This window comes from Melanerpes formicivorus, unplaced genomic scaffold, assembly GCF_026170545.1.
Source record: "Melanerpes formicivorus ecotype bairdi unplaced genomic scaffold, bMelFor1.0.p_v2 SCAF_112, whole genome shotgun sequence".
Lineage (NCBI taxonomy): Eukaryota > Metazoa > Chordata > Aves > Piciformes > Picidae > Melanerpes > Melanerpes formicivorus.
In genome coordinates, this window is record NW_027142464.1 from 247,412 (window position 1) to 371,957 (window position 124,546).

A 124,546-nucleotide genomic window follows, 5' to 3' on the forward strand; every position below is an offset into this window, starting at 1 on the left:
GCAGTGTAAAAACTCTGTGCAAAAAACCATGGAATTACATGCAATGATTATAAGACACTGACTCTTCAGAGCAACAATGTGAATGGTTTGCAACTTTCCTCCTTCTAGCTTAATTTCCTTCAGCCTAATAGAGCTGTTTTCCTGTCCAGAATCTCCATGCTTCTCTTTGTGCTAAACAAAGTGCAAAGGGCTGATAGGAAATCTACAGGCTGGGGTAAGAGTGGCTGGAGAGCTCCCAAACAGAGAGGGACCTGGGGGTGCTGATCGACAGCCACCTGAATATGAGCCAACAGTGTGCCCAGGTGGCCAAGAAAGCCAAGGGCATCCTGGCCTGCATTAGGAATAGTGTGGCCAGCAGGAGCAGGGAGGTCATTGTGCCCCTGTACTCTGCTTTGGTTAGGCTGCACCTTGAGTCCTGTGTCCAGTTCTGGGCCCCTCAGTTTAAGAAGGACATCGAAACACTTGAAGGTGTCCAGAGAAGGGCAACAAGGCTGGGGAGAGGCCTTGAACACAGCCCTGTGAGGAGAGGCTGAGGGAGCTGGGGTTGTTTAGCCTGGAGAAGAGGAGGCTCAGGGGTGACCTCATTGCCCTCTACAACTACCTGAAGGGTGGTTGTAGCCAGGAAGGGGTTGGCCTCTTCTCCCAGGTAACCAGCACCAGAACAAGAGGACACAGTCTCAAGCTGTGCCAGGGGAGGTTTAGACTCAAGGTGAGGAGGAAGTTCTTCACCGAGCGAGTCATTCGTCATTGGAACGGGTTGCCCAGGGAGGTGGTGGAGTCATTGTCCCTGGAGGTGTTCAAGGGGAGATTGGACGTGGCACTTGGTGCCATGGTCTAGTCATGGGGTCTGTGTTGATAGGTTGGACTCGATGATCCTCGAGGTCCTTTCCAACCTAAGTGATACTGTGAGACTGTGAAATGATAGAATTTTCTTCCAGCATCTCCCACAAAACATCTGACTAACAGCCTAGGTTTGCAGATTCATGAACGCTCTCAGAAAGGAGCAGGATGCTGGCAGCAGGGCCAGTGGCTCCGTTGCCAGTGCTGATAGAGCAATCCCTGTGCTTCCCCCATTTTTCAGATTCAGTTTTGAAACACTTCTGCTTCCTACATAACTGTTGTGGGGAGAGCTTCAGGCCTTGAAAGCTGAAGAGAACGATAGAGGCTATCTCTGTACATCATGTTTCTTCACAGGATACAGGGGAAAGGAATTGAGGGATCAGTCCTGGGACCTGTCTTGTTCAACATCTTTGTGGGTGCCATGGACAGTGGCACTGAGTGCACCCTCAGCAAGTTTGCTGATGACACCAAGCTGTGTGGTGCAGCAGACAGCTGGAGGGAAGGCAGGCCATCCAGAGGGACCTTGACAGACTGGAGAGGTGGGCACAAGCCAACCTCATGAAGTTCAATAAGAGCAAGGGCAGGGTCCTGCATCTGGGTCGAGGCAACCCCAGGCACAAATCCAGGCTGGGCAGGGACTGGCTGGAAAGCAGCCCTGAGGAGAGAGACTTGGGGGTGCTGGTGGACAAGAAGCTCAACAGGAGCTCTCAGTGTGCACTTGCAGCCTGCAAAGCCAATCAGATCCTGGGCTGCAGCAGGAGGAGTGTGGCTAGCAGGTCAAGGGAGGTGATCCTCCCCCTCTACTCAGCCCTGGTGAGACCCCACCTGGAGTACTGTGTCCAGTTCTGGAGCCCCTATTCCAAGAGGGATGTGGAGGCGCTGGAACATGTCCAGAGAAGGGCCACAAGGATGATCAGGGGGCTGGAGCACCTCTCCTATGAGGACAGACTGAAGGAGTTGGGGCTGTTCAGTCTGCAGAAGAGAAGGCTCCCAGGTGACCTCATTGTGGCCTTCCAGGATCTGAAGGGGGCCTACAGGAAGGCTGGGGAAGGACTTCTGAGGCTCTCAGGTAGTGATAGGACTAGGGGGAAAGGAATGAAGCTGGAGGTGGGGAGATTGAGGCTGGAGGTGAGGAGGAGGTTCTTCACCATGAGAGTGGTGAAGCCCTGGAATGGGTTGTCCAGGGAGGTGGTTGAGGCCCCAGCCCTGGAGGTGTTTAAGAGCAGGCTGGCTGAGGCTCTGGCCAGGCTGATCTAGTGTGGGGTGTCCCTGCCCATGGCAGGGGTGTTGGAACTAGATGATCCTTGTGGTCCCTTCCAACCCTGACTGATACTGTGATACTATGATACTATGATATTGACGGCTGCTCACTCCCATTCACCTACAACATATATCCCTTGCTCTGCACTTTATCTCCATACATCCTGAGCACAGCATTCTCTATTTGCTCTCCTGGGTGCCCTGATACATTACAGCAATATGACAATCAATTAACTGCTCACTCTGTCACAATAAAGAAGCCACCCAACCTTATATAACTCTTTTTAATTGTTTTCTTACCTTATAGCATTTTGCTAAACTCCCTCTGCCATAACTTACATCATTTAATTTCTCAAAGTGCTAATAATTTAATTGCTTCCTTCCTGCAGACAAAGTGTCTGAACCATCTTCTCTCATTCAGAACATTATAAGAAGTTGCTGCCATGAATACTTAAAAGGGGTATATTTATCACTCTATGCTGTGTCTAAGACAACCAGAAAGGTGCAAGAAACCTGCCCAGACTCTTCCTTAGACATTGGGACTACCCTCACTATAGTATGTCATCTAGAGATGAAAAGCAAGGCATCTCCAGGAACAATAGAACAGAATAAACCAGGTTGGAAAAGACCTTTGAGATCATCGAGTCCAACTATCATCCAACACAGTGACTCCACCTGGGCTGTTCAAATGTTCTCCAACCCTTTCAGTGAAAAAACTTATCCTAATATCCAACCTAAACCTCCCCTGGATGCAACTTGAAGCTCTTTGCACTTGTCCTATCGCCTGTTACTTGGGAGAAGAGACATCTCCACCTTGCTGCAGCCTCTTTTCAGGTAGTTGTAGAGAGCAACTAGGTCTCCACTCAGCCTCCTTTCCTCCAGACTAAACACCACCATTTCTCTCAGCTGCTTTTCGTAAGACTTGTGCTTTAGATCACTACCCTATCACTGACCCAGCCACCTGTGACATCACAAAAGGCTGAAGAAACCAGCTGCAGGCACTTTCCAGATTGGATCAGGCAGAGCTAACAGAGGATATCACAAGCAGGGGCAAAGTTCAGCTGCGTACCCCTAGCCTGTCAGCTACCCGACCAGGAGGATGACACCAGAAGCTGTACTGGCCAGAGACTGCTCTTGTCCTAGCTCTAATCGAGGCCACTGAGAAACCCTAACCACTGCACAAAGAGGGTGCCTGCTCAATAACTATCACTGCCACAGCCACATATGACATCACAAAAGGTTGCAGAATCCTGCCTCAGGATACTGCATGCCTGGCTCTAGGAGAGGGACCATTAACAGTACAAGAAGGGGCAAAGTTCAGCTGTGTACCCCTGGCCTCTCATCTCCTGAACCAACTATGATGTCAAGAGCTGCACAGGCTAGGGCCTACTTCTGCCCTTCTTCACAATTAGGCCCCTGAGACACCCTGACATGATGCAAGAGGAAGGTGCCCACACCAGCCATACCACTGACACAGATAACAGTGACATCACAAAATGCTGCAGAGGCCAGCTGAAGGCTCCTTCCTGACAGACTCAGGCAGAGCAATTGGTAACATTACAAGCAGGGTCAAAGGTCAGCACCACAGCCCTGGCCTCTCAACTACTGAGCCAACTGGACCACTCCATCAACTGCACAACCTAGGCCCTGCTCCTGCCCTTCCTCCCAAGGTGCCCACCCTAGGCATGGCCCATAAGAGAAGTTCTTGCAGAGACCTCCTGTCTTATGGTCCTCATACAACACCCTGAAATTCAAACCTGGCTTTCAAGTCATATGTAAACAACTCATGCTACCATAGACCACCTTGCAGGCTGCAAAAAGAGACTGAACAAAAGTAATGTGTTTTACCAGTTCCTTGCCAAACATGTTTAGTTGGGAAATCCTCATTAAGATTCTGGCCTAAGTCATTCTGACTGGAGGGAAGATCACATATGCTCCAGCAGTAAATGTCTTTGCCTGCAGACTCATCCAGCTGCATAGGCTCAGACTTCCATAGCCTGAACAGCATTAACAGGAGTTGATCTGCTGGAGGGTAGAGAGGCTCTGCAGAGGGACCTCGACAGGGTGGACAGGTGGGCAGAGTCCAACGGCATGAGATTGAAGACATCCAAGTGCCAGGTTCTGCACATCAGCCACAACAACCCCATGCAGTGCTACAGGCCGGGGTCAGAGTGGCTGAGAGCAGCCAGGTAGAGAGGGACCTGGGGGGTACTTGTCGATGGTAGGCTGAACATGAGCCTGCAGGGTGCCCAGGCAGCCAAGCGGGCCAATGGCATCCTGGCCTGCATCAGGAACAGTGTGGCCAGCAGGAGCAGGGAGGTCATTCTGCCCCTGTACACTGCACTGGTTAGGCCACACCTCGAGTCCTGTGTCCAGTTCTGGGCCCCTCAGTTTAGGAAGGAGGTTGACTTGCTGGAACGAGTCCAGAGAAGGGCAACAAAGTTGGTGAGGGGTTTGGAACACAGCCCTGTGAGGAGAGGCTGAGGGAGCTGGGGTTGCTCAGCCTGGAGAAGAGGAGACTCAGGGGTGACCTTATCACTCTCTCCAACTACCTGAAGGGAGGTTGTAGACAGGCAGAGGTTGGTCTCTTCTCCCAGGCAAGCAGTACCAGAACAAGAGGACACAGTCTCAGGCTGTGCCAGGGGAGGTTCAGGTTGGATGTTAGGAAGAAGTTCTATCCAGAAAGAGTGATTGCCCATTGGAATGGGCTGCCCGGGGAGGTGGTGGAGTCACCATCATTGGAGGTGTTCAGGAGGAGACTTGCTGGGGTGCTTGGTGCCATGGGTTAGCTGTTTGGGTGGGTTGGATTGGTTGATGGGTTGGACACGATGATCTTGAAGGTCTCTTCCAGCCTGGTTTGGTTTATTCTAAATAAAGGTTTATTCTCAATAAAGGATGACCTCCACAGGTGCCTTCCAACCCCTAAAAAAAAAAACAAGAGGCTGCTGTAGTGACAGCAGAACACAAGAAGATTGTGATTAGCAGCTTGCAAGGGCTTGACCCTCAGACCTTTCACGTCAAAATGCATGCTACAGGAAGAAAGCAGCTGGAAATACAGACAAGGTATTTTCCCCCAGTGAAACAACCAGCAACAGAATCTGTACATGTAGTGCCTGGCTGGCTGGCTGTTTATTAAAACACAAGCAGCTACATTCTCTCTAAGAACATTCTTGGAATGATGTTTCCTTCAGTTAGCAGCATTTTGTATTGTGCTACTCTACAGCACAAAACCAGCTTGATGTTCCTCATGCCAGTCAGCAAGAGAGAGAGAAGCGGTGACCAGCAGAAGGGCAGATGCTGCCTCACCAACCTGATCTCCTTCTATGATCAGGTGACTGCCTAGTGGATGTGGGGAGGCCTGTGGATGTGGTCTACCTGGACTTCAGCAAGGCCTTTGACACCGTCCCCCACAGCAAACTGCTGGCTAAGCTGTCAGCCCATGGATTGGTCCATTACACTCTGTGCTGGGTTAGGAACTGGCTGGAGGGCCAGGCCCAGAGAGTGGTAGTGAACAGTGCCACATCCAGCTGGCGGCCAGGCACCAGTGGTGTCCCCCAGAGATCAGTGCTGGGCCCTGTCCTCTTCAACATCTTCATCGATGATCTGGATGAAGGGGTAGAGTCAGTCATCAGCAAGTTTGCAGATGACACCAAGTTAGGGGCAGATGTTAGTCAGTTAGAGGGTGGAAAGGCTCTGCAGAGGGACCTCGACCGACTGGACAGATGGGCAGAGGCCAATGGGATGGCATTCAACAAGTCCCAGTGCCGAGTGCTGCACTTTGGCTACGGCAATCCCATGCAGAGCTATAGGCTGGGGTCGGAGTGGCTGAGAGCTCCCAAACAGAGAGGGACCTGGGGATGCTGATCAACACCCACCTGAATATGAGTCAACAGTGTGCCCAGGTGGCCAGGAGGGCCAATAGCATCCTGGCCTGCATTAGGAATAGTGTGGCCAGCAGGAGCAGGGAGGTCATTGTGCCCCTGGACTCTGCTTTGGTTAGGCTGCACCTTGAGTCCTGTGTCCAGTTCTGGGCCCCTCAGTTTAAGAAGGACATCGAAACACTTGAAGGTGTCCAGAGAAGGGCAACAAGGCTGGGGAGAGGCCTTGAACACAAGCCCTATGAGGAGAGGCTGAGGGAGCTGGGATTGTTTAGCCTGGAGAAGAGGAGGCTCAGAGGAGACCTTCTTGCTCTCTACAACTACCTGAAGGGTGGTTGTAGCCAGGAAGGGGTTGGCCTCTTCTCCCAGGCAACCAGCACCAGAACAAGGGGACACAGTCTCAAGCTGCGCCAGGGGAGGTTTAGACTCGAGGTGAGGAGGAAGTTCTTCACCGAGCGAGTCATTTGTCATTGGAACGGGTTGCCCAGGGAGGTGGTGGAGTCATCGACCCTGGAGGCGTTCAAGGGGAGATTGGACGTGGCACTTGGTGCCATGGTCTAGTCATGGGGTCTGTATTGATAGGTTGGACTTGATGATCCTCGAGGTCCTTTCCAACCTAAGCGATACTGTGATACTGTGATAGAAGAGGACTAGGACAGGAAACATGTTCTTTATCCTTAGTTGCTTTGTATATTGTCATTGGTGAGATGGAGGTGGAACTGAGCACAGCTGCTTGGCAGGCATCTCAAGAGTCAGGGTTTCTGGATTTTCTTAGGTATTGCTTCATCTGAGTGGGTAAAGATGCCTGATAGCATTAGGCAATGACTAGACTCAGAACCTTGTTCATGATATTCAGGTAGAAGGGACCACAGGGCATTGAAGAATGGCTAGGCTGACTTCATACTTTATGTTAAAAGACCTGAGCTCTTCCCCCAGCTATTTCTTTATTATTAATTTCATAGTTTCATAGTTTCATTCAGGGTTGGAAGGGACCACAAGGATCATCTACTTCCAATCCCCCTGCCATGGGCAGGGACACCCCACACTACATCAGCCTGGCCAGAGCCTCAGCCAGCCTGGCCTTAAACACCTCCAGGGACGGGGCCTCGACCACCTCCCTGGACAACCCATTCCAGGGCTTCACCACTCTCATGGGGAAGAACCTCCTCCTCACATCCAGCCTGAATCTCCCCACCTCCAGCTTCATTCCATTCCCCCTAGTCCTATCACTACCTGAGATCCTGAGAAGTCCTTCCCCAGCCTTCCTGTAGGCCCCCTTCAGATACTGGAAGGCCACAATGAGGTCACCTGGGAGCCTTCTCTTCTGCAGACTGAACAGCCCCAACTCCCTCAGTCTGTCCTCATAGGAGAGGTGCTCCAGCCCTCTGATCATCCTTGTGGCCCTTCTCTGGAATAAATAAATAAATAAATAAATAAATAAATAAATAAATAAATAAATAAACCACGCACAAAAAAACCCAAAACACAAAAAACCCTGCGGGTTTGTTTATGCTCCAGAAGTTACTGACAGTTTTGATAGGCTAAATAGGATCAATAAGTGTTAAATAGGTCATGGAACTTTAAAGGGGAAATTGCAGGGGAGGGGGGAGGGGGGAAGATAACAGGATGCATGCACCTGGCCCAGGAGACAGAAGCTGATGTGCACAAAAGCACACAAAAGCACTTTCCTGAGCAATTGTCAGGACTAGATTTGTATTTTAAGGTTCTTTACCCTTAACTTTTGCAGGAGCAAATCGATTTCGGCAGCCGGGGCTTGAATTATTTTCACTGCAGATGCGTGAATTAAATTGTTTTCCAAGTATTGTTGAAATGTAATGACATTTCCCAGCAGAGACCTAGGCCTGAAGGCTGGAGCGCGCGTGGGAAGAGGCCGGCACGGCCGGGTGCCACCTCTCGGGGAGCCGGGCTCAGCCCGCAGCTTCCCCTCCATGAATGAACTCCCATTTCATGAATGGGAGCTCCGCTTGTGAATGAATGCCACGGTGCTGCGATCTGATTGGCTCTGAAAGCCAAAGCTACGCCCACACCCACGGGGACGGAGCCAGATCGAGCTGGGATTGGCGGGCGCGCCCCAGCCCCGCGCCTCATTCACAAATTCGGTGAAACAAAGGAGCGCGCGTGAGCCGGGTTTGTGCGCGCCGCGCTGCGCCAATGGGAGGCCGTTCCCGGGCCCGCACGGGGCTGAGGGGAGGGGAGGGGAAGGAAGAGGGAGGCAAGGCAAGGCTCTGGGGCCGCGAACGGGAATCACGAACTGCGACAGAACAGGACCTACCGAGGGGTGGGGCTCGGTCCCGCCTCATCTTCCAAGTTTCGGAAGCCGCGGCGGGATTGCCGCTCCGCTAAGTGCTTCGCTTCGCTTCCCTTCCCTTCCCGTGGGAGCCGTCTCGGCCCGCCGCGGAGCTCTCTCTGTGCCTTCCGCAGGTGTGCGCCTAGTGCCGACATCCCCGCGTCCGCGGAGGTAACGCACGGTCGGTGAGATGAAGGGGTACCCAGACCAGCAGGTGCCGTTCACCCTCCCGCAGGTGAGTGCCGGGCGGGGGGCTCTGGACCGGAGCCCGCTCCCGGGGGTAACCCCGCGTTGATCTACTCCTTCCGCAGCAGCCTTCAAGCCAAACGGCTCCGGCTGCCGGAGCTGTGCTGGGCTCCAGGAAGGGAGCTGGGGACTCGGGCTTGCAGCCGGCGCAAGACTCTGAAGGTAAAGGGCAGCTGGGGGGTGAGGGAGATGGATGGAGACAGCGAAGGCCGCTGGGCAGGGACCACGTCCTCCCCCTGCGCCTTCCGCCCCACACCTCCTTGTTCCGCCCGGTATCTGTTCCTGGAGCATCCCGCCGTCCCTCTCCAGAGCTCCACTGAGGAACCCTCTCACTTTTCGTGCAGACCTCTTCCAGGACTTGAGCCAGTTCCAGGAGACTTGGCTGACGGAAGGTAGGCTGCTTTCTCTTGCTCTCTTTGACTGTGTTCGTCTTTCAATTGTTTGTCCTTTGATCGTTGAGCTGCACCTTCGCTTTCTTTACCTGGCTGCAAGCATTCAGTGTTCTGTTCGTGTCCCTGAGCCGCGCTGCTGTGCTGGGTGTTTGCTATGAATGGAGTTGGGCTGCTGACCACTTTCCTGCGTGAAATTTTGTTACAGGCTACTTGTAGCTGCATCACTTTCATGTTAATTTATCACTTAACTTTGCCAGAACCTTGGTGGGTTTTGTAAGCAAACTCTTCTTCTAACCTGCAGAACAAAGTGCTCCTCTTAACTATTTTTGTTTCCTTTTTAAGATAATTATTTGAAGTGACCTTACTGGAATTTTAAACACTGTTCCATTACTGCCTACATTGTTTTGCCCTTCCAGGAAGAGCAATTCCAAATTTCATGGAGCCCCATTCATTCCAAGTGAAACCAGTTTTAAACAGCGTGGTGGATTTGTTCTGATTCCAGTACTACACATTTTCTATCCATTTTCTAGAGTATTCAAAACATCCTCAAGTACAGACTCCTGACAAATAGAAAACTACTTACTCTGATATAGATGATACATATTTAAGACTATAAAAATATGCATGGCATCTTAAGCAGGGTTATTTCCCCTGATGGTGCCACGAGTGAAGCACAACTCTTTCTCTTGCTAAGCCACCACAAAGGTGAAGCACAACTCTGTCTTTCTCTTGCTAAGCCACCACAAAGGTGTTAGCCAAGTAAGTAAGATTAAGGGTTAAAAAAAAACCTCAAATATTTCATGTGCATTTCATAGTTTCATAGTTTCATTCAGGGTAGGAAGGGACCACAAAGATCATCTAGTTCCAACCCACCTGCCACGGGCAGGGACACCCCACACTAGATCAGGCTGGCCAGAGCCTCATCCAGCCTGCTCTTAAACACCCCCAGGGACGGGGCCTCGACCACCTCCCTGGACAACCCATTCCAGGGTTTCACCACACTCATGGTGAAGAATCTCCTCCTCACATCTAGCCTGAATCTCCCCACCTCCAGCTTCATTCCATTCCCCCTAGTCCTATCACTACCTGAGATCCTGAGAAGTCCTTCCCCAGCTTTCCTGTAGGCCCCCTTCAGATACTGGAAGGCCACAATGAGGTCACCTTGGAGCCTTCTCTTCTGCAGACTGAACAGCCCCAACTCCTTCAGTCTGTCCTCACAGGAGAGGTGCTCCAGCCCTCTGATCATCCTTGTTTCAAGCTGAAACGTCACTGATCAGGAGCGTGAGGATTGTAATGATACAAAAGGAATTGCCTAGAGGCTGCTCCAGGATTAAACACTCACTCAACTTACCTCAGAGCAGAAGATAGGTGTTAATACCTGGTCATCTGATAGCCTTGCTGAATGTCCACTCATGCTGGAGACTGGTTCCTCTTACACCTTCAAAAACACTGAGCTGCCAAGAAGAGAAGTTTAGCTCAGCATTGAGTTATGGTAGACTTTCAATGGAAAGTTTTCCTCAGTGCCATCTTTGTCAGGATCTGTTTAGCATGAAGTGATGTGAAGCTGGCAGAACTGTACAGAATAATGTAAATTCACTTATCATAGTATCATAGTATCATTCAGGGTTGGAAGGGACCACAAGGATCATCTAGTTCCAACCCCCCTGCCATGGGCAGGGACACCCCACACTACATCAGCCTGGCCAGAGCCTCAGCCAGCCTGGCCTTAAACACCTCCAGGGACAGGGCCCCAACCACCTCCCTGGACAACACATTCCAGGGTTTCACCACTCTCATGGTGAAAAACCTCCTCCTCACATCTAGCCTGAATCTCCCCACCTCCAGCTTCATTCCATTCCCCCTAGTCCTATCACTACCTGAGATCCTGAGAAGTCCTTCCCCAGCCTTCCTGTAGGCCCCCTTCAGATACTGGAAGGCCACAATGAGGTCACCTGGGAGCCTTCTCCTCTCCAGACTGAACAGCCCCAACTCCTTCAGTCTGTCCTCACAGCAGAGGTGCTCCAGCCCTCTGATCTTGTCTTTTTTTTTTCTGAATGCCAAAAATCTTCTTTGGAGAAAAGTCTCACAGGTAATTGTGGCTGTGCTGAATACCAGTAGGAGGGAAAAGCAATTCTTTGTGTATCTTTGTCCAGGAAGTTTTAGTTGTGGTGCTCCAGATCTTGAAAGCTGTGTGGGAGATGGTGAGGCACGTGTTGATGCATGCCGTTGGAGTGACTGAAATAAGCCTGGGGTTGGGCTTTCAATGCCTGATTAGGTATCCTAGTTATTTTAAGCAGAAATGCTGGTTGGGGAAGAACAAGAAAGTGCCTGTCTGTATTGCAATAGTATCATAGTATCATTCAGGGTTGGAAGGGACCACAAGAATCATCTAGTTCCAACCCCCTTGCCATGGGCAGGGACACCCCACACTAGATCAGCCTGGCCAGAGCCTCAGCCAGCCTGGGCTTAAACACCTCCAGGGACAGGGCCCCGACCACCTGCCTGGACAACCCATTCCAGGGTCTCACCACTCTCATGGGGAAGAACTTCCTCCTCCCCTCCAGCCTGAATCTCCCCACCTCCAGCTTCATTCCATTCCCCCTAGTCCTGTCACTGCCTGAGATCCTGAGAAGTCCTTCCCCAGCCTTCCTGTAGGCCCCCTTCAGATACTGGAAGGCCACAATGAGGTCACCTGGGAGCCTTCTCTTCTGCAGACTGAACAGCCTCAACTCCCTCAGTCTGTCCTCATAGGATAGGTGCTCCAGCCCTCTGATCATCCTTGTGGCCCTTCTGTGGACACGTTCCAGCCCCTTCACATCCCTCTTGGAATAGGGGCTCCAGAACTGGACACAGTACTCCAGGTGGGGTCTCACCAGGGCTGAGCAGAGGGGGAGGATCACCTCCCTCAACCTGCTAGGTTTTTTTGGTTTGGTTTTGGGTTTTTTTTTCCCTTTTGGAAACTGGCACTTTAGCCTCCCAATACAAGGCTGTGGCTGTCTGGAGAGCGACGATGCCCGGTCTCACTCCAGCCATGCCTTTCATGTCACAGCTTTCTGTGGTCTGTTTTAGCATACAGTTGTCTTAGCAAGCTTGCCACCCCTGCCAAGGCAGTAGTCTGAAATCCACACTCAGTTCATAAAGTGTGATCCTTCCTACTTCTTCTGTTACAGTGCTGCTTTTAAAAGATAATTCATAACATTTATTTTGTAGATCTGTTTGTTTCCATCTTTTATCATTTGTATTTCCAGTTTGATGTCACATGGGTTGTTTTAAGGGACAGTGATTGCAGTTCCATTCTATCCTGCTGCCTGTTGTTGACACAGTGTTATTCCCCAAGTTTTCTAAATAGCAGACTTTCATTCCTCCATTTACTTTGACTACATCCCCTTTGCTTTAGAGCTGAGAGGATGCAGCCTTTTGACCACTCTGCAGTAACAAAAACTCCTAGCAGGAGGATCACAGTATCACAGTCTCACAGTATCACTTAGGTTGGAAAGGACCTTGAGGATCATCAAGTCCAACCTATCAACACAGACCCCATGCCTAGACCATGGCACCAAGTGCCACGTCCAATCTCCCCTTGAACGCCTCCAGGGTCGATGACTCCACCACCTCCCTGGGCAACCCGTTCCAATGACGAATGACTCGCTGGGTGAAGAACTTCCTCCTCACCTCGAGTCTAAACCTCCCCTGGCACAGCTTGAGACTGTGTCCCCTTGTTCTGGTGCTGGTTGCCTGGGAGAAGAGACCAACCCCTTCCTGGCTACAACCACCCTTCAGGTAGTTGTAGAGGGCAATGAGGTCACCCCTGAGCCTCCTCTTCTCCAGGCTAAACAATCCCAGCTCCCTCAGCCTCTCCTCATAGGGATTGTGCTCAAGGCCTCTCCCCAGCCTTGTTGCCCTTCTCTGGACACGCTCAAGTGTTTCGATGTCCTTCTTAAACTGAGGGGCCCAGAACTGGACACAGGACTCAAGGTGTGGCCTAACCAAAGCAGAGTCCAGGGGCACAATGACCTCCCTGCTCCTGCTGGCCACACTATTCCTAATGCAGGCCAGGATGCCATTGGCCCTCCTGGCCACCTGGGCACACTGTTGGCTCATATTCAGGTGGCTGTCGATCAGCACCCCCAGGTCCCTCTCTGTTTGGGAGCTCTCAGCCACTCCGACCCCAGCCTGTAGCTCTGCATGGGATTGCCGTAGCCAAAGTGCAGCACTCGGCACTTGGACTTGTTGAATGCCATCCCACTGGACTCTGCCCATCTGTCCAGTCGGTCGAGGTCCCTCTGCAGAGCCTTTCCATCCTCTAACTGACTAACATCTGCTCCTAACTTGGTGTCATCTGCAAACTTGCTGATGACTGACTCGACCCCCTCATCCAGATCATCGATGAAGATGTTGAAGAGGACAGGGCCCAGCACTGATCCCTGGGGGACACCAGGATAAAGTAGGGAGAGGTTTTGCACAATAACAATCTGCTGTGAGCTCTCCCTTCCCTGCAGTAAAAGGAACACAAAAGTAACTGTTAGAGGTTGTAGCCAATTCCAGTTCGTGCTGAGCTATCCACTGCTGCTGGAGCCACTGAAAACATCGAAGTTTCCTGTTCTGCTCATCGCTTTGGCATAGCCTTTCCAAAGTTATCAGTTGGTAGTTGTTTCTCCTATGCTAAATGCTTAAATACCTCTGCATGCTGTTTCTAAGGAAACCTGTGAATCCTGAGCTAATAAATGTGGCACTGTCCTTTTTCTAGGGCAAGGGAGAAAGAAACTGGCAGACTGTTAAAGGGCTAAATCTCCAGGCAGAAGAGTATTCAGTAATCCAAAGGGAAACTATCTTTAGTCACTAAAGTGCATCCCAGTAGAGATCTTTCCTGCACAGACTTATATCTGCCTTACTGTTAATTATACCACACAAAGTGCCAACTCTAATTCTCTCTCTCTCTCTCTCTCTTCCCTCTCTCCTACCCACCCTGTCCTTCCTTCCCTCCCTTCCTCCCTCGGCAGCTCAGGTTCCAGACAGTGATGAGCAATTTGTGCCTGACTTTCATTCAGACAACTGTAAGTAGCGTGGGGACAATCACACATCTCAGGGAAGGGCAGAATGCACTTAAACCACACACACACATGAATGCAACGTCCTGGGTTTGTTTCTGTGCTGTTGTGACAGTTGGGAGGGGGTGGGGGGGAAGAAGAAGAAAGCAAAATGAGGCTAAGTGTCCACATTTGGGCAATGCAAAAGTGTCTTTCTGTGATGGTGACTTCCACAGTGCCTTATGCTGAGCAGTTTCAGCAGATGGGTATTCTAGTTGGCCTATGTGTAATTTAGCATGCCTAAGCTGATGAGAAAATGTATGTGAGAATCAATTTGTTCCTTGCTCCTCTGAAAGCCAAAGAAGTTTGGCTGTACATGGAATTATGGCTGCTGGATCCTGCAGGTGTTTTTTGGGACTCTGCTCCCCTCGTGGCCACTGGTTGATCATCTGGTGCCAGCATGGCCTCTGTGAGATGACGGCACTGTCTGCTGCCTGCACAGCTTCAGGGCATGGCATCCCTGAAGAGATGCTCACTAGCTTGCCTGCTCTGCGCTTAGGAACTGTCCACTGAACAGACTGCACCTGTTTGCAGAGGAGGCCACAAACTGCACCACAGATGTTTGCTCTGAGAGCTGGCCAAAGCACTTCCCCTTACTTTATTTATTTAGAATAGAATAAACCAAACCAGGTTGGAAGAGACCTTCAAGATCATCGCGTCCAGCCCATCAACCAATCCAACCCACCCAAACAGCTAACCCATGGCACCAAGCACCCCAGCAAGTCTCCTCCTGAACACCTCCAATGACAACAACTCCACCACCTCCCTGGGCAGCCCATTCCAATGGGCAATCACTCTTTCTGGATAGAACTTCTTCCTGATATCTAACCTGAACCTCCCCTGGCGCAGCCTGAGACTGTGTCCTCTTGTTCTGGTACTGGCTGCCTGGGAGAAGAGACCATCATCCGCCTGTCTACAACCTCCCTTCAGGTAGTTGGAGAGAGCGATAAGGTCACCCCTGAGTCTCCTCTTCTCCAGGCTGAGCAACCCCAGCTCCTTCAGTCTTTCCTCACAGGGCTGTGTTCCAAACCCCTCACCAACTTTGTTGCTCTTCTCTGGACTCGTTCCAGAGCTGCTGGATGTGGCACAGGTACAACTGTACCTATAGGAACCTTCCACACAGCGTCCGTGCAACTCCTCCTGCTCTTCCAGCATCCGGCCTGCTCAGCTGCTCCTCACAGTGTGCCACAAGAAGCTGATGCTGGGCAAAGGCTGCCTGCCTGAAGCAAGTACAGATGATGCTGAGTAGCTGTGCTGCAAGCAGCCATGGGAACCACAGCTTGACTTCTGACAGGCACAGCAGGGCTCCCAGAAGCTTCCTTGCCACTCCCTGAGCGCAGGCACGTTGGCTGCCAACAAGAGCAGGTCCATTGAAATCTGAGGCAGTAAGCTTTGGTATGCTGATGCCCCTCTCTGCCCAGGACAGTTTTCCTCATGAAAACTAAACTGAAGCACTTTTGCTGCTTGTTCTTGTCTACCTATTTTCCCTGGCCTTGGCCCTGCAGCATAGCTGGGCTTGCTCTGAGTCATAGATCTTGTTTTTCCCTCTTACTGACCTAGAACTGAGGAGAGGGCTGGTCCCATATTTCACTGAGTGAATGAATGAGTCATTTGTAATGCAATAGCCTGTTCCAGCTAGGAGAGGCCAGAAAGAATTGACTGCTTCTAGTGCAACAAGCTGCTTGAAATTTCAGTGGAGTTCAGTCTCGGGGACAGAGCAATTACCTGCCCTGCTCCAGACTCAGCCGACGCGTCGGCATGTTCAGATGGGTTCTCTGGATTTACTCCAGCTGCTGCAGACAAAAGGGAAATGGATGCCCCAGGCACAGAAAGGCCCTTTTCTCTTTCAAAACCTTTCTGGGGAACCTTTGTACAGATGCAGGAGTGTTGTGCTCAGGATACTGAATCCATCCCAGGTGTGGGGCAGGCCTGCTGGCTCAGCTGGGGCTGTGCCGAGAGCTGGCTGTGAACAGGTCCCTTGGCTATGCTTGATGGCAGTCCTAGCCTTGGCTGTGGGAGCCAGGCCTCCCTGAAAGAAGAGGAGCCAGAAACGGTGTCAGGCCCTGGTATCTCACAGCTTTATTTATTGATATTGATTGTGTCAAGCTGTTTGGATCCCTTTGGGTGCTGGTGGAATGTAAAATGTAAACGTGGACTTTTCTGTTGTAGGCTGAAACCAAGGGCAGGTAAAAGGAATCAGGTTTGGGTAACCTTAGGGAGGGATGTTCACAATATAAAATAGCCCTAATGGCTTGTGCTAAGAGACAGAGAAGCAGCCCTTTCTCCAGCCCTTTTGATTGGGCACTCAGTCCTTCCCAAAGGGCAATCAGTCCTTCATGTGAAGGAAAACTGGCTTGAGGGTGAGTGGTGTTACACAGTTCAAATCAGCCCTGAAATAAACTCGGCAAAAATAGGAGCTCAGGATGTTACTTTCCATCCTTAACATTGTAATCACAGCTCTGGAGCTGTCAGGCTTTGGAAGCAGCATCTTGTCAGCTTGAAACATTGGGAGTAAGCTGGTGAAGAAGGACTGGAGCCAGCCTTACTACAAGCCTACAGTTTCCATTTGGAGGGCAGATCTTCCCCTTGTTGGAAAACAAACCTATGTACCTTCTGACAGTTACTTTTCTTTCCTTTCTAAGTGCCAGTGACCTCCTAAGAGCAGCAGTAGAGGCCAGAGTCAAAGGTCCTTCAGCCAGGATAAGGTTTTCCTGAGGAGCTACTGAAGGAAGTTATGCTCTCGCTGGATTTAATTAAGCATAAGAAGTAACAAGAGCCACATCCTACTTCCTGCTGCTGTAAACTGCAAACCACATTTGTTATTCATTAAATTCTAACCAGCCCAGAAACATCCCTCCTCCTCTGCATCAGGCCACGACCACAGAGCAGCACACTGAAAATGAAAAGGAACTTTTTTCCTGGGCTGCCACTGCTGTTTTGGGTGAGCAGCACAGTTATGAGAGGCCCCAGTGCCACATTCAGCCACGCTGGACTATCAGCGCAGAAGAGATTCAACAATGGAAACCTTCATTTGGGAATTGTAGGGGTAGCTGCTGAGTGCCAGCACAGCACCTCCTGCCCAGGAGTCCCAGTATGCTGTAGAAGGGCCTGGCTTCTCTCCTGGGTGCTGATACCATTACTTAAGGTAGAGGCTTCAAAGGGAAGCTACTGAGGGGACTGTAAGCTGCTCTTCAAACTCTGAGATTGAATTCACTGTAATCTAAGACTTGGAAGTCAGATTTCTGGTTCCCTCTCTGCTCCAGCATTGATGCAGTTCCATTGGAATAATAATTTTACTGGTTAGGTGCTTCTGAACACATTGCTTGCCTAAGGTGTCTGTGAGCAAGTGAGCCTAGTGACAGCCTGCATGCAATGCCTCTAACAGTGTTTTCCTCACAGAAAACCTTCAGGCTGTGTAGTTGTGACTCCAAACCATTTACATTTTATTAGAATAAATTAGAATAAACCAAACCAGGTTGGAAGAGACCTTCAAGATCACCGCGTCCAACCCATCAACCAATCCAACCCACCCAAACAGCTAACCCATGGCACCAAGCACCCCAGCAAGTCTCCTCCTGAGCACCTCCAATGACGGCGACTCCACCACCTCCCTGGGCAGCCCATTCCAATGGGCAAGCACTCTTTCTGGGTAGAACTTCTTCCTAACATCCAACCTGAACCTCCCCTGGCGCAGCCTGAGACTGTGTCCTCTTGTTCTGGTACTGGCTGCCTGGGAGAAGAGACCATCATCTGCCTGTCTACAACCTCCCTTCAGGTAGTTGGAGAGAGTGATAAGGTCACCCCTGAGTCTCCTCTTCTCCAGGCTGAGCAACCCTAGCTCCCTCAGTCTTTCCTCCCAGGGCTGTGTTCCAAACCCCTCACCAACTTTGTTGCTCTTCTCTGGACTCGTTCCAGCAAGTCAACATCCTTCCTAAACTGAGGGGCCCAGAACTGGACACAGGACTCGAGGTGTGGCCTAACCAGTGCAGTGTACAGGGGCAGAATGACCTCCCTGCTCCTGCTGGCCACACTGTTCCTGATGCAGGCCAGGATGCCATTGGCCCTCTTGGCTGCCTGGGCACACTGCAGGCTCATGTTCAGCCTACCATCAACCAGCACCCCCAGGTCCTTCTCTCCCTGGCTGCTCTCAGCCACTCTGATCCCAGCCTGTAGCACTGCCTGGGGTTGTTGTGGCCAATGTGCAGAACCTGGCACTTGGATGTGTTCAATCTCCTGCCCTTGGACTCTGCCCATCTGCCCAGCCTGTCGAGGTCCCTCTGCAGAGCCTCTCTACCCTCCAGCAGATCAACTCCTGCCCCCAGCTTGGTGTCATCAGCAAATTTACTGATGATGGACTCATCATCCTACAGGACAAATGATGCTGTCAGGAAATCCCCAGTGTGCCATGCTGGCACTGCACTGTCCTGTCTCACAGGATGCTCACCTGGAGCGCCAGTGGAAGTGCATTTTGCATGGTGCAAATCAGAACTCTGCTTCCGAGCGTTGGACAATAAGAGTGTGTGCACGTTCCCCCTTAGGGCACAGCAGAAAATGTTCCTCCTAGCCCTGAATACCTCAGGAAATACCCATTCCAAATCCTTTCCAAAGTGCTCTGAAATATCACAACTGTTAGATTTGCTTGTTTGAGGCTGATGTATCACACAGACCTAACTGAACCAAAGACAGAGCTCAGGGGCCTCCAGGGAACAGCTGTGCATGCCAGAGTGGCTTCTCTTGGAGCCAGCCAGGCAAGGACAACTGACTAAAAGTATCTCTCCATAAACACCTGTGTCAGCTTGACCTTTCCTTTCTCTCCCACAGTAGCTTTTCACAGTCCTGCTAAGGTTAAAAAGGAGCCAGAGAGTCCCTCCTCAGACCCCGTGCTGTCCTGCATCCACAAGCAGCCCTTCCAGTACCACAATGGCCAGCAGGGCCTTTACGGCAGGTAACAGCTCACAGGGCAGGGGGATGGGATGGGGCAGGAGCAAGGCTGCTGTGCTGTCCAGTAACAAAGTGTTAGGGCAGCAGCCTCTGCCTGCTGGCCAAGGGCAGTGCTGCCACACAAATTAACCCCTGGGGCAGCTCCTGGCAGCTGTTCAGGCCAGCATTTATTGCACCAGAGCTCAGACCTGCATGGAGCAGATCTGGTCTTGCCTCTTCTCGCTTGTGCTGTTCTTCAGCTATCCTGATGCTGAGAGCAGTCTTGACTTCTGTCTCATGCTTCTCCAAAATCTGTCCCTAGCTGCTTGCCTGGGCATGTACTGATGTATGGCTTCCTCAGTACAGACACCTCCAGTTCCCTGCTTCAAGGGTTATTGTGCATGGGGGGAACCAGCAGTCAGAAAGGAAGGAGTTTGTGCTGGGCCTAGGGAGCTGCACAGAGGGCAGCATGTCCACCTGGGGAATGTTCTTTCCACGTGCTGCCACAAGTCCTCAGAGAACTGTAATGCTCCAATATCTGTTTGACTGCCCAAGTGCCTATGAGCACCCCAGAAAAGTTGGAATCAAGTCCCCCAGCCCAGGAGCCCTGATACAGTCACAGTGCTCAGTTTCCAGCAATAACAGCATTTCCCCCCCCCAAAGTACATAGGACCCACCCCTGCTGCCTAGGCCTTGAAGAAGTCTATAACCTTAAGACTGCCAGATTCTGGGAATGATGAGCTGTGTAACTGCCCTTGAAAACATCCTTCCTTGGGGCCCCTATGTATGTAGCTTCTACAGCCCTGGTAACAGGCTGAAGACACAGATCTTTCTGGCCCTCAGCCTAGTCCTGCATCAGTGGCCGAGATCAGAAGGCCAAGAAAGCAGCCACCCTGTGTCCTCTTCCCTCCTCTAGCTCTTTGTACCAGCCCTCTGTGGGGATGGGCCCTTCTTTCCTCTCCTCCCAGAGCATGGCCCAGGAAGACCCCACTGCCTACCAGCACCAGATGTCCAAGCCCTGCCTCCAGTACCCTCCTCAGGGATTCAAACAGGAGTACCATGACCCACAATATGAGCAAGCAAGGCACCAGTACCCAGGAGCTGCAGTGATCAAGCAGGAGAAGGTGGACTACGTGTATGATTCAGGTGGGCAGAGCTAGGCTTCAGCGGGGGTGAGCCATCTCCTGTGGGTCTTTTGGCTTTGAAGTGGTACTGCTTCATCCTCAGGAGCATGTGTGGTTTGGGAAACAGGCTGTGCAGCAGAAAAGTGCAAAGAGTTCTGTCTGTTAACTGCATCCAAGAGAAGGCTGGGACATTCACCATCTGTATCATGGTCTGAGAAGGGCTTTATGGTAGACGATGGAAAGCTAACAAGATATTGGCATTCAACAAGTCCAAGTGCCGGGTGCTGCACTTTGGCTACGGCAATCCCATGCAGAGCTACAGGCTGGGGTCGGAGTGGCTGAGAGCTCCCAAACAGAGAGGGACCTGGGGGTGCTGATCGACAGCCACCTGAATATGAGCCAGCAGTGTGCCCAGGTGGCCAAGAGGGCCAATAGCATCCTGGCCTGCATTAGGAATAGTGTGGCCAGCAGGAGCAGGGAGGTCATTGTGCCCCTGGACTCTGCTTTGGTTAGGCCACACCTTGAGTCCTGTGTCCAGTTCTGGGCCCCTCAGTTTAAGAAGGACATCGAAACACTTGAAGGTGTCCAGAGAAGGGCAACAAGGCTGGGGAGAGGCCTTGAACACAAGCCCTATGAGGAGAGGCTGAGGGAGCTGGGATTGTTTAGCCTGGAGAAGAGGAGGCTCAGGGGTGACCTCATTGCCCTCTACAACTACCTGAAGGGTGGTTGTAGCCAGGAAGGGGTTGGCCTCTTCTCCCAGGCAACCAGCACCAGAACAAGGGGACACAGTCTCAAGCTGCACCAGGGGAGGTTTAGACTCGAGGTGAGGAGGAAGTTCTTCACCGAGCGAGTCATTCGTCATTGGAACGGGTTGCCCAGGGAGGTGGTGGAGTCATCGACCCTGGAGGTGTTCAAGAGGAGATTGGACGTGGCACTTGGTGCCATGGTCTAGTCATGGGGTCTGTGTTGATAGGTTGGACTCGATGATCCTCGAGGTCCTTTCCAACCTAAGTGATACTGTGAGACTGTGATTTAGTTTCATTGGGTGCAACTGGAGAAAAAAAAATGTGCAAAGCCAAAAGAATGCTTTTTGTGAGCAGTTTATGACTGCAATAACGCACAGCCTGTCAGCTCAGAGAACACTTCTGCCCTTGGCATCAGCAGAACATCTGCTGAAAGCAAGGGCTGAACACAGGGATGTAAGGAAACGTGAGAGAAGTGTTTCCAAAGCTTCCAGGTGCAGCTTCCATTGCAACTGTGGAAGGAAGATTCAGCAAACACAAGATACAGAAGAGAGAACCTGCAGTTCCTAGGCTGCAGAGAGATAATGACAGCTCTGCTTGTTTCTAAACTCAGGCTGTTTTCTTCTTTATGTTTCTGAACTGTTTGTGAGAGTGCCCTATGCTGTGCGAAAGCCAGGGAGATGCCAGGCACCTGCTGTGGCATCTGTGAGATCCTGTCCGTAGTACACATTCAGATGCTGCTGCTCTCCATCACAGTACCCCTAGAAAGCCACAATGCCTTCTGCCCTGTGCAAACAGGAGCACAGCACCTGGCTAGCTTAACCTGAGGGAGAGCTGTCACACAAAAGGAGCCTGCTATCCCAGATTCTGCACTGAGTGGTGCACAGGCAATTGCTTTGCTATCCTGGGGGATGCCATGTGATGGGACCACAAAAGTTTGAGTTTAATTCATGACTGGAAGCATGAAGACAAAGTTATAGTGGGAGACCTAAGAAGTTCTTAGTCTGCCACTAACCCTTTTGGGGTGCCCTAAGGTCCCCAGAGGGACCTTGACAGGCTGGAGAGGTGGGCACAAGCCAACCTCATGAAGTTCAATAAGAGCAAGTGCAGGGTCCTGCAGCTGGGTCGAGGCAATCCCAGGCACAAATGCAGGCTGGGCAGGGACTGGCTGGAAAGTAGCCCTGAGGAGAGAGACTTGGGAGTACTGGTGGACAAAAAGCTCAACAGGAGCTCTCAGTGTGCACTTGCAGCCCGCAAAGCCAATCAGATCCTGGGCTGCATCAGGAGAAGTGTGGCCAGCAGGTCGAGGGAGGTGATCCTCCCCCTCTACTCAGCCCTGGGGAGACCCCACCTGGAGTACTGTGTCCAGTTCTGGAGCCCCTATTACAAGAGGGATGTGGAGGTGCTGGAAGGTGTCCAGAGAAGGGCCACAAGGATGAGCAGAGGGCTGGAGCACCTCTCCTATGAGGGCAGACTGAAGGAGTTGGGGCTGTTCAGTCTGCAGAAGAGAAGGCTCCCAGGTGACCTCATTGTGGCCTTCCAGTATCTGAAGGGGGCCTACAGGAAGGCTGGGGAAGGACTTCTCAGGATCTCAGGTAGTGATAAGACTAGGGGGAATGGAATGAAGCTGGAGGTGGGGAGATTCAGGCTAGATGTGAGGAGGAGGTTCTTCACCATGAGAGTGGTGAAGCCCTGGAATGGGTTGTCCAGGGAGGTGGTCGAGGCCCCGTCCCTGGAGGTGTTTAAGGCCAGGCTGGATGAGGCTCTGTCCAGCCTGATCTAGTGTGGGGTGTCCCTGCCCATGGCAGGGGGGTTGGAACTAGATGATCCTTGTGGTCCCTTCCAACCCTGAATGAAACTATGAAACTATGACATTAGTTAGACAGCTGCATTTACCTGTTCACCTCTGGAGAGCAAGATCATTCTAACTCCTGTAACTTCTGATTCCATGAGTTTGTTAATTGTTCTGTAGATGTTCCTGGATGTCCTTCCACATACATAAATGCTGAGAGTTATCCAAGCCATTCCAATAGAGAAGATACATTAGGTAAGAATCTCAGTGACTGCTCCCTGCTTAGCCCTCTAGCAGATTCCTGCCTTATTTTATGACTGCCTGTGTTGCTCCCTTCCAGGCTGCAGCTATGAGAAGCAGCTGAGGTCCTTTACTGATGACATCTGTGTTGTTCCAGAAAAATATGAAGGTGGGAGTGCGAATGGTTCACAGGTTGAGTGTAAAATGAGATTATCCAGAACCTTTGCTAGCCACTTGAGCATAGTTTGTTGCACTGTGTTCTTGTGGATTTCACAGCTGTGGTTCATGTCTAGCTTTTTGGTCTCCTATTTCTTACGCTCTTCTAGCAGCAAACAGACCTCTAGCACAAAAGGCCTAACTGTGAGGTTCATGAGAGCTCCTCTTGGAAGAGCTACTGCTGAACTGACTGCTTGGTTTTATGTGAACTGAAACATTCCAGGTAAACTTAGGAAATGTGGTCTCCTTTTGCAACTGTTTTTGCACTGTTGCCTTGTTTGTTCTTGCCAGCAGAAGACCTCACACAAGAAGCTGGAGGGTACCGGGAAGGGCCTCCGTACCAGAGACGAGGATCTCTCCAGCTCTGGCAATTCCTTGTGGCTTTATTGGACAATCCGACCAATTCCCACTTCATTGCCTGGACTGGTAGAGGGATGGAGTTCAAGCTCATTGAGCCAGAAGAGGTGAAACCATTTAGCTTCTCTACAGGCTCAGAAGGAGCAGTCACTGTTTCTGAGGCCACAAAGTCCCAAGCGGATTTTCCTCTGTCCTGTGAAGGCTCCTGCCTGCCAGTGGTACTTGCTAGACCCTGCATCAAGTCAAAGTTTTAGAAGAGGTCAAAACACTTGGGTGGCACAAATATCAGGTTTAAGAAAGGCTGCTTGTAAGTGTAAAGTCTCACCAGTGCACATTTCCCACAGAGTCACATTACCCACTGCCTCCATTTATCCTCTTCCCTGCTTCACACTCAAGCTTGCTGTGACCTGTGCTGTCTTGTCACACTCAGTGCTTGAGGCTGATGGTGAGGTCTGGAGTTTTGAACCCTACTGATTGTAGAAGCTTCCATAAAAATCTAGAAGAAAGTATGTCCTAGACTGAATCCATTTTGATAGCCAAATGACATAACTAAGGTGTAATTTCTCATGCTGCCATACTCCAAAACCCAGTGACACTTGACACTACTCCTTGACATGTCTGTAAGTCCTGTTCTTATCTTGCTCCACGTAGAGCTCCATTTAGCACTGTTCTGGCTACACATCAAACCTTTACCGGCAGTTGTGGCACAGAGGAGTTGTTTTGGTGGGCTGGCATCTGCTTGCAACAGACTTCTGCATCACAGAGAGAGATGAAAAGCATGTAATAGGAAGAGGGAGGTTCCCTCATACTTGGACTCCCGGCAGATGTGTGATCCTTGAAGATAGAGTGGAGCAAAGGATGAAGCAGTCCTTTAGCATCCTCAAGCTTTGAGTACTGCAGAGTGAGAAGTGACAGCAAATGAGCTCTGCAGAGGCAAGGAGAAGGCCTGTCTGTGGCAGAGGTGCTGCAGCTTAGGTTCTACTCTGCTGAAAAGCTGCACTACTGCTTGGGCTTGTTGCTTCAGCACGGTGTCTGTACGATGTGGCACCATTCCTCAGAAGAGAAGGGGCTGGAGAATGCTGCTTGGCCCTTGGGTTGGGTTCACAGGCACTCATGCTTCAATGCTTCATTCTACAGGTGGCCAGGCTGTGGGGCATCCAAAAGAACCGTCCAGCCATGAACTATGACAAGCTGAGCCGCTCTCTGCGCTACTATTATGAGAAAGGCATCATGCAGAAGGTCAGTTTGAAAAGCAGATGGAGTTTTCTATGCCTGTGGTGATGCTTCTCTTGTTTGAGACAGGAAGTCTTAGAGGTGCAGAATGTACTTGAGTGAGCCAGGCCTCCTGAGATTGCTTTCCCCATACCTGCTCTTTGCAGCAGTAACATGAGGGAGGTGTAAAGGAGCTGAATCTAAACCAAAAGCAATCGTGATCTCTTTCTTCCTTTTTATGTTTACGTCTGCAGACAGGAGAGTAGGAATTGATGCAACTGTAATCAGTCCAGACTTGCTGTTGGTGAGAGAAAGGCTACCTGGGAGCTGGTACTATGGGGTAGGAACAGTCTCTTCCAAGTCCAGGGCTCTGGAAAAGTTCACCACGATTATGTCACAGTAGAGGTTGGTCAGGGACCATTGATGCTGTTGCTACCTGGTCAAAGAGTCAGCTGGCAGCATCCCATTTCCCAGGAGTGGTTGCAGGGAAAAGCAGGGCAGCAAAGCAACAGGAGGACAGCACAAGTAGGTTACAGCTCAGACATGTCTCAGGGCCAAAGCAGCAGATGCTTTTGCTGGCTGCAGCAAGGCCTGGTGGTGCTCATGTGGCTGCAGCACTCCTCTCCCCTCTCCCTGCAGGTGGCCGGGGAGCGTTACGTGTACAAGTTCGTCTGCGAGCCCCAGGCCTTGTTCTCCCCGGCCTGCCCCGAGCGGCTGGCGCCGAGGGCAGACCCCGACTGCCAGGGCAGCGAGGAGGACACAGTGCCTCTTTCTCACCTGGATGAGAGTGCCACTTACCAGCTGGACCCCAGGAGCCTTCCTCCACAGCTCTACAGCAAAGGCTACATGTACTAGCAGTACTGGGAGCAGACTGTGCCTGGACTCTGCTGAGTCTGCTCAGGGCAGGCATTGATCCAGAACAGCCCTAGAGCAGCACTGAACTACAGCTGACTGCTCTGATCAGAAGTGCTCAGGTACACATCTGGATCATCACCTGACAGTTGACAAGGCTTGCATGTGCTTGTGATAAGACTTTCACTTGTCAGGGTAGGACTTGTCCTCAGCAATGCAGACATCGGGGCACCACTGCTGCAGCTCCAGCAGCACATCAGGCAATGCTGCCTCCAGTCACCACCGATGGGCCTGTCCCAGTCCCCCTCTGTGGCAAGGGACATGCTGTCCTGCTGGGCTTTTGTCCAGGTGTGAGGATGCTACAATGCTGCTGCTGGCTCCATTCCTCCAACACATGTACTGAACCTCTGTGCAGCCTGCTCTCAGCAAGGGATGCCTCTAACCCACATGGACCACCTCTGCAAGGCCAGTTGTGCCTTATCCCCAGAACTGCTGGAACAGTGGCCACAGATCATCCACCTTCCCTGTGGACAGTGAATACTTGTATGTGCATGCTCCTGCCCTATCTCCTGTTTGTAACAATGTGCCAGAGACATCTGGTACTTAGGCATTCTCTCTGAGCTGGAGGGATGAGCCAGGATTAGAGCAGTCCTGCAGTACATGGCACGAGACATAATTCAGGAGAGCTGCCTGACTGCATTGATCTGGGACACAGGTCAAAGCAATTGTCCCCTTGAGGAAGAAGGGCTGCAGGAGGGAGCAAGGCCTGAGCCAGCAGGTCACAGTAGTGTGACTTTTCTGCACTGAAGAGCTTCTTCAACACCCTCGGGATCTTTAAAGAGCTGTCAGGCACTTCAGTGTTCCTGTTCTGGGCTTCACTAGAAAATGACCTGAGGCAAGAATAGAACCTGGTGGAGGTGTGTTAAGGAGATGCTTTACAGAATTAGCTAAACTATATATGGTTCTTGGTATCTGAATTTAGCCTTAACCTCCCCTGATACCTGCATGTTTGAGGGAAAGGCACTGTCCCTACAGCCACCTCTGCACCCCAGTGCAACTTCACTAGACTTTGCTTTTCTACAGTTAGCATTTTCAACCAGCAGCTCAAACCAATGTGGCAGGCTGGAGAGGAAATTCTGTACCTACTGACTGAAAGTCTGATTCCCTCTGTTGACTCTCCCCTGCATGGCTAATGCCAACCCTCCCACCCTTGGCCCTAGGCATGAGCTCTCCCTGCCTGAGGAGAGGCCAGATATTGAGAGCAGCCTGCTCTGCTGATGCCTGTGCATGCCCTGTGTGGTCCAGAGTCTTGGTGCTCTGGCAGCCCCTCCTGCTTTGCCCTGCTCCCTTGGCAGCTAGCACACTTCCTTTGGTGTCCCAGAAGTGAGGGTGGTGGGGAACTCATCCATTAGTACAAGTTGCCTTTACTATTTATGAGTGTAAAAATAACATCATTAATAAATTGGTCTTAAGTCCTTGGAAGGTGCATCTTCATTCAGCCCCTGGCTGCTCCTTTCTACCTTCTGAGCTTGCTGTACCCATCTCCTTTCACAGGCTGGTTTTGGATGTGGGGTATTCCCAAAGCAAGCAGCTGAGAGTGACAGGGGAAAGCCTTTGCAAATTAAAGGATATCACTGAACACCACCACCAAGGAAAGAAACACACACAACAGGAGTCACTTAAAGAAAATCCTCTTTGTTGATGCATTTTCCCCTACCACAAATGAGAGAAAGGCTACACTGGAGATGTAAAACCAGAGTTAGTTTCAAGCAGAAATCTCTCAAGGTGCTGTGCAGCTGGGACTTCCACTGGCCACCTCTTACATCTTCCTCTGACCTCTCAAAGTCAAGTGCAAATTTTCATAGAAAATAGTAACAGACACATCTGCAGAGGTTGTGGAAGGAAAGTGTGCCTGGAAAAGTGTTCAGCAGGACAACCTTCTCTAATGCCTAATGCCCTAAAAACCCCCACAGCTTCCAACTGAAACTTTCTAGTTCTATTGAACTCTGAAGATGTGAAGCCAGGGGACAGACAGCTCAGAGCACTTCTAGGACATAATAAACCAGTATGTACAACAGCCCTGCCAACCTCTGTACACAGCCATGTTTCCACTCCACAGACCAAGCATCCCACCCTGTTCTCCTCAACAACTCCCAGCAAATGCCTCAGCTTGGGGGGAAAAAATAAATATGAATCTACAGCTATGGAGTCAAGTCAGTCTCATCTGTTTGCAGCAGCAAAAAAACCATTTACAGATAGCTGCAGCATGACTTAGCACAGACTGTCTGGTCAAAGAACTCTCAGACAATGCTTTACAGACATTTCAGCTGTAGGAGCATGATCCATTAAAAAAACCAAAGCCCATTACCAGCTGTGATGTGACCCAAGCATTCTGAATGGAAATAAAAGACAGTGCCCAGGGAGTCTAAACATCTGCAACCACTTGTGTCCAGAGAGAGCCATGCCAGAGCCTCAGTGTGGTTAATGACCATTTGATCCAGGAGTCTTCAGCACACGGGAGACGGTGAGGGAAGGACAGGACTTGCAGTCTTGACCTGTGCTACTGCCCAGTAAGGCTTTTCTGCCTTACACAAAGGCCCCAGATACTAAACATCTAACCACAGGGGACTCACAGAAAAGACAAAGTAGCTACACTGAGCAGGGAAATGCATAAAACAGGAAAAATGGAGAACAAGCAGCTCCCAAAACCCAGCCACTGTCCAAGAGTATAAACAGAAACAGTCCCCTTTTAGCAAGGTAAAGAAGCAAACTATTCCATCCCCTGTTTGTCTGGTAATGCAGAACATGGTTAAACTGATAACCACTTTTTATTCATTATCTTTTTGTTGTTCAGCTCAGCACCCAGATTTCTGAGTCTTTGGTTTTGTCTCTGTAAGAGTGGAATGACTAAAGAAGCACTTCAAGAACCACCTACAAAATGATGTAATACATGGAGGAAACCCAGGACAGTGGCCAGGAGATCCAGGACGTTTGTCAGGCAGCTGTGGAATCCAAGAGGCAGCAGACATGGCCAGGCATCACCCCCCTGTGCTTTTGCTTGAGAGCACTTGCTTGTTCCTCGGGTAGACCCCTTCAGCAGAGTCCTTCTCAGAAGCACTTTCAGCAGTGCAGAAGTCAGGCTCAGAAGCAGGCTCAGCGCCGTCTGAAGGCTCGGGAGATCCTCCAGGCGTTGGGCTCCTCATAGCGATTGTACAGAGGCTCCAGCCGCTGCTGCTTCTTCTGCTTGCTCAGCTTGGTTGGGTCAGAAACCTTGAAGAAAGCTGGAGCAAACTCCACCAGCCAGCGAGGATCGATAGTGGTCACTTCACGCATGTACTCCTTGGTGGTCAGCACCAGCTCGTGGTACACCACCCTGCGAAAGAGGAGAGCAGCTTTGGGGGATGGTTTTCCACACAAGAGCTCCAAGACATGCCCCAAACAACCCCCCCCCCAGAAGAGCCATCCTCCTTTTCCTCTCCTACTTCACAACTATTCTAACTCCTCTTCAGAATGGCTTCATTCCATTTAAAACAGTGTCTCACTCTCTCCTCTCCCATCCCCTGGAACTCTCACAATTTTAACCAACTTCCACAACACAAACACAGAGCTGCAGGCTTCAGGCCAGGTCTTGGCTCAGAGATCAGTCTCATCTCTGAACAGGCACAAGAGAGCCAAAAGCAGACCTGAAACCTCTCTCATGCTGCTCATTGAGCAATCAGCAGCTATACTTCAATCTGTGCTGCACAGGGAGCGCACACCACAACCCTGTCAGTTGTCAAGTCAGAACTGGAACAAAAGCACAGAACACATTGCCTTGCTTACCACTCTGGCTGCCTGTTGAAGAGAGCGCTGGAGGGGTGGATGTAGACCACCTGCTGGTCGATGAGGGTCCGGTAGCCCTCCTGGGGATCCTTCTTTGCTGCATTTCGGAAGAAGCCGCTGCAGATGGCTTTCTGGACTCGCACCGTCGCCTTCCCGCAGGAGACCACGTCCAGCTTGTGCCTGCCGGCCAACAGCGAGAGTGGAAAGATAAAGGACAGATCCCCAACGTTTGGGTGCGGCTACCGATGTCAGACTAGCAAACAGCTTAGCTGCTATCGCGTCAGGATGCTGCCAGAAGCCACTGCTAGCCTCTCGTGCGCTCACCTGTCCATGATGCCCAGCATCTGCTTGCGGATGTCCTGAGCCCGGCGTAAGGATCTGGCCTGGATGAAGTTTTCATAGCACCAGGGATTTGAGAACTTGTTGTTCTTCCAGGAGTTGTAAACGGCCAGCAGAGTGAGGTGGTCACCTTCTGTCTGATGGAACTTGGCTTTCTTTTGATCAGCAAGTGCTTGTTTATCCTAACACAGAAACATGTATCACCAGGTGTTTATGTTGTAGAAACAATCCTCATGCAACAAGAAGGATGTGAGCTGCTTCTCACTCACACCCTGACCCTTGAAGTCTATCAAGAAACAGACACTGAAGTCCGAGCAGTGAGGCCCAAGCAATGAGACTCTAAAGGTCACTGGGACCAAAAGTCACCATCAGAATTAGATGAACAAGGAGTCTAACCAAGCTCCAAGCTTCTTTTGCAAACATGCTGACTTTCAAGCACCTGAATAGAATAAACCAGGTTGGAAGAGACCTTCAAGATCATCGCATCCAACACCACCTAATCAACTAACCCATGGAACCAAGCACCCCAGCAAGTCTCCTCCTGAACACCTCCAGTGATGGTGATTCCACCACCTCCCCAGGCAGCACATTCCAATGGGCAATCACTCTCTCTGTGTAAAACTTCCTCCTGACCTCCAACCTGAACCTCCCCTGGCACAGCCTGAGACTGTGTCCTCTTGTTCTGGTGCTGCTTGCCTGGGAGAAGAGACCAACCCCTTCCTGGCTACAACCTCCCTTCAGGTAGTTGTAGAGAGTGATAAGGTCACCCCTGAGTCTCCTCTTCTCCAGGCTAAGCAGCCCCAGCTCCCTCAGCCTCTCCTCACAGGGCTGTGTTCCAAGCCCCTCACCAACTTCATTGCCCTTCTCTGGACTTGTTCCAGCAAGTCAACCTCCTTCCTAAACTGAGGAGCGCAGGACTCGAGGTGTGGCCTAACCAGTGCGGTGTACAGGGGCAGAATGACCTCCCTGCTCCTGCTGGCCACACTCTTCCTGATGCAGGCCAGGATGCCATTGGCCCTCTTGGCCGCCTGGGCACACTGCAGGCTCATGTTCAGCCTACCATCAACCAGCACCCCCAGGTCCCTCTCTGCCTGGCTGCTCTCCAGCCACTCTGACCCCAGCCTGTAGCACTGCCTGGGGTTGTTGTGGCCAATGTGCAGAACCTGGCACTTGGATGTGTTCAATCTCCTGCCCTTGGACTCTGCCCATCTGTGCAGTCTGTCGAGGTCCCTCTGCAGAGCCTCTCTACCCTCCAGCAGATCAACTCCTGCCCCCAGCTTGGTGTCATCAGCAAATTTACTGATGATCGACTCAATGCCCTCATCCAGATCATCAATGAAGATGTTAAAAGAGGATGGGGCCCAGCACTGATCCCTGGGGGACTCCACTACTGACTGGCTGCCAGCTGGCTGTGGCACCATTCACCACCACTCTCTGGGCTCAGCCTCCAGCCAGTTCCTAACCCAGCTCAGAGTGCTGCTGTCCAAGCCATGGGCTGACAGCTTGGCCAGGAGTTTGCTATGGGGGACGGTGTCAAAGGCCTTGCTGAAGTCCAAGCAGACTACATCCACAGGCCTCCCCACATCCACCAGGCAGTCACCTGCTCATAGAAGGAGATCAGGTTGGTCAGGCAGGACCTGCCCTTCCTAAATCCATGCTGGCTGAGCCTGATCCCTTGGCCATCCTCTAAGTGCTGTGTGATTGCAAAGACAGATGCAGGCACTGCAACTGTGAGCCTGCTGCCACTTGCTGCATCCCTTACCTTTGGCCTGTAGAACACATTCTGCACAGACAGCATGGAGACTATGGTCAGCATTTCCTCGCTGCATCCCAGGTGTACAGACATGATCAGCATCTTGCACAACATTGGCTCCAGAGGGAATTCTGCCATCTGCAAGAAATCTGTTTCAGGGCATTCTGCAACATGTTTTGGAAACAACTGTGGAGTTCTCCCATAGCAAAAGAGAGCAATGCCCTTTCTTCCTGTCCAGAGCAGTGTGCTGTGCCCAGAATAACTTTATTTAGAATAAACCAAACCAGGTTGGAAGAGACCTTCAAGGTCATCGTGTCCAACCCATCAACCAATCCAACCCACCTAAACAGCTAACCCATGGCACCAAGCACCCCAGCAAGTCTCCTCCTGAACACCTCCAGGGATGGGGACTCCACCACCTCCCTGGGCAGCCCATTCCAATGGGCAATCACTCTCTCTGTGTAGAACTTCTTCCTAACCTCCAACCTGAACCTCCCCTGGCCCAGCCTGAGACTGTGTCCTCTTGTTCTGGTACTGGCTGCCTGGGAGAAGAGACCAACCTCTGCCTGTCTACAACCTCCCTTCAGGTAGTTGGAGAGAGTGATAAGGTCACCCCTGAGTCTCCTCTTCTCCAGGCTGAGCAACCCCAGCTCCCTCAGTCTTTCCTCATAGGGCTGTGTTCCAAGCCCCTCACCAACTTTGTTGCTCTTCTCTGGACTCATTCCAGCAAGTCAACCTCCTTCCTAAACTGAGGAGCCCAGAACTGGACACAGGACTCGAGGTGTGGCCTAACCAGTGCAGTGTACAGGGGCAGAATGACCTCCCTGCTCCTGCTGGCCACACTGTTCCTGATGCAGGCCAGGATGCCATTGGCCCTCTTGGCTGCCTGGGCACACTGCAGGCTCCATGTGAAGCAAATTGTCTGTATTCACTATCACAAGAATATCCCAATACTTAAAGAAAAGTTTTAAACCATTAAAAAGTAACTTTGTATGGGGAAACAGCAGCTGCTCCTTGCAACACAGAAGGTACAGAACCATGGTAAGTGAAGAGCTACCAATAACACCAAGAACAGGAACAGAAACCCAGCAGTGTTGGGCCAGCCCTTGTGCAGCTGCTCTCATGCCAGTGTCTGCAGCAGCCCAGCCAGCACTAAGAAGTGTTCTGGTTTGCTTACCCTGCGCCCAAGTCGAGTGAGCAGCCCCTCATCATCCAGAGCCCCCAGAGTGTACAGCTGCTCCATGGCAGTTATAAGGGTTTCCATGGGGGGAGCATCCATAAAGTCAAAGGAGAGCAGATCATTGATGCCCATGGCCTGAACAGAGGGAGGGAGAAAGTCCAGCTTAACACACTGAGAAGAAAGACACCAAGCTCCAGCCACAGATATAAAACCATCAAACAATGAGGCACTGCAGAACTCTAAGCAACCCCAGAGCCTCACGTCCTTACCCTGGCTATAACCACAGCCAGAACACATGGCTGTGTTTCTGCTCTTGAGATACTCTGCACTGGCCCATGGCTTTCACCCACCAGCAAGTTTCCCAGCCTGTTTCTTTGGTACTGTCACATACATCTTTGAAGCAAGATTATTCAGGCAAGCAGACACACAGGCTAAATGCTGGGTTTGAGGACTTCCTGCCTTGTGAGCAGCTCAAATGGTCTGAATATGCAGACCTAATATGCCTCCACCTCTCCCCATGCCCAAGAAGGGGGAAAGGCAGCAGCTTCCCCAGCTGTAACATACTGGGTTAGATTTGTTTGTGGACTCCCAGAGGGATAGCACACCCTTAGAAGACAGGTGTGTTTGGAGATCAAAAATCCACTCTAAACCAGTGTTCTTTATCTGTTCAGAACAGAAACACACCTTATGTAGCAAGTGTGTACTGCCCATAAAGACTCCTGTTCCTCAAAACCCCTGCAAGCACCTGTTCTGTGCAGCTGAGACTTGTTATTTAGTTGGATATTTAACACTATAACCCTCAACAGAGAAACAGAGGAGCAACTCAGCACCCAACGATTGCATTTGATGCAGTTCCCCTTCCAAAACACCTCTGCCCACTAGAAAGATCTGAAGTTTCAGAAGTAGTTAATGGGCTCATAAAGCTGGAGACTCATTTACTGAAACTCTTGAGATCGTGCTGGCTTGCTACAAGTGGATGAAATGCTCACCTTCAGGGAAAGCACTGTACTGGCCAGGTTTGTCCTCTGGATTTCAGGCACGTTGGTGGTCAGCATCTCGTCGCGGTAAGCGCGCTCTGTGTACAGCCTGTAGCATTTTCCTGGCCCTGTCCTCCCAGCCCTTCCTGCTCGCTGCTTCGCTTGAGCCTAAAGGCAAGGAGGCAGCTTGGTGACCAGGGGCAAACAAGCACAGCCAAACAATTCAACCATTCACTCTCTCTTGCACCAACAGAAAGATTTCCAGCACAACACAGGGAAGTATACGTTCCTAGGGCAGACTGCAACAACCTCAGCAAGCTCTCAGTGTGGTTTCACCATCACCTCCCTCTGCTTCCGTGCGCCTGGACACCAGATGGCCAAGACACAGTACCAGCAGAAAGATAAGTCCTTCAAGTGGCTCAGTTGGTAGTGCATCAGACCCTTAATGGGAAGGTTGTGAGTTCAAAGCCTGCAGTGGGCAGTAGTGTCCTCCCTACTCTAGTCATGAGGTCTGGGGCGACAGGTTGGACTTGATGATCTTTGAGGTCCCTTCCAACCTTAGGAATACTGAATACTGAAGAGGAAGTTAAACCCAGAATGCCTACCTGTGAAATCGGGGTCACAACCAGCTGGTCAATCCCAGTCTTGGAGTTATAGACTTTCTGCTTCACAAAGCCAGGATCCACCACATAATAGATCCCATCAATAGTCAGAGAGGTCTCAGCGATGTTCGTGGCAATGACAACCTGCAAAGGAGATTGACTCAGCACCAGCTCTGGCTGGCTGCCGAGCCAGAGGATGCATGCTACATGACACAGGCAGTCTGTTATCAATGCTGCTATCAAATTAGCATCAGAAGGAGAAATGTGTTCACAAAGGAACCAAAACAACTGTTAGCTACAAGTCAGTGATGGACAGGTTTGAAGTATCTACATTTGAGCATCATGGGAAAGAGCAGGATACAAATCTGCAATTGAAAGCCAGTGGAAGATGAACACTAAGCTTCACAGCAGACTACACTGACTTCAGTGCAGATTTCAGCCTATCACTCACAGTCCATATTTAAATAGATTCTCTGGAAGAGTATTTCTATCTGCTGTTTGGTAGGAAATGTCCATGGTAGGAAATGTCCATTCATCCACCCAACAACAACTGCACTTAGGTTTCACTGAAGTAAATATCCTTTAAAGGCAGCATTTGAATGAATACACACTGAGAACATCCCACAGAGAGGTCTGCTACACCAGATGTCTGTCTACACATCACCCACAGCTGTGTACACAACCAAACACGTGCTCTGAGCTACAGATAAGGCACCTTTTCTCTGAAACTATATCACTTTGCCTCAATTTGTAATTGACAATCAGGACTGATGAAGAACCACAAAGCAATACACCCACTAGCCCAATGGCTCAGCAAAAGATGAAGCCACAATTTGCTGCAATTACCTTTCTGCTCCCTGGTGGGGCTGGGTCAAAGATCCTGGTCTGCATTTCACTGGGTAAAGCTGAATATACTGGTAGGATAATTAACTCTGGAACATCAGGTCCTAGAGATTTCATCCTCTCATAGAGGATTTCACAGGCAGTGTCAATCTCTTCCTGGCCAGTTAGAAACACCAGAATGTCACCTACACAGGAAGAAAACAAAGCCACTCTCAGAATCAATTCTGTTGAGTTCAACTCCTGCATTACAATATTTCCATACCCCACCTTTTCTACTTAAAGAGGGGATCTCAAACAGCTCTTAGCCAGAAGGATCACACTCCACTTACTCCCAACTTTTCCAGCATTTGGCTTACTGTACTTTCAAACAATGGAGAACAGTGCTGAGAGTGTTTTGCTCTGGCACACAATCCATGACTTACAGAAAGACCTCATTTGCAAGACCTGGAGCCCTTGGATCACCAACAATCCCAGACCACCCCCCACTAACCTGGTGGCTCTGTTAAGTGGATCTGCATTACTGTAATCAGACTGGCATCCAAATAATCTGTCTCTGGCTCTTTTGTGTAGAGAATTTCTACTGGGTATGTTCTGCCAGGGATTGTGAAGATTGGTGCTTCATAGAAGTACTGAGAGAACTTCACAGCGTCCAGGGTCGCCGACGTCACGATCAGCTTCATGTCCTGCCGCTTCTGCACCGTCTGCAGCAGGGTGGAAAGCTCAGGTCATTTACTGTCTCTGGGACTGTTGGCACCTGGCATTTAAGCCAGAGAAATACAGCCAATAATACTATGTGTTTTAACATCAGAGTAGAGAAGCAGCTCACCCCAGTAGCCAGAAATTCAATAACACTGACTACTGAGGTCACATTTTGAGCCCTTTTTAGCAGTACCACCCCAGAAAGCCTTAGAGTGAAGGAAGAACTAAGCATGAAAACTCTGCTCATCCATCATTGCAATCGTCCTGGACTGTGAATTCTTACTGTCTCTGCTGAATTTTGCTTTCCCTGTCTTCATAGAGAGGCTCATTTTATGAAAATCTGGATGACAATCCCTTACAAGCACTTGCTTTGCTTCAGAAGAGGCTCTAGGAGCACAGGGATGGATGAACATGTGTGACCCTGCATTGCTCTGCACCCAGTGGAGACACTGGAGCAACAAGCATCAGCTGCTACATTACCTTCTTCAACAGTCCAAAGAGCACATCTGTGTGTATGGTCCTCTCGTGGGCTTCATCCAGCATGATAATGGCATACTGGGTCAGATCAGGATCTATGAGGCACTCCCTCAACAACATCCCATCTGTCATGTATTTGATGACAGTCTCGGGGCTGGTGCAGTCTTCAAACCGAATGGTGTAGCCAACCTAGACAGAGGAGTTGAACAGAAACTGAGGCTGCAGAATTAAGTTACCAGCACCATTAACTCCCAGTCTGACTGCTCTATATGTTCCTTGTACAGACTATGAGGGAGCAGACAGACACACAACATGCTAGCTCCAGTCCTGAGCCTCCCTACTTTTCCTCATGTTTATTTTGGCACATTCTTCAGCAAAGAAACTCACCTCTTGTCCCAAGCAGCAGCCAAATTCCTCTGACACCCTCTTTGCCACAGACATGGCAGCCACTCTGCGTGGCTGGGTGCATCCAATCTTGCCTCTTGACGTATACCCTGCCTCAGCCAGGTACTGGGTGATCTGCGTTGTCTTCCCAGATCCCGTCTCTCCAATAACAATCAGGATCTGGTTGTCATGCACGGCCTAGAAAAGGTCATAACAGATAAACTTGTAAAAATTGAAAACCAAACAGCCAACAAACAAAATCACTACAGTGTATCCAGGACCAGACTGAGGCCTAGCTGACCCAGGCCAGTGCTCTTACCTCAGCAAGTCAAAACTGCTTAATCCCTTAACTGACTCATCCCTTACCAACACAAGCCTAGCTGCAGTTCTGACTCACATCAATCAATACCTGGATATTTATTGAAGTGCAGATACCTAATCCTTTCTAATGAATTATTCCAAGCTACAGGTCTGCACTTATCACACAGCTGTTCACCTGCTGACAAGCTGAACCAACAATCTTTATCGTGAATTCCCACTTGCTCAAACAAGAACCCTGTTTCAAGAGTCTTACTTGTATCAGCTGCTCCTTCAGTCTGAAGATTGGCAGACTCTCTCTCTGCTCAATGATGGAAAGCTGAGTCTTCTTACCATAAGAAGCTTTGTTGCCACCAAATGCATGCTTCTTCCACTCTGGGATATCGTTGGGCATCATCCCAATTCCTCGCATGTTTGCAGCTATTTGTCTTCCATCCACTACAAGAGAAATCATTTCACTGCTGCAGCTGGGTTCACACAGCACCGAGCCCCATGATCCCACTCCTCCTGCTCCATCAGCCATGCACTCTGTACTTGTGTGCTGAAGTATTTTTAAGTTCCTGCATGGACAGTCCCACCATGGCATCAATTCCATGTACACCATCCATCACACCCTCAGCAATGGATCCTGGATGGACAGCAGGATATCCCGCACAGTTCCCTGGACATTCCCATTGCCACATCAGTGGCAAAGCATTTTTCCCTTGCCCATTTAAAACAAGTACACAAACAGTATCAAGACATTTCTCCTGGGTGGCTCAGCTATCACAAACAAGGCACTGATCACAGCGAGATGTGCTTGAACATACCATCAGGGAGAGGATCCACCCAGTGTGTGTTGAGTCCCATGGGGATAGAATCCATCTCTGCTTCTCTCTGGGCTTGTTTAAGTTCTCGTCTTTCTTTAGCTAAAGCACTCTGCATCATTGCAGCCTGGGACAAGGAACCATCTGGATTCTGGGAAGTAAGAAAAGAGCTAAGATTTCAAGCACTCCAAACCTTCAGTTATCACTCTGTCATCAGGCCTTTGTCAGTGTCTTTAGAAGGGTCTTTAAAAGAGGCTCACATTTTATCTAGCTGGTATATCCCTTAGCCTAACCTCATGAACTTCCATGGTCATAACCAGCATGGGGCACACCTACATTCTCCACTCAGAAGGATTACAGTCACATGCCCTGAGAAGTATTTCTCTACCACTTTCCACTTCCAAAAGGTAGGAGAAAGCAGAACAGAGAAGGCATATTCTACCAAACCTACATGGAGTGGATGCTGCTGCAGGCTAATGCATGTTCTGCTTCCATTATTCCACTCTACTGTCACAACTACAGAGCTACAGGCTGGGGTCGGAGTGGCTGGAGAACTCCCAAACAGAGAGGGACCTAGGGGTGCTGATCGACAGCCACCTGAATATGAGCCAACAGTGTGCCCAGGTGGCCAAGAGGGCCAATGGCATCCTGGCCTGCATTAGGAATAGTGTGGCCAGCAGGAGCAGGGAGGTCATAGTGCCCCTGTACTCTGCTTTGGTTAGGCTGCACCTTGAGTCCTGTGTCCACTTCTGGGCCCCTCAGTTTAAGAAGGACTTTGAGACACTTGAAGGTGTCCAGAGAAGGGCAACAAGGCTGGGGAGAGGCCTTGAACACAAGCCCTATGAGGAGAGGCTGAGGGAGCTGGGATTGTTTAGCCTGGAGAAGAGGAGGCTCAGGGGTGACCTCATTGCCCTCTACAACTACCTGAAAGGTGGTTGTAGCCAGGAAGGGGTTGGTCTCTTCTCCCAGGCAACCAGCACCAGAACAAGGGGACACAGTCTCAAGCTGCGCCAGGGGAGGTTTAGACTCGAGGTGAGGAGGAAGTTCTTCACCGAGCGAGTCATTCGTCATTGGAACGGGTTGCCCAGGGAGGTGGTGGAGTCATCGACCCTGGAGGCGTTCAAGAGGAGACTGGACGTGGCACTTGGTGCCATGGTCTAGTCATGGGGTCTGTGTTGATAGATTGGACTCGATGATCCTCGAGGTCCTTTCGAACCTAAGCGATACTGTGATACTGTGATACTGTGAACTAAGTGAGAATCAACCTTTAGAAGCACAGAAAGGATCTTTAATTCAGTGGTGGCCTTTCATGCTCTCAGTAATGTCTGGGTGGAAAGCTGGCTGCCAAACTGTCAAGTATCAAATTAAATCAAGTACACTTGGTTTAGTCCTGGAATCTCTTACCTTTACTATTTTGATGGGACTCATATCCATGCTCTGTTTAGTGTGACCTCGAAGGAACGGTGGCTCTTCTTCAACTAGCTCAATCTCAAGGTCCTCATCTAAAGGCCACAAAGAACAATTCCAATTAAAAAGTTAAAGAGCTTTCATATGCTTTCTGTGCATTTCTGATAATGATGTACTTCAGTTTTAACAGCAAAAACACCACAAACAAAAGACATAGCCAAGGGACAACAAGGCCAGAGGTACCCTAGTTCCAAATGTTTCAGCCAGCAGCAAACTGTGAAATCCTTCACATGCCCTTGCATTATCACTTGGGTTTGAATCAAAATGCATCCAGGAACAAGGAGTTTACAATAGTAAGACTACTCATAAACACTACCTTCTTCATCATCAACTTTAGGAAGGATCCCAGTCTCTTCATCAAAGTCAGGAAATTCTTCCTTGGAAAGCACATTAGCTGCAATCATCTGGGAAGAGAATGAACACCATGTGGATGGAGTTTTATGGTTTCAGAACAAAGGAATAGTCCTACACCCTGGCACAGCTCTTTGCAGGTCATCCAGTCTCTAGTCTTTTAGGTCTTCTAAATGCTGTCAGTGAGACAGCTGGCTTAAGCAAGGCAGGACTGCACTGATTATCAGGTGTCACCCAAATTGTGGCCTTCCAGTATCTGAAGGGGGCCTACAGGAAGGCTGGGGAAGGACTTCTCAGGATCTCAGGTAGTGATAGGACTAGGGGGAATGGAATGAAGCTGGAGGTGGGGAGATTCAGGCTAGATGTGAGGAGGAGGTTCTTCACCATGAGAGTGGTGAAACCCTGGAATGGGTTGTCCAGGGAGGTGGTCGAGGCCCCGTCCCTGGGGGTGTTTAAGAGCAGGCTGGATGAGGCTCTGTCCAGCCTGATCTAGTGTGGGGTGTCCCTGCCCATGGCAGGGGGGTTGGAACTAGATGATCCTTGTGGTCCCTTCCAACCCTGAATGAAACTATGAAACTATGAAATGGCACCAGATCAGGATCATGACCCTCCAGGTCTGAGTACTTCTGGAAGTTATCTGGTCCAAGCTTCTGCTCAAAGCAGGGCTAACCTCATAGTTAAAACCAAGGCAGAAGTCCCAGCTCCCACAAAGGCAGCAATTTAGAGATAAGGAATGAGTTACACTAACAAGGAGCTGTATCCTAGTTTAGGATCTCCCCTCCCCACGGCCCTGAGCACAAAGCCACACACCTGTTTAATCTCCCATTTCTCTGGGTCTGAAATTCGAGTCAGGCGCTTCCGTTCCAGGCTGTCATCCTCCACCTCCGGGGCGTTCACCAGGGACAGGTGACTGGGTCTGTCTGGGTTTCTCATAGAGGTTTCTTCATTGGTTTCTCCAACCAAGTTCCTCCTCCGGTTTGGATTCAAGTCTTCCCCAGTGTCTTGATCAACATCCTGCATCAGATTGATTCAATGGATGAACCCATCAGCTCTACCCATGTTGCACTTACTTCTTACCCATCAGCACTGGCAGAACGATAACACAAGAGCACAGCAAAGTACATTTCTCAGAGAGACCACTGCTGACAACATCCAAACACAAAAAATGTGTTTTCCTCATGTGCCAGGCCTGCAGAATCCCACTGCAAGGCCTGGAACACTCTGCTCTGCTGTGGGGCTGGCAGTCATTTCCTGTAAGTGCTCCTCTCACACTGGAAGATGAGCAGCAAGAGCTTGAGGTTTGCCTTGTTACCAAGCTAGCATGACTGGTCAGAGCACTGTTAGGAACATGACATCAAAACAAAAAACCTAGGAGCCTATGGAAAGTGAACAAAGTGGCTAACACTTAGGAATTACTGTTGGGGGTTTAACTCCTGCTGGAACAGTCAGGTACCGGCTGCCAACAAAAAGAGCAAGAGACGGCAAAAAGAGGAGTAGCCAATTAAAAACGCACCAAAACCTCTACAAGCGCCACACAACACCTTCCATACCTTCATGCTCAGGCTGGTTTTGGATCCAGTGAAGGACAGCACTTTGACTTTGACTCTCTGTCCTTTGCTCACAACATCAGCAACATTGGCAACCCGTCCCTCCCTCCGAAGCTCCGAGATGTGGACCAGGCCCTCCCAACGCTTCCTGCAGATGGAAGAGGGGCAGGAGATGTTGTAAGTTGTCATTGCTCCAACAAGACTTTTTATCAACCATCACTTGTGTACACCCCCAAACTGCTTCTTCTAGGAATGTGGGATTAATTTTTCTGAAGCAGAACCTGGCACAGTTTCCTGCAGCCTCAACCTCTTTTAAGATATTCCCAGGCTTACCGTGACCAGCAGAACGTACCTCAGGCCCTCCAGCTGTACAAAGCACCCAAACTGCATGATGCTGGTGACTTTGCCATTGTAGATGTCTCCAATGGAAGGCTCCTCGGGTGGTGGGCGGTCTATGTGCTTGTCTCTCCACCTCTCGCTGCTCTTCTCAGGGTGCTTCTCTCGATCCTTGCGGTCCCTACTGCGACTCCGACTTCTGCTCCGTGACCGGTATCTGCACTTGCCCCTGCTCTTATCCCACGTTCTAGAACGAGACCTGGAGCGAGACCTGTGCCTTCGTTTCCTGTCCCTGCTACGACTTCGGCTCCTCCTCTTCTTCTTTACCCTAAACAAACAAGCATCACACACCTGCAGTGAACTCCCACAGGAGAGCGGAGTGAGAGGGCAACAACAACTGCAGGACCCACGCTGCAGAACCTACCGGTGGTCACTGCTCCTTTGCTTGTCCTGCCTGTCTGCACTGGGCATCAGAGCTTCCAGCTCCTTAAGTGCATCAGCTGCCACTTTCACATCATCTTCATCCAGCATGTGCTGCAAGAGAACCACTCTGTCAGAAGGCTGATAAAGCACCTGCCACAGAACAGACAATCATCTGCTGATCTATTTAGAAGGCATACAAGATAAATTATGACCTTACCCTAATGTTGGGGTTGTCTGGCCTGCAGAGGGCTGGAAACAATTCCTTCAGCTTTTCCTTCTCCGACTTGGGCTTGACAACAGGCTCTGCTTTTGCAAGTTAAAAGACACAACAAACCACCCCGCACAGGTTAGGGGAGCTAACGGTTTGAAGTTTCACTTTCACGCGAACGAAAAGGTTGATACAGGTTTTAACAGAGGCTTGACACAACTCAAAGGTTACAATTTCACCCTCCTACAGACAAACTTCTGAGTAAGGCTGTGAAAAACACCTAGCTACTCAGTAGTTGGCTGTACTCAGTACATTTTTACCAGTGTACCAGTGTACTCAGCACATTTTTAGTGCCCGAACAGCCTAGCGGGTCTACCGCCACCACCAGGCTCCCAGCGCAACAACAGGACACAAAGTCCTGCCTTGTCAGAACGAGCATGAACTGCATGGGTATCAATAAACATGGCCCAAGACTACCAAAGGTACTACAGAGAAGGTAGGAGCATGCAGCGTACCTCTGCTCGTGGAGGGCTTTGGGGGAGGCCGCATGGTCTGTATGAGACGCAGCAAATTGCTGATAAGGGAATCCTGAAAGAAAAAAAAACAAGAGGACATTTTAATAGAGGAAATAGCTGCATAACCTTTTCATTATTAGAAAGAACTTGTGAAGGTTTATTGGACAGACAAAAGCAACCTCAGTTTCTGAAAATGCAAGCCTGTTTTTATGGAGTATCACTGGACTTCATGCACACCCTAAAAAAATGACAGTAAGTCGAACCTGAAAATTAGGATAACTGTTTAAAGGGCTTTTCAACTTGTTTTAAATGGCCATTTAACCCACCTACACTCACTTGAGGAACTCATGAACCCAACCTACAGGGATCACAAACAGACTCACAGAATCACCCAATGTTAGAGGTCGGAAGGGACCTCCAGAGATCATTGGTGGTGAATGCTGCCACAGCCAGCTGGCGGCCAGGCACTAGTGGTGTGCCCCAAGGATCAGTGCTGGGCCCCATGCTCTTTAACATCTTTATAGATGATCTGGATGAGGGCATTGAGTCCATCATCAGCAAATTTGCTGATGACACCAAGCTGGGGGCAAGAGTTGATCTGCTGGAGGGTAGAGAGGCTCTGCAGAGGGACCTCGACAGGCTGGACAGATGGGCAGAGTCCAACGGCATGAGATTGAACACATCCAAGTGCCAGGTTCTGCACATTGGCCACAGCAACCCCAGGCAGTGCTAGAGGCTGGGGTCAGAGTGGCTGGAGAGCAGCCAGGCAGAGAGGGACCTGGTCGATGGTAGGCTGAACATGAGCCTGCAGTGTGCCCAGGCAGCCAAGAGGGCCAATGGCATCCTGGCCTGCATCAGGAACAGTGTGGCCAGCAGGAGCAGGGAGGTCATTCTGCCCCTGCACACTGCACTGCTTAGGCCACACCTCGAGTCCTGTGCCCAGTTCTGGGCCCCTCAGTTTAGGAAGGAGGTTGACTTGCTGGAACGAGTCCACAGAAGAGCAACAAAGTTGGTGAGGGGTTTGGAACACAGCCCTGTGAGGAGAGACTGAGGGAGCTGGGGTTGCTCAGCCTGGAGAAGAGGAGACTCAGGGGTGACCTTATCACTATCTACAACTACCCGAAGGGAGGTTGTAGACAGGTGGATGATGGTCTCTTCTCCCAGGCAGCCAGCACCAGAACAAGAGGACACAGTCTCAGGCTGGGCCAGGGGAGGTTCAGGTTGGATGTTAGGAAGAAGTTCTATCCAGAAAGAGTGATTGCCCATTGGAATGGGCTGCCCAGGGAGGTGGTGGAGTCGCTGTCATTGGAGGTGTTCAGGAGGAGACTTGCTGGGGTGCTTGGTGCCATGGGTTAGCTGTTTGGGTGGGTTGGATTGGTTGATGGGTTGGACACGATGATCTTGAAGGTCTCTTCCAAGCTGGTTTGGTTTATTCTAATAAAGGTTTATTCTAATCATGTCCAACCCCCCTGCTGAAGCAGGATCACCCAGGGTAGTCCACACAGGAATGCATTCAGGTGGGATTTGAAAGTTTCCAGAGAAGGAGACTCCACAACCTCTCTGGGCAACCTGCTTCAATGCTCCATCACCCTCACTGTAAAGAAATTTCTCCTCATGTTGGCATGAAATCTTCTGTGTTCAAGTTTGTTTCAATTGTTCTTTGTCTTATTACTGTGCACCACCCAAAGGAGCTTGGCCCCCTCCACTTGACACCCACCCCTCAGATATTGATAGACATTGATAAGATCCTCCCCCAGTCTTCTCTTCTCAAGACTAAACAGCCACAGGGCTCTCAGTCTTTCTTCATAGGGGAAATGCTTAAGTCCCCTAATCATCCTCATGGCTCTCCATTGAATAAACCTTTACTTAGAATAAACCAAACTAGGTTGGATGAGACCTTCAAGATCATCGTGTCCAACCCATCAACCAATCCAACCCACCCAAACAGCTAACCCATGGCACCAAGCACCCCAGCAAGTCTCCTCCTGAACACCTCCAATGGCAGCGACTCCACCACCTCCCTGGGCAGCCCATTCCAATGGGCAATCACTCTTTCTGGATAGAACTTCTTCCTAACATCCAACCTGAACCTCCCCTGGTGCAGCCTGAGACTGTGTCCTCTTGTTCTGCAATAACATTTGCTTTCATAATATTTGCTGCAATAACATTTGCTTTCATAAAGGTTGTTTATTCCGTGTTTTATTTGCTCAACAAGAAAACAAGCAGCTCGAGTCCCCAAAAGAAAGCTTCACAAAAACTATGTAATAGAAAAGATTCTGAAAAAGGGAGAAGGAGAAATACTCAAGGACTAATCAATGCATAGTTTCCCAGTTGAAGAAAAGCAGCAGCACTTCCACCTCTCTCTTAAAAGAGCTCTAAAATGCATCACTACAAAAAGAATGCACAAACAACGTTCAGATCTCACTTACAGTGAACTCGGCACCATTCTTCAGAAGAACTGCTTTAAACGTGTCAAACGTCGTATTTTTCTCAGCAAGATTAATCACAAATTCAGCTACGGGGGAATAAAAAAAAAATACAAAGTAAACTAGGACAAAGAAAAGGTCGTGTAAGGACTTAAACGTTTAGATAAAAGCTGTTCCCCCCCCCCCCCGCAGCACCGTGCCCAGCAAGCTACCCAGGGAAACGCTGCGGCGCTGCTGGCGGCAGCAGCAGCAGCGGCTTCGCTTCCAAGTCCTTTCGCGCGAGCCCAGGCCGAGGCGTTCTCTCGCTCACAAGTTTTTTTTGGCAAAAAAAATCATGGGGTTTTCTGAATTTGAACAGCTGCTCGGCAAGATGCGTACTGGCCGACGGAAACGGCGACAACAGCCCGCGCCCCAGCGGCCGTCAGGCCCAGAACGCCCCAAGGGCACCCCAGAGACCCCCCCAGCAGTCACGGCCGGGCCCCATCTCACTCACCCAGGTCCTTATCGTTGATGCCCAGGTGATTGTCCAGCTCGGTGCACACCTTGGAGACCAGCGACAGGTACTCGAGCTTCGCAAGCTCCTCCACCGCGGCCAGGTCCGCCATGACGACGCCGCGCACGCGCGCGTCCGACGTCACATCCGCACGGGGGCGGGGCTTGCCGCGCGGGCGGGGCTCGCAGCGGGAAGGGCCGGAGGCGCCGCCCGCCCCGCCTGCCGCAGCGGAGGTGCCGTGGGAAGCGTGGCTCCCACCCCTGCCGCGCACCCTGCACGGCCAGCGGCAGCTAGAGCGGGTTCCAGGAACGGGGCATCGTATCATACTATCAGTCAGGGTTGGAAGGGACCACAAGGATCATCTAGTTCCAACCCCCCTGCCATGGGCAGGGACACCCCACACTACATCAGCCTGGACAGAGCCTCAGCCAGCCTGGCCTTAAACACCTCCAGGGACAGGGCCTCGACCACCTCCCTGGACAACCCATTCCAGGGCTTCACCACTCTCATGGTGAAGAACTTCCTCCTCACATCCAGCCTGAATCTCCCCACCTCCAGCTTCATTCCATTCCCCCTAGTCCTATCACTACCTGAGATCCTGAGCAGTCCCTCCCCAGCCTTCCTGTAGCCCCCTTCAGATACTGGAAGGCCACAATGAGGTCACCTCGGAGCCTTCTCTTCTGCAGACTGAACAGCCCCAACTCCTTCAGTCTGTCCTCATAGGAGAGGTGCTCCAGCCCTCTGATCATCCTTGTGGCCCTTCTCTGGACACCTTCCAGCACCTCCACATCCCTCTTGTAATAGGGGCTCCAGAACTGGACACAGTACTCCAGGTGGGGTCTCCCCAGGGCTGAGCAGAGGGGGAGGATCACCTCCCTCAACCTGCTAGGGTTTTTTGTTGAGTTTTGGGTTATTTTTTACCTTTTGGAGACTGGTACTGTATTGCAATAGTATTGCAACCTCCTCCTCACATCTAGCCTCAATCTCCCCACCTCCAGCTTCACTCCATTCCCCCTAGTCCTATCACTACCTGAGATGCATCTCCCAGCGCTCCGGGCAGCCTAGGCCAAGGTCTCACCCCCCTCAGCGTAAAACATTTCCTCATTCTATCGCGTTAACATCTTGCTCTTCTGCTTTAAAACCATCTCTCCTTGTCCTGCCACAACAGACCCTGCTGGCAGGATGGTCCCGCAGTGTGAAGAACACGAGGAGGCGGCAGAGGGATCAACAATTTTTATTGTAACAGTGGAGGCAGAGGTGGTCCTCCTCCCCCACCAGCTGAGTTTAAAGTGCTCACCCTAAACAAGATACAGAGCTCAGATCTGCACTATAGAATATATTATAAATTATACCATGCATCCATTAACAAAATATACAAAGCCAGAAGAAATACTTCTCTTACTGTATGTCCAATCTAAACCCTAGTAAAAAGTAGCCTACAGGAAACATCATTTTGCACTTGACATTTCAATCTAGAAGGAAGTGTTCCTCAAACGTTTTAGTGTTTTGTTAATCCAAAGAACATTAACAGTCTAAGCATGGGGGTAACACTCAGAAAGAAGATGTGGCCTGATGGGCAGTCCAGATCAAAGCAGCTAACCAGATGGTGCTGACACTTCACTTCACCCATGTCCTCTCCTCTTCACTCCAGAGCAGGCACAAGCCAGTACTACCCAAAGCAGATGCTTAAGTTAAGGTAGGAAAAAATCAGGGGCGCTTCACATGACAAAAGAACTTTATGTGGTCCACAGCAGACAGTTGTAGAGGGAGATGGAAAGCACTGCAAAATACTTCCTCCACTGTATTTCAAAATAAACATTTAAGAGTATAATCTCCCACACTATAAAAATAGGTTTAGAACAAAAAAGGTATGATACATGTTTTTCTTGAGTCTTAAACTATCTTATCTCTAAGGGTACCACACCTTTAAAGACATTACCCCTGATCACCCAGCCAGTCACAATGCTGATACTGCTTCAGCTACACTGGGACAGCACAGGAACATCCTCTCATGAAGCAGCAACAACAAAATATTTCAGGATCAATGGTCTCTTACTGCAAGAAGTTTGCTGGTACTGTGGTCACCTTCAGAGGGACTGGACTCTGAGAAGTTACCTAGGGACACCCCACTGCACAGCAGTGTACATTGCTCGTTTCCTGTGATTCTTCAGAATCAAATCTCTCAGCACATTTGGCCAGGAATTCTTAGATTTCCAAATTCAACATGGGCACCTAAAGCAAAAATCTTGTGAGGAAAAGTAATCCTACAGAAGTGTCTATGGAAATGCAGGAGCAGCTAGAACCACTGCAGGAGGCTCTACACTTAGCGCTTCAGTTAATGACTTTATCACCTAAGTCACCACCTCTGCCTCAAGCACTCTTCCCACTCCTACACACAGCCAGGATTTGTACTCCAGTTCGGGTTTCTACACATTCTTCAGTTCCTCTGTGTGGTATAAACAGGGTAAGAGGTTTTCACCACACTGAAGAGACAGTGATTGAATGTAACACTTTTACAAGGAGCCTGTGAAGGTTCTCAGGGAGGCCTTTCTAACCACACACTTTCTGTAGGCAGCATCCCTCTGTCACTGCTAAAGCTGGATCAATTCTTACTGGCAAGTTCATTCTCCTGCTTCATTCAGCTACAAGAGGCAGTTACTTTCCTGGTATTCAACACTTTCAGAGGTTACACTTTCAGACTTTTCAGGAGTAGCTTGACACTTCAAGACAGCTTTTTTATGTCTTCCAGCAAAGGTCTAAGTCTGTTATATTGCTACCATGCACTGGACAAATCAATTGCTAAACCACACCAGAAGAGATAACCTGCTCATTGTGGGCATCTCTTGTACAAAAGCAAGACTCTCTTTCACAGCAGCATTTCACATCAGCTCCTATTCCAAAGCTTGTTAAAGTCAACAAGTTTGCAGCTGCCTAAATAATAAAATAGCCTTACACATAATAAATGGGAAGTTCTTGTCTGGCTGGAAGCTGAAGGAATTCTACAGGATGCCCTGACAGAAGGATTCAGTATGAAATTAGAGACTTAAAGACTACTCATTTAGCTATGAGGTCCAAATAGCAGTTGAAATTCTGGTCTCTGTAAGATGCTGTGACAAGCACTGTTTGACATTTCCATGAGAAAGGAGTCAAAAGCTCAAAGAAAAGCCAAAGTTGGAGTCACACCTCCAAAAAGAAAGCAGCTGAGGAGCAATCTGCTACCATTGCCATGTTTAAAGAAAGGTTACTAAATGAAGAGGATTCCTCCTTCCCCCAGGAAGGTTCAGCATCTGCTGCTGTACCAGTCACCATTACTGATCTGAAGCAACTCAGTTACCACTTGAACCATGTTATTGTTGTGTTTCTTCAGCAGCTGCAGGTTTAACTGCCTGTCACAGAACCCCATCTCACACAGACTGGACAGAAGAGTGGCTGTGTGCTCTTCTGCAGCTGCAGGCTGCTGGAAGAGAGACAGTAAGAGAAGCTATGTCACTTATTTTTCACATGTTCTTGCCCTTTTCTGGCATGTTAAGGCAGAGACACTATTTCATCCACAATTAAGCTGTTTATATCCACTTCAATTGTTCACTTAAAGTGAAATTACTGCTCTTACATGACACTAACAGATGTGCTGCTGTCCTCAAGGATCTCTGCTGGCAGAGCAGCAGAAGGGGTGCCCAAGAGCTCAGTTTACTGTTGCAGGCAGTCCCACAGCAACCAGTGATACATTTACGAAGCACACAGCTCCGCTTTTAAGGTTGGCATTCTATGGAGCTCACAGAAAAGACATTTACCTGTTCTAGAATGGGTGGTCCAGCAAACAATGCTTTGTAGGCAGAAGCAGCAACTGACAAAGCTCCTTTAACCAGTTCTCCTGCAATGCTGCTTCCTTGAGAGTATCTGCAGAAAAGTCAGGTGTAAGTAAAGCTGAGTGCTTGTTGCACATGAAACAAGTCTCTCCCTGCTGATGAGCTAGCTAAGATTTGGTTCTAGCTGGGGAGAACAACCTATGGTCCAAAAGGAATCATTGCAGCAACTGAACCACAGAATTTCAGAAGGATTCAGCTTGAGCTGTTCCATACACATTTGTTGCCAATTCTGCCCCCTTCATATTTATGTCCAAGTAGAAAGCCAGATCATGAAAGCAGAGAATTCAGCATGCTTGCTTTCAGAGGGGAGGCCTTTCTCCAACATACTGACTGCATGAAATCTGCAAGACAGAACTTTCTCCTAGTTGCCTAATTTAGCAGTTCTCAGTTTAAGACAGCACTTGGGAAGTCACAGCTACAGCTTCATTACCTTGCATATTCTGAGCACTTCTGTTTACTAGCTGCAGATCCAGAAGATCCTGGTCCATGACTGTCTTCACCACTGGGTTCTGAAAGATGAATGACAAATATTATATCCTCACATCCAGTTCATAGTATCATAGTATCATTCAGGGTTGGAAGGGACCACAAGGATCATCTAGTTCCAACCCCCCTGCCATGGGCAGGGACACCCCACACTAGATCAGCCTGGCCAGAGTTCACAAGAAGCTGGGTAAATGCAACTTGCACATGAATGGAAAGGAGCAGGATGCATTTCAAAGCAAACTCTTGGGAGCTGAGTTATCCAGACACAAACCAGCTCCAGAGGATTCTCACTACAGTCAAAACAAATCAAAACAATCTCAGAAGTCAGCTGGCCAGTTAGTCAGTGGGTGTTTAGCTCACCATAGGATGAAATGCTGTCTGAATACACAGCTCAGTTCCAGAGCTGTGCCCTTTACCATTTCTAATGAACAGATGCTCTTAGCTCATCCATAAACCCAACTATTTTTTTATTCAAATCTTCTCTACAGCAAAATTTCAAACACCTGGTGGGGGGAGGGAAATCTTGGTAGATTTCTGCTCTCCTCCTGAGCAAGACACTAAATCCAATACCAGGCATAAGAGTAAGTGGTAACAATAGGATGCACCCTCCATAACACACTGTGAATACCTTCTCTTAGCTGATTATGAATGGAAGAGAGATTCTCTGCAGATGGAGTGTTTGGCTCTTGAAAGACAGGATTCTGAAGAGATGCAAGATCCCTGAGAATGCAAAGCAAAGCAATTACTTTGACTAGTTGTGATTACACAAACACAAGCCAGTCAAGACCAGGAACCAGAAGAAAAAGCTTCACACGCTGCTTTGCCTCCCTCTTTTGCCATCACTTAACAGTGAGCAGAGCCTTTACTAGAAGTTGCAGGATTTAGGACATTCACTTCATTCCATGACAGAACTTCTGTTGCAACAGTTTGTGTGGACATGGAATTTCAGCAGAATAGAAAAGAACAAACCAGGTTGGAAAAGACCTCCGAGTCCAACCCACCCACCACCATCTGATCAACTAAACCATGGCACCAAGCACCCCATCCAGTCTCCTCCAACACTTCCAGGGATGGTGACTCCACCACCTCCCCAGGCAGCACATCCCAATGGCCAATCTCTCTTTCTAGGAAGAACTTCTTCCTAACATCCAGCCTGAACCTCCCCTGGCACAGCTTCAGACGGTGTCCTCTTGTTCTGGTGCTGCTTGCCTGGGAGAAGAGACCAACCCCCAGCTGGCTTCAGGTAGATGTAGAGAGCAAGGAGGTCTCCCCTGAGCCTCCTCTTCTCCAGGCTAAGCAACCCCAGCTCCCTCAGCCTCTCCTCACAGGGCTGTGCTCCAAACCCCTCCCCAGCTTTGCTGCCCTTCTCTGGACACCTTCCAGCAACTCAACCTCCTTCCTAACCTGAGGAGCCCAGAACTGGTCACAGGACTCAAGGTGTGGCCTAACCAGTGCTGAGCACAGGGGCAGAATGACCTCCCTGCTCCTGCTGGCCACCCTATTGCTGATACAGGCCAGGATGCCATTGGCCCTTTTGGCCTGGGCACACTGCTGGCTCATGTTCAGCCTACTCTCAACCAGTACTCCCAGGTCCCTTTCCACCTGGCTGCCCACAGCCACTCTGACCCCAGCCTGTAGCACTGCCTGGGGCTGTTGTGGCCAATGTGTAGAATCTGGCACTTAGATGTGTTCAATCTCCTGCCCATCTGTCCAGCCTGGCAAGGTCCCTCTGCAGAGCCTCTCTACCCTCTAACAGATCAACTCCTGCCCCCAGCTTGGTGTCATCTGCAAATTTACTGCTGATGGACTCAATCCCCTCCTCCAGATCATCAATAAAGATATTGAACAGGATGGGGCCCAGCACTGATCCCTAAGGGACACCACTAGTGACTGGCTGCCAGCTGGATGTGGCACTATTCACCACCACCCTCTGGGCTCAGCCCTCCAGCCAGTTCCTAACCCAGCTCAGAGTACTGCTGTCCAAGCTAGGGGTTGACAGCTTGGCCAGGAGTTTGCTGTGGGAGACTGTGTCAAAGGCCTTGCTGAAGTCCAGGCAGACTCCATGCACAGCCTGCCCCACATCCACCAGGCAGTCACCTGATCACAGAAGGAGATCAGGTTGGTCAGGCAAGGAGGCAGATGCTATGGCAACAGTAACAACCATTTGGTTCTAGTCCAAGAAGCCTACCTTTGCATCTGCGGTAAGGTGTCTGCAGCCTCTGGGGCAAGTGGGACTACAGCCAGTGCCTGTGAAGTTAAAGCATCACTGCTACTGTGGATCTGTGGCTGGCTTCCCCCTTCTGCAGTTTCTCCTCTCGTTTCAGGCTCTCCCCTCTTTTCCAAACTGGGCTGAGAAAGAGCTGAGCTATACATAGACTCTCCTAAAGGACGACTGGTGTCAAAGCACTCAGGGAGAATAATGATATAATCCTCTGATGAGGCAGAAGAGCCTTGACTTTGAACATCATCTTTATCTTCATCAGAATTGCCAGTATCAGTGCAGGGGCTTGCTCTGTCAGGCAGCAGAAGGTCTCCTAACAGGAAAAAGAGCAAAGCATTAACAACCATGAGAGTGGTGAAACCCTGGAATGGGTTGTCCAGGGAGGTGGTCGAGGCCCCAGCCCTGGAGGTGATTAAGACCAGGCTGGATGAGGCTGTGGCCAGGCTGATCTAGTGTGGGGTGTCCCTGCCCATGGCAGGGGGGTTGGAACTAGATGATCCTTGTGGTCCCTTCCAACCCTGAATAATACTATGAACTATGCTGCACATGTACCAGAGGAGGCAGGACTGCCACAGGTACAAGGCAAGTATCCAGAAACAACCAGGCCTCTGGTGTTAGCATTAAAGGAGCCATTTTCTTTGCTGGGGGTCAGGGTGCAGATGCTGTTATCCATGCAGACATGGCACTGTGGTGTGTGCCTGTACATTGCTTAACAAACACAGGAAGAAGAGCTACAGAACTTAAACAGCAGCATTCAGCTAAGTGACAAGCACCAGGCAGCTCAAAGCACTGACTTCAAGCTACATGCATAAAACATGGAAGCACCAGCCAGGTGTAACCAGCTCTTATTTGAGCTCTCCACAGCATGTTTGGCTCAATTGCACTTCAAAGCAGCTGTTAAATTATCTCCTTGTTCATTCATAGTACTGACAAGTCTTCACATGTGATAAGTCTCTCCTGATCTAATGAGGATCAGTTTCCTACAGGGGTGCCACATCTTTGTGTCCTGGTTTTATGGAGGACTTCAGTTTGGTTGGTTTTGGTTTGGTTTCATAGCCCTTATTACAGCTGTATTGTAGAATTCAAACCCTGTATTGCTTACCACAGTCATTTTCTATCATTGGCTCTGACTGATGAACATTTGCTTCCTTTCTGGAAGTAGAATTAGTTTTTGTCCTAGTAGATTCTTCATTTAGCACATTGCAACTGAAGGTGTCTTGCAATGCTTGCATAGAGTCTGATAAAACAATCAGGAAAGACAATTATCAATTGCAGCCCAGGGCCATCTGTGGCCAGTCTAACTGCAAACAGGAAAGCCACAGCAGCCAGCTAAAGGCAGCACTTACTCTGGGGGATCTTTTTTTGTGGAGGCTTATGATCAGGTGCAGCATCCAGGGTTAGAGAGCGAATTACAGTTTCACAGACAAACTGAGTCCCACTCATATCTTCTTCTCCTTCCTCCTGGGTCAGCAGATGCTCAGCTTTCACTTTCACTACATGAGCATCTGCAGGAGAGCAGGCTTCTGTCACTCCTTTGGAAGGGAAACAGAACAGGTTATAAACAGCACCACAAGTGTACACCTAAGTTTCCTTTCAGGCTAGTCAAGGCTAATAATGACTGTGTTAAAGCTTTGAAAACAAAGACTGGAGGAGTTCAGTCCAAGTTGAATGCAAAAGTGATTGAGAAGTATGGTGGCCACACCTGGACTGCTCTGAGTATAACGCAGTCTATAAAGGGCAAATTCTAGTGGCCAGACCAACCAAGAGAGGCATTTGTGTTTCCAAGCCATAGATACACTGCAGCCTCTACAGAGAGCAGCATCAGACCCCGTGTTTACAAGCCAAACACTGTTTGGTTTCCCAAGGAAGACAGGAGTATCAAGTCCACTGACTGCACAGAAATGACAACTTCCTCCTTCCCTCAGCCACCAGCTCCCCACAACTACTGCTTACCAGGCACTGGTTTAAATCCACTCCCCTCATTCTCCTCCTCTATCTGACCCAGGCCAGGCTTCTCCAGCAAGGGGCTATCATGTGGCAAAGGAGACATGCATGGAGTCATGTCTGAAAAACATAAGGTAGCAAAGATAATTGTCAGTGAGGAAAAGAGGAACCTTCCTTCCTCCAGCAGGCAATCTTTTAAGAAGTCACCCTTCTAAGGGATCTTCTTCCAAGACTGAAGAAACTCAAGTATCTTACAAGATCATCTGGTGAAATAACCAACTGTCTTTGCATTCCACTGCCTAAAAAAATGGCAGCTTGCTTCAGCTCCTAGAATCTTGGGGATGGGAAGCTGAAAAGAAGCCAAGACTGAAAATTACAAAGGATAAAGGCAGCAGAGAGAATGAGACCCTTACCAACAGGAGTGTTGTGTGGCACTCGCTCTAACTCCTGCACAATATTGATATCCAGCAGCTCAAAAGACAGCAAATCCTACAAGAAAAGAGCACACACCTTTCATCAGCAAGCCCTGAAGTTGACTCCTATGCTGTGCTTCCCAGCATCAGATCCCATTAACCAACTGGGGTAAGTTTTAGGCTATGCCTCTAAAAACATTTTCACAGATTCTGAACAGAGAGTAGTGAAATGTAAATCAATCACTACTGGGTGCAAGAAGGACAAGAATGACAGTTCTAACCCATCCCACTGGAAAGATAATGGACTTAAGATAGTAAACTATTTATCTCTCTTCTCCCTTCCTCGGGCTGGGAGATACTAACTTGCTTCTGCTTGACCTTGGCTGCACTGCTTTTCTTGTGACTGTATTAACTTCTCTGCTTCTGCCTCTTGTCCCCTTTTGCACAGGGGACAAGTGGCTTCCCCTGGTCCTTGGCCAGGGGGGTCCTTGTGCTGTGTATTATGAGTATATATTGTATATTTAGAATCATGGAATCAACCAGGTTGGAAAAGACCTCAAAGATCATCAAGTCCAACCTATTACCTAATACCTCATGGCTAACTAAACCATGACTTGAAGTGCCACGTCCAACCCTTTTTTAAAGGCCTTCAGGGATGGAGACTCCACCACCTCCCCAGGCAGCACATTCCAACGGCAAACCACTCCTTCCCTGAAGAACTTCCTCCCCACCTCGAGCCCAAACCCTCCCCGGCACAGTCTGAGACCGCGTCCTCCCGTTCCGGCGCTGGCTGCCCCCACCTGTCTACAACCTCCCCTCAAGTAGCCGCAGAGAGCAACAAGGTCCCCCCTGAGCCTCCTCCCCTCCAGGCCAAACAATTCCAGCTCCCTCAGTCCCTCCCCACGGTGCTCCTGCCCAAGACCCCTCCCCAGCCTCATCGCCCCTCTCTGGACACACCCAAGTACCCCAATGTCCCCAAATTGGGGACCCTAGAACTGGGCACAACACTCAAGGTGCGGCCCAACCAGTGCTGAGTACAGGGGCAACATATTCACTGCAGATGGTAGTTTTGCTTGTAAACACAGCTTTCATTTGCTTCCAAACTGAGCTGGTCTGGCAAAATTTAATGCTGGGGGAGGGACTTCCAATCCACCACCACTTTGTTAGCTCTCAGCAAGACCTTAGAGAGCAGTTTCCCCATCATGAACATCCACACCACAGAATGCGACACGCAAATTAGGGCAGCAAGAGGCAAAGCTCATTATGCCCTTGTTAGGGGCCAGAGACAGACCCAAGCTGCTCTTTGATACTCTTCCACACAGTAATAGCTCCCAACATTAACTCAAGAAAAGTGCTGCCACACAAAACACAGCCCACTCTTCCTGGAAAGCAGCAGCTTTATCTTTACAGGCAGCAGTGCACCTCAATACCAGACCCAGGGGCTGATCAAGCCCAGATGGTGGTTTCTTGACCTGAATTTTAGCTCTTTACCTGTGCAGTGAGAAGATCAACAGATGGGATATAATATTCTCTCTCATTTGGCAGAGTTCTGATCTTTAAAGGAATGGGTGGCAAAGGTATTTCAGCCTGCTCCATGACTTCACCCATCACTTGAGTACCTGCTTCTGTCTTTAAGGAAGCATCCTGCAAAAAGCAAAGAAGTAATGGCCCAGAAGCCTCTTAGGCAGGCAGCAAATAAAGCAATGACATGAAAAGCCTGAGTTTTGTACACAAGAACACACAACTTCAAAGAGGTTTAATTCATGTTAGAGCCAAAAGAACAAGACCTAACAAAGAGAAATCCCTGTTCCAGCCAGTGTAAGAACTTCATACAGACTGACAGCTAACCCTGTGTCTGCCTGAAAGACCCTTTTAAACTTACAAGTGAAATGAAAGTTGCTTCTTTCCTATTCAATGTGAAAACAAGAAGCAAACAACAGATCAATATGACTAAGGAGACCATGCCACAGCACTAAACAATTGACATTGCTCCTTCTACCAGGCACTTCAGAACTGCCCCAAACACCAGGTGAGTTACTTGCCTGTTTGGTGCTGGAATTTTTGTCCTTCTGACACGAGTCGGAATCCTTCCAGTTGTGTTCTATAGAGTCAGTAGGTGGGGAGGGATCCACAACAATACTGCACCAGATCCTGGGCCCAAACTGTTCCCCTCTGTGTGACAGTCTCCAGTGAGAGGTGTAAGTTCCTTCTATATTAGGAGCTACAAACTCAACTGAAACAGTTCCTACGTGTCCTGAGGGAAGGGATGGCACTAACACATCTTTCTTTCCAGAAGATGCCAGGGTCAGGTTTCCCCACATCAGTTTCAGCTGAAATAGAAACAAAAAGGCAGCAGCTCACTTGACCAGCTTCTTTGCAAAGTGTGGGCAGTAAGGAGCACTACCTCCCTCTGCTGTAAGGCTTTGCAGGAGGCATGGAGAAGAAAAGCTGCTAGTACACATTTTCACATTCATCACTACCCATCCCTGTCTGTCAACATGAAGGCAGCCCCTCAACAAAAGGCATTCTGGAGCAACACACCTACTGTAAACAAGGCTGAACTGCAACAGAACAGGAAGAGGTGTTCCGTGATGTCAATTGCTGCCCTCCTACAGTCTGCAGTAAGAGCACCCAGACAGCTCATACTCCTGGAATACCCAGCTAGGGAACTAACAGCCAGTCCTGACAAAGCAGTTAGATTCCTAGTGCCCAAAACTGACACCTGCCAGAACTCTTGGTGTGTAGAAGCAGTGACCAAGGCAAGGTACCTTTGTGTCTGAGCCCCACTCCACATTGCCAGTGTTCTTCATCCGCCAGTGTTTGATGAACTTTGTTCCTGGCTGCAGGTGAGTCCCATCAGGCAAGTTCTCATCCACAAACACTGCACTCAGGGTTGGGACAACTGCTTGGAAGGGTTGACTGGGAGAGGAAACAAACAAATACACCAAAATTGAGGAAGATACTCAGGTGATTCATTTATGTAGCTAAACAAGATCTGCTTAGTTGGAGTATTACTGACAATTATAGAACTCAGGCCACTAATCATTTGAGTTGACCTGACAGAACTTCAGGCTGTTCTGCAAGAGAGGAAATCATTCTCTTTGATACCAAATCAAGGAGATTATGCTATTGGAGACACCAATGAGTTTGGCTTCACAAGCAACGTTTTTCAGAAGGCAAGGTTTTGTCTGAAAAAGGCTGAAAACTAGAAGTAATCCAAAGCTTTATTGTTAATGTGAGTGCACAGACAGAACTAGTCAATCAGCTCACACCTGATTCATGCTTACCTAACAGCCCTAGATAGAAGGATGAGTTAAAAGAAACCAAACAAGTTTTATACCTGTGCATTCACAAAACCATAGAGAATGCAAAATGCAGACTGTTGCCTGCAAAGGCTGTCTAAGGAGCCTCTGACCACAAAAAAAGTAGATGAGGAAAGAGCACAGGATGTACTTGACTTTCTGCAGAGTACCTTAACACAGCAAATAGATGGAGCCTTGTTCAGAGCTAGCAGCAATGCCAGCTGAGGCTGTACATGCCTGCACTAGGACAGCACTGCAGGTAATGCCCTTCCTCTTAAGCCTCTACTGACAACAACCATAAGCTGCTGTTTTCCTTTTCCTACTCTCCTTCTGAGTAAAAGTCTCAAGCTGTGCCAGGGGAAGTTTAGGCTCGAGGTGAGGAGAAAGCTCTCCCCAGAGAGAGTCGTTAGCCATTGGAATGGGCTGCCCAGGGAGGTGGTGGAGTCCCCATCCCTAGAGATGTTCAAGAGGGGACTGGATGTGGTACTTGGTGCCATGGTTTAGTCATGAGGTCTGTGGGGACAGGGTGGACTTGGTGATCCTTGAGGTCTCTTCCAACCTTGGTGATTCTGTGAAAAAGGGTAAAATCATCCCACCTCACCAATTCCATTTGGACAAAATTCCCACAGGATGCAATGCAAATCATACTTTACATGAGCAATTGCATAACCTTCCTCCTGTTGGTCTAACTGGGTCTCATCACAAAAGGTCAGACAGCAAACTGAACAACGCTCAGCCAACAGCATCTCTTACAGGCAGGCATTAGGTAGGAGACTGTCAGATTTCAGAGCAGGTGAGCCACTGGCTTCCAACACATGGATGGAGTTCCACAGGTGAATTTTCCTGTTCAATTTTAGCTGCTTTTTGAGCTCTCGGACTTCTGCTTTTCTCTGCTTCTTCTCTGCTCGAAGTCTTTGCTTTTCTGCCTTCAGAAACCTTTTGTCCATCTGTTTCTGAAGCCTGCAGAAAGAAGAGGTCACCTTGTTGTAATACATTACTTCCAGACTAGATACCAGACGAGTTTAAAGCCATCTTCAGAGCTGCCTGTTAGGGCATTTTGAATGGTCTCAGCTAAAGAACTAACTCACAGACAGATTAGAGCATGCTCAAAGAGCAAGTGAGCTCTCAGCCTGATATGCACCAAGGACATTTGGTCCTTTCCATGGCACTGAAAGTGCTCCAAGTCTTCATAGTTTCATTCAGGGTTGGAAGGGACCACAAGGATCATCTAGTTCCAACCCCCCTGCCATGGGCAGGGACACCCCACACTAGATCAGGCTGGACAGAGCCTCATCCAGCCTGGCCTTAAACACCTCCAGGGACAGGGCTTTGACCACCTCCCTGGACAACCCATTCCAGGGTCTCACCACTCTCATGGGGAAGAACTTCCTCATCACCTCTAGCCTGAATCTCCCCACCTCCAGCTTCATTCCATTCCCCCTAGTCCTATCACTACCTGAGAGCCTGAGAAGTCCCTCCCCAGCCTTCCTGTAGGCCCCCTTCAGATCCTGGAAGGCCACAATGAGGTCACCTGGGAGCCTTCTCTTCTGCAGACTGAACAGCCCCAACTCCTTCAGTCTGTCCTCATAGGAGAGGTGCTCCAGCCCTCTGATCATCCTTGTGGCCCTTCTCTGGACACCTTCCAGCACCTCCACATCCCTCTTGGAATAGGGGCTCCAGAACTGGACACAGTACTCCAGGTGGGGTCTCACCAGGGCTGAGTAGAGGGGGAGGATCACCTCCCTCGACCTGCTGGCCACACTTCTGATGCAGCCCAGGATCTGATTGGCTTTGCGGGCTGCAAGTGCACACTGAGAGCTCCTGTTGAGCTTTTTGTCCACCAGCACCCCCAAGTCTCTCTCCTCAGGGCTACTTTCCAGCCAGTCCCTGCCCAGCCTGGATTTGTGCCTGGGACCAGATGCAGAACCCTGCACTTGCTCTTATTGAACTTCATGAGGTTGGCTTGTGCCCACCTCTCCAGCCTGTCAAGGTCCCTCTGGATGGCCTCCCTTCCCTCCAGCCTGTCTGCTGCACCACACAGCTTGGTGTCATCAGCAAACTTGCTGAGGGTGCACTCAATGCCACTGCATGTGGCTGTTTTTAGCTACTCACAATGAAGTTCAAGTACCATTTCCACTTCTGATCTCTAAATCTAAACCAAAAGCCAGCACAGGTGCTGCCCCTTTGCTAGAGGATAATGGTACCAGACAATGCCAGGTGTTAGCAGTTACCTGACTTGCTCCAGGGTGGCAGGCAGGCGAGGAGTGGCCTCGGCAGGGCTGTGGCTGTCAGCAGGGCCCAGCACAGGTCTGCGCAGCTTGAGCAGGACGTGGTTGGGGTCGTGTGCGTACGTCCCCGCCTCACACCGCTCACAGATGTTGTAGGCTGGGCAGAGGCTGCGAAGCAGGAAAGGCAAAAGGTTACCAAGGGCAAAGAAAGAAGTAGTGCACTAGGAAGAGACACTGAAGCACAATTAATCCTAACATTTCTGCAGAGAAGCAACTGTGCCATGCTACCACTGTATGAAGTACCTATGTGAAAGCTGCTTCTCTCACTTCTACATCAGGATTTCTGCAGAGAAGCAACTGTGCCATGCTACCACTGTTAAGAAATACCTATGTGAAAGCTGCTTCTCTCACTTCTACATCAGGATTTCTGCAGAGAAGCAACTGTGTCATGCTACCACTGTAAGAGGTACCTATGTGAAAGCTGCTTCTCTCACTTCTACATCAGGATTTGCAGCCATGAGAAACACTTAGATGAGTATCCCTCTTCTTGGCAGAGCTGCAACACAGTTCCCACTTCATTCTTAAACATACATTGAAGAAACCTGATGTGTCCTCAAGCACAAGTGACTCACAACTGTTGCTATGAAGGACAAACCATCGTACTGAAAATACATCCTCCATGTTTTCTCAAGTATGATACTGAGGCAACTGAAGTATGGAGGGATGCACAGCAGATTGGTCCTGAAAAGGTCTGTCATTTCCCAGCAAGAAGAAGAAACATCCAAAGAAAGAAGTCCATTGGCATTCCATTCACTCCCACTGTCTAGCCCCAAAAAATACACAGCAACTGCCTCCATCAGAGTAAACCTCACATCTGGCACCTCGTTTCAGGCACTTCTCAATCTATTTCATAACTAAACTGACAACAGGAAGTTTATTAATAAAAGCATGGCCAGCTTTAGTCTCACTGACTGCCAGAACTAAGCAGAGGACTGGTAGTTGGTTTTGCTTTAATTGAACCTTTACAGTTACTGCCTGCTATGTGCAAGAGAGGCAAAGAGTGCTTGAGAACACAGCAAGTGTCAGAAAGCTCTGTTTTAACAGCCACACTTTCTGCAGGCAGCAGTAGTCTTGCTCTTATGCAGCCAAGGTCCTGTCACCACAGCAGAGAACAGAAGCTATCAAGACACACCAGACACTGAGGCATACAGCAGGCTGCAGGTTTGTAAACCAGCAGCATGCATCACTGGAACAGTTACTCATTCTCTGCCCTGCAGATGAGCATTGCCACACTACCACCTCTCGTCACACCCTACCTGCACTGGTAGCGAACTCCAACAATCCTGGCCTGGCAGCTGCAGCAGGAGATCAGCCAGTCACACTGGCTGCCATTCCCCAGCTGGCTCTCTGACAGTACTGCTGTGACAGATGCTTCTGAGAGCTCTGGAGGCTGGCTGCAACGACCAAGCTTCTCGTACAGCTTCTGCTCCAGTTTCTCAACAGTTTCCTTCACGACTTGTTCTCTGAACTGGAAAAGAGTTAACATAGTCATGGATGAGACCCACTAATGCAGCTTCAAAAGCTGGATTGCATTCTCCCAAGACTCCCAGTCCATTGGTCAGTAAGCAGTTCAGAATCCAATTCCCATCTCTCAAGTCCCTTCCAGATGAAATTAAACAAGTGTCTCACTCCTCAGAGGATGTGTAGTGCACAACACACCAGCCCATGGCTTCCAATAAGGAGTTAAAAACCATTTACTCATGCTTACTAAGTTTGCTCTTATGTTAGCCTGCACTAAGAGGCTTCCCAAGAAACCCCTCTGGTGTCTCTGTCATTAAGTCCTAATTTTGCCCATCAGGGATGTTTTAAACAGAACCAGCAAGCTCCCCTACCTTTAGTTTGGATGAAGAAATGGAAAATGAAGGAAGACTCTAGAAAACTTAAACACCTCTGCTGTTGTGCACTGCCCCTTGTCCTTTTTAAGGACTGACTAGCTGGTTAGCTCTTAGAATTCACATCTAGCTGCTTCTTGTGATGTTTATTAGCTCTGCAAAACAAGCTAACACCCACATTCTATTAAGCTGCAGGTTACACTCAATGGCCTCCTGAAAGCATTCTCTTAAACTGCACAGTCAGTAACAGCAAGTCATCAAGTGCCACACCTGAAATCCCAGGAAATCTGAAGCACTACCCTGCTGAAACTGGCCAAACAAGAGCCTCCAACAGCAACACCACAGCTCATGCTCCCTCCTCTGGTGAGTGCCCTGCGGTTCCTGCAGCCATCTGGAGTGCCACAGGGATTCTGGCATAGGAGCTACTCAAAGATGCACTCAAACCAATCAAGTGCCCAAGCCAAACAATCCACTTTTGACAAGAAAGTATCATAGTATCAGTCAGGGTTGGAAGGGACCACAAGGATCATCTAGTTCCAACCCCCCTGCCATGGGCAGGGACACATGTACCAAACCTCCTCTTCTTTTCTTCAGTTAACATCTACACTGTCCTCTCTCAGTTCAGCATCTGGCTTTCATTTACCACACCTGATCATTTACCACCATCTGATCACCAAGAGTGATCAGATGCCTGCATTTAAGACCCTGGCCCAAACTACTGGCACCAAGTATGATCAGATGTATAGAGTTTGACATCACAGGCCTCCTTCTCCCACCCAGCCTCTTATGTATTCCTTTAAGAGCACTAAAATTCAGATAGAAAACACACTTACTGTTTCCAAGTAGCTGGTAAACCACTCTGGAGGGTTTTCATTTGTTCTTCCTTCTCTAGTGCAATTTAGCTTTTGCTGAAGAAAAAAGCCAAACCAAAACCACATCACAGAAATAAGTCACAGATGTCAAGCATGAAAAGCTGCAAAAAACCCCAACCCAAAACCCCCTCAACAGAGCAAGCTGATCACGTTCAAACAGCTCTCCCCTCAAGTGTCTTTACAAAGGAGAGATTTTCAGGTTCTTTGGAAAAGCAGCACATGGAAGTCACTGACATCTCCTGGAAGATTTCTGCCTTGCCAACATATCTGAGTGTAATCACACAAAGCCAACAAAATCTACTCAAAGCTCCCAGGTGGCAATCAGGGCTCCAGGAGACCAGCTCATTTATCAGACTACTTAAGGATAGTCAACATGAATGCAGCACCAAAATATCCTCTTGAAGACCTTCAAATCATTTTGTAAGCTTCACCATGGGCAGGTAGCTGAAATTTAAACCCAGCTTCTGAACTCCATAGTTCATGTATGAGCAAAGATGGTGACCAGTCAATAAAGTGAATTACAATGATGAATTGCTTTAATTAATGGAGAATCCAGCTCTGCATCCTACCTGAAATGGCAGCTGCTTCCCATTTTTTAAGTCTTCTTCCAAACCCTGAGCTGGCATGGTAGAGTGCACAAGCAGTTTTTTCTCTTCAAGAAGCATCAACTTTTCTGTCCCAGTTTTCTCATGGAGTTGAGAGGAACAAGGTCTTGAAGTTTCCTTCAGACAAGAGCCTTCTTCATACACATTCATCTGAAGTTGGTTTCCTTGCTTAACTGCAATCTAAAGAAACAGTACATCCACACACCATGTTTTACTCACAACCAACACAAAATCCTGCACAGCTGCACTGGAGTGGTTGGGGGAAGGCTAAAGAGCTCCAAAAGCCAGACTGAGTGAAGTGGCAAGGTGCAGCCAGATGAGTTCCAATCTGCCTTTCTCAAAGGCTACCAGCATGCTCACTAAGCAGTTGATACACACATGATTATCAAACTATCAAATATGAAATTCAGTCTACAAAAGCAACAAGTCTTGAAACATTAACACAACTGAAGTTTAAAGGAATGCAATTCTGAGCTTGTCTGCTTATAAAGTAAGCATTGATAGCAATCACAGGTTTAGTGCTCTGTGCTCTGGCAACCAAGTCTTTGTAAACAAAGGTTTGTAAAGGCAGCCAGCCCATTAGAGCCCAGCATCTCCAGGCTCATGTGTTGGAGAAAGCCACTTGTTTAACCAAGGAGCTGGCAGCTCAGGGCCCTGAATCACAGCTGCCTAATGAACTCATTTATACAAATCAAGATCAGCCTGGATGGAGAGAAAAAACAAATGCAGCAGAACATTCAATCTAGTGTCCAAACCTAGAAAATTAAGCTATTCTGACTTCCTTGGGCCAGGTAATGCTGATTTTTTTTTCCTCAGCTACACCAATTTGAACCAGAGAAGGACAAACACATTAAAAAAAGTCAAAGAGAGCATTTACCTTTAGAGCTTCTTCATATTCTTCTAAAGAAAAAGGAGAGAAATGTGAATTTTCCCCATCTCAAACAGCAAATTTAAGTTCAGCACACAGTACTTACAGGCTCTTAAACCAAGGGCCATCTCCCATACTTTCTGTCAACTCTTTTAAACCAGTGCTACTGTAAGCAGCAGGTGTACATATGGCTGCAGGCAAGCATGTTGTCACAGCCCAGACTCAATATCCCATTACTACAGTCTTTCCCAGTTTGTTCCAAGGGAGCAAACAACTCTTTCCTTTGGGGAGAATTTATGCCAAATCACACAGCAAAATCCAGAGTGATCAAAGAGCAAGCATTCCCAACTGCTTCTCCAAAACCCCAAACAGCAGCTGGGGTTCATTTACTGATTTAATTTGGTAAAGCAGCAGCTCACCTTTGCTGTTCACGGAGACCTGCAAAGAGAAACATCAGTGAGAAACAGCCACAGATCCTCCTCAGACTGAAATGCTTTCAGGATAAGTGTGCTTTGGCTCCAAAATGCTGCTCCTGCAGGTATTTGTTATTGCTACCTTGCTTAATCATTAATCAGTGTTGTGGTGCTCTGGAGCAGACTATGCTCTTCACTGGATTTGCAGAATGAGTAAGGTCTCTGGCATCCAGGGCCAGCCTGGCCCAAGCTGCATGCTGCTCTAGATCTCCAGATGAAAAGCAAGGAGGAGGAGAGGTTGTGCCATGCCGGAAGTCACTTGACAAGGACATCCATTTGCTATCAGCCAGTAATCTGCTTGGAGATTATAGCATTTGCATAAAACAAGCAGGGGATTTGAGCTCACCAGATCACTGCAGTGAACAGCTGCTGCTGCTGACAGGGGACTGTTGATAGGGATCTTTCAGAGCAAGTGCAGACTGAAGAGACAGGGCTTTACCATGGCTGTAACACTGTGCAGCCAAGCTGCCTTGTTCTCATAAAATGAGAAACCAAAAGGCCCTCGGGAGCAGCATTCTGCCACCAGAGCACACAAAGCTGTTGCTATGGCATGGGAAAAAGAGAGGCAGCAGCTCCCACCAAACATTTTAAAGTAAGCATGCTACAGGAGTTGTGAAGCCAGGAGGCCAGCAGCCCTGTGCTCAGCAGAACACAAGCATCAAGAGGACGAAAGGTTCACAGCAGTCATGCTCTGGCAGACCTGTTGGGAGGGTATGGTGCCAGACATTTTACCTCATCGTTATCCTCATCAATGTACTTGATCTGAATGTCACCCAGGTCAAATGAGACTTTAATCTGCAAAGGGAAAAGCATAAAACCACAGTGAGACAGGGCTACAGATGTTCCTCCTCGACAACTGCTGACATGGAAACAGGCATCTGCACCCTCTGCCCCTGCCCTCCCCCTTTCTCAGCTGCAATAAATGCTGTTTTACAAGATCTGTTCCTCTGGAGCTGAAGGAGTCTCCCCAGTGCCTCACCTACAGCCTTTACTAGCTTCCAGTAACCAAAAGAACAACTTGTTTTCTTTCATGTTTCCTCTCCCCAAGTTAATGTTCACCCCTAAATAAATAAAAAGCCTCCCATTACAAGAGAACCACCTCAGGGTTAGCAACCTCAGTCACAGGAAGCACTGCAATATGTGCAGGGTAACAATCAAAGAAAGGTAACTTTGACATCAGGAGAAGTGTGGCCAGCAGGGCAAGGGAGGTGAGCCTCCCCCTCTACTCAGCCCTGGGGAGACCCCACCTGGAGTACTGTGTCCAGTTCTGGAGCCCCTATTCCAAGAGGGATGTGGAGGTGCTGGAACGTGTCCAGAGAAGGGCCACGAGGATGATCAGAGGGCTGGAGCACCTCTCCTGTGAGGACAGACTGAAGGAGTTGGGGCTGTTCAGTCTGCAGAAGAGAAGGCTCCCAGGTGACCTCGTTGTGGCCTTCCAGTATCTGAAGGGGGCTACAGGAAGGCTGGGGAAGGACTTCTCAGGATCTCAGGTAGTGATAGGACTAGGGGGAATGGAATGAAGCTGGAGGTGGGGAGATTCAGGCTAGATGTGAGGAGGAGGTTCTTCACCATGAGAGTGGTGAAGCCCTGGAATGGGTTGTCCAGGGAGGTGGTTGAGGCCCTGTCCCTGGAGGTGTTTAAGCCCAGGCTGGCTGAGGCTGTGGCCAGCCTGATCTAGTGTGGGGTGTCCCTGCCCATGGCAGGGGGGTTGGAACTAGATGATCCTTGTGGTCCCTTCCAACCCTGAATGAAACTATGAAAAAGCCAGCAGGAGACAGCTTATGCAGCCTTTATTCCACAAACCTACCTATGTGTTGAGAAACCAGGATTAATTCATGTACAGAAGTTGTATCTTTCTCAATGAAATCTCTCTGAAAAAACTGCTATGAGAGACACATTCCCTGCTGGCCTGGACCTAAAGAGAAACACTAGGTGCCTTAGAAGGCAGCAATGACTGGAACTTGGCACAAGGGCACAGTGAATATCTGCACACAGTTAGAGCACAGCTAGAACATGGAGTACAGTTCTGGACTCCCAGTTCAAGAGGGATGAGGAACTACTGGAGAGAGTTTGACAGAGGCTACAAGGATGAAGGAGGGACTGAAACATCCCTGTAAGAAGGAAAGGCTAAGAGACCTGGGGTGGTTTAGTCTGGAGAAGGCTGAGAGAGACCTCATCAGTACCTACAAACACCTGAAAGGTGGCTGTCAGGAGGATGAAGGCAGTCTCTTTTCAGGAGAAGGGGCAACGGATGTAACCTCAATCACAGGAAATCCATCTCAAAATGAGGAAAAAAAATCTTTTACTTGAGTGTGCTGAAACCCTGAAGCAGGCTGCACAGAGAGGCTGTGGAGTCTCCTCTAGAGGTCTTCAAAACCTGCCTGGACACGTTGCCGTGTGAGCTGCTATAAGCGGTCCTGCTGTGCAGGGGGGCTGGAGGCACCTTCCAATCGCCTGTGTTTAATACTACACTAATACACAGGGAAGGGACAGAGGCAACCGCGCTACGAGGCAGCGTAGACACCTAGTGGCACTACCGCGGTTACAGAAGCACCCCTGTAACACAGCACCACGCCTGGAACAAACACACCCTCACCTCCCAGACCGCCTGGGACTGAGGGTAACACCATGCTGACAAAGCCACTCGCTTCCAGCTTTGATGCCAGCAGCCTTCTGACTAGCTGAGACATTTCCTCCAGGGTCTACTTGCTGCCACGTAGTTTAAGCCTGAGCTATCATCTCTTCCCCCAGACTGAAACACAGGGAGGGATGATGACGTAGTTCAAACTTGATGTAAGTAACCTACAAGATACACTGCTGGAAAGCAGCCCTGAGGAGAGAGACTTGGGGGTGCTGGTGGACAAAAAGCTCAACAGGAGCTCTCAGTGTGCACTTGCAGCCCACAAAGCCAATCAGATCCTGGGCTGCAGCAGGAGAAGTGTGGCCAGCAGGTCGAGGGAGGTGATCCTCCCCCTCTACTCAGCCCTGGTGAGACCCCACCTGGAGTACTGTGTCCAGTTCTGGAGCCCCTATTACAAGAGGGATGTGGAGGTGCTGGAAGGTGTCCAGAGAAGGGCCACAAGGATGAGCAGAGGGCTGGAGCACCTCTCCTGTGAGGACAGACTGAAGGAGTTGGGGCTGTTCAGTCTGCAGAAGAGAAGGCTCCGAGGTGACCTCATTGTGGCCTTCCAGTATCTGAAGGGGGCTACAGGAAGGGTGGGGAAGGACTTCTGAGGATCTCAGGTAGTGATAGGACTAGGGGGAACGGAATGAAGCTGGAGGTGGGGAGATTCAGGCTGGAGGGGAGGAGGAAGTTCTTCCCCATGAGAGTGGTGAAACCCTGGAATGGGTTGTCCAGGGAGGTGGTCGAGGCCCCAGCCCTGGGGGTGTTTAAGCCCAGGCTGGCTGAGGCTCTGGCCAGGCTGACCTAGTGTGGGGTGTCCCTGCCCATGGCAGGGGGGGTGGAACTAGCTGATCCTTGTGGTCCCTTCCAACCCTGAATGAAGCTATGAAACTATGGATGTTAGCTAAAAAAAGAGAACTGGAAGAGAAAGTAAAACACTGGCAAGGCCTCTTTAGATTCAACTTTGAGAGTAAGCAAAAAAACAACAACCAACCCAAAACCAAACCAAACAAAACAAACCCCGAAGCTCCTCAACTGAAACCAAGCAAAAACTCCTCCAACTTCACCCTAAGCATGGGAAATCCTTGTGTGCAATTTCAACCTCAGCCAATACGCGAGTTTCCACTCAATATTACCCGAAATAAATATTCAAAGACAAGGTCTTCCGTGTTCCCGAGACACGATATACAGAGAGCAAGAAAGCAAAACCACTTTAGGGACTCGAGCACCCCCGAAACACCTCCAGTAAAATGCTCCGCAGGCGAGGTCAGAGCGCTGCTTCACCCACCCGCATCAACCAGCGGAAAAGAGCAGGGGACAACGTGCTGCGGTTTCACAGGGGCACGGTACCAAAAGCAAGCACCCGCAGCTGCGGAAGGGAGCGGAGGGGACCAGCTGAAGGCAGCTTCCCGCAGAAGAACAACCGCCCCGTAAGCGGCTCCATCCAAAGCACGCCTTTCACGCCACTCTAAAAGATAACCTTTATTAGAATAAACCTTTATTAGAATAAACCAAACCAGGTTGGAAGAGACCTTCAAGATCACCGTGTCCAACCCATCAACCAATCCAACCCACCCAAACAGCTAACCCATGGCACCAAGCACCCCAGCAAGTCTCCTCCTGAACACCTCCAATGACAGCGACTCCACCACCTCCTTGGGCAGCCCATTCCATAGCGCAATCACTCTTTCTGTATAGAGCTTCTTCCTAACATCCAACCTGACCCTCCCCTGGCGCAGCCTGAGACTGTGTCCTCTTGTTCTGGGTGCCTGGGAGAAGAGACCATCATCCGCCTGTCTACAACCTCCCTCCAGGTAGTTGTAGAGAGATAAGACAGGAGAAAAAGTCACTGCTGACGCTCAAAGAAAACCGAGACCGCAGCAAAACAAAACACAACTCTAACAGCCTAGAAAACGGGGATCATGGCTTAAGAAGCCGGCAGGGAAGAGGCTCGGCCCCCGGAGAGGCGCATGCACTGCGGACTTCTCAGCACGACGCTCCCCGCGGCTGCTTCACCGGAGCTACAGCAGCACTACTGGCGTCGGGCCCTCGCTCCGCTCCCCGCGGCGAGGCTGGACGGGACGCGCAGCGCTTACCATGGCCTCCACATCCGCCCACGTTGTATGCGCCGAGTCCGACACGAGGAAACTTTGGGTCTCCCCACGGCAGGTGACGCGGAGGTTCACCTGCGGCTCCATACCGCTCTCCGAAGCAGGCCAAGGGAGCTCTGTCAGACGGCTCGAGGAGCCTAACATGGCGGACCAAACACGGACAGCTCCGTACCCTCCGCACGATACTACTGGCTGCCCCACCTGCCACTTACGCCAACCGCAGCCCTGGTTGGCTGGCAGGAGCGAGAGCAGGAGCTGTGGAATCACAACAACAAACAGACCCGGGGAGCGCGCAGACGGGGGCGTGGCTGACACGCACTTCCGGGGTCGCGCCGCGGCTCCCAGAATGCAGGGCGCCAACTGCTGAGCGCTCAGCTAAAGATGTGCTGTGGGGCCATGCCGCAGCGGCACAGCCCATCAACGACCCCTATTTGGGCTCCGCCTGGAGTATCACGTGACAAGAAACAGCCAGTCAGAGGCCCTTTCTCAGGCCATGTGCTGCTCTCCGAGTGTGGTGATTGGCTGCCCGGTTCCGCTGTTGGGGAAAGGGCGCGAAGTGTGATGCGTCCAGGGAGCTCCTGAAGGTGGGTGAGCAGCTCTGGGCTGGGCAGCTGCCGCTTGATTGGCTTTTACCTTTGCTTCGGCAGCGTTCCGGTGGGTCATAGCGGCGTAGACCGGCAATCTACGACGGCGTGACGCCTGGGTCCGGAATGTAGGGAGCTTGATGCTGATAGGCCTTGCTGCAGGGTCCATTCTAGCTCCCGAGCTGCCCCGGCGTAGAGACCGAGTAGTTTCTGTTTGTTTTCAGCCCTTACGATACTTGCTGTGGAGTCTTAGCGGTGCTGATCGGTGTAGGCATTTCCCAAGACCCTTTGCCTAAGCGCGTCTGCTGTCCCCTTTAGGTTCTGTCCCACCTGGAAAGCTTTTTGTTTTGCTGTCATGCTTCTGTGCACCCTAGCTGAGTTTCTGCTGAATGCTACCTTTGTAAACTCTTTCGGTTTTCTCCTTCGACTGCAAAAGACTATACGGGTTTCAACTGTCAGCGTTTAGCATGAGAACTGTTGTAAAGCCTCACTGAAGAAGGAGCAGCTAAATACTTGGTACTGTTCAAGACGTTACAGAAAAGCCATACAGGAGAAAAGATGCTCATGGAATACAATGGGTCAGGCACAAAGCTAATCCCTTTTCTTCTTTTTTTCCCCCCTTCTAGGTTGTGTTTGGATGTGAAGCATGGACTCCTCAGTGATGTCTATTGGAGATGTACAAAATGTGCTCTTGGCTATGCAGAAGAATTTGGAGTGTGCAATATGGTATGCCAGAAGAATAACATGAGTGCTATGTTAGGAACAGGGCTGATGTGTCCCACTGCTCTTCCCTGCCAAGATATCTTTGTTTCATTGTTGGGATTTTCTTTTGACCTTCAGAAAAGTGACTGTATTTCTGCATCTTATTTTGTTCCTCCTATCTTATCTGCAACTACTGTGTTCTCTCTTTTTTTCTCCTTTTGTAGCTTGGATGTGGTCAAAGAGCCAGTTTCAACAAAATGTGATCATGTCTTCTGCAGGTAGGTTTGGAAACTCACTGTTGCAATTCCTTGTCAATCTGTCCTTTCTCTCCATTTTTACTTTTCTACAGCATTAGTGATGTACACTGTGTTCTGGTAATTTACTGTGCATCTATTTTTAGAAGGAAAAATCAATTCTGAGTGAGAAATAAGTGCAGTTTTACAGGTGTGGCAGAGAGGATCAATTCATTGTAACACCAGATCAAGAATACAGACATTCAGCTTGATAATGAAGGATCTCTACTAAGTAATGCAGGCCTAAGCTCAGCTTTAAAGGGAATTAAATCCTCCCTTTGGTTACTGTTGTGATTATTCTTTTAATCCAGGTTCTGCATATTCAAACTCTTCAGCGAAAAGAAAAAAGGTGTGGTGGAGTGTCCTCTGTGCAAGACTGAAGTTACTAAGAGGTAATGCATCTTTACAAGTGGGCTGGAGGATGAGCAGGTTGATTTGAGCCAGTTGATTTGAGCCAGCAGTGTGCCCAGGTGGCCAAGAGGGCCAATAGCATCCTGGCCTGCATTAGGAATAGTGTGGCCAGCAGGAGCAGGGAGGTCATTGTGTCCCTGTGCTCTGCTTTGGTTAGGCTGCACCTTGAGTACTGTGTCCAGTTCTGGGCCCCTCAGTTTAAGAAGGACTTTGAGACACTTGAATGTGTCCAGAGAAGGGCAACAAGGCTGGGGAGAGGCCTTGAGCACAAGCCCTGTGAGGAGAGGCTGAGGGAGCTGGGATTGTTTAGCCTGGAGAAGAGGAGGCTCAGGGGTGACCTCATTGCCCTCTACAACTACGTGAGGGGTGGTTGTGGCCGGGAAGGGGTTGGCCTCTTCTCCCAGGCAACCAGCACCAGAACAAGAGGACACAGTCTTAAGCTGTGCCAGGGGAGGTTTAGACTCGAGGTGAGGAGGAAGCTCTTCACCGAGCGAGTCATTCGTCATTGGAACGGGTTGCCCAGGGAGGTGGTGGAGTCATCGACCCTGGAGGCGTTCAAGAGGGGATTGGACGTGGCACTTGGTGCCATGGTCTAGTCATGGGGTCTGTGTTGATAGGTTGGACTCGATGATCCTCGAGGTCCTTTCCAACCTAAGTGATACTGTGAGACTGTGATTTCTAAGGGAAGGTTAATAATTTTCTTTGAACTTTCTTACCAGAAGGCCAAAATAAACAAGAAATTGTGCTTCATAAGTAAGCTGGCCGTTTCTAAAGGAGTAACTCTCCTGCCCTACCTTATTATGAACTTTTTTCAAGTGATTGTAGGTGAAGACACCATTCTTAGCAGATGTTTGTGCTGTCAGCTATAGGCTGCGTTGTTGTTCAGTCCCCACAACTAGTTTGTGCTAAACCTACGTGAGGAAACATCCTGAATATTCTCTTGGTGATAGTTTCGGTCCTCATCCTAACGGTGGGTTTGGGCGATTGTGTCGTTCCTTGGAGCAGTTTCTTATAGTTTCATAGTTTCATTCAGGGTTGGCAGGGACCACAAGGATCATCTAGTTCCAACCCCCCTGCCATGGGCAGGCACACCCCACACTAGATCAGGCTGGACAGAGCCTCAGCCAGCCTGGGCTTAAACACCCCCAGGGACGGGGCCTCAACCACCTCTCTGGACAACCCATTCCAGGGCTTCACCACTCTCATGGGGAAGAACTTCCTCCTCACATCTAGCCTGAATCTCCCCACCTCCAGCTTCATTCCATTCCCCCTAGTCCTATCACTCCCTGAGATCCTGAGAAGTCCTTCCCCAGCCTTCCTCTAGGCCCCTTCAGATATTGGAAGGCCACAATGAGGTCACCTGGGAGCCTTCTCTTCTGCAGACTGAACAGCCCCAACTCCTTCAGTCTGTCCTCATAGGAGAGGTGCTCCAGCCCTCTGCTCATCCTTGTGGCCCTTCTCTGGACACGTTCCAGCCCCTCCAGATCCCTCTTGTAATAGGGGCTCCAGAACTGGACACAGTACTCCAGGTGGGGTCTCCCCAGGGCTGAGTAGAGGGGGAGGATCACCTCCCTCGACCTGCTCACTGTCTTGTCTTCCATGTTGGAGTTTTACTCCCTTTTGTTCACCCTGAACTCTAGAAATATGAAGAGTTGACTTATCCTTTTGTCCTAAATTAATTCACCTGGTGATGTCATTTCAGAAGTCTGAAGGAGAATTCCAGATTTAAGCAGCTAATTGAGGCCCTGTTGGAAACTATCCATGCATTTGAGCTTGACACTGGAGTAAAGAGTAAGTGGTGTGAATGTACAGCCCCCCACTTCTATTTTAAACAAGATTCTGATGTTTGGATTGAAATTATTTGCGAGGTGTCTTGTTTGCTGTGCTGTACACAGTGTGGGAAAGAGCTGTCTGATGTCTTGTCTTGGCTGTATTTTAGCTGGGTAGCTGCTAGTTACATAGTGTCTGTGCAAGGCTGTCTTGCTAACACATACCTCTCGTTGTGCTCAGTGGAAGAAAATGGTTTATCCTTTTTTCCCCTGTTGGTGTTTTTCAGTTTTAAACAGCTATGACCTTCCTAAAACATCCCCAGGAGCCACTGCCGCTGATTTGCTGTGTCAAGAGCATTCTGTCATCCAAAGCAAGGGCTTCAGAAACAGGAAAAAAGGCACCAGAGGAAATGGACAAGAAACCTGCACCTTGGTATGCTTTTCCCCTGGTGTTTTCCATTTGTTTGAAATGTGTATCTGCATCTACATAAAGGGAAGAGGAGACTCTGGGTTGCTTTCAGATCAGTGTTTGACTTTGATATCCTTCCACACAAGGACATCTAATTACTTTTTCCTAGCCTGCTTTCTAAAGCAGTTTCCATAAAGTGGCCTGAGCTTAAAGGTAATGTTCTGAAACTAGGACTGGAAGGGTTTTAGTACTGCTTGTTTACTGAGGATGCCTAGCTACTGGTTGGCTTTTTACTTACCTGCTAGTTAGACCTTGAATATGTCTTAAGAATTCTTGTGGCATAAGGGAACTCGGGGTGACTGTTGTGTGCACGAGTTGGTGCTTGTCTGCTCTGCTTCATGATGGATAGAAGGTTAAGTCATCATAGTATCATAGTATCATTCAGGGTTGGAAGGGACCACAAGGATCATCTAGTTCCAACCCCCCTGCCATGGGCAGGGACACCCCACACTAGATCAGCCTGGCCAGAGCCTCAGCCAGCCTGGCCTTAAACACCTCCAGGGCTGGGGCCTCAACCACCTCCCTGCACAACCCAGTCCAGGGTTTCACCACTCTCATGGTGAAGAACTTCCTCCTCACATCTAGCCTGAATCTCCCCACCTCCAGCTTCATTCCATTCCCCCTAGTCCTATCACTTCCTGAGAAGTCCTTCCCCAGCCTTCCTGTAGGCCCCCTTCAGATACTGGAAGGCCACAATTAGGTCACCTCGGAGCCTTCTCTTCTGCAGACTGAACAGCCCCAACTCCTTCAGTCTGTCCTCACAGCAGAGGTGCTCCAGCCCTCTGATCATCCTTGTGGCCCTTCTCTGGACACATTCCAGCACCTCCAGATCCCTCTTGTAATAGGGGCTCCAGAACTGGACACAGTACTCCAGGTGGGGTCTCACCAGGGCTGAGCAGAGGGGGAGGATCACCTCCCTCGACCTGCTGGCCACACTTCTGATGCAGCCCAGGATCTGATTGGCTTTGCGGGCTGCAAGTGCACATTGAGAGCTCCTGTTGAGCTTCTTGTCCACCAGCACCCCCAAGTCTCTCTCCTCAGGGCTGCTTTCCAGCCAGTCCCTGCCCAGCCTGGATTTGTGCCTGGGATTGCCTCGACCCAGCTGCAGGACCCTGCCCTTGCTCTTATTGAACTTCATGAGGTTGGCTTGTGCCCACCTCTCCAGCCTGTCCAGGTCCCTCTGGATGGCCTCCCTTCCCTCCAGCCTGTCTGCTGCACCACACAGCTTGGTGTCATCAGCAAACTTGCTGAGGGTGCACTCAATGCCACTGTCCATGTCACCCACAAAGATGTTGAACAAGACAGGTCCCAGGACTGATCCCTGAGGGACTCCGCTTGTCACTGGCCTCCCCTGGGACATGGAGCCATTGACAGCCACTCTTTGGGTGCGGCCATCAAGCCAGTTCCTTATCCATCTAGTGGTCCACCCATCACACCCCTGTGTCACCAGTTTGGAGTCAAATGAAGCTGTTAATCATTCAAGCAGTTAGTTGCCTGATAGTTGTTCCTATTAGCACGTTCTGTTGCTGACATCAGTAGGATAAATAATGCATATAGGATTTTTGTATAGAAGCTGCCAATATAAATAGTTCACAAGTGTCAGCTCCTCTTGCTGTAGCTGAAATAATTGCAACTTCTCTCCTTTTTTTAATAGCCAGCCATTTGAAATAACTCCTTTGTGTTTTTCTGTCAGCAGGAAGCTAAGGTGGATACACAGCCTGCAGATACTAGAGTCAAACAGTGTCCCCTAAGAAACAAAACCCAGAAGTGTGACCCTGAAAAAGGGCTTTATATTGAGTTTGGTAAGATCTGTCATAGACCCATGCTGGCTGACCTTGTGTATAACATAACACTGGTTTCTTCTTAACACACACTGAGACCTGGGACAAGTTACAGTGCAGGACCTAACCCTGCTGTAGTAAACCTTTAAGGCTTATTTTGCAAGATCTAAAGAGGATAAGATGCTTTTAGTTGGTATAACTAATGAGAACAACTGCCTTAAAGAATATTAAGCCTTATCACCAGTGCTGGAGGCTCTAATACTCAGAGTTAAGAATTACATCTCACTAACAAAAGAAAAATGTGGAGAAACAGAAATGAAATATTTAGAATTTCCTTTTTCTGTAGCTGACTGCTGCAGTGGAAGCCAGATAGAGGCTGTGCATAGCTGATTTTCTTCCTGTCCCTTCAAGGAAGGAATTGCTCTGTTTAACAGAGTGTTTATTGCCTCTCTTCTTCCCTTAGTGCTTCTGCTAAGATCAATCAAAGGATCCAAGACAGACATTCAGATACAGCCCTCTGACTTCCAGTTCAAAATCATAAATACTAGCAGCTGGCTTATCTGTGCATTTAGAAACTAATCAACTCTCAGCAGCTCTCTCTTAGTAGTTGCTATTTAGACAGTTCTCTGCTGTTCCATTTACACATAGAAATCATTATAACTGGGTAAAACACTGCACAACTGAACTTGATTTCATCTGATAAAAGTTGAAGGCATCTGCCCCTAGAGAGAGCTAAGCACTGAGTCTGGCAAGTCCTCTTTGTCTGCATCAATCCAAGCAGAGTAACAGCTGCTTTGTTTCCAGGCTCTGATTCATCTGAAGAGCTTTTTAAGCAGCAAAGCAATGCCAGGTGAGTAGTGTGGTTAAAGAAGTGCTATTTTCTAGAGACAGTCGCTCAGTGTTCTCCTTCCGGCCTTTTAGCTTCTTAGCATAGGGCTGATGGAATTCTTCAAGCTGAGCAATGATTTCCAGCTGCAAGGGAGAGCAGAATGGGTGGCTGACTCACATCAGTTTGTCATGTCAGGCTTTAAAGCTGGTTTTGAAGTGTTTTGTTGCTTACACAGACATTGTATATGTGCTATGCTTTAGAAAGTGCATGTGATTCAGGAATGTGGGAGGGGCTCTCCTGAGGGGATGACTTGAAACTCCGAAGGGGTTTAGTTGTGATGAATGTCAGTCAGGAGCCTGACTTCCCTAAAAGCTGTTAAGAGAGCAAAAAGGGAATATTAACTATTATCTTTTATTGTGCTTTTCTCTGCAATGAAATTGGAGTTCCCTTCCCAACAGATCAGAAGACAAAGCAGGGCTTCACATTTCTTCTCAAGAACAGAAGAGTGCTGAGGAGGGAGAAGGCTGTTGTCATACTGCACAGCCTGACAAGCTGGCTGCTAAAGGAGGAGCTCTACCAGATATCCCAGGTGTGTTTGCTGTTCTGGGGGCAAAAATGATTCAGCTTGGAAAAAAAAAGACCCCAAATTAACACTTTTGTGAACATACACACTTGCAGTTCTCTTGATGCCTACAGCTAGTGGCAGCACAGTGCAAGGTGGTGCCTGTAGACGAGATACTTAACATGCAGATAGTCTGTGCACAGGAGCAGGAAGGAACAAAGTAACTTGATCCAAGTGCCAAACTGTCTTACACAGGCTGTATGCCTTAGAACAGGAACTGAGAGCCCTGCCTGGCAGTTGGTGGAAGATCTTGGATGAGCATATGTCAGACGTAGTTTGATCTTCCTCTCTTGCTCCGGCGAGAGATTTGTGCAGTGCAGTGTTCTGTTTTGAAGGGGCAGTAAGAACAGTTCTTTTAAACAAAGTAGCCATTAAGCTTGTGGTTGTTCTTTGTGTAAAATAGGGCTTAATAATTTGTAATACCTGTAAATCTTCAGGTGAAAGTGATTTCTCTAAGGAAGGCTTGAGCAAGAGAAGTACTCGGAGCACCACTGAATGTGCCAAACCTGTCCAAGTGAATGTGACCGGATGCCAGAGCTCTCCTTTACCTGTGGCAGTAGAGCTGCTCACGGAGCAGGGCGACAGAGCAGGTCCTGAGAGCCCTCAGAGAGGGGACACCTCTTCCTTTCAGAACACAGAAGCAGCCAATGCAGAACAAACTTGGTGCAGTAGTAAAAGCAAAGAGTCTGACTTAAAAGATAGCTCAGAGAGCAGTTTGGATGAAAGCAAGGAACTAGATAGTGTTGTGAAAGTTGTGGAAAGGTACAAACCTGAGAATGATTCTTTCTGTGAAAAGGAACTTACTCTGGAGAAACTACTTCAGCCAGAGATGCTTCACTGCACTGCCCTGGCTGAAGTCTCTAGGAAGAGAATGAAGAGAAGCATTGCAAAAGTCAATGAATGGTTTTCAAAAAGCAATGAGTTTCTGACTTCCAGTTCCTCCCAGGATAATTCTGCTGGAGCAGCTGTTTTGGACAGTGGAGATGTGTGTTTGTCTGACAGAGATTCCTGTATTTCAGAAAAGACTGACCCTATGGAAATTGCAGTGGACGAAGGAAACAGAGAGTCAAGACCAACAGCAAGTAGCATCAAAGACAAAATATTTGGGAAAACATACAAGAGAGAGAGGAAGTCAACTCCCCTTACTGTCTGGAGGGACATTTTACCTAGTACAAAGCAGGAAGATGTGGGTCCTGCTGAGAAGTGCTTGAATGATTCCAGCAAAGAGAGACTCAAACGAAAAAGGAAGACTCTGTGTGTCCTGCAGCCTGAGGATTTCATCAAGCAAAAAGATGCAGACTGGGCAGCTGGGAGCCCTCAAAGTGTTAACTGCTGCTTTGGAGGTGCTGAGAAGAAAAGACATGATGAAAGATCTGCTGCTAATGAGAGTCACCTCTCTGAGAATAGAGAGGGTAATGCAGTGGCAGCGCTTGAGGAAGGAGGAGGATCCATACAGAAGAAAGCTACTGCAAAGGTGACTGGCAAGCACTGTGACAGAGAGCTAGAACTGAGTAAGTCTGATCAAAAAAGCACTAAAAAAAGCACTGCAGCAAAAAGGTGCAGGAGTTCTACTAGAGCCATGTGTGCTCTACAGTTAGTGCTGGATAGGAACTCTCTTTCCCCTGATCCAGCAGAGCCACAGATCGACAGCTACCCAAGCAGTGAAGAAGCAAGGAAAGTCGATTGTGAGCAAAGACAAGTCAGGCGCAGCAGGAGGCTTCGGTTACTGGCTGGAGAAATGACAAAAGCAATGGGAAAAGGAGCAGTAGTTAAGGGAGCAAGGACCTCTGGCAGTGATGGTGAAGAGCCTCTTGGTGTCCAAAGCAATGTGTTTGTTCACACTTCTGAATGCAAAGACCTGGGTGAGCCCCAGGGTGTGCTGAGTCACGAGCTACTCCCTGATCTGCAGGCAGATAAGATGCTGGTTAGTCTAAAGAATTCACCTGATGCTGCAGATGCTGGAAGGAGTCTCTTCAATCCTCCAGCTATGTGTCAGCGTTCAAACTGTAGTTCTTCTGCACCTGATGCAGGTGCTCAAGGAGATGAAACACAAGGTAGCCCTTTCCTCCTACAGTCTCCATCAGTGACTGGTGTGCAAACTCCTGACCCAGCCGAAGAGGTGAGTGAATCATGCATTCCCCAGAGCAGTGGACATGATATACAAAGTGTTCCAGAGGACTTAAAAACTGAAGAGTTGCCAGTGGCTAAAGCAGCCTGGGACTTGACTAAGGAAGCTGCAGATAGTGAGTTAGACACACAGTGCCTGCGAGGTATATTTAGGCAGTCCAAACGCCTGTCATTCAGCCTCTACCCTGCCCTCACGCAGGTGTGTGCAGCAGAAGGGGCTGCTGATCAGACAGAAAATGAGCACAGTAAACATTTAAACACAGAAAACTTTCAAGAAGACAAAGCTGCTGAAAGCTTGAGTAGGATTTGTGAGAAAGAGGAGCTTAAGACCTGTGATTCTGTTTGTGTTAGTCCTGTGACTTGCTTTGATGGCAACGCTGAAAGTATGGACACAGGGGAACGTGAAGAAGAGGTTTCACAGTTTGCAAATCAAGAGACTCTGACACCAGTAAGAGTGGGTGCAGCTAGGATTGAAGACAAGAACAGATTGCAAAATGGAGAGCAGGGAGGTGAAAAGGCAGTGTCAGCTGCTGTAGGGGTAGGAGGTGAGTCGAGGCAGAATGCAGTCAGAAGTCCCAGCAGTCAGAGCGCTCAGAGCAACACTTCTGCAAAAGCAGCCGAGGAGATCTGCTTCAGTTCAGGAAGCAATCAAGCACACAAGGCCAAAGTTGTTGGCAGCGAAGGTCCAGTGCTACATTCTCTGTCCAGTTCAATGATTTCTGCAACTCCTGAGCAGAGGCCTGCTGAATTCAGAGGTGAAGTCATTGAAAAAAAAGGTAGCAAAAGAGAACCAAAAGCTGCAAAGGGAAATACAGGAGAGGCAGCCCAAAGAGGGGGCACAGGGCTGCCTGAGTGCTTAGTTCCAGAGGCTTCAGAAGAACTCCTGAAGGGGAGTTTCACACATTTGTCTGAAACTGCTGATGGCTTCCTGTGCTCTGATGATGATACTGAGGAGAACAGCAGCTTTTCTGAGACTGATAGGAGAGAGAAATCTGCTGTGTTTGTAAAAAGAGGTGACTGTGCCCTGATGGAAGAAGTGCACAACAGAAATGCTGGTTCTGAGCTGAGCTCTCAAGGTATTCAAAGCTCTCGAAGAAAAAGAGTGCAGAAACTGCCGTCTTCAGATGAGGAATCTAGTGGGAGTGAAGACTTGCCATGCTTTCAGGCATTAATATTTGGCAAATCAGTAAGCACACCTTTGCAGGTCAATAAACAAGTGGCATCTGTGGCAGAGGCTTCAGCAAGTCCCAGCAGTGGAAGCCACCAGGGCTTGCAGCCCTTGCCCGAAGCTGCCCCAGGTAACGGGTGCCTCTCGCTAAGCCCGGAGTCAGCATGCTCCATCAACTTATTTTCTTCCCAGTCCAACAATTCTGAAGAATCAGCTGATGGAGCAGGAGAGCCAAAGAAACTTTCAGCACAAGCCAGTAGACCCAAACAAGTGAACAGTGAGAGTGAGAGGAAGGAAGTTGCTCGAGGTTGCAACGGAAGGCTGGAGAGAAGCAACACAAACTTCCAAGATGAACGCCAAGAAGACCCAAATGTGGGAGCAAACCTAGGTACAAACCAAGTCTGTGCAGCTGTGTTTGTAGTCTCACTGCAGCCAGGTTTTTGTGTGTGCATGGGAGCTTTGCTGTGTGTCTATGTGGTGATTGCTCTCTTAAAGGAAGGCATCACCCCTAAACAATCAAACACAAACCTCTCAGTGTTTTACTTCCTGATAATTAAATTCTTCCAGTGGGCTCTTTTCAAAGCAGAACTTTCAAGACTGGACACTAGAGGCTGAATTCAGTCTGTCTGATGGGAGTTAACTCTGGGGTGAAATGCTGGCTTTCCTACTACAATCTGATGCTTGCATCTCTCATCAACATTTCCTAGTGTCTGCCTAAGCTATTTTCCCCTCATTGAATGTTTGTTGAAATTGGCTTATCTTGACCTCTTTATGGCTCTCCTAAATATTTAGGATGCTTGATCACTACTGAAACACTTGGAGTTCTGTTTACTCTTGCCATATGTGCGAGGTGGCATTCCTTGAGATGGTCACTGAAAGCAGATGTGTGCTTCTGACTGCAGTGTTCCCAGGGCTTCTCACCTCAGCTGGCTGGAGGGGCTGTGTGCTGATGGGTTATGGACGATGTTTGTTGGGTTTGTTCCTGTCTCTAACTCACACTTTCTTCCACCTTCAAGCATCTGGATATGACAGTGAGACAAGTAATGTGGAAGATTCATGTGGACTTCTCTCTCAGGGTGAAATCCTTACTACACAGGTGAGTTTGTGCACCAAATTCTAGCAGTGGTTTGTGCTCTAGGATCTGGGCAGGTGTCTGAAAGTGGTGAAGTCAGTGCTTTCATCAGTGTTAGAGGAAATTTTCACTTTTATGCCTTATGGCTCCTCATGGTCCTTCTGTTACTGCAGGATGTGGTCAGCTGGCAAGACACTGCTCCGTGATGTGGCTTCATAGAAAGAGATCTGAGGATGTGTCTGGGTTGAAGGGAAGAGTGGCAGTATAAACTGGTGGGCAGCTGTTTGGTTTGTTGGGTGGTGGGGGTTATCTGTTCAGCTGAAAGGGGCTGAGGTTCAGTAACAAGGAAGTTCCACATGGTGCCAGTGCTGGAGCTACAGATGTAGTGTTCAGTGCTGTGGACATTGCTTTATTGTGGATGGGGAAGGTTCTAGGTTTTTTAATAGATCCTTTCAAGCCCTGAGATCATCTCAGAGGAGGTATGGCATGTTTTTAATAGAGGGTATGGCAGGATCAGTGCTGGGCCCTGTGCTCTTTAACATCTTTATTGATGATCTGGATGAGGGCATTGAGTCCATCATCAGTAAATTTGCTGACGACACCAAGCTGGGGGCAGGAGTTGATCTGCTGGAGGGTAGAGAGGCTCTGCAGAGGGACCTCGACAGGCTGGACAGATGGGCAGAGTCCAACGGCATGAGATTGAACACATCCAAGTGCCAGGTTCTGCACATTGGCCACAACAACCCCAGGCAGTGCTACAGGCTGGGGTCAGAGTGGCTGGAGAGCAGCCAGGTAGAGAGGGACCTGGGGGTACTGGTCAATGGCAGGCTGAACATGAGCCTGCAGTGTGCCCAGGCAGCCAAGAGGGCCAATGGCATCCTGGCCTGCATCAGGAAGAGCGTGGCCAGCAGGAGCAGGGAGGTCATTCTGCCCCTGTACACTGCACTGCTTAGGCCACACCTCGAGTCCTGTGTCCAGTTCTGGGCCCCTCAGTTTAGGAAGGAGGTTGACTTGCTGGAACGAGTCCAGAGAAGAGCAACAAAGTTGGTGAGGGGTTTGGAACACAGCCCTGTGAGGAGAGGCTGAGGGAGCTGGGGTTGCTCAGCCTGGAGAAGAGGAGACTCAGGGGTGACCTTATCACTCTCTCCAACTACCTGAAGGGAGGTTGTAGACAGGCGGATGATGGTCTCTTCTCCCAGGCAGCCAGTACCAGAACAAGAGGACACAGTCTCAGGCTGCACCAGGGGAGGTTCAGGTTGGATGTTAGGGAGAAGTTCTATACAGAAAGAGTGACTGCCCATTGGAATGGGCTGCCCGGGGAGGTGGTGGAGTCACCGTCATTGGAGGTGTTCAGGAGGAGGCTTGCTGGGGTGCTTGGTGCCATGGGTTAGCTGTTTGGGTGGGTTGGATTGGTTGATGTGTTGGACTTGATGATCTTGAAGGTCTCTTCCAACCTGGTTTGGTTTATTCTAAATAAAAAGCAGACTGAAATATTTTAATCCTTTGAAACAGTCCTTGGGGCCTTCGGCAGTGGTCAGCGCCGAGACTCAACGCTTGCTCTTCACTGCTTCATTTTCAGTGAAGTGGCTAATGCAAACTAAAGTAGTTGAGACAAAACTACTTCTGAAGAAATCTCTGCAGAAATTCTTCCTTTTCCCTGGCTGGTGAAGCACTGAAATAATTTGAACAGCAAAATGAGTGCAGCTGTTTAGGGTTTGTTTGCCGCTGTTGTAGGCTGCTTGCGTGATTTGTTACAGCAAAAACCTCACAGCTGCCTTCTGAACCCAGGGCATGCTAAGTCAAAATGGTGCTGCCACTCCTGGTTTTCAAGTGTTTGTTAAAGAAATTGCTCTTACTGTTTCAAGCTGACTTGGCTAATGCTGGCACAATTAATTGTGCATCCTTTTGCAGCAGAAGAACGCTATGCAAAACAACCTGAAGAAACTTCAGGAAGAAATGGCTGTACTTGAAGCAGTGCTACAGCAGCACGGGAGCCAGGACTCTGAGTTTCCACCTGTGCACAGGGAACTGCCACATTCTAGTAGTAAAGGAGCATTTGGAATGGAACAAAGGAGACAAGAAAGAGGTAAATAGCAATGCTACAGTATTTGCTTGTAAACCAAGGATTTTAGTTGATGTAGTCCTGGTCAGTTTAAAGGGATCCGACTTCATGTTGGGTAGGGTTTGGTTTGTAGCCTGGCTTTAGAGCTACCCATCAGGATGCAGTTGGACCCCATTGTGACAGTTATTATCTGTCTCAGATATAAACTGGGTACTTCTTGACAAACATGCTGCTCAAAGTTCAGGGGTGCCCTGGTGCCTCAGCTATAGATTAGGGGAAAAAACAGTAGGGCAAAGGGGAATTAATAAACAAGGAGAGGAAGCAACTGCAGTATTCAAACTTAAAAGGCAGAGCAACAGCCTTCCTCCATGACAAAAAGCATGACATTGTTTCAAGGGCTGAATTCTGTCTTCCCTCAGAAACTGCAGATGAGCAGAAATCTGGGACCAGGCTCAACAGTCCATCTGTTGTATCAAATCTCCCTGGAAATGTGACCAGGAGTCCAAGTAACTCACCGTCCTCTGCAAAGCTGCTTCACCCTGCAACTGCAGCAGCAGCAGAGAGCTCTGCTACAGCTCTGCTTAGCACCCTGAGCTGCGCTCAGGAGGGTGAATCAAAGAGCAGTGTGTGTTGTCCTCTACCTGTTCTGCACAGTGCAACTGGGAAAGAGTGTGCAGCAGTGCCTAACAGGAAAGCAATGTCCATTGTGGCCTCAGGTCTGAAGCAAAGTGAACGGGTAAGTACCTTGCAGAAGTGGTGAAGATCCCTTGTTAATCATTCCTGATTGCCACCAGCTCTCAACACAGGGAGATCCAAGCATGATGGAAGCTAACCTTGTAGAGTCAGTAATGCAGCAACATTTCCACTCCTAAAAATACCAGGAGTGGTGCCTGCAAGTGGCACTATTAAGCTTAGTGAAGTTTGAACTACTTCAGTGGCAGCTTTCCGACTTGGGGGAAAACACTGTGAGGAACTTCATGAGGGCACAAGCCAACCTCATGAAGTTCAATAAGAGCAAGTGCAGGGTCCTGCAGCTGGGTCGAGGCAATCCCAGGCACAAATACAGGCTGGCTGGGCAGGGACTGGCTGGAAAGCAGCCCTGAGGAGAGAGACTTGGAGGTGCTGGTGGACAAAAAGCTCACCAGGAGCTCTCAATGTGCACTTGCAGCGTGCAAAGCCAATCAGATCCTGGGCTGCATCAGGAGAAGTGTGGCCAGCAGGTCGAGGGAGGTGATCCTCCCCCTCTACTCAGCCCTGGGGAGACCCCACCTGGAGTACTGTGTCCAGTTCTGGAGCCCCTATTCCAAGAGGGATGTGGAGGTGCTGGAAGGTGTCCAGAGAAGGGCCACAAGGATGAGCAGAGGGCTGGAGCACCTCTCCTATGAGGACAGACTGAAGGAGTTGGGGCTGTTCAGTCTGCAGAAGAGAAGGCTCCAAGGTGACCTAATTGTGGCCTTCCAGGATCTGAAGGGGGCCTACAGGAAGGCTGGGGAAGGACTTCTCAGGATCTCAGGTAGTGCTAGGACTAGGGGGAATGGAATGAAGCTGGAGGTGGGGAGATTCAGGCTAGATGTGAGGAGGAGGTTCTTCCCCATGACAGTGGTGAAGCCCTGGAATGGGTTGTCCAGGGAGGTGGTCGAGGCCCTGTCCCTGGAGGTGTTTAAGGCCAGGCTGGCTGAGGCTCTGTCCAGGCTGATCTAGTGTGGGGTGTCCCTGCCCATGGCAGGGGGGTTGGAACTAGATGATCCTTGTGGTCCCTTCCAACCCTGAATGATACTATGATACTAAGTGAGAGGTCTTGATTTCTGGAGAGCGGTGGGGCCTGGGGGAGGGGACTAGTTAGTTGGTTCCCTTAACGTTTCTGATACTGCTGCTTCACTCAAATCCTGATCCATGGCAAGGATTTGTATAATTAAACCCATTTATGCAATCCATTTCCAGAAAGAAGTGGGGTTTGGTTTAGTCAGCTCTCGACTTCTTTACTTTAGGCAGTTGAGTGGTGCCACGTTACAGACTTCTAAGGAAGTGTACATCCTGCCTGCCAGCACCAGAACTTTACTGTGAGGAAGCTACCTTGTTATGTTAAACTATCAGCTGGAGCTGAGGGGGTTTTTAAACCTTTTGCTAGCTGTTCATTTTCTTAACTGCCTTCCAGTTGGTGGTCCAGAAGTTTGCAAGAAAAACTCAGAGCACTTTGTCTACTCACATTACTGAAGGAACCACCCATGTCATAATGAAAACAGGTTTGTTGGGAGCTCTGTGTGACCATATCCTGTGTTTACTCACCCTATGGGATTTTAACTCTGGGCTAACCAGCCAGCAAGACAGTTCAGCAACAAGTTTGAATGACTTTGAAGGATTCATAGTGTCTCTATTGTTTGTGTGAGGTTGGGGATTTCTCTTGCTCTATTTGACCCAATCAGTGGGCGAGTTGGTTTTGTTTCTTTGTGTGCCTTGAGGTTAATTTTCAGGTGTTTACATCACATTAAGTAGTTCAGAACCCACCATTCTTTACTGAATGGCTTGAAAAAGGGTTCAGTTTAGTAGAATCAGGACGCTAGAACCTTGAAACCTTTCTGTAGGGTAGGGTTAAAGAGGGTAGATTAATTTTGCCTTACATAGAGATTGTGTTGATATTTTCCTGCTGCACTTAGCAGAAACCTTTTGCTTTTAGGGACAAAATAACCTAAGCTGTTTTCTTACACTAATGGCAAAACTGGAAGACATCTTATCTGCCTTTGCTTTGCAGATAAGGAGCTTGTGTGTGAGCGGACACTGAAGTATTTCCTGGGCATTGCAGGAAGGAAATGGGTCGTTAGCTACCAATGTAAGTACAGCTTGCTTTGGAATTAAAGGGTCTCTGCCCTTCTACCACAAATGTGCTCTTCACTTGTTCCAATGAAAGCAGAACTTAACAACCTCTGTGTGTCTAGACATCTGCTGCCTTGCAGGGTTTCTCCTTTAAAATAACTTACAATTAAGAAACCCTCAACAAAGAGCAGCATAAAAGCTTCCTTCTCTTCTGAATCCTGTTCCTGCCTTCAAGTCACTATGTTGTGCTGCTCCCCACCCTGACAAAAACCTTTCCTCCCTCTGAATTTAAATTGTGGCAATTCCTGGCTCAAGTTAGTGCAAAGTTAATATTACTTATAAGAGCTAAGAAAAAAATTATCTGTGTTCTTTAAGGCCTCAGATTGTATTCAGGTTCCTGTAGTATAAATGCACCTTCAATTTAAGGGAGCAGTGAAGCTAGGCCATTGGCAATGGAAGAACAATTCTCCTGGAGACAATTATTTGTCCTGTTCTGATCTCTTTGTTTAGGGGTGATTCAGTCTTTCAAAGAAGGAAGGATACTGGATGAGGTAGGTCTTTCATCTTTAAGAGTGGAATATCAGGTGTGTGAGCAATGCTATTGCATTGAGAGACTTAACAGTGACCTCTAGTATTGTCTAAACACTTAGTATGTGGAAATATGGCTCTGAAAGCTGGGACCAAAAGCCACACTTGGGCTGTACATGCTCGTTGTTATTGAGGACTTGGGGAGTCCCTGCTGGGTTTTGGGGTTTGGTAACAGGTTGCAGGCATGTTCTCATCAGGATTAGAGCATAGAAGGAAAGGTCTCTTGTTTGCTGAAGGAAGTAACCTTAGAGCATAGCTATAGGCATAGCTTTCTTTTCTTTTAACTTTAGAATAGCCAGCTGCTGAAAACTCACTCCAGCATTCTCCAGGACTCCCTTTCCTAGCAGAAATAGTTTATTTGGGTGGATTTTTGTATTTCTGGGAGTATTTGGGGGTTTAATCTCTAGTACAGATTTTGTGTGAGGTGGTGTGTTAGCGGCCCAGTATAGATTTCATCTCCCTTATGAGCAGAAATGCCCACTTCCTGTTGTGAAATCCATATGGCCTTTTGTCAAGCCAAGGGGGAGGAAGAAAAATCTTAGCCCTAGAAAGGGCTAGTAAAGGCCCTCAAGTGTCTCTGATTGTGTTCTGTTACAGGAGAACTTTGAAGTTAGAGGAGATGTAGTCAATGGGAGAAACCACCAAGGTCCTAAGAGGGCTAGAGAGTCTCTAACTGAGAAGGTATGAACACACCAGACTGAAAATCTTGTCTTGCTGGGGCTGTTTCAGATCTGGGGCTGTGCTAGCTGAATATCTGGAGCTTCTTCCAATTTCTCTGCATGTACAGAATTGTACCAATGAGGCAATGACTGGTGAAAGGTGAGCTCTACCAGCAGCAGAGCATGCAGGCTCAGATGACTCATTGCTTACACTGGATGCAGTTTTCATCACAATCTGCAGCATAGCAGAAGGCTGGGGGGGGTTGATGGTGTTCTTGTTTGGTAGGCTGCAAAGAGCTTCAGGTGCCCTTGGAAAGAGTACCACCTTGATCACAGTATAACTTAGGTTGGAAAGGACCTCGAGGATCATCGAGTCCAACCTATCAACACAGACCCCATGACTAGATCATGGCACCAAGTGCCACGTCCAATCTCCTCTTGGAAGTGCAATGAAAGCAGCATGTGAAGTGTTGGCTTTACAGGTGCCATCCATACTCTGCTAATGTGTTCCTTGTGTTTCAGATCTTTAAAGACTTTGAGATCTGCTGCTGTGGACCTTTCACTGGCATGACCACAGGTGTGTCACTGGGGGGGAATTCAGTGAACCATACATAGAAAGTATTTGGGGGAGGATTGTCTGCATTCATCACAGGTTTGCATTGAGTCCCTTCTTGGATCCTGTTTCATAGTTTCATTCAGGGTTGGAAGGGGCCACAAGGATCATCTAGTTCCAATCCCCCTGCCATGGGCAGGGACACCCCACACTAGATCAGGCTGGACAGAGCCTTATCCAACCTGCTCTTAAACACCCCCAGGGACGGGGCCTCGACCACCTCCCTGGACAACCCATTCCAGGGTCTCACCACTCTCATGGGGAAGAACCTCCTCCTCACATCCAGCCTGAATCTCCCCACCTCCAGCTTCATTCCATTCCCCCTAGTCCTATCACTACCTGAGATCCTGAGAAGTCCTTCCCCAGCCTTCCTGTAGCCCCCTTCAGATCCTGGAAGGCCACAATGAGGTCACCTCAGAGCCTTCTCTTCTGCAGACTGAACAGCCCCAACTCCTTCAGTCTGTCCTCATAGGAGAGGTGCTCCAGCCCTCTGATCATCCTTGTGGCCTTTCTCTGGACACCTTCCAGCACCTCCACATCCCTCTTGGAATAGGGGCTCCAGAACTGGAGGCAGTACTTCAGGTGGGGTCTCACCAGGGCTGAGCAGAGGGGGAGGATCACCTCCCTCGACCTGCTGGCCACACTTCTCCTGATGCAGCCCAGGACCTGATTGGCTTTGCAGGCTGCAAGTGCACACTGAGAGCTCCTGTTGAGGTGTCCACCAGCACCCCCAAGGCTCTCTCCTCAGGGCTACTTTCCAGCCAGTCCCTGCCCAGCCTGGATTTGTGCCTGGGATTGCCTCGACCCAGATGCAGGACCCTGCACTTGCTCTTATTGAACTTCATGAGGTTGGCTTGTGCCCACCTCTCCAGCCTGTCAAGGTCCCTCTGGATGGCCTCCCTTCCCTCCAGCCTGTCTGTTCTACCTCTTTTACTCTGAGTTTCTCAAAATACTTGGTGAGGTACAGTGGAGATCAAGAACTTCATCTGGTTCTATCTCCAGATAGGATGGGAATGGTCTTCTCTGCTGGGATGCCTCAGAGAGCTGCTCTGGCAATTTGGCTGCATGTCCAAACTTTTATCTAGTTTATCTCTTGACTCTTCAGCACTGAAGGAAATGCATCAGTATCACACTCTGGTAGCTCCCCCAGGTGCTACTGTGTTAGACTATTTTTACTTCTGTTTTAGTTAACAGCTCCCAAGTATCCTTTTGCTAGTGGCTGACAGCGTGGCCCTCTCAAGCAGCAGGTGTTAGAGGTACCAAGGTGGAGCTGGTGTGCAGGGCAGCTTCTTTGGGCAGCTTAAAAACTGACTTGAGCAGGGTCACATTTTTGTGCCTCTCTTCCCATTTCTTTGGCACAGACAGGAGGCACTTCCTGATCTGCCCAGTGTAACCTTTCTGGGTGAAAATAGCCTCAGATCTCCTGACATCTACAATAATCACTGGAGAGGATGCAGTGCTTTCACCTGCTGCAGTGATTGTCAGTTAGGACTCCCACACTAGAAGGACTTACCTTCTTCACTAGCAATTCAACAAAGTGAGGGAAGTTAAAAGCTTGGCTACTCTTGTTAATGAGAGAGTCACAGCTGGCTTCAGATTGTTCATCTTTGTTTCACGTCTTGCATCCTTACAATAAGAGGAAATAAATTGTTAGTGACTATGTTTTGCCTTTTCTGATTTGTTGGTTTGGGTTTGTGTTTTTATTTGCTCAGTCTTGACTGGAGGGCAGGGGAAGAGGGTGAGTTAATGCTCCACAGCAGGCTAGAAAATGAAAGGACTTACTCTCTGCTAAGGCTTACATCTCTCTCAAGTGGTGGCAATCGGTGTCTGGGACCAAACAGGAGGGCTTATGGAGGAGTACCAACTTCACTGTGATGTGAAACACAGAGTAATAGACTGTTATCTGATTTCTTCAGAGCATCTGGAATGGATGGTGGAGCTTTGTGGTGCCTCTGTTGTGAAGCAACTTCATCTGTTCACACACACAACAGTAAGTGTATCACAGTATCACAGCTACAGTATCACAGTATCGCTTAGGTTGGAAAGGACCTCGAGGATCATCCAGTCCAACCTATCAACACAGACCCCATGACTAGACCATGGCACCAAGTGCCACATCCAATCTCCCCTTGAACGCCTCCAGGGTCGATGACTCCACCACCTCCCTGGGCAACCCGTTCCAATGACGAATGACTCGCTCGGTGAAGAACTTCCTCCTCACCTCGAGTCTAAACCTCCCCTGGCGCAGCTACAGTGATAATGTTACAGTGGGTGGTCAGCTATGCAATACACCCTGAAGTGAGGGATTACAGGACCTCCATGGGCTTGTCCAAGAGTGATGGGTAGAGGAACATCAGAGATCTCTCTGCACAGTAATGATGCTAGATTGCAGCAGTCCTTGTGTCCTATTTGCACTCTGTGGTAGAAGACAGGCGTGCTTGTGGTGGAAACTGATCAGAGTATGACAGACAGCTAATTTCTCTTGAAATCAGCACTGAGGCTCATTTCCCAGCACTAAAAGTCTCCAGTGCCTTCATTTAGCCTCAGAATTCCTGGAGAAGAATCGCAGGAAAACCTGAGGTTAATGTCTTTCTACGAGCAGGTGACTGCCTGGTGGATGTGGGGAGGCCTGTGGATGTAGTCTACCTGGACCTCAGCAAGGCCTTTGACACTGTCCCCCATAGCAAACTCCTGGCCAAGCTGTCAGCCCATGGCTTGGACAGCAGCACTCTGAGCTGGGTTAGAAACTGGCTGGAGGCCGAGCCCAGAGAGTGGTGGTGAATGGTGCCACAGCCAGCTGGCAGCCAGGCACTAGTGGTGTGCCCCAAGGATCAGTGCTGGGCCCTGTGCTCCTTAACATCTTTATAGATGATCTGGATGAGGGCACTGAGTCCATCATCAGTAAATTTGCTGATGACACCAAGCTGGGGGCAGGAGTTGATCTGCTGGAGGGTAGAGAGGCTCTGCAGAGGGACCTCAACAGGCTGGACAGATGGGCAGAGTCCAACAGCATGAGATTGAACACATCCAAGTGCCAGGTTCTGCACATTGGCCACAACAACCCCATGCAGAGCTACAGGCTGGGGTCAGAGTGGCTGGAGAGCAGCCAGGCAGAGAGGGACCTGGGGGTGCTGGTCCATGGCAGGCTGAACATGAGCCTGCAGTGTGCCCAGGCAGCCAGGAGGGCCAATGGCATCCTGGCCTGCATCAGGAACAGTGTGGCCAGAAGGAGCAGGGAGGTCATTCTGCCCCTGTACACTGCACTGGTTAGGCCACACCTCGAGTCCTGTGTCCAGTTCTGGGCCCCTCAGTTTAGGAAGGAGGTTGACTTGCTGGAACGAGTCCAGAGAAGAGCAATAAAGTTGGTGAGGGGTTTGGAACACAGCCCTGTGAGGAGAGGCTGAGGGAGCTGGGGTTGCTCAGCCTGGAGAAGAGGAGACTCAGGGGTGACCTTATCACTCTCTCCAACTACCTGAAGGGAGGTTGTAGACAGGCAGATGATGGTCTCTTCTCCCAGGCAGCCAGTACCAGAACAAGAGGACACAGTCTCAGGCTGCGCCAGGGGAGGTTCAGGTTGGATGTTAGGAAGAAGTTCTATCCAGAAAGAGTGATTGCCCATTGGAATGGGCTGCCCAGGGAGGTGGTGGAGTCACCATCATTGGAGGTCTTCAGGAGGAGACTTGCTGGGGTGCTTGGTGCCATGGGTTAGCTGTTTAGGTGGGTTGGATTGGTTGATGGGTTGGACACCATGATCTTGAAGGTCTCTTCCAGCCTGGTTTGGTTTATTCTAAATAAATAAATATTGTTTATTCCAAATCTGCTCTCACTTCTTGAGGCCTTCTCTGAAGTGATGCACTGCAGCTGAGTGAGCCCACTTCTCGCTCTCTGCAGGTGCTGTGGGAGTGATTTCATGACAGAAAATCACAGAGTGATTTATTATTTCCTTGTCTTGAAACCCTAGAACTCTGCTGTCGTGGTTGTGCAGCCAGATGCTTGGATGGAAAACACAGACTACAGAGGTAAAACAGCAGACTCTCACAGACTGCTTTGTGCTGTACACTGGGCACCTCAGGCCTTTAAGTAGCTAAATATCAGGGAGGTTGATCTGGAGATGGAGGTATGCCTTGAAAGAAAGCTGAGGAAGGACAAGGTCTGTTACCTCTAGAATCAGCCCCAGAGTCTAAAGGTAACCTGTCAGACCCTATTGACTCAGTTCTCCTGCACAGCAGCTGTACAGAGAATTTTCTGACTGGGGTTTCTGAAAGGTGCTCTTGGAGGACTAATGAGTTCCAGGATGAGAGTGTCCTTGCCTGGAAAGAATATGTGGGTACCTGAACTGGTAGTGTGGATACCTAAACTGGTAATGTGGGTACCTGAACTGATACAGCTGTGCCTTTTGGTGGTTGGTTTTGGTTTGATGTTGGTGGGTTGTTTGGTTTTTTAACTTTGGGGGTTTTTGCTGTTGGGTGGTTTGGTCTCTTGTGGGTTTTGGTTCTGTTGTTTGTTTGCTGTGTTTCTGCTTGGGTGTGTTTTGGGGTTCTTTTAAATTGAAATTCTCCACAGGAACCAGGAGACACTGAAAGGGCTCATGTTCCAGACTGAGTTAAATGAGAGAGAGTTTGGGGATGAATGGCAGTTAGGCTACAGTGGAGTTCAACAACAAAAACATGGAGCAGGAGGTTCATAGTATCATAGTATCAGTCAGGGTTGGAAGGGACCACAAGGATCATCTAGTTCCAACCCCCCTGCCATGGGCAGGGACACCCCACACTAGATCAGGCTGGACAGAGCCTCAGCCAGCCTGGGCTTAAACACCCCCAGGGACAGTGCCCCAACCACCTCCCTGGGCAACCCATTCCAGGGCTTCACCACTCTCATGGTGAAGAACCTCCTCCTCACATCTAGCCTGAATCTCCCCACCTCCAGCTTCATTCCATTCCCCCTAGTCCTATCACTACCTGAGATCCTGAGAAGTCCTTCCCCAGCCTTCCTGTAGGCCCCCTTCAGATCCTGGAAGGCCACAATGAGGTCACCTCAGAGCCTTCTCTTCTGCAGACTGAACAGCCCCAACTCCTTCAGTCTGCCCTCATAGGAGAGGTGCTCCAGCCCTCTGCTCATCCTTGTGGCCCTTCTCTGGACACCTTCCAGCCCTTCCAGATCCCTCTTGTAATAGGGGCTCCAGAACTGGACACAGTACTCCAGGTGGGGTCTCACCAGGGCTGAGTAGAGGGGGAGGATCACCTCCCTTGCCCTGCTGGCCACACTTCTCCTGATGCAGCCCAGGATCTGATTGGCTTTGCGGGCTGCAAGTGCACACTGAGAGCTCCTGTTGAGCTTTTTGTCCACCAGCACCCCCAAGTCTCTCTCCTCAGGGCTACTTTCCAGCCAGTCACTGCCCAGCCTGGATTTGTGCCTGGGATTGCCTCGACCCAGCTGCAGGACCCTGCCCTTGCTCTTATTGAACTTCATGAGGTTGGCTTGTGCCCACCTCTAGGATGATGTAAAAGCAACTGTTTCCATGGCACTGGGACACTGAGAAAAGCAAGAAAAAGATCCTAAAAGGGTGAAGAACAGTCTGGGAGCACTTCAGTTATTTTCTGTTGCTTCTCTCTTAATGAGACTCATTGCTTGTCAGATCCTCAGCATGCCTGTGCAGACAGGAGCTGAGGTGCTGTCACTGGAGTTCTAAATGAAAAGATAACAAGGGCTGCAGTTGTTGCTTTTAGTGTTTATTCTGTGGTGTTCCAAACTTCCTGCCTGACCCTTTGCCAAGCAGCTCTTCTCTTTGGAGCAGCAGTATTACCTGCATTGTTCAAAGGAGGAGAATTGCCCTGGCGCTGGGTTTAGGTGCTTGCTCTTTATTTCCTTTGGCACTTTGAAGGCCTTGATAGCTTAATCTGAGAGAGAGACATCACTAATTCACCTTAGCTTGCCTTGACTCATTGATAGCAGCTGGTTTTGTCTTTGTCTTGCAGCCATCCAGCAAAAGAACAACATTGCCGTGGTGACTCGAGAGTGGGTGTTGGACAGTGTCGCTTGCTACAAGTGCCAGGAGCTGGATGCTTACCTTGTGTCCTGAGGGCAATCTGCTGCTCTTCATCCCTTGCTCAGGACATCTCATTAGTGCTGATAGCCTGGCAGCTACTTCAGAGACTAAGAGGTTGTGAGTCACTCACACAGAGCTGAGGTGCATGTAGTTAGCATTCTTGTTCAGGGTGAAATAACTACACAGTTATTAACAATAAAGTTACTCAGCACTGTTGCCATCTAGAGATGCAATTGCTCCCTGTTCTTTAAAGATTAGCCTTTCTAATTGCAAAATAATCCTTTCAAATGACTGTAAAACACATTATTAAAGTTAGAGAATGTAAACCCTTGCCTCTTCAGAGAAGTGGGGATGCATCCTTCACCACTGCAGCCACTTCCTGTTTATATATGTGAGGACATTTTGGAGGCAGTCACTTAAAAGAGTAATGTTTGGCTCAGGGCTTGAACACTAAAGCATGCTTTTGCTCCTGAGTAACCTCCAGGTTGCCATCTGGCACAAAGACATGGCCTGAACAAAGCTGTGTGCCCATACCATGGAACATGTTCTGTGAGTACCAGTGCATCAGCCTGGCTAATCCTGAGCCCTGGCTGATAGTTGTGTTGAAAGCTACACAAACAGCTCTCCTGCTGTATCAAAGTGCTGACCTGTACTAGCCAGGAAAATGACTCAGGTGCAGCCCCTGAGAAGCTAACACTTGGTACTCTTGGCAAGGCAATCCTTAAACCCCTGAGAAGCTAACACTTGGTACTCTTGGCAAGGCAATCCTTAAACCCCTGAGAAGCTAACACTTGGTACTCTTGGCAAGGCAATCCTTAAACCCCGGGGCCTGCACCTGTGCTGGTCTGGTTTCTGAGGTGGGGTTGTGGCACATCTGCAGAGACAAACACCCCTGCACTTCAGCACCCTGCTGAGTCTGCTTCTGATGGGCCCTGCCTGCAAAATGAGACTGCAAAGATGCTTTTGATGGCACAAAGATGTTGTTTGTTCCTGCTGCCAAGCTCTTCAGCTTCCTAAATACTTTTGTACTTTCAGAGCAGAAGATTTGGTTATCATAAAGTGGTTGAGGAAACAATGATTGCTGTGCTCAGATACTGGGATGCTGCTAGGCTCTCTTGGGAAGTTATGAAAGGTATATTTATGAACACTGGAATGCTCAAAAGAAATAAAGTTGTTTTGGCAAGTAAACCATATAAACCTTTATTAGAATGAACCAAACCAGGTTGGAAGAGACCTTCAAGATCATCGTGTCCAACCCATCAACCAATCCAACCCACCCAAACAGCTAACCCATGGCACCAAGCACCCCAGCAAGTCTCCTCCTGAACACCTCCAATGACGGCGACTCCACCACCTCCCTGGGCAGCCCATTCCAATGGGCAATCACTCTCTCTGTGTAGAACTTCTTCCTAACATCCAACCTGAACCTCCCCTGGCACAGCCTGAGACTGTGTCCTCTTGTTCTGGTACTGGCTGCCTGGGAGAAGAGACCAACCTCTGCCTGTCTACAACCTCCCTTCAGGTAGTTGTAGAGAGTGATAAGGTCACCCCTGAGTCTCCTCTTCTCCAGGCTGAGCAACCCCATCTCCCTCAGTCTCTCCTCACAGGGCTGTGTTCCAAACCCCTCACCAACTTTGTTGCTCTTCTCTGGACTCGTTCCAGCAAGTCAACCTCCTTCCTAAACTGAGGGGCCCAGAACTGGACACAGGACTCGAGGTGTGGCCTAACCAGTGCAGTGTACAGGGGGAGAATGACCTCCCTGCTCCTGCTGGCCACACTGTTCCTGATGCAGGCCAGGATGCCATTGGCCCCCTTGGCTGCCTGGGCACACTGCAGGCTCATGTTCAGCCTGCCATCGACCAGTACCCCCAGGTCCCTCTCTGCCTGGCTCCTCTCAGCCACTCTGACCCCAGCCTGTAGCACTGCCTGGGGTTGTTGTGGCCAATGTGCAGAACCTGGCACTTGGATGTGTTCAACCTCATGCCGTTGGATTCTGCCCATCTGCCCAGCCTGTCGAGGTCCCTCGACAGTAGTTGCTCAGTTGCCCAGTGCTGCTTCCATGAGGCACTTGATGAGCCTCTGCGTTGAGGCATGTGTGAAAAAAATCTCTGAAGTCCAGCCTCATGAACTGGAGGGAGTGGAGACTTCCTAGAGGAGGTAAAAATGTAAGCCAGCATTTCAGAGCTGGAGTCAGAGCAGTGATTTCCCTCAGCCTGAGAAGCAAACCTGTTATCAGAGGCAATTGGAGCCTTCAGCAGGCAGTGCTGCTGGTGGTGCAAGTGCTGGAAGCGTTTGCTCAGCTGCCACACATTGCTGCTTTCTGTGTGCCAACATTTCCTAACTGCTGAGGCTGTTCAGCACAGCTTTGCCTTCAGAGTGCTGCTGCTCTTATCTCTGGAGCCTACAGTGGCTGTGGGTTGGGGGGTTTTACAGCCCACATTTCAAGAGAGAGCTGAGGGCAGAGACCAAATACTGCCTACTCCCTGCAAATAAAAGGCCAGGCAAGACTGCTTTGCATCTGCCCTTATGCAACTATCCTGACAGAAAGGTTGTAGTAGCTACCAGCTGCAGCTGCAAATTGTCTGGGAATGACACCTGTGCTGTTTTCCTGCTTCCTTGGAGGTGACTAGGAGAGGTCTAAGAAAGTATCATCTGTGAACTGTGGTGGTAATCCACATCTCATTGAAGGTTTGAATGAAGTGAAATGTTTTGGCTAAACAACTAGATAGAGAATTAGATCATTTAAGGGCAGCTGCTGTGGTCTCCATCACAGACCATGTTGCTTTCTCCAGTTCAACTTCCAGCTTCAGTAATAAAGGTTCAACAGCTGGAGCTTTACAGCCACTCTCTGCAGGGGGCTCAAGCTGCATCATGAGCAAAGGCAGTTTGCTTTGTGACACTTCCCAGGTTGGGAAGCTCTGAATGTGTTCTGTGGGACGTGGGGGGGTGTGCTGTGTCTTCTGCAGCGATTACCTGAGGGCAATGAGCAGCAGAACTAAACATCGTTAGAGAACTGGACACCAAGTCAAAGGGCTGCACACAGGGGGTCCCTGTAAGCAGCTGGTGCTTCTTGCACAGCTCACTTCAGTGAGAAGGAACAAGGGCAAAGCTGCTGCTTGCTGTGGGCTTGCCTGGGGCCTTGCCATCAGGTAAGTCTGCAGCTATAATTAAAACTCTGGTGGTGTAACCCAACAGGAGCTCTTCTCCATGTGGCTGCATCAGGGTCAGCTTCCCAGAAAGCTGAGCTCTGCAGTGCACACCCCCTGCCATGGCCCGAGCTGCAGGAGGGATCTGTTGGCCTCAGAAGGGGGCCCAGTCCCTGGTGGGGCTCTCTGGGTGGGTGGGAGCAGTGCTTTACTGTGGGGAGGGGAGCTGAATTCTTCCCCTATTCTCTAGGTTATTCAATTCTAACTTACAAAGCAAAGGAGAGTAATTTACTGCTTTGGGGGAACAAAGCACATCCTGTGCTAGTGAGAGCTAACCTTGCACTGGGGCAGTAACAGGCTGGCTCTGGCAGCACCACTGTTGCAGCTTGTCCCTTTCTCCCCTCCCAGTGCTGAGATTCCCCTTAGCATCTGCTCCTGGGCAGGACATTTTGCCTGATACCTGGCTACACCATGCATGGTTTCTGTTGTTCTCTACTCCACCAAGCCTTCAGCTATGAAGAGCAGGATTCAGCTGTAGCAGCAGGCAGGCTCTTCGTTCAGCCTTGATCTTCTCTGCTGTAGCATCTGAGATCAGGCACAGCCCAAAGCCTCCAGCCCTGCAGTGGTGTTCTGGGGTTCTGCTCCTGCCTTTTCTCCAGCACAAATGATTGAAGGATTTCTGTGAAGCTGCCTTACCTTACCAGAAAAGTCCTTAATGAGCCATGCAAGAGCAGGAGCTGTCCAGGGATTCTTTTCTAACATATGGGAATGGATTTCTGGTTAACATTCATACATGTTAATTAGGTACAGCTTTGTCTTGCATCTTCTCAGCCATGCTGCTGTGGACACCAGCAGAGAGTAAGCAGCCTGTTGCCAGTTCAGGCTGTCTTTTACATTTTGCTGCTAGGCAGCATGGAGCAACACAGTGACAGAGCCCACCCAGGTGACATCAGTGTTGTTGGAATCAATGAGCAACTGCTGTTTGCTCCACAGCTGTTCTGGAGGCTGCAGACTGAAGCAACAGGGAGAGGGTTTTGGACTGGGGGGGGGGGGGGAGGTAATTAAACATGACAGTAAAAATGTTACTCAGTGCACCTGGCACTATTAGGTTTTGATGTAGGATTCTTCTGCTTCTCAAAGAGAGTTTCTGGTCCCTGAGAGAACAAACCAGCAGACTTTCTCCTGGAACACAGTGCAGCACATCTGTCTCAAATGTTTAGGCGGTGCCTCTGCCTTTCTCCTTGCTATGGTAGACCCTTCCTGACCCTCCTTGGTCTGGTTCCTTGCTCAGAACTCTGTAACATGCAACCACAGCTGCTTCTCATGATAGTAGAAACATAGCCAATAGAAGAATCCACCTGCTCAAAAGTCCAGCTGGGTTCATTTAGCCTGGAGAAGCCCAAAGCAGCAGGGGGTGGGGTATAACTGAGAATCCCCCTTAGAGCAGCTGCCAAATTATGTCAGGTTATCCTACAACCTGCACATGCAGTGTGGGGCCAGCACACTGCTTTTTCTGCCTCTGCATCCTGGTTTGTGGACTCATCGGCTCCCAGGGTGATTGATGGTGGTGGCTGATTGCTGGGGAATCCCTTTGCTTTCCTGAGAGGTTATGGATAGGAGCTTCTGCTCAAAGATTAGCTGAAAGGGAGGTTGCTCTCCATGCTGTAACACAGGTGTTTTAAACACATCTACTGCAGAGCCCTGTAGCCATCATGCCTTGGAAATTAGCTTCTTTGAGGCTTGCTCTAAAAGAATATTAAATCTGTGTAACATAGGGGAGGCAGAGGAAGGAGAAGAGTGTAGCTGGGACAGGCTCTTCCTATAGGGCTGTACAGATATCTCCCTTGTTCTATCCAGTCTGGGGAGGGAGGGGGACTTCAGCCTGCACTTCCTGCCTTGCCATTTTGCCATTTCTCTTTTCAACTTATTCCACCTCCCACCCACCTGCCTCCTTCCCTCACAGCAGCAGCAGCTCCCTGCTCGGGGGACTGATGGCAGAATTTAGGGCATTAGTGTGGTTCAGGGCTTCCAGAGGGGAAAGCTGGATTCCAGTGAGGCTGCTGGCCAGGATCTTTCCCTGTGCAACCCCCCAGAGGAGCAAAGGTTCACTGATTCAGGAGGAGTGCCTGAGCCTTTTCTGCACCGGGACTGCATTACAAGGGTATCACAGTATCACAGTATCACTTAGGTTGGAAAGGACCTCGAGGATCATCGAGTCCAACCTATCAACACAGTCCCCATGACTAGACCATGGCACCAAGTGCCATGTCCAATCTCCTCTTGAATGCCTCCAGGGTCGATGACTCCACCACCTCCCTGGGCAACCCGTTCCAATGACGAATGACTCACTCGGTGAAGAACTTCCTCCTCACCTCGAGTCTAAACCTCCCCTGGCGCAGCTTGAGACTGTGTCCCCTTGTTCTGGTGCTGGTTGCCTGGGAGAAGAGGCCAACCCCTTCCCGGCCACAACTACCCCTCAGGTAGTTGTAGAGAGCAATGAGGTCACCCCTGAGCCTCCTCTTCTCCAGGCTAAACAATCCCAGCTCCCTCAGCCTCTCCTCACAGGGCTGTGCTCAAGGCCTCTCCCCAGCCTTGTTGCCCTTCTCTGGATATGTTCAAGTGTTTCGATGTCCTTCTTAAACTGAGGGGCCCAGAACTGGACACAGGACTCAAGGTGCAGCCTAACCAAAGCAGAGTCCAGGGGCACAATGACCTCCCTGCTCCTGCTGGCCACACTATTCCTAATGCAGGCCAGGATGCCATTGGCCCTCCTGGCCACCTGAGCACACTGCTGGCTCATATTCAGGTGGCTGTCGATCAGCACCCCCAGGTCCCTCTCTGTTTGGGAGCTCTCAGCCACTCTGACCCCAGCCTGTAGCTCTGCATGGGATTGCCGTAGCCAAAGTGCAGCACTCGGCACTTGGACTTGTTGAAAGCCATCCCATTGGCCTCTGCCCATCTGTCCAGTCGGTCGAGGTCCCTCTGCAGAGCCTTTCTACCCTCTAACTGACTAACATCTGCTCCTAACTTGGTGTCATCTGCAAACTTGCTGATGACTGACTCTACCCCTTCATCCAGATCATCGATGAATATGTTGAAGAGGACAGGCACCAGCAGCTGATGATGGTGGACTTCAAAACACAGATGTGATTGATCTTTCTCTCCTGTTCCCCTTCCTCTTAAGGCTGGGTATTACTGCCTCTGCTTATGAATTGGTTTTGGTTTTAGGTAGGTCAGGAGCATTTTGGCTGGAGGCATCCCAGCCCTAGACAGTGCCTTTGCCAGACAAACTGCTCCTATGCTGTGACAGGGAACGGGCAAGGACTTGGTTGTGTCCAGAGGACTTGCTCAACAAATGTACTTTTTGCAACAGCTTTATTCTGCTGCCCTAGACTGACCCTTCTGTGCCTGCCCTAAACTGGAACTGGTGCTCCTTTTGGACTCTGTAAAGCTGTATTTTGGTACCTGGTGCACTAATAGTGCTGAGCAGCAAGGAGGACATGGGTTGCCTTTTGCTGAAGCAGTTTACACTTTCAAATCCTCCCTCCACACTTGGATCCAAACACAAAGAGCTATTTCTTTGCAGATCTGGAGTCATTTATAAGAGAGCAGCTTATTCAGGGATGTAATTGGAACACTTGTCTGACTCATTACTCGAGTTAATGGTAAATCAAAGAAATATTCAGTATGTGCCTATGATTTGCTGGATTCTTTTCATCTTGGGTCTAGTTTTACTTCACTTTACTTCTAGTTTTACTTCACTTTACTTCTAGTTTTACTTCACTGATATTATGGATAAAACCTCTGGACATAATCAATAATGATAGACAATGCCCAAGAATCCACCTGGTTCACAGGATGGGTGAAGTGAGCTGAGGCTAAGCAGAGAAGGTAAAGGGCTTTGTCCTCCGCCCCTACACTGTTCTGAGTGTTTGCTGCCCCATGTGAACTAACCTCTCTGTCCTGCCCCAGCTGGGAATGACAGAACAGCTCTTGTTTTGCCTTTGCCTGAAGCATGAAGACAGTCCAGCCTCAGTCACAGCTCACTCTTGGAGAGCTGTGATCTGAAGATGAGTTTTTATTCCCTGAAGTCTGTGAAAGGGACAGGGTGTTCCACTGGGCTGCCCCCCACACTGGGGGCAGCTCAGGTTTGGCAGCCACTGCCCACTACTGGAGGTTTGCTTCTCGGGTGAGCTAACAAGAGAGAGCCCTCTGGATATTTAAACTGACCAGAGTGCTAGAAACTGCACCTGTAGAGACTGCCCCAGTCAATTCAAAAGCCTGGAAGCTGCTAGAGGGAAAAGGGTGAGGTGCTTGCCAAATATTACTGTGCTCACGTGGAAGGAAGGAAGGAAGGTAGACAGTGATTGTATGAGGATGATGAAAACAAATGGCCACAGGTCCAGAGGACTTGGTAGTGCCACTTGTGAGCCCGAGCTGTTCAAGCAGGGATGTGGTTTGGTCAGCTTTGCAAAGGCTCTGGGGACACTGCAGGCCAAGAGATGCAATCATAGTACTGAAGGCTGCTCTTGGCATAGAGCCCTTGCTGTTTCTTTCCTCCCAGACTGCAGCTAGGCTTTTTCATGCCCTGGCAACCTCCACCCAGCACAGCACTCAGTCATTGCTTGAGCTTTTCCTGTGCCTGTAGCTCAGCTGCTCCAGTTCCCCAAATAGCCTTCATGATGCAGCTGAAGTCCAAGACCTGGGTGGGAGAGTAGGCACAAAAGATTGTCAAAAGCTGTCTTTGCTTGCAGCTAGCGAGGATGAGGGCAGCTCCTGTCAGCTCAAGACTGATGGATCAGGTATAAACATCCTGCAAATACTGCAGTGTTTAAGGATTCAGAATGGAGTGAGAGGTTATTCAAGGCAGCTGTTTCAGCTCCAAAATGAATACAGGCAGCTAACTCCTCTGTGGTTTTCACTCAGATGTGTGTGTGAGGGTGTTTCAAGAGCCAGAGAGATACATCAAGACACAAACGACATTTGGAGAGGATGCTTGTTTGACTGCTAAAAACGAGCCAAGCAGTGTGCTTTTTCCAGGGATGTTTATTTGTTTTCAGCTGGATCTGGCAATGCAGCACACTTTTTTTTTCCTTAAAGTGTCTTTGTGACAATTAAGTCAAGGCTAACACTGTAGTAAAAGGCATTTAGAGAGGGCAGCAGCAGAAGCAATGAGAGGTGGTGGAAGGAGGCTGCACAACAGCAGGGCAAGACGGGGAGGAGGCAGGGTGCAGCAGGGAGCATCTTTTGGTTCTCTGCACCAGACACACACAGCACCATGCAACAGATATGCAGCTGGAAATGGGTGGAGAGCAGGACATGGGCAGTTACTGCAGGCTGCTCTTCCCGAAGCCACGTGCCTCAGCAGCACAGCTGCCCATGGCAGGAGCAGTCTGATGAGTAACAGGCTGGCAGCAGCTGGGACACAAGCTCCAGAGTGGCATTTGCTTGCTGAAGGGAACCAGAATTCTCAGGGTGCATCTCCTGGCAGAAACCTTGCCCCTGAAGCCAGATCCACTCTGCTGTGTTTCAAATGGAGTTTGAGTAGCTCAAACACCATGAAGAGAGCCACGGATTTTCTTCACAGTAGGTGGCCTTCCACGGTGCATCAGCAAGTTAAGGTCCCTCCCAGAGCAGCACATTCCATGGTGACTTGCTCTCCAGCCTAGCTGAAGGTAGCTCCACCTCAAACATCATTCCTCTTCTAAGGAAAGCTTGGAAGAATACTCTGCTGCTAGCAGCTCTACCCACCTCCCACCCTCCAGCCCAGATCCCACACAACCCCTGCCCCAAGCTGTGTGTGCTGCAGCCTGCACACAGGTGCAGGGGCTGGGCTGTGGGTACCAGAGGGTGCCACACACAGGAGCACTACCTTGTACTTTGTTTTAGCCAGTTACAAACCTTTCAGCACCTGAATACTCCTCTGCTGAGTAGTTCCTTCACCCCAAGCAATCAGCACAACAGCAGCCAACCCAGAAGTCTCCACAGTGGGGTGCAACTCAGGCACCCTGGTTTGCAGCTGGGACCTTTGCTCAGCCCTAGAGCCTGAGAGGAAGGCTTTGGGGAAGGCAAGCTGGCTCCTGCAGCCAGCACTGTGCCCTCGTCTCAGCCAGTTACTGTACAAAATGGACAACACACAGACACTATTTACAGCCTTTTTCACATGATGGAGCAGCTCTTGGCTCGGTCTTTCCTGATCTCTGTGTCACTCAGCAAGTCTGTCCTGCCAGGCATCTGTGACACCCGCTTCAGTCCCCGCTTGGAGTTGCTGCGCTTCAGGTTCTTGTGCGCCCTGCTGACAGAGGCAAGCGTGGTCACATGAAATACATCCCGCACGCTGTTCTCAGACACCTTGGAGGAGCACTCTGCATAGGCCACTGCCCCAATCTGCCGTGCCAGTGCACTGCCCTGCAGTCCAGAGAGAGTGGGAGAAGAGGAAGAAGGTTAAGGTACCAGAGCTTTTTGCACAGAGCATCCTCTCACAGCACCACCAGCCCTGCCTGTGCTGGCAGCGTGGCACAACAGTTACTGAAGTGCAAGTGTCTGTGAGAGCACCAGATGTGAGGTGGTCTCCCAAGCAGACACCACTCCAAGCACTAGACCCTGACTCACTACAGTGGTGCCACCTCTGCAGTGAAGGGCCTGGACAGCCTCTCATCAGGATAGTCATCTGGGACCTGCTCTGCACAACATGGAGCCGGGCACAGAGCAAACTGTGCAGGCACAGCCACCCCTGCACTGCACCACAAAGACTGAGCCTCCAAGCCAGTCTGGAGACACTGCTAGGTCCACTGGTAGCCTCAGCAACCCCTCAGACCATACAGCTGTGGCTTGCCCCCCTCAGCAGTGTTGCTCCAACACTGAACCCAAGAAGGAGACCCACTTGGAGCAGGAAGAGCTGCACTGAACTAAGATGTGGAAGCAAACACTCCCCTTTAGCCAGTCCAACTTGTCAAGTCAAGCCTCTCTATCACCTTTGAGGAAAGATTTCTCAGCTACTAACCATTGGAGCATCAGGAATAAGGTCTGACAGAGCTGAGGGAAAAGAGTGCTGTAAGCATGAGCAGCTCAGAATCCATGAGCCAGGACAAACAAGCTTCAGACCAAGACCTAGGCACAGTGGTTCACTTGTTGCTGAGCTTGCTTGTACTAATAGGTACTGAAAAAGTCCCCCCCTTGCCTCCCCAAGCCCTCCAGGGCCAGCTGCCCAACAGACCTGCTCGTGTGTGACGGGGATGAGGCGCTGCTTGGAGAGCTCCCGCAGTGTGTTCAGGTCTGTCCGCATGTCCAGCTTGCAGCCCACCAGCACGATCTTGGCATTGGGGCAGAACTCCTGTGTTTCCCCTTGCCACTGCAGAGGAGACAAGAAGCAGAGGGTGCTCAGGGTTTGCTGGTGCACAAAGCACTTCATTAGGCCCAGCAGCACCTCCACATCGAGTTAATTTTGGCAGCAGGCAGCCTGTGGAAAGGTCAAGGCTGGAACAACAAAAGCCGTCACAGGATCTCAACTCATCATTCCCAGCCCCTTTCCAAGTGTGTCAGGAACCCTCTCCAAGAGGAGCTCTTTTGGGGCCCTAATTTACCTGAAGGATGAAAACCCTCCAAGCAGTTGAGCTATAGGGTCTGTTCTCAGCAGGCACAGGTCAGGCTCTGTGGAGGGAGCTGCTCTTCTCTGGAACGAGTCCAGAGAAGAGCAACAAAGTTGGTGAGGGGTTTGGAACACAGCCCTGGGAGGAGAGGCTGAGGGAGCTGGGGTTGCTCAGCCTGGAGAAGAGGAGACTCAGGGGTGACCTTATCACTCTCTCCAACTACCTGAAGGGAGGTTGTAGACAGGCAGATGATGGTCTCTTCTCCCAGGCAGCCAGTACCAGAACAAGAGGACACAGTCTCAGACTGTGCCAGGGGAGGTTCAGGTTGGATGTTAGGAAGAAGTTCTATACAGAGAGAGTGATTGCCCATTGGAATGGGCTGCCCAGGGAGGTGGTGGAGTCGCCGTCATTGAAGGTGTTCAGGAGGAGACTTGCTGGGGTGCTTGGTGCCATGGGTTAGCTGTTTGGGTGGGTTGGATTGGTTGAAGGGTTGGACACGATGACCTTGAAGGTCTCTTCCAACCTGGTTTGGTTTATTCTAATTCTAATAAAGGTTTATTCTAACACTCCTCACACACGGCTGACACCTCAGGGTGTCTCAGATTTCTGTGCAAGCAAGACTTGTCAGAATGAAACCAGCACCTCACCAAAACCTGCTCTGTATGAAACCAAGAGCTGCTTGTTTTCATTCTCTCAGGTGGCTCCTTCCCTTCAACTGTACAGGCAGCCCAGCATCAGAAGGGCAGCAGTAATAAAGACTTCCTCTGCTGCATTAGCATTTGTGCCTGAGGCTCGAATGGGAAGTTTTATTTTCCCTTATTTGCCTGATATTAAAAGCTAAAACCTATTTCTACTTCACGGTGTCTTAGGAATTTTCCTCACCTCCACAGGCTGCAAGCCTGCACCAAAGGAAACAAGGCATCTACTCAGAGACACTTCAGAAATCCCCTGTGATCTGGGGTTTATTTTAAGTCACCATATCAAAAAGACGCAGCCCGACAGTACTCGAAGTATTTGTGAGGCTGCACAGGGCAGGCTGTGCAGAGCGGTGCAGCCTCCCACAAAGAGTGTGCAGAGCCATAAATAAATCCCAACCCTAGCTAATTATTGATGGGTTTGCATCTCATTAAGGTGTAAGTGATGTGCTTGCATTGTTATGCCTCTGACTCCCGATCCGAGCGGTGAATTCTTTCAGTCCACGCAAAATGCCTCCTTCCACCCAGCGCTCTTGGACCCAGAACCTGCTTTGGAAAGGAACACTGCACCATTGACAGAGTCATCTGAAGGGCCTTTGTCCCCTCACCAGGACACTTCTGAGACACAGACCTACTTATCAGCCCTCCCAGCAGCTGAGTGAGAGGCACTCGCTTCAGCACATTTGGCAAAATGCGGAGAGGCCAGGAGGGCAGCCAGCACAATGCAGCTTGTTCAGGCAGTGGCCAGTCCAACCCCAGCAGCCTGGGGAACAGCCACAGGAATCACTGCAGAGATTTTCACACCACGGTGTCTCAGAGAGCTTCACAAAGGAGATGCCAGCCAAGCCTTGCCTCCAGGACGGGATGCAGCCTCCAGTGAGCCCTCTGCAGCTCTGCGGGGAGAGCTCACAAAAGCCACAGCTCCAGCAAGGAAGAAGGGTATGGCCAGGACCAAGGGGTGTGAGTGGCCAGGAGGCCATTTACCCTCTGGCCTGGGTAGGACAGCAGCAACATGAGCAGCTGCACATCATGCCATCTTGGAGGAAAGCCTCATATGGGAACCTTTCCCGGGTGCCACCTACTATCCTGGAGAGTGGCAGGCAGGGACCCGCTGGGAGGCCAGCCAGCAGTGTTCCCCAGAGGGTCCCCAACCCTGTGGGGCTCTCCAGGACCTTCCAGATGGACAAATCTGCCTTGATGAAAGGCACTGATCTGCAGGGAGAAAACTCCAGACTGCCAACACAGTGCCTAGCCTGGCAGCTCAACCAGGGCAGGTAGTGCCCAGGGCCCTCCATGCTATCCTATCCAGTGGCACTCTGCCATCTCATTTTACTCGTTTATGGGCTTGAAAATCCATGCCACAGTTCATTAGTCTTGTTGTCAAGCTATAGGGAACTGACTGCTGGGTTTTTACCGTACAGATGCTGAACTGAAGGGACAGCCCAAAACACAAGCTCCCTACTTGCATGGAAACAGGCACCAGGGGCCACTCCTCAGCTGCTGCAAGTAGTCCGCAGGGTGGTTATGCCAACGAGAGATGCACGACACTTTCTAGGAGCATCCCCATATTTGTGTGTGTGCATACACAGAGGCCCCCACACACATGCTGTGAGCTGCCATGAGCTACACCATCCATTCAGCTCCTCTCAGACAGAAACACCTTGCTTTCTGCACAGACCACGTAGGGATCAGCAGCAGCCACCATCATCCTCATCTGAGCACATGGCTCCCAGACATGGCTTGGCCACAGGGCCCAGGCTTTTAGCCCTGCTCACAGCCTCAGGGAGCAGGGCCCCCCAGGGCAGCTCCACATGCTGCTGCAGAGGACCTGTCTCACCAGTCCCAAAGCATGGCAGACCCTCACCTTCTTGAGCACGCTGTCCAGGGTCTCTGGGCGGCTGATGTCGAAGCAGATGAGCACAGCGTCTGAGTCTGGGTACGCCAAGGGCCGGACGTTATCATAGTATGCTGAGCCTGCAGAGAGGAGCAGGAGGAGAGTGCTGAGCAGAGTCCCATCCCAGTGACTGCTGGTGCAGGCTAGCACCCCCAGCCCACTCTGCCAGGCAAAGAAATCTCAAGTACTAGTAAGAACTGGAGACACTCCCACACGGTGCAGACACCCTTAGGTTCAGCAGTCTGGTTGGAGGAGGATTCACTCTGGCCGAACCCAGAGAGTGGTGGTGAATGGTGTCACACCCAGCTGGCGGCCAGTCAGCAGTGGAGTCCCCCAGGGATCAGTGCTGGGCCCCATCCTCTTTAACATCTTTATTGATGATCTGGATGAGGGCATTGAGTCTATCATCAGTAAATTTGCTGATGACACCAAGCTGGGGACAGGAGTTGATCTGCTGGAGGGTAGAGAGGCTCTGCAGAGGGACCTCGACAGGCTGGGCAGATGGGCAGAGTCCAACAGCATGAGATTGAACACATCCAAGTGCCAGGTTCTGCACATTGGCCACAACAACCCCAGGCAGTGCTACAGGCTGGGGTCAGAGTGGCTGGAGAGCAGCCAGGCAGAGAGGGACCTGGGGGTGCTGGTTGATGGTAGGATGAACATGAGCCTGCAGTGTGCCCAGGCAGCCAAGAGGGCCAATGGCATCCTGGCCTGCATCAGGAAGAGTGTGGCCAGCAGGAGCAGGGAGGTCATTCTGCCCCTGTGCACTGCACTGGTTAGGCCACACCTCGAGTCCTGTGTCCAGTTCTGGGCCCCTCAGTTTAGGAAGGAGGTTGACTTGCTGGAACGAGTCCAGAGAAGGGCAACAAAGTTGGTGAGGGGTTTGGAACACAGCCCTGTGAGGAGAGACTGAGGGAGCTGGGGCTGCTTAGCATGGAGAGGAGGAGACTCAGGGGTGACCTTATTGCTGTCTACAACTACCTGAAGGGAGGTTGTAGACAGTCAGAGGTTGGTCTCTTCTCCCAGGCAGCCAGCACCAGAACAAGAGGACACAGTCTCAGGCTGCGCCAGGGGAAGTTCAGGCTGGAGGTCAGGAGGAAGTTTTACACAGAGAGAGTGATTGCCCATTGGAATGGGCTGCCCGGGGAGGTGGTGGAGTCGCCGTCACTGGAGGTGTTCAGGAGGAGACTTGACAGGGTGCTTGGTTCCATGGCTTAGTTGATTAGGTGGTGTTGGGTGATAGGTTGGATGTGATGATCTTGAAGGTCTCTTCCAACCTGGTTTATTCTATTCTATTCTATTCACTCCCTTTGCTTCGCAGCACAAGTCAGAGGTTTTGTCCTTGTGCTCTTGCACCTATGACACAACTTTTGCATCCCCCTCCCTCCACAGTAAGTATCTGGCAAGCAAGAGGTGGTGGAGCTGTGCTGACTGCAGGAAAGCGAGGCTGGAAGGGCTGCGATGCGGCAGAGCAGGACCTGCCCCCGCTGCTGGCGTGGGGATCCTGCTGCTTGTCATGCAGCTGCTGTGCCACCAGCGGTGGAAAGGTGTGGCTGAGAGGAGACAGGGAATGCTGCCGCTGCTATTTCCCACCCTCTCTCGCTGTCTTTATACAGGGAAGCTTCTCCACCTGACTGTGGGAATTTGAGACCAGGGCAGGGGGAAATTACACAAACCTTTTTTTTTTGCTGTGGATTTCTGCTGGGAAAAGTCCAAATCTGTTTTGGTACAGAGAAGAGATGTGACAGGATTTGGTGAGCACCCTGAGGGAGTTCTGCATGCTGCAGGATTTCTCAGTGAGCAGGCAGAAAGCCCAGCCTGGATCCTACACAGCTCCTCACACACACACACACATGTGCACACGCAGCCCTTGCTGTGCATTTCAGGCATTGAAGTCCCACAGTGGTTTCACCTGAGCTGCCTTCCCTGCATGGCTGTAGGAGGCCCAGTGAACAGCAATGCAGCAAATCTGCTCACTGCCACTGAGAAACACCGTTTGGGTTGATATTTGGCTTTACAATGGCTTAAACTTCCGGGAGGGATAGCAGCAGATGTTTGTTTTTGAAAGGGGAAGCAGAGACACCAGAGTCCTTGTTGACTCTGCCTCCTCGGAGGGAAGGATCACGCACCCCGAGGCCCAGGAGACCGGACGCGCTTCCTGCCACGGCCCCTCGGGATGCTCGGACCCTGCGCTTTCCCACCCTGGGAAGAGGGTGGAACACCCAGCCCGGGTGTCAAGTGGCTCCTTGATGAAGTTCAGCACCTGATGAATTATGGATGATGGTGACTTATGTTTCCGGGAGGATGGGAATCTGCCTGGGATAAGTGAGAAGAAGAGGCTGATTCTTTGCCCCTGGCTCTTGTCTGCACTGACGGACAGCATAGAGAGAGGCGCAGCCCCCCAGCGCAGCTCTGCACAGCAGATGCTCTGCAAATAGCCCAGATTCCTCTGCAAGTCTCGACCAGAAAAGTAGCCCTGGCTTTGACTGCTCCTTCCTCTGCCCAGAGCCCTCACGGGGCAGGCTGAGGGCACAGATGTGTTGTCTTCTCAAACACTGCCCAGCACCAGAGCCTGGCCACCCACTCTCCCCTTGACACCAGCTCACAGCAGGATACCAACGGCAGCCCCCCCGGGACCTCCACAGCACCGAGCCCATAGAGCCTGGGACGGGCACCCTGGGATTTGAAGTGCATTTGGAGTCGCAGCAGAGTCAGCTACAGACATCTCCAGCTCTCACAGCCAGTCAGGCTGCTGCCAGACAGCAGCAATGGCACCTTCAGTCCCTGCTCCCACCAGCCAGACCAGCCTGGGTCTCTCTCACAGCAAAGTCACTGGGAAGAGAAGCAGCTGGGAGCCAGAACAGAAGAAACAGACCTTGATGGCTGTAGAGCCCAGCCCTCTTTCTAGAGGAAAAGTCATGTTCCCTGCGTGGAAAGGAGACAGTCCCTGCAGTGCCTCAGCCATCGCTGGGGATAGGGGATGCAGGTTGGTGCACATGGAGGCACAGTGAGCCAGGGTGACCCTGCATCCCAGGCGTCGGGCTTGCTGACCTTGCTTCAGGCTCAAGCTGCTTCAGTTCATGGCTGACAGAGCTGGCACTAGTGAGCCACTGCCTCCCATGCCCTGCAGCACAGCAAGGTGACCCAATTCCTGCTTCCAAAGGTAGTACAAAGCTTGGCACTGAGCTCCCCTTTGGACTCGGCTTTCAGTCCTGTGCCTGCTGTGGCTTTACAGGCAACAGGGGTGACCCAGCACAGATCTACATGCTTGGGTTTGCTGGGTGCTTTACCCCAGCCATGCCCTCTACTGCGGGCACAGGAGAGTGCCTGCCTCCAGACAGGGCCCCCCCCCAGCACCCGCTGGAGGAAAGCGTTCCCACACACATCCTCTCCCTGCAGCTCCTCAGCTTTACATAAACACTGCAGATAAATCTGCCCCCTCCCAGCCCAGGAATGCTCCTTTTGTAGAGGTGGCCTTGGCTCCATTCAGCACAGGCATTGCCACGGCAAACTGTATCATAGCAACCTGCTGCTCCCCTCAGCAGCCAGCCAGTTCCTGGAGAGTCTGCAGCAGAGCATGGCCCCTCCGTATCCCACAGACCCACCCCCAACCCCACCCTAGTGCCAGCAATTGTGCTCCCACCACCTGGGACCACAGCAGGAAAGACCCCCGTGCTGAGCCAAAGGAAGGGATGTGGTAGGTCAGAAAACAAAACATTGTTTTAATGAGGTCAAAATTGCCTCTGTGTTCATCAACTTTCTGTTCCAACTCCAAGGTCCAGGAGCAGCCCCCGGCCCCTTCACTGGCAGCTGGTAACAGCCAGCGCTCATGGCCTCAGCTGCAGAAGCCTCTGCCCACCCTAGTGCTGGCCAGCAGAGCAGGGAGGCTGCTGTGCTCCAGATTTAGGTAACCTCCAGCTTCCTTTCTCTACTAAATCAGGAAGTTTTCTGGGGGGTTATTCTTCCAGTTCCATTTATCATGGCCAAAAGAAATCCCAACCAACCAACACAAGCGTAAAACACAAGAGCCCCGAGCTCCCTCCGCTCCAGGTCTTCAGTTTTATTGGTTCTGAGCACTCAACACCTTTCAGATATTCCAGCAAAGACACCCCAGGGACCCACAGTCTGGCACTTCTGAACACATGCAGCCAAGGCTTGTGTGCCTGCAGATCCAGCCTGCCTTCACTGCATGAGTCATTCTCCCACTTGGCACCCGAGCTTGCAAGAAACAAGGCCTATGTGCATCTGTTTGTGATTAAAGAGAGAGAAAACTGGAGCCAGCCAAAAAACAGCTTAAAAATAAAATCCACGTGGTGGTTGTCTGAAATTCAGGGGCAGATGCAGCCATGAGTAGCTCCTCTGTCCTATCAGCTGGCAGCCCTTCAAAAAGCCTGGCACTGACTCAGAGATGCCACTCTCAGGCAGGGGACTGAAATGTGCTGTTTCATCTACACCATTGCAGTGTTAATCTTCATTTGCTCCTCACTGGCTGTTCTGAGAGATCAGCCTCCTCAGATGGGCACCTTCCATCCAACAATAGCACATTAAACCAGGAAAGCAAATATGCTTGCAGAGCCATGATCTGCTCTGCAAGGGGCTCCTGCAGCCACAGCCAGCTCTGGCTTGGAACAGAGATGAGCACTGCCAAGGCCTAAATTCTTCTGCATCGCACTTGTCTCAGAGGGCTCACTGTAAACTCTCCCCAAGGAGCCAGCAAGGCTGCAGAGCACGCTGCTTTCTGCAGGGACAGTCCGAGAACAGCCTTCACACAATGCAGCAGGAACTCATCCCCAGCTCTCTGGAGTGCTGCATCCACAAGCTGGAAGAGCTTCAGGTTACCTTCCCACACACCCGTGCCAGAGGAGCAGGGGCAGTGTTTCAAGAGCCATGGCTCGGTGTGCCTGGCACATGACAGACCCGAGCATGCAAATGCCCTCTTCAGTCCCTGGATCCTAAGTGATGGTGGGATTTATTAACAGGAGACCAGGAAATCAGCCATTGCAGCCTCCCAGACTGCAGTAGCTGCACATCAGGGAGACAGTGATCTGAGCCATCAGTTCAGAGACTGACTTCATCCTCGCAGTGTGAAACCAGACCCTCTCTCCTGACAGAAGATGAGAGGACTTTTTGTTTGAAGACTGACAAACTGCAGCAATTCCTGAGCACCCTGCAGGTCCCTGCCCAGCTGGGGCTCAGAGGCAGGTTAAGGATCCCTGACCCTGCCTGGCTGATTGTTGTCTGGAAGGGGAGGATAAGGCAGATCCCACTGATACAAAAGATATGTTTCTGAAGCTAATACAGAGCTCATTAGAGTCCAGCCCAGAAGACTGGCAAGTGGCTGAGACAGGAACTAAAACCACTGGTGACAGATTCAGACACAGGCAATGGTGGCTCTGGCAGGCTGAAGCCCAGACCCAGCAACTCTGGGATCACAGCTACAAAAAGCAGCAGCAATTAGTGACATTAGAGATTAAAGTGAGTGGCACTAAGAGCAAAGCAGACCCGGTGAAACAAGAGTCAGACAGAGCTGCCATTGTGCCAAATTCCACCCTGCAGTGAAGACCTGGCCATCAGCATGTGAAGTGCCAGGCTGATAAACACCACCACCCCTGCCAGCACCAAGGTGCCTTGTGCTGCTTGGGGTTCTCTGGCTCTGTCCCCAGCAACCAGAGAGGCAGGCAAAGCCAGCTGTGGCTTCTCTTTGAGGCATCCTCATCACAGCCCAAGGGGCAGAGCTTTCAGCAGTGCACCCCCCTGCATCTCCTCACAGAAACCCCTCTGCCACAAAAGGAGATGCCACCATCCTTCCAGGCAAAGCCTCAGAATGGTTCTCCCCACGTGAAGGTCACCAGAAGTTGGATTAACGAGATGACACAAGTTAGATAATTAGACATGATGGGGAAGGGCCTAGTTCTCTGATTCTGATATGCAGCAAGGTCAGGGCCAGAGAGTTGTCTTGGAATGACACAAAGCTCTGCCTGACAGAGAAAAAGCAGGCAAAAAAAAGGAGATGAGGCATCCCACCAAAGCTGGAAGGAGACAACAAGCAGCAGAGGGAACTGCTGGCCTGTGCTACAACTACCCCTACTCAGTGTTCCTTCCCAGGGACACCAATCAAGGCACTGCCAGCAGCCCCCAGGCTTCTACAATCTTCTGTCATGGCTGGGCCATGATGTTTGTTGCAATTGTGCATCATCACTGCAACCCCCTGCAGTGTGAGAACAGAGGAAACTGTTCTGTGCCACCAGACAAGCAACTGTCTGGAAAGCACCTGGCAGAGAAAGCTGATCAGACTGAGGAGTCACCCTCTGCTCCCAGTGCTGATGGTGCACATACCATAAAAAGAAGGAACTTACCCAACAGCCCAGCTGGCAGACCTGCAGCAGGGTGCAGGGAATGGCATTCAACAGGCTGAGGTGGCATTTCTGGGCCTCTCTCCAGATCTTATTACCGGAAACCTGTCACTCAGGAGGAGGCTGTTCTGCTGGATCTACCAGCAGAGGAATCCCCAGCTCAGGCAGGCCCAGGGTGCTTCTGCTTTACCCAGGTCCTGTGCCCCATCTCACACATGCCACTCACAGAAGGTCAGAGGAGCTTGCTCAGGTGCCAACCTTGCTCTGGCAATTGGGAGGCAGCTCTGGGAGCTCCTTGTAGAAGTCCCTGCTGACATCTCTGGGGGAGTACTACAGAGCACCTGGGGTGGGGGGGCTGGAGCTGCAGAGGCAGCCCAAGTAACTTGTCCAGGCTTCTCACAGGCATGATGGAAGTCATGCACGTAGCATCTAACAAGGGAGATAAATGGGAGCCAGAAGTCCATTCCTGGCACTCTTTGCCATGTCACAAGGGCAGCTGACACTGACACAACCTGCCTGTCATCCTCTCTATGGGGTACAACAGGGACTAGGAGTGGCAGCAGCTTCCCACAGCACAGCCAGGGCACACACGGGCTCTGGGGAGCACATGCAGGGGTTGAAGGAGCAGAATCAGCTCTGTGCAGTGCTGCACATCTTGGGTTTGCTGGGCGTAAGCAGCAGAGCCCTCCCTCTCTGCTCAGCTACCAGATAAGGATACTGCCTGCAGGGAAGGCTGGGGCTGTGCACTTGGGAAGTTTAATCAACTGGAGATTTTATCTTCAGAATCTAGGGCAGAAGGAAAGCTGCAACCATGTCCTCACTATGTGCAAAGAGCCCAGGACAGACACCGAGCAGCTCCTTCAGAGAGCTCCCTCCCACAAAGCCCCCTCCTGTCTCCCATCTGCTATCCTGAAGCACATTAGCAGTGTTTGGGGGGGGGCAAGAGGAGCATCGGTGGCACCACCATGGGTAAGGGCCATTAGAAAGGCAAGCCATCACAGGCAGAGGACAGGGTGTGACTGCCCTGCTCCAGGGAGTTTCTGCAGGGCTGTTTATGTGACCACCTGGATAAAGAGTTTCCAACACTGGGAAGTGCCATGGGTGCCACAGAGCAGCCAAACTGACAGGAAATGGAGAGAGCAGAGCAGTGCCTATGGGAGAGAGTGGATCACCTCCCTGCTGTGGGCAAGGGCTCTGCACCAGAGCCAGGAGCACACCCACCCCACAGGACGCCTTCCCTTGCCTACAAGGTTGCAGCAGCCAGCAGTGCTGGCTGCCTGTCTTCAACAGCACCGTTCCTACTTGGCACCCCCCCATGACTCCCAGGACACCCCACAGACACTGAGCCCCCCAGGTCCACAGGGGAGAAAGGCCAGTCACAGCGCTGCAGGGAGGTGCAGGAGAAGCAATCTGTGTCCCTGAGCCACACACACAGCCTGGCAGCACCCCCACACCGTGCCCAGCCCAGTGAGAACATCCTCATAGGGACTGTCATGTCATGTCTTGTCTTCTCAGGTCCATCCTCCACCCACTCCAGCAGAAGCATTTCTGCTGATGTTTTTGCTGCAGCTCTTCCAACTTCTGCCCGACTGGTTACTGACCTGCCTGAGAATGTGACCCAGTTGCACATATTTTTAGGCTTAACTACGTATTTGTGCAGAGGCAGAACACAAGCATGCTAGTTTCAGGCTCCCAGCCTCAATATGGAGCATGGGAGGAGCTATTTTGGTATGGAAAGGGCAGCTCCACATATTTCTTTGCCTCAGAGTGCAAGTGGCATTGAATTTTTCCCAAGACAGAACTTGCTCTTGCACTTTGGAAGGGGCAGCCATGGCAATCCTGGAGCTGCACACTGGGAATCCAGGCACGGACAGCCTCAGCATCCATGGAGATGCCAACGCTAAACTTGGCCCCTTTCAGCTCTAATCTCATCAACATTCCTCAGCAGTTCCCCGAAAGAAGGATCTGTTATCGCAGCCTGGAGGTTCCCACACAGCCATACCAAGGCAGACTGTTTGCTGAGTGCAGGCAAAGCAGGAGGTGGAGGGGGGCTTGCAGCTCACAATGTTATTCTTGTCTTGAAAGCACATCTGCTGCAGCAACAGAAGCCTCAGTGAAGGACTGGCAGCTGTACAACTCCCCTGTTATGAGCTGCAGCATGGCAGAGCAAAGTGGCACTGCTGAACCTGTGGGCGCTGATCTTTGCAGTCACAGCTTGTAGCAGACGCTATGGCTCTCAGCAGCAGTGCATCCTCCGGGTCTGCACTGAACTTCCCAAGACAGCAGCGACCATGTGCAAGGCAGAGTGCTCAGCCTGAGCCTGTCCCTGAGCCACCGGTGCAGATGCCCTTACCATGAACAGGCAACTACTCTGCACCAAGATCTGCAGCAGCAGAAGATGCACAGCCTCAGGTCACACCGGTGCTCTGTCTGCCTGCATACACACACACAGAAGGCAGGCAGAGCCCCTGCCATGACAAGGGTGTGAGCCAAAACCAAAGAACTGAGCCCGGGCTGCCATGCACGGAGCAGCTTCCTCCCTGCTGTTATTAGAACAAAAGCCCCACCTGGGTACAGGGCAAAGCCTCAGACCTGCCAGCTCTGACACCATAGCACCCTGAACTTGCCAAGGCCTTGGGAAGTGGCATTGCTGAGCCCATCCCTGCTCTGCTCAGCACGGGGAAGGGGCTCAACAGGGAAGCAGCATTGGGCCAAGCTGGAGGTGTGGGCAGTGGGTCCACTGGCAATGCCAGGGTCACCATGGGAATGCACCAGGAGCCGATCCCGGGAGGGTCAGCCAGCGCTGAGGGCTCTCGCTGCCAGAGACCTGCTGAGCACCGCAGCAGCTCTGCTCCAGGCTTGAGACCTCCCAGAGAGCGGCGGACCCACAGACACTCCCTGATCCCACAGAGAACACACAGCTACGGCATGGCTTGGGGAACGCTGCCCGCCTGGTGTACACCTCACGGTAATTGCTCTCTTTCACACCTCTGGAGCATGGAAGTGAAACTCGCCTACTCTCTGCAAAGCGCTGCTAGCGAGCACAAAACCATTCGCCCTTCCTCCACCCCGACGCGTCTGGGACACCAACGCTGCGGGCCCCGGAGGCACCCAGCCCTTCGGGAACAGCACTCCCAAGCCATCAGGCATCCTGTCAAACAGGTGTTTCCCCCCACCACAAGATACCTGCACCATGCCAAGCACATTCAGCCAACATGCAACAGAAGAAGAATTTGCTGGAATGGGAGCACAGAGAGCAGCCAAGCACTGTGCCCTCACAAGCAGAGGCGCCAGGGCACAGCAGCTCCCTGGAGCCAGAGCCCTGTCCGCTCAGCATGGCTCCACACCCCTCCCCACGTCCATCAAGGTTTCAAACTGCCTTTCAACGGACGCTCTAGAAACAGCCAGCAGCTAAGGCTGGCGGGGGGCAGGAGGGCTGTGGCATCTCTGCTGCGCTGCAAGACGGCACCTGAAACAATTTCACTCTCACAGCATGCCTGGAGGTGAGGCCAACTTAAACAGAAACAAACACAAACTGCAAACAGCATCTGCAGGTGCACAAGGAGTCACGCTCAAACTTGGCTCACTTTTCTGCCTGATAGACTCTGAGACACAAGGCACTTCAGGTGGTGCAGACTCCTCACGTTTGTCCTGGCTGAGCAGTACGGGGTTTCATCCTTGTGAGTTATTCTCAGTGCTGGAAACTCTCAAGAGTCACACTCCAGCCTCAGAAAAACTAATCAATGGACAAAGGGTTAAAAGGCATTCAAAGGACATCAAAGGTCCGAATGAAATTTAGGAGTCATTCAGTTCTCCACTGCTTCGGTCCAGCCTATGGCAGTATTTCTCCAGCCAGATTTATTGCCTGCCAGCTGCTGTCAGAGCCTGCATTTGCCACTCAGCAGGAGGGGCAAATTCAGTCCGAAAGGCTGCATTTTCCAAGGCACTTCCTTCAGCAGGTGTAACAAGCTTCAGGCAGCAGACAACATCCTGCTTGGCACAGAGATTACCAAGAGGACTTCTGAGCAGCCAGGTAGGCTGTGGCAATAGAGAGAGTTTTCTAGGCAGACTGCTCTTGCCCAAACACCTGTTGGGTGATGCTCAGTTCCCCCTGTGCAGCCCCTGGAGTCTCCAAACACTTTCACAAGGGGGAGATTAAAAAACAAAAGGTACGAAATCAGCAGTCAGATCCTCTGCCCTGGTTTCTCCTCTGACTTCTGGAGGAGACATTCAGCTCCAATTACTTAGAGTTTAAAATACAAAGAGTGATCTTGAAGGGAGGGGGGAACAGTTGGTCAGCACCTCCCTTTCTGCTCTCACTGGGACAGAATTTACAAAGGATAAACCCCCAACATGAAGCTGCCTGAAAGAGACAAGAAGTAGAAGAGAGAGACGAGGGAAAGAGCACCCTTCGTTCTTCATGAGGAGGGCAGTTGGCCACTCTCAGTCCCTTCAGCTCTGCTAGTTCCATTTGCTGGTGTGCAAAACGTTTTTTTACCAAAGGTCCCCGAAGCCCAGTGGAAATTCAACAGCAGTTTGCAGTCTACAGCTGAAAATATCAGTCTGACTACCAAGGGAAATTGCTGTGCATTGCTTGGCAGGACTTTTCATGGAAGAACTAGCTCCTGTGTGAATCAGATCAAAGCTGAAGCAGAAGAGAGTTTTATCTGGAAAACTATCTAGCTAACTATCTACAACTGTCAAGGTCTTACATTTTCATATGCAGAAGAGAGGGGGGAAAAAATCAAAGTCCATTTCCTCTTTCCTAAAGAGAGAACCATTAGACAAATATGACTTGTGCTGAAAGGGTGAAAATGAATGCATGACAGCATCAGGTGCAGGTATCAGACAAATACACACAGCTTTAAAGACTTTTTAGCCTGTCCTTTTGACATTTTTAAGATCAAAGCCAAGCATTCTGGAGAATTCCTGAAAAGCAGACAATGCATCAAACACGCTTCAGCACCCAAAGAACATGAAGTTTTTCATGTTAAACACAGGCATCCAGAGCAAAGCCACTCAGTGCCTAACAAGGATATCCCACTCATCCCCTCTCCATCAGCTGCAGAAATCCATGGCATGGAAAGCACAGCCCCAGCCATGGGGGTGACAGCACTGTGGGTGCACACAAGCAGGCCCCAGAGACATGTGGTGCTGGCCAGAGCACCTCGACCTGCCCAGGGAACCCTCTGCAGGGAGGGCCCCCCAGCTCAACCAGGATGGCTTCAGTGTCTTCATGCAGACAAGGCAGTCCAGCACCATTCACCATGCAGCAACCTGTATGTTGCAGCCACCATTCAGTGCTTCAAGCACAGCTTCCAGTCAAACACTGAGAGCAAATGCTTCACCCATGGCTCCAGCATCAACAGTTGACCAAAGACCCAGCATTGTGTTGGCAAAATAAAAGACCCCTTTGGAGATCTCAGGGACTAAAACACAGCCCAAGCAAAGTCTCCTGGGTCAGAAAGCTCCAGAGCAGACTTACACAACACATTTTTATACACATATCAGAGCTGATCCAAGACTCAGTGAGGATACTGCTCTAGGCAGAGCTGTGCTGATCTCACAGCTGTAATTTCATGGATGCAAAATCACAGCAAAGTCCTAGGTCATGCCTTAATTTACCATTGCTCTTGGACACTGAGAGAACTTCATTTGTCCTAAGGACTCCAGAAATGATGGGGAAAGAACAGCAGCAAGCCTGTGATGTACACAGCAGAGCATGCAGCCGCATCATGTGCGTGCAGCAGTCTAAAGAGGTTGTCAGAGGTAAATTAAAAGCTGCACAGGAACTTTGCTGGATGTGAGCATTTATTATCTCTGCATCAGGCACTTCACTTCATGCTTCCACAAGGAGAGCAGGAAGTTCGGGAAGGGTCTCGACGGGCTGCCTATGGCTTCATGGAGAATCAGAGGCAAAACTAAACTAAGCCAGAAGAACCCGAGGAAGCCCTGAGGCTCTCGCAGAGCAAAGAAAGAACAGCGATCCCGTAGCGCATTCCTCTCCAAGGTGAGGTCTCCCTTCTCCAGCTCCACCTCGCCTCTCCCTGCTCCTCCCGGCCTCGTCTCGCACCCAGCGCCGGTTTTGCCGTGACTTGGCTGGCATGGGCAGGGTGTGCGGCCAGGGACGGGGCTGCAGCTAAAGGCGGCGCAGAGCCGGCCCGCCGCAGGCTGCGGGTTTCCCCAGCCGGGCACATCGGAGGCTGCCGGAGCTGCTCCAGCCCCGGCCCCAGTCAGGTCCGGGGGCTCCGGGGAGGGGCAGAGCCTCGGCTGGAAGGACGAGCCCGGCCTCGCCGCACCCCACATCACCGCAGACCCCGGCTCACCTGAGGTGTCCCACATGTTGAGCTCGGTGCGCTGTTTGTCGATCTCGAAGCTGGCCGTGTAATTCTCGAAGACGGTGGGCACGTAGCTCTGGAGGGACGGAGGGAGAGCAGAGATGAGCCCAGCCCGGCCCGGCCCGGCCCCGCCGAGCCCCCCGCCCCGCCCGCCGCACCTCGGGGTAGCAATCCTTGGCGAAGACGTGCAGCAGTGCGGTCTTGCCGCACTGCGTGTCCCCCACCACCACGATCTTGCAGCGAGCCAGATGCCCCTCCATGGTGCGGAGCCGCGCCGCCCGCGCCGCCGCTTTACCGGGACGGCCCCGGCCTGGCCGCGCCCCCGGCCCCGACGGCACCAACCAGACGCGGAGCGGGGCCGGCGCTGGGCAGGGCCATCGTTGCCCCTCGCGGTCCCGGGACCGCCCCCGTCGGCCCCGCCGGCCCTGGGGCGTTATCTCGCCGGTAGCTGTGGCTTGTCGTGAACAGCCGGCCCCTGTGCATGGCGTGGGGACCGGAGTGGGGCCTCTGCCAGGACCAAGGGCGGCCCCGCTGGCGGCTGTCTCTCCCGCTCAGCCACGGTCCCCCCGCCTGGCTCCCTGTGGCCCCATTCCAGAAACCTTCCACCGCACCACGGCGAGAGGATTCGGTCCGGAGCCGCCGGCGCCCGCACCCGGCTACCCCCCACCCCGCTCCCCCCCGACCGCGATCCTCCAGCCCCGCGCTGCAGAAGGGGTGCGGGCGGAGCATCGACCGCGGAAGAGACATCAGCCGGCATCGGCGGTCGCTCCCCGCACGGGGGATGGCCCCTTCCCACCGAGGTCTGCCAGCTCCAGCAATGCTACGAGACCGGGCTGTGTTCTCCCGGGGAGACGGGCAGGACCAGGAACACCCAGGACTCCAGATGGGAATCCGGAACCTCCGGTGCCCGTGACCAAGTTCGGCCGGTGCGGGAAGCAGATAGGGCTTCTGCACAGCCTCCCGCAAAGAGGGCAGCAGCTCCCCGAGCCCTCCCGGGTGCGGGCAGTGCAGCTATAAATGACACGTAGTGATTTTAATTAGCAGAATGATTGAAAAAGGAAAGGCTTCTCCACCACGAGTGTTTTGCTGGCCACGCTGCAGCAAGATTTACCGTAATGCAAGCTCATTTGTCAGAGGCAAGCTGTCTGTCACCAAATGCAGCAAAAGACAATGAAGACAAAGCAAGTCTGAGGAAATGGAAATTAAACTGTTTTGGCAGTGAGACAGGATTTATTAATGGGCTGAGGGGGCAGTTTGTTTTCGCTGAAATCACAGCCAGTTTTCATGTATAAATATTGGTGCTCTGCATGAAGAGAGAATGACTAGAGAACAGAGGCATGGTGCAGGGCACTGTGCCATACAGGTGCCCAGATCTTTCCAGTGCCACCTTACTTTCTGCTGGCCCTGCCAGCCTGGCACTGACCAGGATGTGCCAACCTTGGTCAGCATGTGCTTTGGAGAGCTGGCTGCCCATGCTCCTCTGCATGCCCTTGGGATGCACCCCCAGGATAGGGGCCAAGTGCAGATGGGGTTGAAGGTATTTCCTTAGCACATTCAGCTGGTCAAGTGACGGTTCAGGTCCCCCTTCAGCATCACACACCAGAAAAGACCTCAGAGCTGAGAGGACAAAGCTGCCATGGAATCATGGAGTGTAGCTCACATCCTCACCAGGAAGCTGTCAGGTGTTCCTCACTCTGCCATGGGAACTGCTGCAGCACCTCCGTGCCTCCCAGTCTTGCCTTAATATGATGAGTAACTGTCACATGCCTGTCTGCTTCCACCCTCCCCAAGGAAAGGAGCTTGTTCAGCGTTGTGTCATGTTTTGTAAGCCCTGTAGGGGTTTTTTACCTTCTTACATGTGTGCTTGTTGCTCAGCTTTTATGTGGATGAACGGAAAGAAGAGCTGGTTGTGCTGGTGACTGCAGGTGAAGGAGTGCTGGGCGGCCATAGGTGTCACCTGGAGCAGCTCTTCCCTTTCTTCTGAAAGCTCTTCACTTTATTTCTTAACAGACTTCTTTTTTCTTCCAGCCAGCAGACTGACCCTGCTCCAGAGGAAGCTGGAAACTGCAGTGAATACTCGAGAGCCTGTTTGACTTCCCCCCCTGGGAGGAAGAGCAGCTGGGAGTGCCTTTTGCTGGGAGCCATTGAGGCACTGTCCCTGCTAAGCCTCTCGTGTCCCATTTGGTGCAGTGCACCTTTTGGCAGGGAACACGTGCCAAATATGCCAGGCAGCTGAGAGCTACAGTGTGAATCTCCCCAACAGGATGCAGAAACATGCTGTGACTATCACCATGCCTGTGAGGTGACAGATGGCTCCCACACGTTTGCTCCTGAAAATGCTTCTCCAGAGGCTAGATGCTCTCTTGCTGATCCATGCTCTCAGGGACTTTAATTGCTATTATGAATTACCTTTTTGGTGTTATATTGGTGTTATTTCTTGTACAGAGAAGCTAGAGGACATCCTCAGAATCTGTATCAGGGAAATGTACTGGGAGAACCAAACCTTTGCCTAGGCATTGTCCCTGAAGCTGAGACATCTTGGTTTTGTGCTGACACAGAACCTCAAGGTCTGGTCCTCTCCTACCAGTCACAGGCTCTGGGCCTGATTTTAGATGTGCTGAAGTGAATGAGTGTGTCAAGTGAGGCGTCTCCTGCTCTCTGCCACTTGGCTGTGACCCCTGTGAGACCTGTGGACATAGCATGTGAGAGGCGCATGAGTGTCACCCCTGAGGACACAGACAGAGCTCATGCCCATCCTGTTACACAGTGACACTTTCCTGCAGAGTTAGTTTCATACTTCCCTTTTCTGTTCCTTTCACCTCCGTCTGCAACATCTTATTTCCACCGGTAAGCCTCTAAAACACGGCACTGGTTAGGCCACAACTCGAGTCCTGTGTCCAGTTCTGGGCCCCTCAGTTTAGGAAGGAGGTTGACTTGCTGGAACGAGTCCAGAGAAGAGCAACAAAGTTGGTGAGGGGTTTGGAACACAGCCCTGTGAGGAGAGGCTGAGGGAGCTGGGGTTGCTCAGCCTGGAGAAGAGGAGACTCAGGGGTGACCTTATCACTCTCTACAACTACCTGAAGGGAGGTTGTAGACAGGCAGATGATGGTCTCTTCTCCCAGGCACCCAGTACCAGAACAAGAGGACACAGTCTCAGGTTGCGCCAGGGGAGGTTCAGGTTGGATGTTAGGCAGAAGTTCTACACAGAGAGAGTGATTGCCCATTGGAATGGGCTGCCCAGGGAGGTGGTGGAGTCACCATCATTGGAGGTGTTCAGGAGGAGACTTGCTGGGGTGCTTGGTGCCATGGGTTAGCTGTTTGGGTGGGTTGGATTGGTTGATGGGTTGGACGTGATGATCTTGAAGGTCTCTTCCAACCTGGTTTGGTTTATTCTAATAAAGGTTTATTCTAATAAAGGGATCTAGTCTTAAGTATATTTTTGGACGTGTCAGATATGTAAAAGAGCTCGAAACTTGCCAGACAAGATGCAGACTACTGCTAGCAGTTAACACTCAGCATTTAATCCTGAATGGTGTTTTGCTTGACGGCTTCCCCTAAAAGGTGAAGAGGTGGAGAAGCAGTGAAGTTTGAACGAGCTAGCAAAAAGATAAAAATCAACAGCAATTAGTAAGGTTAAAAGAAAGAGAGAGAAAAAAAATCCCTGCCAAATCCTCTTTCATGTGTCCAGCCTGTTTACATTCTGTGCTAGAATAGCACTGATCTGACTCACTGCTGGCGTTAATGAAGTTTGCCCCGCTGGGTGAGCAATTTAATTTATCTCAGCAAGCCAAAGCTCATTATAACAGTCCGTAAATGCTATCAGATGAAAGCAGTATCCTTCAGCAACCTCGGGGATGAAAGCAAGGGGGCATTCAACTGACAAGACTTCTGCTGGAAGGACTGCAGTCGGAGCTGGCGTGTTGCAGGCTGAGGCACAGCACCTCCGTTACTGCTGCGAGCTTCTCTGTATCAAGAAAGTGGATCTGGAGGCTCTGCAACAACTCCTCTGGAGGTGAGCAGCTCCTGTTTTTTGCTCTCTCAGGACATCTCTCATTAGGATTCACCAGGCCCAGCACCAGCTGAAGAGACATGCGGGGATCGGGGGAGCACCGCAGGTTGGCTGCGGACTGATTGCTCTCCCGCGGGACCAGGAGGCTCCTCGGAGGGACAGGGACTCGTGGTGCCGAAGGCACACAAAGGGTCAGGGTGGGAGGATGGGAAGGGCGGACTCTGTCCCCTTGGGTGTGGGCGCCTCCTTGCTACACACATCGCCTCCCACGCTGGATCCAGCTTCTTGAAATGCAGCTTCCCTCTCTGCGCTGGGCTCCCCCTGCCTCGCTCTGGGTGGAGGCTCTGTCTGGAGGCTCTGGGTGGAGGCCGTACAGCGCTCCCTCGTTGCTCCCGGTGGGGCTGCGGCGCCCGGCACCGGCTGTCGGGGTGACAGCCAGCCCAGCTGGACGCTGCCTGCCCGATGTCTTTTCCACGTGGAGAGTAGCAGAAATGGGCAGGGCAAGAAATAAACAGAGACGGCCCTTCAAAATGTCAGTTTCTTTTCCACTGAGTTGCAAACACAAATCGCACAGCCTGA

At 50.4% G+C, this 124,546-nt stretch overlaps 5 protein-coding genes across 14 annotated transcripts; 2 read left to right on the forward strand and 3 right to left on the reverse strand.

Moving 5' to 3' along the window:
- The first annotated feature begins 8,250 nt into the window (after positions 1–8,250).
- Positions 8,251–26,939, forward strand: ETV4 (ETS variant transcription factor 4). Of its 3 annotated transcripts, none has more exons than XM_068167090.1 (11): positions 8,251–8,521; positions 8,598–8,694; positions 8,877–8,924; positions 13,925–13,978; positions 18,833–18,956; positions 19,848–20,077; positions 22,771–22,845; positions 22,931–22,999; positions 23,338–23,510; positions 24,541–24,642; positions 25,255–26,939. In XM_068167090.1, exons 1-11 carry the CDS (start codon positions 8,477–8,479, stop codon positions 25,468–25,470), a joined length of 1,233 nt encoding a protein of 410 aa, XP_068023191.1. In that variant the 5' UTR covers positions 8,251–8,476; the 3' UTR covers positions 25,471–26,939. The 3 variants fall into 3 exon arrangements, with proteins under 3 accessions (XP_068023191.1, XP_068023192.1, XP_068023193.1); XM_068167091.1 differs by having other exon boundaries at positions 23,341–23,510; XM_068167092.1 differs by lacking the exons at positions 18,833–18,956; positions 19,848–20,077.
- Positions 26,940–27,146: 207 nt separating this feature from the next.
- DHX8 (DEAH-box helicase 8) lies at positions 27,147–45,549 on the reverse strand. Of its 3 annotated transcripts, none has more exons than XM_068167087.1 (23): positions 45,434–45,549; positions 44,944–45,029; positions 42,515–42,587; positions 42,009–42,094; positions 41,793–41,902; positions 41,385–41,696; positions 41,036–41,180; positions 40,296–40,499; positions 39,451–39,538; positions 39,072–39,169; positions 37,671–37,818; positions 37,118–37,299; positions 36,547–36,741; positions 36,163–36,348; positions 35,474–35,684; positions 34,987–35,168; positions 34,144–34,284; positions 33,551–33,706; positions 32,559–32,696; positions 31,391–31,519; positions 29,614–29,810; positions 29,290–29,469; positions 27,147–28,840 (listed from the first exon to the last, which is right to left on the reverse strand). In XM_068167087.1, exons 1-23 carry the CDS (start codon positions 45,543–45,545, stop codon positions 28,621–28,623), a joined length of 3,579 nt encoding a protein of 1,192 aa, XP_068023188.1. In that variant the 5' UTR covers positions 45,546–45,549; the 3' UTR covers positions 27,147–28,620. The 3 variants fall into 3 exon arrangements, with proteins under 3 accessions (XP_068023188.1, XP_068023187.1, XP_068023189.1); XM_068167086.1 differs by having other exon boundaries at positions 42,009–42,097; XM_068167088.1 differs by lacking the exons at positions 39,072–39,169; positions 39,451–39,538; positions 40,296–40,499; ... (5 more) ...; positions 44,944–45,029; positions 45,434–45,549 and having other exon boundaries at positions 37,195–37,299; positions 37,671–37,760.
- Positions 45,550–46,651: 1,102 nt separating this feature from the next.
- NBR1 (NBR1 autophagy cargo receptor) lies at positions 46,652–69,551 on the reverse strand. Of its 2 annotated transcripts, none has more exons than XM_068167094.1 (21): positions 69,323–69,551; positions 65,336–65,398; positions 64,550–64,568; positions 64,140–64,162; positions 63,227–63,442; positions 62,619–62,693; positions 61,210–61,421; positions 59,897–60,061; positions 58,419–58,625; positions 57,132–57,282; positions 56,406–56,693; positions 55,855–56,007; positions 54,364–54,439; positions 53,960–54,070; positions 53,353–53,538; positions 53,109–53,243; positions 51,974–52,319; positions 50,414–50,505; positions 49,730–49,808; positions 49,225–49,330; positions 46,652–48,887 (listed from the first exon to the last, which is right to left on the reverse strand). In XM_068167094.1, the coding sequence occupies exons 1-21, from the start codon at positions 69,479–69,481 to the stop codon at positions 48,714–48,716; spliced, it is 3,036 nt and encodes a 1,011-aa protein (XP_068023195.1). In that variant the 5' UTR covers positions 69,482–69,551; the 3' UTR covers positions 46,652–48,713. The 2 variants fall into 2 exon arrangements, with proteins under 2 accessions (XP_068023195.1, XP_068023194.1); XM_068167093.1 differs by having other exon boundaries at positions 46,652–48,890; positions 69,323–69,549.
- Positions 69,552–69,840: 289 nt separating this feature from the next.
- Positions 69,841–95,116, forward strand: BRCA1 (BRCA1 DNA repair associated). Of its 5 annotated transcripts, none has more exons than XM_068167115.1 (21): positions 69,841–69,921; positions 70,548–70,647; positions 70,848–70,901; positions 71,228–71,308; positions 73,030–73,118; positions 73,384–73,529; positions 75,259–75,367; positions 76,151–76,196; positions 76,634–76,764; positions 77,235–80,480; positions 81,109–81,188; positions 83,076–83,250; positions 83,646–83,962; positions 85,382–85,469; positions 85,976–86,053; positions 86,548–86,588; positions 87,223–87,306; positions 87,807–87,861; positions 89,814–89,887; positions 91,859–91,916; positions 93,873–95,116. In XM_068167115.1, exons 2-21 carry the CDS (start codon positions 70,568–70,570, stop codon positions 93,974–93,976), a joined length of 5,136 nt encoding a protein of 1,711 aa, XP_068023216.1. In that variant the 5' UTR covers positions 69,841–69,921; positions 70,548–70,567; the 3' UTR covers positions 93,977–95,116. The 5 variants fall into 5 exon arrangements, with proteins under 5 accessions (XP_068023216.1, XP_068023217.1, XP_068023215.1 ...); XM_068167116.1 differs by lacking the exon at positions 69,841–69,921 and having other exon boundaries at positions 70,559–70,647; positions 75,262–75,367; positions 77,235–77,387; positions 77,817–80,480; XM_068167114.1 differs by lacking the exon at positions 69,841–69,921 and having other exon boundaries at positions 70,559–70,647; positions 75,262–75,367.
- Positions 95,117–102,117: 7,001 nt separating this feature from the next.
- Positions 102,118–120,277, reverse strand: RND2 (Rho family GTPase 2). The gene is made up of 5 exons (XM_068167030.1): positions 120,117–120,277; positions 119,947–120,034; positions 107,238–107,347; positions 104,306–104,440; positions 102,118–103,497 (listed from the first exon to the last, which is right to left on the reverse strand). Exons 1-5 carry the CDS (start codon positions 120,216–120,218, stop codon positions 103,249–103,251), a joined length of 684 nt encoding a protein of 227 aa, XP_068023131.1. The 5' UTR covers positions 120,219–120,277; the 3' UTR covers positions 102,118–103,248.
- Between the last annotated feature and the right edge of the window lie 4,269 nt (positions 120,278–124,546).

Excerpts from the sequence above, each read along its gene's own strand:
- NBR1 (XM_068167093.1), bottom strand. The coding sequence starts at position 69,481 with ATGTTAGGCTCCTCGAGCCGTCTGACAGAGCTCCCTTGGCCTGCTTCG. Across the intron at positions 53,539-53,959 it reads TGGATTTAAACCAGTGCCTG|GAGTGACAGAAGCCTGCTCT; the intron begins GTAAGCAGTAGT and ends TCCCTTCCAAAG. Across the intron at positions 49,331-49,729 it reads AAGTGCTCAGAATATGCAAG|ATACTCTCAAGGAAGCAGCA; the intron begins GTAATGAAGCTG and ends ACTTTTCTGCAG.
- BRCA1 (XM_068167115.1), top strand. The coding sequence starts at position 70,568 with ATGGACTCCTCAGTGATGTCTATTGGAGATGTACAAAATGTGCTCTTG. Across the intron at positions 70,648-70,847 it reads AATTTGGAGTGTGCAATATG|CTTGGATGTGGTCAAAGAGC; the intron begins GTATGCCAGAAG and ends CTCCTTTTGTAG. Across the intron at positions 76,197-76,633 it reads AAGCAGCAAAGCAATGCCAG|ATCAGAAGACAAAGCAGGGC; the intron begins GTGAGTAGTGTG and ends CCTTCCCAACAG.
- DHX8 (XM_068167086.1), bottom strand. The coding sequence starts at position 45,545 with ATGGCGGACCTGGCCGCGGTGGAGGAGCTTGCGAAGCTCGAGTACCTG. Across the intron at positions 45,030-45,433 it reads CATCAACGATAAGGACCTGG|CTGAATTTGTGATTAATCTT; the intron begins GTGAGTGAGATG and ends ATTCCCCCGTAG. Across the intron at positions 36,349-36,546 it reads GCTGCTGCTTGGGACAAGAG|GTTGGCTACACCATTCGGTT; the intron begins GTGAGTTTCTTT and ends TCCTCTGTCTAG.
- ETV4 (XM_068167090.1), top strand. The coding sequence starts at position 8,477 with ATGAAGGGGTACCCAGACCAGCAGGTGCCGTTCACCCTCCCGCAG. Across the intron at positions 18,957-19,847 it reads CAGCAGGGCCTTTACGGCAG|CTCTTTGTACCAGCCCTCTG; the intron begins GTAACAGCTCAC and ends TCCCTCCTCTAG. Across the intron at positions 24,643-25,254 it reads AGAAAGGCATCATGCAGAAG|GTGGCCGGGGAGCGTTACGT; the intron begins GTCAGTTTGAAA and ends CTCTCCCTGCAG.
- RND2 (XM_068167030.1), bottom strand. The coding sequence starts at position 120,218 with ATGGAGGGGCATCTGGCTCGCTGCAAGATCGTGGTGGTGGGGGACACG. Across the intron at positions 120,035-120,116 it reads CCAAGGATTGCTACCCCGAG|AGCTACGTGCCCACCGTCTT; the intron begins GTGCGGCGGGCG and ends CCGTCCCTCCAG. Across the intron at positions 103,498-104,305 it reads TCCCCGTCACACACGAGCAG|GGCAGTGCACTGGCACGGCA; the intron begins GTCTGTTGGGCA and ends TCTGGACTGCAG.